The sequence below is a fragment of the Dama dama genome, chromosome 7 (assembly GCF_033118175.1).
Source record: "Dama dama isolate Ldn47 chromosome 7, ASM3311817v1, whole genome shotgun sequence".
NCBI classification, from domain to species: Eukaryota; Metazoa; Chordata; class Mammalia; order Artiodactyla; family Cervidae; genus Dama; species Dama dama.
Window position 1 is genome coordinate 22,776,858 of NC_083687.1, and position 128,850 is coordinate 22,905,707.

At 37.2% G+C, this 128,850-nt stretch overlaps 1 protein-coding gene across 2 annotated transcripts; it reads left to right on the top strand.

The window, feature by feature from the left end:
• Nucleotides 1-32,471: 32,471 nt before the first annotated feature.
• Nucleotides 32,472-116,335, top strand: CD2AP (CD2 associated protein). Of its 2 annotated transcripts, XM_061146885.1 has the most exons (18): nucleotides 32,472-32,635; nucleotides 61,746-61,906; nucleotides 75,308-75,461; nucleotides 81,309-81,409; nucleotides 82,615-82,735; nucleotides 85,723-85,913; nucleotides 88,405-88,483; nucleotides 88,871-88,965; nucleotides 89,371-89,475; nucleotides 90,856-90,892; nucleotides 91,986-92,048; nucleotides 97,380-97,551; nucleotides 97,923-98,065; nucleotides 104,904-105,016; nucleotides 105,705-105,806; nucleotides 106,901-107,070; nucleotides 108,779-108,842; nucleotides 113,353-116,335. In XM_061146885.1, the coding sequence occupies exons 1-18, from the start codon at nucleotides 32,632-32,634 to the stop codon at nucleotides 113,392-113,394; spliced, it is 1,917 nt and encodes a 638-aa protein (XP_061002868.1). In that variant the 5' UTR covers nucleotides 32,472-32,631; the 3' UTR covers nucleotides 113,395-116,335. The 2 variants fall into 2 exon arrangements, with proteins under 2 accessions (XP_061002868.1, XP_061002869.1); XM_061146886.1 differs by lacking the exons at nucleotides 32,472-32,635; nucleotides 61,746-61,906 and adding an exon at nucleotides 69,085-69,379.
• The last annotated feature ends 12,515 nt before the right edge of the window (nucleotides 116,336-128,850 follow it).

Here is a 128,850-nt window from a genome sequence, read left to right on the forward strand (position 1 = left end):
CAATGAGGCAATACTCAGAGATGATCATAGCCAGGGGAAATGAGGAAACAGGAGCTGGAGTTAATTAAGCCAACCTCAAAGCCTGCTCAGTCTCTGGACTTCCAGTTATTGAGCCAATACACTTCTGTTTAAGCCAGCTCAGACCAACTCTTCTGTTACTTACAGTTTTTAGTGTATTTGGTGTGTTACCTATCCATTCATTTCACAGAGAGAGGCTGAAAGTGAAAATCATGTTCAACTCTTTAAGACCCTGTGGACTATACAGTCCATGGAATTCTCCAGGCCAGAGTACTGGAGTAGGTAAGATGTTCCTTTCTCCAGGGGATCTTTCCAACCCAGGGATCAAACCCAGGTCTCCCGCATTGCAGGCGGATTCCTTACCAGCTGAGCCACTGGGGAAGCCCAAGAATACTTGAGTGGGTAGCCTGTCCCTTCTCCAGCGGATCTTCCCAACCCAAGAATCAGGGTCTCCTGCATTGCAGGTGGATTCTTTACCATCTAAGCTACCAGGGAGGCCTCTTCAAATTTAAGTAACTTGTCTGATGTACAACAGCATAGATTAAATAACTCAAAACAATGCTCCTTCCTTATCACATCTAGTGTTGCAGGGAGGTCAATTCTGACTCCATGTTGGGAATGTTTCTTTGACTTGCTTTTGTTAAAGCAATCATACATAATGGCCTGCCTCAGAGACCCTGCCCCTCTGCCTGACTGTTAAGCGTGTTTGTTCAGAACTCTGTCAACCTGTAGATGGTGGGAAAGAAGAAATTAACATACTCCCTGCCTGAGCTTTGCCCTTCTAGAAGATATTTGCAAGATTAATGGCTTTCTTATTTTGTTCCCTCACCTTCCCCCCCACCCCATGTCTCTGATCTATAAAAGAACCTGGCATCCAGACCTTAGTGAGATGGTTATTTTAAGACCCTATCTGCCATCTCCTCGGTCATCGGGCTCTTCGAATAAAGTTGTATTCCTTGCCTCAACACCTCATCTCTTTGATTGAGCCAGTTTGGATTAGTAACACTAGGTACTAATAGATAGAGGGTACGCAGAAGCCACAGGGGTATAATATACAGCACAAGAAGTACAGTCAATAATATTATCATAACTCTCTATGGGGACAGATGGTTACTAGACCATGGGATCATTTCATAATGTATGTAAATGTCAAATCACTATGCAGTACAGCTGAAACTAGCATAATAGTATATGTCAACCATATTTCAATTAAAAAAAAATAGCAAAAATTTAAGAGCGAAAAAGAGATTGAGGGAATTCCCAGGTGGTGCAATGGTTGGGACTCCACACTTCCAATGCAGGAGGCACAGGTTTGATCCCTGGGCAGGGAACTAAGATCATGCATGCCATGCAGCACAGCCAAAAAAATGGGGAAAAAAAAAAAGATTGAGAAGACATACACAGTTGGTAGGAACATTAAGAAAATACAAGTAAAGGGTTTTATAAACATGAAGAAGAAAATATTCTCTTTTCTCTGACAAATCCAGGAAGGCTGAAGAGAGACTTGGACGCATTAGAACAGGAAAGGACCTGAAAATTAGCTTTTTTGTGTCAGTAGGTCAGTTTTTTGTCCTTCCCTGTAGCTTCATCTTTAGTCTCTTTAGAAGGGACTCCCCCCTACCCAACTTTCTTCCCGTTTCTTTCTTTCACTGCCTTCCTATTTATGAGTTTCAAAGTGGCTCAGTGGTAAAGAATCCATCTGCTAATGCAGGAGACACAGATTTGATCCCTGGCCCGGGAAGATCCCACATGCTGCCAAGCAACTAAAGCCGTGTGCCACGACTCCTGAGCCGGTTCTCTGGAGTCTGGGAGCTGCAGCTACCGAAGCTCACAACTAGAGAAGAATATGAGCTATTGATACAAAAACAGCAGAAGGATTTTGACTATGTGCAATTTATTTTTTAAAAACCCCAACTTTTTATATTCTTCTCATGGGCTTCCCTGGTGACTCATATGGTGAAGAATCCACCTGTAATGTGGGAGACCTGAGTTTGATCCCTGGGTTGGGAAGATCCCCTGGAGGAGGGCATGACAACTCACTCCAGTGTTCTTGCCTGGAGAATCCCATGGACAGAGGAGCCTGGCGGGCTATAGTCCATGGGGTTGCAAAGAGTCGGACACAACTGAACGACTATGCACACACATTCTTCTCATGGTTAGCTCTTTTTTTGCCACTGTCTTTGTTCTCATGATTTCAAATGATTGTTTGGGGATTTAAACTGCCTATTACCTTCAAGTACAATTGATATTACATCCAAATGTATGACATTCCCCTCATTATAGTCAGGGGAAAATTATCATGTTTTTAGTGTGAATCTACTTGACAACTATATTGACCACTCATAGTTTTTCTAGAAACCAAAGTCTAGAAATTGGATATGAATACTCTAGAAATTGCAGTCCAGAATTTCTGCCTCCTCGATTTAAAATCCCCAATGTTCAAAAAAAAAAAAAAAAAAATCTTCAGTATTAAGAACACCAATCTTTGAAGTTAGACAAGACTATTCCCTGACGCTCCAGTTGATTTTGCACGTTAATATACTCTATGGCTTCTTTCTTTATATCAGAAAAAAAAAAATTCTTTTAAAAAAATGTTACCTACTTGCTCAAAGACTGAAAAGGAAAATGCATTTAAGTTTCATTTAACAATATTCATGCTCCACGGACTCCAGTTCCGCTTTCTTTCCCTCATTTTGTGATTCTAGGGCTATTTTTTCATGGAGTTTTGAAGACAAGACTGAGTAAAAAGAATGTGTCCTGCTTTTTAAGTGTTGCCAGTAAGGACTAGAAAGTGTGCCACTTGGCAGCCGATGCAGCCATAACTTTTCCCCTTTACTCTCAGTTTCACATAACAACAAGGTGAACTTAATCCTCTCAACCGAGTTTTACTAACTGTGACTGGCAGAAGAAAACTCTCAGATCTTCGCTGTTTTAAGAACTATTGTCAGTGAATAATTGCTATGTTAAATTACGTGGTAAAGAGGTGATCTTCAGTTTTAGGCTATCAAAGAGACTTTGACAAAGTGCTTTGTATTTCCATTTGTTTTCTTGGGGCATCACGGTCTGCTCAAAACCCCACTGTCATTTCCAATCACTGACCGCTAAGACGATAACCAAGACAACAACAGTTTCAGTGTCATTTTGGCATCCAACAAGAAGCCATTAGAAATCCCTGAAAATGCACAAACTTGCCCACAGTTTCTAGGAAATAGCACATCAAATAAAGTTTCTATCCAGGATCATTAAAAAAATAAAATAAAAAATTAACAAAACAAAGGAAAACAAATTAAAAAAAAAACATAGTGCTTCATTTGCAGCCTCCCTATCAGCTGCAGATTTGAGATTCAGGGAACGTGCCAGAAGCAGCCAGCCAGGTCTTGTGACTCACAGACACATGATGCTTCTGCTAGGAACACAGACAGGTGGATACGCTCCTGATCTATTCACCAACTCTGTCCTGGGATTTCAGATATATCACCCACGAGCTGGTGCAAAATGATGCCACTTGCTTCTTTTTTTTTTTTATGAATCCTTGTAGATTCAAGATCACTTTGAAAAAGGAAAGGAAAGGAACCTTAAAATCAAATGGGTTGTGTGGCAGCAGCTTCAGTGTGTAGGATTTACTTTTAGAGGATCTCAGGTGTAGTTGTCAAGCTCTTTGTGCTTCCAACTCACTGGGAGGGTCCTTACAACATCCTGAGGCTGGGGGGTCCATCGTTAAAGATTCTGAATCATTGACCCAACAATTCCATTTCTAGAAGGGAAACCAAAGAGATTTTACTTTTCACTTCACAAAATGTGTATCCTGTTTGAATGTTCTATGTTTATATTATCTTCAGGGACTTCCCTGATGGTCCAGTGGTTAAGATCCCAAGCTTCCACCACAGGGGGCAAGGGTTCAATCCCTGGTTGGGGAACTATGATCTCATATGCCACACAGTGCCACTAAAAAGAAAAATTTAACTTGAAAAGCACTTGCCTTTAATATGGCCTTTCCTATATGCTCCTCACTTGCTTGTGGTTATAGTTCTTCTAGGTTCTCAAAATACCAAACCCACATCGAAACAGAAATCTATTGTTTTTAGTGTATTGGACTGATACTGTGAAGTTTTATGATAGAAACATGGATTGTAGAGTCTGGTTCTGTCAGTATATAAATTTAGTTGAGTTGTATAACCTCTCCAAGTCTCAGATTCTTCAACCATGAAATGGGCAACTTAACCCTGTACTTGTTCCTTGAGGTTGAGTGGAAACTAAATGATATCCATGTAAAGCAGTTTTTACAATACTGCTTCTGTTTTATGTTTTGGATTTTTGGCCACAAAGCATGTGGTATCTTAACTCCCCAACCAAGGATTGAACCCACACCCCCTGCATTGGAAGGCAAAGATTAACCACTGGACATCCAGGGAAGTCCCTAAAGCAGTTTTCATAAAGCAGGTATTCAATAATGGTGTGTATCCATTACCTATTCTAACCCCCATTCCTGCCCTGACATAAGGGATAGTTTATAGTATATTTAATTCATTTATTCATATCATCTTTTCATGCAAATATGTGATCTCTCATTTATAAATGTAGAAAACATATGATCACTTTCTGAGCTGAGTATCCCAGTCTGAACTCAAAGGTAAATAGTATTAATAGTTATTATATAGATGTTTATTTTGGTTAGCAAATGTTCTCTGGTTCTTTTCTGCCAGCTTTTCCTTACCACCTGCCATGTGTGTACCCATCTTTCCTCTTTGGTGTTTGTTTACATATAACCACACCTTTCACGACTTCCCAAAGCTCAAAAGATGTTTCAGTGGGGAATGTGTTTTTAGATAGGAGACAGATGGACCAGGGATAAACACAAGTCTTTGTTGTTGTTGATGATGGTATTTCATGTTTGCCAGGTGAATACACAGTCCAGGAACTGAAATGAGATAAGAAGCCAAAGAGATTCTACTAATATAGTATGTGGCCTGTGTTTGGGGCTTAATAGTTTTCCCATATACTTTACCTCATTGAACAAAGTTTAGTAACATTGTTATTTAGCATTCTCCTGCCAGCTCTGGGGAGGGTACTGGGGTCCCTTGTGCCTGGACCAACAGCATCAGTATCACCTGGAAACTTATTAGAAGTCTAGAATCTCAGCTGCCCCCTCCCCAACTATGGAATCTGCATTTTCAATAACACCCCCACATGATGTGGGTATACGGTATAGTTAGAGAAGCTCTGACCTAGGGGACATTTAAGTCTCATCAGTTGCCTGGGATACCTGACTGTCCCATGATGTCTTTTAGTTTCATTGAGACTGTATTCCAAGCTTCCCAGGTGGAGTTAGTGGTAAAGAACCTGCCTGCCAATGCAGGAGATGCAAGGGATGAGGGTTCAATCCCTGGGTTAGTATTTTTGCCTGGAGGATCCCATGAACAGAGAAGCCTGGCAGGCTGTGGTTCATACGGTTGCAAAGAGTCCGACATGACTGAAGCAACTTTAGCACACACAAAGTCAAGACCTCGACATTCATAACAGGCTTACTACATCTTTTTTCTGGTGTAAACTATGTCAGTGCCTTTTAGTAGCTGATTCTCAGTTGAAAAGGTAAGGTTCTTTAGTATCATTACTCTAAATTCTTTTTCAGATAGGTTGCCTATTTCCTCTTCATTTATTTGGTCTTGTAGGTTTTTACCTTCTTCCTTCTTCTGTAATATATCTTTTTGTCATTTCACTGTATGCTTATGGCTGATTCATGTTATTATATGGCAGGAACCAACACATTCTAAAGCAATTATTCCCTCAGTTTAAAAAGATTGCCCCTCCCCCCGGAAAAAATGTAGGGTTGAATCATAGACTGAATTCTATTTGGCAAGGATACCCTCAGGACCAGACAAGTAGTTGGACTCAATGCCTTTTATGGCCTCATTTCACAGTATGACTCTGTACTTCCACATTTCTCCTACGGAATCACAGGGAGATTTAAAACGAGAGTAGTAGCCAACATAATCATGATGATCAGAATTAGTGAGTCTACACAACATCTCTAAATCTTAGACCAATTTCTCAATCACTGGCATAGTACCCCAGTCAGGAAACTAAGATCCCACAAGCCACGTGGTGTGGCCAAAAAAAATCGGAAGAGTAAAAAGAAAATTAAAAAAAAAAAATAGGAAGAGTGCTCTCTGTGCTTCAGACAGTGTTCTAAGGCTTGAAAAATGTCAACTCGTTTGATCTGAAAACAACACTGGAAGATATGTGCTACTATCATGGCTAAGTTATAAATGAAGAAACCAGGACACAGAAGGGTCAAGTGACTTGCCCAGGGTCATAGAGTCAGTAAATGGCATAAGTGACTCATGAGGTGGCAGTAGGTTGCTCCTCACAGTCACCACATCCCACCTTTTGTCTCTTCTAACCAAATCTAGTGCCGAGTCCCTCCTGAGGGAGTCCATCATGTCTACGCCACCTCACATTAGCCAAACGCGTGAAAACTCATTTTCCCTCTATTTTATTAAAATTAGCATTCTCTAGTGTATTTGTTTTAGCCAGTTACTAGGAGAAAACAGAAATCTGATTTAAACTAATTCATACCAAGGATTATTAAATCAGATTATGGCTTAACCTAGTCATCACTGCATGGGTTTTGACAGCTCCAAAGAGAACACTCACTATGTTAAAGGAATTCATCTCAGTTGTAATAATTTTCAAAATTTAGGAGGGTCAAATCCTGGGGGGCGAAGGCGGCAGGGGTGGGGGGGCAGGGGTGGCGTCCAGCAGGAAGGACCTAAATCCCAACCATCTAGCCTCAAATCCCAAAAGTCTCCTTTTCTAGGTCAGGGTTGTACATAAAACTTCATTTGGGAAAATAAAGGAGAGTCTGTTGCTTAAAATAATAATAAATGGACCCATTGCTCTAGTCACTTTCTGGCTTTACTTTCCTCCCCTGCCCACCATGGGATACATCCTGTCCACCTCTTTCTGGATAAGAAAGCACTTAGGGACTCACAGAATGGGCAGAACACCTCTGTGATCAAAGAACTTCTGGAGGAGATCCAGGTAGTAATTTTGAGCATATACTTTGAGCCTCTCAGCAAGGTGAAATCACACTGCAGAGGTGAACATCTGAATTCTTCTTCTTCCTTTTTTTAAATTGTCATACCTCACAGCATGCAGGATCTTAGCTCCCAAACCAGGGCCTGGACTCAGTTCCAGGAGTGAGAGCACAAAGTCCTGACCACTGGACCACCAGGGCATTCCCAGGATTATTCTATTTGGTGTGTGTGAGCGGGCTCAGTCGTGTCCGACTCTTTGTGACCCCGTGGACTGTAGCCCGCCAGGCTCCTCTGTCCATGGAATTCTCCAAGCAAGAATACTGGAGCGGGTTGCCATTTCCTCCTCCAAGGGATCTTCCCAATCCGGGGAGCCAACCTGCATCTCCTGTGTTTCCTGCATTGGCAGGCAGATTTTTTACCACTGCGCGAGATACCTGGTGCCAACAGCCACATTTCCCGGTATCTTGACCTCAAACATTTTTGACAAAGCAAAGCTTTTCTGCTGCGCATGACCAGAATAGGAAAGTGACCAGCCATGCAGCCTTCCTACAGTTCCCCTCAGCAAAGGCCTGAAACCTCTGGGGGTCTGGACACCTCCCTTAGCCCCAGGCAGTTGGCCCTTTGGCCTCCCGCAGTTCTTCCTGCTAAATGGCTGAGACTGCATCTGACCAAGTGACCAACATCTGGTCAGTGTTGACCTTCGATGAAGTCAGATTTCTGGTCAAGGGTCAGATCACTGCTTGAAGCAGTTTCTTCCTCCACACCCGGTGAATTCCCCAGGGAATCATGCGGGTTTATGCAGATTTCTGCAAGCCCTTGTTAGTATTGAGAGCAGCCGGGAATGCACTTCTTGGTTCTAGTTAGTGATTAACTTTTGAAGGCAATTCTTCTACAGCCAGTTTGTGTGAGTGACATGGAGCACCTGTTTTAAGTGATTCCACACCAAGTTACGTGCTGCTTTTCCTGATCAAGCCATGGCCCAATTCCAAAGGGTTGTGAACTTTTGATGAGTCCGTTGTAATTAATATGAGATTTGTTGTATAAATTGTGTGCCTATGTGTGTGTGTGTTCAGTCGTGTCCAACTCTTTGCGACCCCATGGACTGTGGTCCATCAGGCTGCCCCGTCCATAGGATTCTTCAGGCAAGAATACTGGAGTGGGTTTCCACTTCCCTATCCAGTGGATCTTCCCAACCCAAGGACTGACCCTTGCATGGCAGATGGGTTATATACTTAAACTGGTTGATAGTGACCTAAATGAGAAGGAAATCCAAGGAAGAGGGGAGATGTGTAAACACAGAGCTGATTCACTTTGCTCTTCAACAGAAACAAACACAACATTGAAAAGCAACTAAACTTCAATAAAAATTAATTTAAAATTTAAATTTAAAAAATTGTTGAGAAGGTAAATCTCATGTGACGACAGGAGAAAAAGGGTTGGAAGGTATGTAAGGAAGCTTTGGGAGGTGATTTGTATGTTTATTACCTGAACTACAGAGATGGTAACAAGGTTTTATACATATGCCCCCAATCACCAAATATTATACATAGGTTTTGATCCAGTTTTTTGTACACTAATTATATCTCCCTAAATCTGAGTGTATGTGTGGGGGTGGGGAATAAAGTCCTTCTCTCTCAGAAATTTCTCAGTTGCTACAGAAGGAAAATCAATGTGCTTTCTCCCAGATCACTACTGTGGTCCCCTATGGTTGACTAGGGGCTTCCCTTATGGCTCAGCTGGTAAAAGAATCCGCCTGCAAAGTGGGAGACCTGGGTTCGATCCCTGGGTTGGGAAGATCCCCTGGGGAAGGGAATGGCTACCCACTCGAGTATTCTTGCCTGGAGAATCCCATGGGCAGAGGAGACTGGCGGGCTACAGTCTATGGGGTCACAGAAGAGTCAGACACGATTTAGTGACTAACCAACAAACCAACCAAAGCAGGTTATGTCAAGACCTGTGTCTATAATCAAGGTTTTATATGTTTGATGATATTTAAATGCATATATTCAGCAGACTTGGCTCCTCATAAATTTTGGTTCCTCATTTCAACTGATTGCTCAGTTTCTGTTGTTTGAAAGGACTTGTCCGACTAATGACCCACATGCTTTGTAAACCAACTTGTCTTCCCCAGTCAAAATACCACTTCCTCTGGATTCCCCATTTATGTCCCCATTTCTTTAAACAATTCCTTTTTCTGGTCTCTCAAGCTCAGCATTATATTCAATTTACTCATCAAAATATTTTCATAGCTTAATAGGTTTGATTTTTGCAAGCCTACCCTACAGAAATAATGGAAACAGCGACAGACTTTATTTGGGGAGGCTCCAAAATCACTGCAGATGGTGACTGCAGCCATGAAATTAAAACACGCTTGCTCCTTGGAAGAAAATTTATGACCAACCTAAACAGAATATTAAAAAGCAGAGACATTACTTTGCCAACAAGGGTCCATGCAGTCAAAGCCATGGTTTTTCCTGTAGTCAAGTATGGATGTGACAGTTGGACTATAAAGAAAGCTGAGCACCACAGAATTGATGCTTTTGAACTGTGGTGTTGGAGAAGACTCTTGAGAATCCCTTGGACAGCAAGGAGATCCAATCAGTCCATCCTAAAGGAAATAAGTCCTGAATATTCATTGGATGGACTGATGTTGAAGCTGAAACTCCAATACTTTGGCCACCTGATGCGAAGAACTCACTCACTGGAAAAGACCCTGATGCTGGGAAAGATTGAAGGTGGGAATGACAGAGGATGAGATGGTTGAATGGCATCACCAACTCAATGGACATGGGTATGGGTAAACTCCAGGAGTTGGTGATGGACAGGGAGGCCTGGAGTGCTGCAGTCCATGGGATCGCAAAAAGTTGGACACAACTGAGTGACTGAACTGAACTGAACCCTACAGAACTGTTTTCTTTTTGGAATCATGCTTGCAATTTGCAGGTGCCAACAGGGGAATTGTGGTTCCAGCTATGGAATTGAGGCTAACTGATCAGCCTCTTGAGAAACCTGTATGCAGTTCAGGAAGCAACAGTTAGAACTAGACATGGAACAACAGACTGGTTCCAAATAGGAAAAGGAGTACATCAAGGCTGTATATTGTTACCTTGCTTATTTAACTTATATGCAGATACATCATGAGAAACACTGGGCTGGAGGAAGCACAAGCTGGAATTAAGATTGCCGGGAAAAATATCAATAACCTCAGATATGCAGATGACACCACCCTTATGGCAGAAAGTGAAGAGGAACTGAAGAGCTTCTTGATGAAAGTGAAAGAGGAGAGTGAAAAATTTCTCTTAAAGCTCAACTATCGGGAAACTAAGACCAGGGCATCTGGTCCCATCACTTCATGGCAAATAGATAGGGAAACAGTGGAAACAGTGGCTGACTTTATTTTTTTGGCTCCCAAATCACCGCAGATGGTGATTGCAGCCATGAAATTAAAAGACGCTTACTTCTTGGAAGGAAAGTTATGACCAACCTAGACAGCATATTAAAAAGCAGAGACATTACTTTGCCAACAAAGGTCCGTCTGCTGAAGGCTATGGTTTTTCCAGTGGTCATGTATGGATGTGAGAGTTGGACTGTGAAAAAAGCTGAGCACCGAAGAATTGATGCTTTTGAACTGTGGTGTTGGAGAAGACTCTTGAGAGTCCTTTGGACTGCAAGAAGATCCAACCAGTCCATCCTAAAGGAGATCAGTCCTGGGTGTTCAATGGAAGGACTGATGTTGAATCTGAAACTCTGATATTTGGCTACCTGATGTGTGAAGAGTTGACTCATTTGAAAAGATCCTGATGTTGGGAAGGATTGAAGGCAGGAGGAAAAGGGGACAACAGAGGATGAGATGGTTGGATGGCATCACCAACTGAATGGACATGGGTTTGTGTAAACTCCGGGAGTTGGTGATGGACAGGGAGGCCTGGCATGCTGCAGTTTATAGGATTGCAAAGAGTTGGACACGACTGAGTGACTGAACTGAACTGAACTGATCAGCCTGACTCAAGTGATAAATAACTGAAAGTCAGTCTTCTGTATATACATTAGTTATAACTAGTCACATTGGGAAATGGGAAAGTAGCAAGTGAGTGCAAAATGCAAGATTAAGACAACATCTAAGTAACAGGAAATATATAAGTGATATGAAAAATAATAAAAGTAGTATAAAACTAAATTCCAACAGTTATCAACTACTGTTTCACCAAGTTCTTCCTCATCGAGACCAAATAGAAAACACATTTATTTCAATGAGTATTAATTGAGTATCTTGGTCTGTGGATCAGCTCTATCAGAATCATTAGAGATCTTTTTATATTGATTTTAGTTTACTTGGTTTTGTTTTGCCTTATTCTATTTAAAACATTATTTAGTTTTACATGTGCAAAGTATCAGTTTAAATAGTTACAAACTGGGCCTTTGCAGGTGGTCCATTTGCTAAGACTCCATGCTTTCAAGATAGAGTTGGAGAACTAAGATCCCACATGCTGCTCAAGGTAGCCAAAACAACAACAAAGAAAACATACACACAATAGTTACAAAGGATTATGTAATGACAATAAACTGTCCTTCCCTTCCCATCCTCCAGCTGTTCAGTTCAGCTCCCCAGTTGCAACCACTGCACTAATTTCTTTTATTTCCTTCCAGAAACATATGGACCTGAGTTTGAATAAGTTCTGGGAATTGGCAATGGGTAGGGAGGCCTGGCGTACTGCAGTCCATGGGGTCACAAAGACAGCACGACTGAGCGACTGAACTGAACTGAAGTAACATAACATGTTCACAGTTTCCAGGGGTTAGGGCCTAAGCATTTTTTTCAAATAATTTTTTTAGAAAAAAATTATTTATTTGGCTGCACTGGATCTTGGTCAAGTTGCGGTACGTGAGATCTAGTTCCCTGTACCGTCTACGCTTAGTCACTCAGTCGTGTCTGACTCTTAGTGACCCCATGGACTCTAGCCCCACCAGGCTCCTCTGTCCATGGGGATTCTCCAGGCCAGAATACTGGAGTGGGGATACTCCTCTTCAGGGGACCTCCCCCACCCAGGGGTCGAACCCAGGTCTCCCACATTGCAGACAGATTCTTTACCATCTGAGCCACCAGCGAAACCCCTAGCTCCCTGACCAGGGATCAAATCCAGGCCCCAGGCATTGAGTGTGCAGAATCTTAGCCATTGGACCAGAGAAGTCTTGGGAACTGAGGCATCTTTGAAGGGTATTATTCTTCCTTCCACACCTTCCAACCTTCTATCCTCAGATGGAAAACAGCTGACTAGGGAAGTGGTATGCAGAGATCAACACCCTCCCCCTCCCCCACACACCCATAGGGGAGAAAGATAACTAGATCTCAGGGCAAATGGATACCTGGATACTGAGAAAAGTGACAAAGATCTCTAGAATAAAGAGTTCTTAGAAAGCCATGAGAAAATAATAAATAAAAATAGGAAGATGAGTGAAAGATATGGGCTGGAGTTGGGCAATTTTAAACAAAGAAATAAAAGTAGTCAATCTACAAAGATTCTCAGCCTCCTTAATGTAAATTCAAACAATGAGCTTTAACATTTCTCCTACCACATGGACTAAACTCAAAAGATCGTTAAATACTCAGCTTTGGTGACCATATACATTGTTCAAAAAGAGTCACTGGCACAATATTTTTGGATGACTTTGATCTAGCAACTGCACTTCTATGAAAAATTTCACACTAGTGTGCAAAAATTTACATACAAAGATGTTCACTGAGGCAGATTTATGGCATCCCAAAATACAAAATTCTGGAAGCACTTCAAATATTCATTAATGTAAGATTGGTCATGATTCAATAAAACAATAGAATGTACCATTTGAAGCAATGACTTGGTTTGGAAATAAATACAGTAAGATTAGGTGGAAAAATTATAGCTGCTAGCAATGTATGTAGTGTGTTATACCTCACTACACTATAGTATAGTATAGTATATACACAGTATATAGTGTATACTATAGTATATACACAGTATATATAGTATATAGTACAGTATAGTACACTATGCATTATACTATCCTACACTGTAGTAAATTATAAGCAATTTACGTGTAAGAATTATAAGCAATTTGCACTTAAGAACATGATTACAAATGTGGTCAATATAAACTGTTAAGAGTGGTTGTTCTGAAACATGGGATTTTTGGGGACTTTCACCTTTTACTTTACATATTTCTTTTTATTTTTGAATTCTGTACAACAAGCATGTTTTACATAACAGAAGAGAAGCATAAAAATGTGGAAGTAATTAATATATGGATTTAAGAATAGGCCAAGTTTTTATTTACACTGGATAAATTTGACTTCACTTTATCACATTAAATTTATCACATTAAGAAATCATGAATCATAATTAAAGCATTCTCTTCTAGAAATGAACAGATGAAAGAAAGAATGAGTAATTAAGAGAGATTTTCTCTGCAGGCCTTTTGTTGCCCGATATTTCTGTCTCTGTCTGTCTGTCTTAATAAATTTGTTTAGAAAGTTCCTCTTTCTCAGGGTCCTTTTCCTACGAATGAAAATGTCCTCTTGGCCTTTCAATTCCTGTCTCTACAAGGTGTCTGTCATGAATTTCCTTTCCTTTTCATTTTAGTTTAAGCAATATTCAAATAGATCCTCTAACACTTTCATCTGGGGAGAGAGATCCTTAAGTGAACTTAACCAGAAATGGGAATTCCTCTAAAGCTCTTTCTCATGACATAAAATATCATTTTCCTGGGTCCTTGAGAACTGCTGGACTTTTAACAAAACTCTACTGTGTGGTGATCGCAACATCTTTCTGTTTTGTAAAATGTTTATTGAATAGTTTAATCAGATTCAGAAACACTGAGCACATCTCCCACTCCTGGGTTCTTGTTTCCTCTGGATCTGAGATGACATGGCAAAGGGGAGGTGACTAATTTCTTAATCAGCAGGGCATGACTGTTTAACTTTTCGAGCACAATCTTGTAGTGACGTAATAGCTTGGATTTCTTCATTCTTTGTATGCTTTTTAGAGGTTAGAGGTAAGCTTTGAAGAGGAAAGTGATGGTCCCCTGCTGAAAAGTGAATACCGCATGCATGTAAACACAAATATACTTCTTTGAAAAGGTGAGACTAATGAGACTTCACCTGCAGGAGTGGCTGCTCTGATGCATGCCACAGGATAGTTAAGATTTTTCTAGCATGTATCTCACACAGCCAGAATTTATTTCACTCCTTCCTCCCTCCCCATAACTCTTAGGGAAAAAGAACTATGACTTTGTAATAAGTAGAATGCATTATAGTCTGAATATATTTCTTCAGGTTTTTTTTAAAGTATTATTTCTACCAAAATTCTAGTATGTAAAAATTAACTGAAATTTATGACAATTGTTTAAAAGGAACTGTCTTTACTGCAAAAGATAAGGGATCACTTAGTCACCACGCATGTGCCTAAGTAATGACATCTTGGCTAATCATGTCCAGGAAAAGTCTGCCACAGAGTGGCAGATAAATCAATGATAAGATAGCATTTGTAAGAAGAATATGACTGAATCAGTGAAGTCATAATGCCTTGATTTGAAACATTCAGGAGGCAGAGACATAATTTTACAGTGTCTTTCTGTTGTTGAATTTAGTACACAATTATTGAGGGCCTCCTTGCGTCAATGGCAGGCAAGGGGGACTTTGCTGGCCATCCAGTGGTTAAGACTCCACACTTCCAAAGAAGGGGAACGGGTTCAAGCCCTGGTTGGGGAGAACTAAGATCCCACATGCTCACATGCCACACAGCAAAGCCTTTTTTTTTTTTTTTTTTTTAAATGGCTGGCAAGAATGCAAAGATAGGAAGAAAAAAGACCCGGTCTCAAGACCATTACCCTCATAACAGGAAATGCAAGTTGTAGGATAATATCTGTATACAAAAGGACATACACCAAGTGTCCCAGGAGAGGCATAAGCAGACTGTTTCTGAGGAAAGAGAGAATACATTTAAGAAAGAAGGGATGGTATGGGAGGTGGCACGTGAAAAATAGTATAGATGATTTATACTGTGTACTTGGGAACCGCAACTTCTTCCCCTAGACTGCAAGCTCCATGAGAGTTGGGTCCACATCTCCGTTATCACTTCTCTACATCCATCTACTCAAGCACCCTGTACACCTCCTGGCACTGAGTAGGTCCTCAAAGAATGTGTAAAAGTGGGAAGAGAAATTAGCATTAAGTGCCTACTCTGTCCCAGGCCCTTTCTTGGTTGATCTGTATAAGACTCCTGAAGGAGGAATCCTTTAAATCTATTTCCAGGGCAAGAACAGAGAGACAGACGTAGAGAACGGACTTGCGGACACAGAAAGGGAAGGAGAGGATGGGATGAGCTGAGGGAGAAGCGTTATCATACATCCACCACCATGCATAAATTAGACAGCTAGTGGGAGGCTGCTATACAGCACAGGGAGCTCAGCTTTGGGTTCTGTGATAACTTAGGGGAGTGGGCTGGGGGGTGGGTGGGAGAGAGGCTCAAGAGGGAGGCAATATATGTATGAAAGTGAGCTGAAAGTGAAAGTTGTTCAGTCGTGTCCGGCTCTTTGTGACCCTCACGGACTATACAGTCCATGGAATTCTCCAGGCCAGAATACTGGAGTGGGTAGCCTTTCCCTTCTCCAGGGGATCTTCCCGACCCAGGGATCGAACCCAGATCACCCACATTGCAGGCGGATTTTTTACCAACTGAGCTATGAGGGAAGCCCTAATATCTGTGTACATACAGCTGATTCATGCTTTTGTGCAGCAGAAACGAATGCAACATTGTAAAGCAATTATACGCCAGTTAAAAAGAAGAAAGTATGGAAGGAGGATTCCTTTAAGATCCTCCTCCTATTCCTTTCTCTCTCTCTCTTCCTCCTCTTATTTTATTTATTTATTTTTTTCTCCTTCTCTTTAAACAAACAAACAAAAAAATCACAACTCAGAGGTCAAATAGAGATCAACTGAAACATTAGCTGTGAAATTAGCTCTGTGTGCAAGCACAGGCACTGCTATTAATAGTTATGTGATCTTAGGCAAGGGAATTACTGGTCTCAGTTTCCAGCTCTTTAAAATGGGGATGATTACACAATGATTCATAGCATTGTAATAAGAACTGTATCAGATGAGGGGTATAAGGTGTATAGGTCAGTGCCCGAGACTTAAAAATGGTTAGACACTCTTTGTCAACAAAGGTCCATCTAGTCAAGGCTATGGTTTTCCCAGTGGTCATGTATGGATGTGAGAGTTGGACTATAAAGAAAGCTGAGCGCCAAAGAATTGATGCTTTTGAACTGTGGTGTTGGAGAAGACTCTTGAGAGTCCCTTGGACTGCAAGGAGATCCAATCAGTCCATCCTAAAGGAAATCAGTCCTGAATATTCATTGGATGGACTGATGCTGAAACTGAAACTCCAATACTTTGGCCACCTGATGCGAAGAGCTGACTCATTTGAAAAGACCCTGATGCTGGGAAAGATTGAGGGCAGGAGGAGAAGGGGATGACAGAGGATGAGATGGTTGGATGGCATCACCGACTCAATGGACATGGTTTTGGGTGGACTCCGGGAGTTGGTGAGGACAGGGAGGTCTGGCGTGCTGCAGTTCATGGGGTCGCAAAGAGTTGGACACGACTGAGCGACTGAACTGAACTGAGACGTTCTCAGTTGTTATTAATGTTGCCTTCGTTACTAACATTGCAAAACAAGAAATTATTTCACTGATTTATTTTAAGGAATACATTGAGATTACATGCTATTAATGCATAAAAACTTTGTTACCTTAAAACTGCAACAATAAGTCTCAATAAGGTCTAAGATTGCTCTGTGAAAAGATATTTGGTGGCCAGGGAGGGTTAGGAGATCAGGGAGGCTTCGAATGTAAAGCTGACTAAACCGGACAGACTGGATTGGCAATCAGAGGTAAAAGAATTAGAAGAGATATGTTGTAAGATAGAAAGAGGGGGGAAGGAACAATGGGAAAAAGGAGGGCTATTCAGTTTAGGAAATTAAGGGTGAAGAAAAAGTAGCTCAAATATAAAATTATGACAGTCCCCAGCAGTGATATGACTGTTGAGAGGAAATAGGGGGGCAGAGTCCTGTTAAAGCACCAGTTCTAGAGTGAAGAAGGTAGGCGGGATGTGCAGATCATTTAGAATGACTCAGGTTCCCTGGTTATACACTGGAGGGATTGACGTGATGTGAGAAAAGGCAAGTGCTGGGCGAGGTGATGTGGGCTGACCACAGGAGATGGAGGACATCAGCTTAGGAGTCACATATAGAATCTGCCGCAGTTGTGGGAGTGGCTCAGAAACCGGCAGAACAGCATGTGGATTCTCAGCAATAGGCAGAGGAATGTCTTGGTTCATGAGCTTCTTTCGGCAGGCATTTAACCCCAGACATCAAAATGATGTCAGAGCAAGCAGTTTAAACACTCCAGTCTCAGATGGGACATAACCTTGTTGTCACCTATGCCATTAAGGAGGTTAAGTAGAGATTTGAAATAAGTTTTCTACTTCTTGTTTTAGAAACCTTTCATGGTTAGGTGAGCAGAAGCATAGAAATATAACACTTTGATAATTTGATGAGTGCCTTTTAGTGTCACATTAGGCAGACACAGAAATGGTATTGACCAGGGGATGATGATTATAGACGGAATCCTCTGCTGAGAATTCTCTTGGAGTATTAAGAAAAAAAAATTCCTTCTTTGTCATTTATAAAAGCTCACAAGTGAAGAAAACACAGATAACTCGTATTTCTGTTTTCAAAAAATCTACTCTTTTTTGAAACTTGTGATACAGTAACTTGTGATATGTATAGATATTTTCTGAGTTGGGGGTCAACAGGTCATTTGTATTTATTGCTTAGAATTTGCAAAGAGATCTGAATAAGAATACTAATTCATTACTAAATTCATGACTAAAAACGAGAAGGTACCTAGTCTATTGGTTTGTGCTGTGATCATTCTAAATGTAGATTCTCTGAAAAAAGGTAAAGTTCACAGCAGGTAAGCATATCTTATAATTGTCTGAGCTGGAAATTACATTACTTTTTTTGTTTGTTTTTTAATTTTTATTAGAGTATAGTTGTTTTACAATGTTCCATTTTTTTAAAGTTTTTATTGGGTTATAGTTAATTTACAATGTTGTGTTAGTTTCAGGTGTACGGCATAGTGAATCTGTTGTACATATTCATACATCCATTCTTTCTCATATTCTTTTCCCATATCGGCCATTACAGAGCATTGAGTAGCATTCCCTTTGCTATACAGTGGGTCCTTATCTGTTACTTATTTTATATACAGCAGTGTATATATGTCAACCTCAGTCTTCCAATTTATCCCTCCCTCCCTCTCCTTACCCCTGGGTAACCATAAGTTCATTTTCTACATTTGTAACTTGTAGATAAGTTCATTTGTATCCTTTTTGTAGATTCCACATATAAATGATATCATACAATATTTGTCTTTCTCTGACTTACTTTACTTTGTATGACCATTTCTAGGTCCATCCATGGAAATCACATTCCTTAAAGGCAGAGTTGGGGTTTGCTACACTGCATCTTTCACGGTGCCCAGCATACACACTGCCTTATATATTATGTTAGTTTAATTAATTTATTTTTTAAGTATAAGTGAAAAACGTATTTATTAATTGATCAAGGGTAGTGGGGCGCTTAATCAATGCTTATAAAACCAAATATTTTATTCTTGATTTTTTAAAACGCATGAATTTTTTTTCTGTGGCTTAAAGAGCAAAGCAATCACCTACCTCAAGCTCATCATTAACGACCTGTAACTTCTAAGATGAGGCCTCAGGGTCATCTCCATGACACATGAACTGGGTATTTGACTATGGTTCCCCCAGCCTCAGCTCAGTCCAGTCACTCAGTCATGTCCGACTCTTTGCGACCCCATGAACTGCAGCACACCAAGCCTCCCTGTCCATCACCAACTCCCGGAGTCCACCCAAAACCATGTCCACTGAGTCGGTGATGCCATCCAACCATCTCATCCTCTGTTGTTCCCTTCTCCTCCCACCTTCAATCTTTCCCAGCATCAGGGTCTTTTCCAATGAGTCAGCTCTTTGCATCAGGTGGCCAAAGTATTGGAGTTTCAGCTTCAACATCAGTCCTTCCATTGAACATCCAGGACTGATCTCCTTTAGGATGGACTGGATGGATCTCCTTGCAGTCCAAGGGACTCTCAAGAGTCTTCTCCAACACCACAGCTCAAAAGCATCAATTCTTCGGTGCTCAGCTTTCTTTATAGTCCAACTCTTATATCCATTCATGACCACTGGAAAACCCATAGCCTTGACTAGACGGACCTTTGTTGGCAAAGTAATGTCTCTGCTTTTTAATATGCTGTCTAGGTTGGTCATAACTTTCCTTCCAAGGAGTAAGCGTCTTTTAATATCATGGCTACAATCACCACCTGCAGTGATTTTGGAGCCCAGGAAAATAAAATCAGTCACTGTTTCCACGGTTTCCCCATCTATTTGCCATGAAGTGATGGGACCCGATGCCATCCATGATCTTCGTTTTCTGAATGTTGAGCTTTAAGCCAATTTTTTTTGTTGGTCCTTTAATGGACCAGAACCTGGTGGTCCGGAGTCAACAATGAGAGAGTTAAAGAAGGAAAGAGGTTAATAATCCCTGGGTTACGCAGCCGGCTTCTGCGCTCCAGGGAATCAGCCAGAAATAGATAGATAGAGAGAGAGAGAAAGAGAGAGAGAAAGAAAGAAAGAAACACCAAAGGACCAAAGCTCTGATGGAGCAAAGGTGTTTTAATCAACATGGCTTGGGCATATATACTGTAGTTATTCTCAGCAAAGATAAAGATTAAAATTCCAGGCTTACAAAACACAAGGCGATCCCTATTAAAGAGAGAAGAAGGTACTTATCACCATAATGAGAAACTAACAAAGGAGATGCCTGGATTCCTCAGCCCCGGGAAAGGCATACCTCTCCTCTTAATTCCTGAATATTCAGGAATTAATAAGGGCCAAAGGTTTCCTGACAGATCCCTAGCAGCACACGGGAAGCCTCCTGTTAAATGCTTCCTGACAATTCCCCCTATTTTATTATATTTGTAAAAAAAAGGTCCTGACCAAATGAGTTTGGTTAGTATTAACCAACCTTATAGAAAGGCGACGATAAACAACAAATACAATTATCAAGACAATCACCAAAGTTACAGTTCTAGACCCGATGCTGTGGGTAATACTTTGAAACCATCCTTGTGGTTCTAGCCCGGATAATTTGTTCAGCTACAGTTTCCAAATTAGTGGAAGAGGGCAGACGTTTAGAAAAAGTTTCAAAGATTTTCTTTAGCAGTAATTGTACATTCAGAGAGGAAATGAAATTTGATTTGTTCCCAGTTGTAGGTAACACAAAATTGGCAATTAATACAAGTTACAGATTAAATTGTAAGTGGGACACAGGCCTGTATAAAACATGACTGATTATAGCAAAAGAAACAGTTACTATGACCACGACTGGTCCCTGTGAAATGTCCAGTCTGAGTCCCAAGTTCTCTGGTGTTGGCAGCAAGTTTTTATGTTTTATATATGTCTCATAGTTCAGGCCCAATTTGTTTATCGAGGACGATTCCAGGAGGAGGAGGAGTGTGTCATTCTACTGTCAAGCCAGCCAAGAAGTCCTTTGTCATGGTAATGTTTCAACATAGTGTTAGTAACCTTTTAAGCCACTTAAGCAGCATAATATATAATGTTTTTTGTTCTTTCCCTAACTCTTTCCCTAAAGTTTCAGTAGTATAAACATGGTTCACAGACAGAGAAAGGGCAGCAATGTCCGAATGTCTTTTGGAGATAGGACGAAAGCCCAAGTTTGTTGGCCAACGTTTATGCATAATTTTCCTGGGCCCAGGCAATGGAAGGACTTCATAGCCTAAAGAAATGTTAATTAGTTTTCCTTCCTCCCCAGGGTGTGAGGGTTCCAGGGAGGGGGCATATGGGCAGAGTCATTGGTTGATATGATTGGTCTTTTCTCCGTCTATTTTATGACCTGTAATAAAGGGGGGTAGGGTAAGTAAGCCCAGTTAAGTTTGGGAGACACAGGCTAGCAGGAAAATGTATTCAGGACTCCAAGGTATTCCTTGAGAGATGAAATTTTCAGCTTCATTAGGTAAGGGTTTTTATCTGTCCCCAAGAGCGGAGGTCATAGGGTTGATGCCGCCAAGGGCAGTGCTTTCTGGAGATCTTTAGGGCCGCCATGGCCCGTATTGGAATTTTCTTCTTCCTGGGGTTCTTGTTGTTTCGCCTCCATTTTGAATGTTGGGGGACCCATTTGGGTCGAATTTTCCATGGAAAAAGTTTTTTGGATCCATCTGGGAAAATACAAGCATATCCCTTTCCCCGTAAGATTAATTTCCCAGATTTCTATTGATTATTGAACCCGTCTTGGTACCAAATGGGCAGAGGAAGAGAAGTGTCCTTAAATTCCTCGAAATGTCTTTCTGCTCTTGTTAACATATTTCCCTGTGGTAGGTTTAAAAAATTTTAAACAAATAAAGCTGTATTAACAATAGTTATAGGTTTAGAAAATATCTTATGTTGGAATCTAGTAAAGTCTGCTTTAGATAAGGAAGACAGTAGTGTACCTGTGTATTCCCCCTTTTTAAATTTTTTTTTATTTGTAACTTTAGTGTGTGATGTGTTTGTTTGACTGTGTCTTGTGCCTATGGATTATAAGGAATACCTGTAATATGTTTAATTGAAAAACATGGTAAAAATTGAAGTGTCTAGAAATATAGTCAGGGCCATTGTCTGTTTTAATAGAACTAGGAGTTTATGGTGGAGGTTTCTATACTTCTTAATACAAAAACTGAATATTTAGAATCAGAGACTATATTAATGGGGTAAGGATGTAGGCAAATAACTTGAATAAGAGCATATAATTTATTTGGTTGAGCAGAATGGAATTTAGTATGAAAGACTCTATATTTTTTAAGAGACTGGAATGAAGCTTTGGCGTTTTTAGTCCCATCTATATAAAAGAACTGCGAGAAATAATAAATTCAGTGTTTTTGAAGAATTCCACAGCTTACCAGAAGGATAATGAAATGAAATTTCTCTAAAATATCTTAGAAAAGCTAATTGGAAATTAGTAGAAGTTTGTAATGTGTTCTCAAATTAAATAAAGTTTTATTAAAGTATAAGGGAGATAGAGAAAGCTTCTGACATAGGCATCAGAAGGGGGCAGAAAGAGTGCCCCCTTGCTAGTCTTTAGCCAGGTGTCATATAACTACCAGCAGTCTGCTTAATTAGAGAAAGGAAATGTCTCAAAACTGAAGAGAATAGCACCAGGCCCCTCACCCACAACATGCATTTTGAGATAACCTTGGCACCAGGTGAGTTGTCCCGGGCCACAAAATGATTGACATGAATCTTGAAGAAAGGCAGATTTCCAAGCAAATAGTTTCTTTAACATAGCTTAAGAAAACATTTGCATGAGTAAAACATACTGGTTTGTCAAGTTGGTTCTTAGTCTTAGGCAGAACTGACTTGAAGAAAGAATCTAGGGTAAATACATAGTTCATTAACATAGCTTAAGACAAACATTTCCATAAGAAAAACGCATTGATTAGCTCAAGGTTTGAGAAAAGTTAAGTTCAGGTGGAACCAGGTGTCGTTATGGCAACACAGAATTTTAAGAGAAACCTCTTTTTAAATTTGTATAGAGAAGAAAAAAAAAGAAACATCACTAGTTTGTTTCCTCCTGCCACTTAAGAGAGATAAAAATGTCTGACACTTGCAGCCTATTTTCTCCATTTGGTGACCCCTGGCCTTTCTGCCTTCTAAGTCAAACTAGATCGGCTACTTAAAAGACCGAAGGTTTGTGGGGGCAGGGGCCCAAAAAGTCCAGTATGTATTCTAGAGGGGACTGCTTGAGGGTAAAGGAGAAAGTCATTTAGGGCTGGTATATCGATGGCAACACTGCCGAATGTTGAGGATTGAGGGGAAAGGTGGAATTTGCCCCTGGTTTTTGTTGAAGGGGACCTGGGGGGTCTCCTACTTGGAGTTTTCTGGAATAGGTTTCCCTTCAATATCAAATTTAGATTTACACTCTTTGGCCCAATGCATTCCTCTACGGCAGTGACAACAGATTTTTTTTTTTTTCTTTAATTCACTTTCTTAGGGCAGTCTTTTTTTTTTTAATGATACTTATCTCCACATGTAAAGCATCCTTCATTTTCCTTTTCTTAAGGCAGCGACCATTGTTTTAGCTAGCATTTGCATCTTTTGAATTTCTGATCCTATTTTGCGACAAGCCTTCAAATAATAAAAAATAGTCCCTGTATCACGAATTGGGGCTATAGCCCTTTGACATTCCTGATTTGCATTTTCATAAGCAAGTAATTTCTCTAATTGCCTTTTAGCTTCTTCTCCAATTACTGTACAGGAAATAGCAGTTTCTAATCTAGCTAAGAAACCAGCATATGTTTCATTAGGTCCCTGCAATATTTTAATGTAGCTACCTGTAGGCTCCCCTTGAGGAGGAATTCAATCCCAAGCTTCAAGGGCCACTGTTTTTAATTGATAATACAATAAAAGAGGGCATCATATTTGAGCTTCTATAGCATCAAATTGTCTGGTGCCAGTTAACATTTCAAAAGTAATTTGGTTTTGGGGAGTGCCAGCTCGAGCATTTCTGTTAGCATGATCTCTGGCTGTATCTTGAAACCACGTTGTCCATTGAAGATACTCTCCTGGTTTAAGGAGAGCTTTTATTAAAATTCGCCAATCATAGGGAATAAAAGTGCCAATAGAAGACACCATAGCATTTAGAATCAGTCTAGTAAAAAGCGAATGTGGGCCATACATAGTTATAGCCTTTTTCATTTGTTGCATGTGAAAAAATTAATACCTTCATATTGAGGTATTATCTGCCCTTGAGCATTTTTAGAAAGGCAGAAAAACCATCAGCTTCAGAGACTTGTGATTTCAAAGCCAGCAATTCAGAGAGCCACTGTTGCGAAGGGGGTAGATTATTGTTATTCAGAAAGGTGTTGTCAATTTGAATGTTAAAAGGTGTCTTAAGGGAGTCTTTGTCAGGATCATTAGGTTTTATGGAGGGAGAGACTTTGGGATATGTGCCCTCTGGCAGGGGAGGAGCGTTTGGAGCAAACAGGGGCAGGGTTGGTAGGGAAATCTTAAAGTATCTTTTGTTGTGCTAATTGGGCCTTTTGTAAGGTATCATCGTCTAATTCACACCCATGTAATAAGTGTTCTGCCTGTTGCTGAATATCATGAAGGCTAGAATTACCTTGAAATGGCAGAATCACAGCTTCAATGAGAGCCCATAGGGGCCAGAAATCTATCGGAACTACCTTCATTAGGGAACCAAGGGTTACATTCAACCACTGTCTGAAGGCAAGCCTCTATTCTCTAGCGTGAAACCGAAAATCCCTGAACTTTAAATAAGTACTGATGTAAAGTAGAAAAGTGAGGGGGCTTTCCAGCCGATTGACCCGTGTCTTAGTACTTACCGGCCTCAATAGGCCCTGGGGGTCCCTCCGTCCGAATCTTGCCACGCGTACCAGAGCCCCTGTTTCTTGGCGCCACTTGTTGGTCCTTTAATGGACCAGAACCTGGTGGTCCGGAGTCAACGATGAGAGAGTTAAAGAAGTAAAGAGGCTGATATTTCCTGGGTTACACAGCCGGCTTCCGCGCTCCAGGGAATCAGCCAGAAATAGATAGATAGAGAGAGAGAGAGAAAGAAAGACACCAAAGGACCAAAGCTCTGATGGAGCAAAGGTGTTTTAATCAACATGGCATGGGCATATATACGGTTATTTATTCTCAGCAAAGATAAAGATTAAAATTCCAGACTTACAAAACACAAGGTGATCCCTATTAAAGAGAGAAGAAGGTACTTATCACCATAATGAGAAACTAACAAAGGAAATGCCTGGAGTCCTCAGCCTGGGAAAGGCGTGCCTCTCAATTCCTGAATATTCAGGAATTAATAAGGGTCAAAGGTTTCCTGACAGATCCTTAACACACGGGAAGCCTCTGGTTAAATGCTTCCTGACATAACTTTCCTTCCAAGGAGTAAGCGTCTTTTAATATCACGGCTGCAATCACCATCTGCAGTGATTTTGGAGCCCAGAAAAATAAAATCAGCCACTGTTTCCCCATCTATTTGCCATGAAGTGATGGGACCGGATGCCATGACCTTAGTTTTCTGAATGTGGAGCTTTAAGCCAATTTTTTCACTCTCCTCTTTCACTTTCAACAAGAGGCTCTTTAGTTCTTCTTCACTTTCTGCCATAAGGGTGGTGTCATCTGCATATCTGAGGTTATTGATATTTCTCCCAGCAATCTTGATTACAGCTTGTGCTTCATCCAGCCTGGCATTTCACATAATGTACTCTGCATATAAGTTAAACAAGCAGGGTGACAATATACAGCCTTGACATACTCCTTTTCCTATTTGGAAGCAGTCTGTTGTTCCATGTCCAGTTCTAACTGTTGCTTCCTGACCTGCATACAGATTTCTCAAGAGGCAGGTCAGGTGGTCTGGTATTCCTATCTCTTTCACAATTTTCCACAGTTTATTGTGATCCACAGTCAAAAGCTTTGGCATAGTCAATAAAGCAGAAATAGATGTTTTTCTGGAACTCTCTTGCATTTTTATGATCCAGCGGATGTTGGCAATTTGATCTCTGGTTCCTCTGCCTTTTCTAAAACCAGCTTGAACATCTGGAAGTTCATGGTTCACATATTGCTGAAGCCTGGCTTGGAGAATTTTGATCATTACTTTACTAGCGTGTGAGATGAGTGCAATTGTGCGGTAGTTTGAGCATTCTTTGGCATTGCCTTTCTTTGGGATTGGAATGAAAACTGACCTTTTCCAGTCCTGTGGCCACTGCTGAGTTTTCCAAATTTGCTGACATATTGAGTGGAGCACTTTCACAGCATCATCTTTCAGGATTTGAAATAGCGCAACTGGAATTCCATCACCTCCACTAGCTTTGTTTGTAGTAATGCGTCCTAAGGCCCACTTGACTTCACATTCTAGGATGTCTGGCTCTAGGTGAGTGATCACACCATCTTGGCTATCTGGGTCGTGAAGATCTGTTTTGTACAGTTCTGTGTATTCTTGCCACCTCTTCTTAATATCTTCCCCCAGCCTGGCTCCCCCTAAAAGCTATCCCGGACTTTCAATAGTATGCCTACTCCTTGTCCTGTCCTTATTGGGCAACTCCGATGCACCCCCCCCCCCACCAAAGCTCCCCAATATTTGCACTTTTAAGAGCAGAGACTATATTTTCTACCCCTATATTTAAGACAGAGCAGGTGCTGATCTATAATGGGTGGTCCCTAAATGTCTGTTGAGTTGAATGAATTTGTACTCATAGCCAGAAATTCTTCATGGGATATTGTGTGTATAATTGAATTGCCTGATATTTGAAAAATGTAAATGCATAATATTTGTTGTTTGGAGTTGTTTAAAATATCTGATCCTTCAAAAGAGACTAGCTTTAACATTTTGAAAAAGTAATGCTTCTTGGAAGAGACTATTATTGGGGATCGATGACAAGGCTCTCCTCATTAGTATACTCATGAGTATCCTCAACTGTCACATAGGAGACTGGGGTTCAAATCCCCAAAAGGGAGACAAAAGGACCTATTTTGAGTTTCTTTCCTTGTGGCTCAGGTGGTTGAAAAATCTGCCTACAATGGGGGAGACCCAATGCAAGAGACTCAACTTTGATCCCTGGGTCAAGAAGATCCTCTGGAGAAGGGAATGGCAACCCACTCCAGTATTCTTGCCCGGGAAATCCAATGGACAGAGGAGCCTAGTGGACTACAGTCCATGGGGTTGCAAAGAGTTGGACAGGGCTGAGGGATGAACACTCTCACACTTTCACTTTCACCATCCAAGTAAAGTTCAAATAACATTACTAAAAAGGTCCTTTCAGCTTGCAAAGTGATAATTCATTTGGATGGGTTCATCATATTTTTAATTAAACTTTTTCTTAATGTGCAATAATGAAAAGTGCTTAGAGCCATCATATGTTTGAGTATATCCCCCAAAGTGCCGAAAGAGTAGCAGGATTTGTCAGAAGCTGGTGGGTCACCAGTTTGAGCAGGGACATTATTCAGCTTCACTGACCTCACAGTATAGACATTGTGTTTGAGATTATTATTTCCTACAATTATTTTCTAAAGAATGATTTTTAAAAATTGAGGATATACATTGATGCAATTTGTGCTTAAGTATACAACAAACTAGCTAAGGCAAAACAAGATAACAATAAGAAAGCTGGCCAGGAAATCTAGTACTTTGGAACTAAGAATAAAGAAACAAAAAGAATTTGTTGCCTTTAAGATGTGAGCTAAATGAGTGTTTTAAACATAGCACAATCGAATTAAAATGTAATTTTCTTCAGAATAATCTTCCTGGTTAGAATAAGTTTTCACCAGAAAGAAAGGAGGTAGACGGGTTTTTCAATACAGATATCTTCTGATAAATTCCTAAGAAAACACTGGGAAGAAATGATGGCAGTTTGGCATGAATTAGACTGGTTGAAATTGTCATTCTTACAGAAATTGTAATATTCTCTTTCATACCAGGTCAATATTCAGCAGAAAAAAAAAGGAATAACTAGAATGGTATTAGTTCATTTGTCTGGAAATATAAAGAAGGGTGAGGTCAGATAAAACTTAACTCACTATGCAGCTGCTGCTGCTAAGTCACTTCAGTCATGTCTGACTCTGTGCGACCCCATAGATGGCAGCCCACCAGGCTCCCCCATCCCTGGGATCCTCCAGGCAAGAACACGAGTGGGTTGCCATTTCCTTCTCCAACGTATGAAAGTGAAAAGTGAAAGTGAAGTCGCTCAGTCGTGTCTGACTCTTCGTGCCTCCATGGACTGCAGCCTACCAGGCTCCTCCATCCATGTGATTTTCCAGGCAAGTGTACTGGAGTGGGTTGCCATTTCCTTCTTCATAACTCATTATAAGATAAAGGAAATAAGGGCAAAAAGAAAAGGTAATGTGTTCTTAGCTTAAAAAAGGTATTTGAGGTTAAATCTAAATATATGATGAGATTATCATCTCATCACATTTTCTATCATCCAACTAATAGTTACTGTTGAGGAAAGCATTGTTTTGAGCTGAGCAATGTGCTAGCTATATAAAAATGTATAAAATAAAGTACCACACTTTGAAGGTCTCCTGGGGGGTTGTTGATAAGACTTATAAGATGAAAAGAGCTCCTGTAGTAATTAATAGCTAACATTTGCTTATTAGCACTCACAACTTGAGAACGTAGTTTCACATACCATCTTGTAAGTTTAAAAAATATATTTCTAGATTTTGCTCTTCTATTGGGATTTCCATTGGCTTCTCCTCTTGAAGACAGCATTGGGACTTCGCTGGTGGCCCAGTGGCTAAGACCCTGAGCTCCCAATGCAGGGGTTTCAGGTTCAATCCGTGGTCAGGAAACTAGATCCCACATGCTGCAACTAAGAGGCTGAATGCTGCAGCTAAAGATCTTGTATGCCACAGCAAAGACCCAGAGCTGCCAAACCAAGAAAAACAAGATATTATTAAAAAAGTAAAAGAGACAGCATTAATTCTGGGATGGTTCTTAGCTGTACTTCAATTTTCTCATCCTTTCTTATGGTCCTACTCCCTGATCCTTCGAATTTCTTTTATGATCCAGTATGTCAACATCACCTCAAACAGATTTTGCCTTCTGAATTTACAAAGTGATTTTGCTTATTTCAATTTTCAAACTTCTAAAATTTATGGTTTCTGATGGAAATACTACAAATCTTGAGATTTCTAGGGTAGAACTGATTTCTAAAATATGTGGTTTCTGATGGAAATCATACAGATCTTGAGATTTCTAGGGTAGAACTGATTGTGGATTTTTTACCTTATCAGATTATGCGACCTGACTTATGGTTAAGAAAATATGTTCATCTTATGGCCTCACTTCTTTATCACTTATATTTAGTCTGAAACCTTTAACTGACTTCTAACTTTTCTGTTCTATATGTGCTGAATATATGCAGCTATATATATTATGTATTCTGTTATGTATATTCCTAAGTTACAGTTTCAAAGGTAATCTTATTGTCAAATCCAGTGTTCTTTTTTCCCCTCCTTCTGTTTTGTTTTCCTGACCCTCTCTTCATTTCTATTCATTGATCTTTCTTCTTAAAATATCTAGTATCCTGGAGACTAAGGTATTCAGTTCTCTTCCTATAATATCTTATATTTTTCTTTGTTTTCTTCTATGAATCCTCTTTTGACTCTCATCAGTCTCAGTCATTCAAAGTTTAAATGGTTTGCTTTCTTATGGGTTGCATAAAACTCAACATTCAGAAAACTAAGATCATGGCATTGGGTCCCATCACTTTACAGCAAATAGATGGGGAAACAGTGGAAACAGTGACAGGCTATATTTTTGGGGGCTCCAAAATCACTGCAGATGGTGACTGCAGCCATGAAATTAAAAGATGCTTACTCCTTGGAAGAAAAGTTATGGCCAACCTAGACAGCATATTAAAAAGCAGAGACATTACTTTGCCAAAAAAGGTCCATCTAGTCAGGGCTACGGTTTTTCCAGTAGTCATGTATGGATGTGAGAGTTGGACTATAAAGAAAGCTGAGCACCACAGAATTGATGCTTTTGAACTGTGGTATTGGAGAAGACTCTTGAGAGTCCCTTGGACTGCAAGGAGATCCAATCAGTCCATCCTAAAGGAAATCAGTCCTGAATATTCATTGGATGGACTGATGTTGAAGCTGAAACTCCAATACTTTGGCCACCTGATGTGAAGAACTGACTCACTGGAAAAGCCCCTCATGCTGGGAAAGATTGAGGGCAGGAGGAGAAGGGGATGACAGAGGATGAGATGGTTGGATGGCATCACTGACTCAATGGACATGAGTCTGAGTAAACTCCGGGAGTTGGTGATGGACAGGGAGGCCTGGCATGCTACAGTCTGTGTGGTCGCAAAGAGTTGGATATGACTGAGCGACTGAACTGAACTGGACTTCTTATGCCTTGCAGGAGTCAGACAGATTTCAGGATATTTCCCTTGTGTTTCCACTTTCACCCCTTACTTCAAGGACTCCTTCAGGTTGTAATTACTGCCATCCTCCAAGCCTTAGCTCCACTTATACCCTCCTCCTGAAGCTTGCCTTTACTGTTGTTGTCTAGTCACTAAGTCCTGTTAGATCCTCTTGAGACCCCATGATCTGTAACCTGCTAGGCTCCTCTGTCAATGGGATTTCCCAGGCAAGAATACTGGATTGGGTTACCATTTCCTTCTCCAGGGGATCTTCCCCACCCAGGGACTGAACCCATCTCTCCTGCATTGTAGGCAGATTCTTTACCCCTGAGCCACCTGGGAAGCTTGCCTTGCCCTTAGCTACACACACACCTCATATTGTCAACTATCTGTTCAGGTCTCTCTTCCTGGTTACACTGCAAAATCTGTGAGGATAAGGGCTGGACTTCAGGTTTTTTGGTTTGTTTATTTGTTTGCTTGCAAGGGGAGGGTGAACACAATACTCAATAAATATTTGTTGATTGAAGAGTCACACTCTGTTTCATGGTTTCAATACAACACAACCAATATGTACATTTTTTAGATGTGCATATTAACTTTTTTTCCTTTTTCCTTATTGGTCTCTGACCGTAACTGACACTTTTTGTTCTAAAGGTATGCTATGCAGTCTATTTAGAAGTAAAAGATTAAGGGATGTCAAATGCAGGCCTATAGGAGATAAGTGGAAATGGATATTTATGAGGTTGCCACTATCAGCCAGAGACTGTGCTTCGCACTGTAAAGATTTCTTTCAACAGACTCAAGAAACTGAAATCCAGCAAGGTTAATTTATCCAAAGTCCCATAAAAAATGAATGGTTGTGCTGAGTTTCAGAAATCCAGGTTTGCCTGGATGATTGTGAAACTTAAAATAACACAACTGCTTTCAAAGTCACTAGACAAGAGTTGGCATTCAACAAATGTTGCTGTCTGAGGATTGGGTTTGCTTCAACAGTAGGAGAAAAAAGTTGCTGAATGTATACACACACACACACACACACACACACACACACATTCTGGTTATCATGCAATTCACTTCTCCGCCTGATGTTCTAGTATCTATAACATGGCTCACAGGATATAGCTCAGAATATTATCTATAGCCCTTGAGGAAGAATTAAAGGTCCTTGACTATGCCTAATGACTACATTATTATTTAGTCTACTTTGGCTGTTTTCTTCTGTTTCCGCGTTTCTCACTTCTCTGATTAAACTTATTCTTTGACTAAAGTTTTCCCCAGACAAAAGGTAGACAGAGGACATGTTTTCCGGGGTGGGGGTGGAGGGCAAGGACCATACGGTTCTGCTCCGTTTTAACGTCTGATTACAATAATCCTATGCTCTTCTTCATATTGAGGCTAGAAAAAATAAATACCAGCCAATATTTCAAATTATGACTATCCCGCCCTGCTCCCCATCAGGTAGCAATTTGTATTTTCAAAAGAGAAAAGGGGATTAGAAAGTTGCCTTCAGCAGACAGAAACTAAAGGAATCCACTAGTTGAATCCTATAAAAGAATTTATTCTGTGCCTATGATTTTTTTTTTTTTCGATGAAGAAATGCTTCTAATTCATACAGAACTTTGCAAGGTAAACCGCAGGTCCTGTTTGCAGCTGGGTCTCTAAAGGTCGAAAGAAAGTGGGTTCTCTCTTTCTCTACTCTTGCACGTCTCTCTCGCGGTCTCGTTCAGGTCCCCCAAAGCCTGCCGTACTGCAAAAAACAACAGTGCAAAGTGGGGCAGCCCAGGCTCACTTTGCCTATCAGCAAAAACTCTGTGAATCCATCGGAGGCGACAAACCACACAAAACGCCGGTCCCAGCTGCTTCGAACCTCAAGGCAGAGAAGTGACCGCAGTTACGCCGCTCGTCTCCCTCATCCGCTCCGCGCACCTGGACGCGGGCGGCGTGAGAGCCCCAGCCGCGACGTCACCGCACCTGGCAGCAGCCCCAGCGCGGCGGTGAGCCGGAACGCAACGGGGGCGGGGCAGGGAGGCCTGGGGATTCTCGCGAGATTTTCCTCCTCACGGCCCAGCTCCCGGCACCTTCCCGGCCTCTGTCCCGGTCTCCACCTCACTCTTTGGCGTCGCGTTCGAGGACGGCGGGCGCCTACGGAGCTGCCAGGGGCGGGCTCCGGGGCTGGGCTGGCGCTCTGCGTCGGAGCCGGCGGCCAGAACGAACCGGCAGGTCCCGCCCCGAGGCAGGAGCGACCGGGGGTGGGAAAACCGCCGGCTGGGCGGGCGGGGGAGGGCCCTCCGTCCGCCGCGAGTGAGGAGCCGCAGCCGCCGCCTCTTCCTTGCGGGCCGTGGGGACCGGACTGGCCGGGGAGCGCCGCGGGCGGATGGAGGCTCCGGGTCCCGCCTGAGCTCAGCCGGGCTAGAGCCGAGCGGAGGGCCCGCCTCCTGCCGCCGGAGCGGCCGCGCGAGCAGCGGGAGGAGGAGGAGCAGCGAGCGCCGGGCTGCTCCCCGCCGGAGCCCCCAGCATGGGTAAGGGACCCGAGTGCGCTCCTCGCCACCCGCTCCGACCTTCCGGATTCGGGGAGGCGGTTCCTTTTCTCGATCTCGGCGGGGAGGGGGCGGGGGTCGGTCCCTGCGCTGCCGCACGGCCCGCTCCCTGTGTCCCCTCCTCGCTCTGCCTTCCACCTGGCTCATCTCGCGGAGAAACTGGTTGCGGGGCCCCAGGGTGCTTTTCCCGTCTGGCGCTTTTCTTTCCACCTCTTTTCCTGGTTTCGGGAAAGGTGAGGGGACGGGGGTGGGGTCGGTCCGATCACTTCGAGCCAGCCCAGCTCGACTTAGCACCGAACTTCCCTCTTTACCCAGTCCCTTTCGTCCCAGATCCTGCTGGGATGGGGGAAGGATGATCGAAAAACTTGACCGAGTAGCACTTTCAACTTCTGTATCTTCTGCGAACCTTTTTAGAGGTTGGCCTTTTAAAGCATTGTTTGTTTGTTAGAAAAGGCATTTTCCACCCCCCCAGGCTGAAACTTTCAAGGGGTATCTCAAGGGCAGGAAAGCTTGAGTATTTGCTCCGTTTCTACCCAGGCAAGTGTGTTGGCACTTATTAAATCTGTTCCTGAGCACTGGATTGGAGTTTAGTAGGATTTCTGCGTTGAACCCTTTGAGAAGCAGTTTCCTGTTTGGAGTTAGACTTCCTCGCTAGAAGGGGAGAAAAGTACAAGGCCTTATATGTTATTTACAGTGTGCTTTAAAGTTTTGTTTGGAGCTAGAGAAGGAATGTGTTGCAGACTGGTGAAAGGGAGTTTTGTTGAGTAATGTAACAATTCTTTTGATAACAAAAGTTCGATGTGGGCTAGGCGCTATCTCCCTCAATCCTTTGCAAATGAAAAGCCCTTTAAAAGAGAACTTTTTAAAAAATCAAACTGTGTCACTGTAAGGCATATGCATGCTCTGTAAGAGTAATCCCAGTGTTGGTTCTGTAATCAGAAGGATGCTGTCACTTTTTGCAGTTCAGGAAAGAGTTGGTACTGCTTCATCTCAACAAACTATTAACTGAAATTAATAATTCATGAGACTAACAAATGATTTAGAAGCAGGACAAACACACAGTACTGCTGATGTGGCACCTACTGCCCACACATTGTTTTGTGGGAAATGCTTTAAGGATGCTGTTTATAGACAAGTCGCAATAGCTCTTCTGTGTTTTCCTAGACTTTATACTTTTATGATCTGTCTCCCTTTTGCTTTCAGGTAACTTTTGTGCACAAAGTGCTCTTAAACTTAGAAACAGTAAAACTTTTGTTACTTGGGACTTTCCAATGAATTTCTTTCTAATTGATTAGTTGAGCTTACTGGGTAATTGAGGGTTTATCCTTTAAGCTTCAAATTATAAAACCACTTTGAATGCAGATCATACTAAAATTAAATGTGTAATTCTTTTCTGTTTTAAATAGGATGCAGAGTATAATTAAATCCTTTGATGACCTAGGGTCATCTGTTGGATTGTATATAGGACTCCTGATCAGATTTCTTTGCATTTTGAAGTTAGTATTTTTCATGCTTTGCTGTTGGATGTGCTTGTTACTGTGATCAGTGTCCCCCTTCACCCTCTCATCGCCAGTTTTCTACACTGTTTTTTTTCTACGGAAATCAAATTTGTAATTCTGCGAAGGGAAAAAATGAGTTGACCTTTATTTAGTGTGTGAGATCTTCTTTTGAGAACAGTGAATGTCCATCCTTGCACATTGGAGTGTCTATTTTGGTTGTCCAGAGGCCTTCACTCAGTGACTTTGCTATGTTCTACTTAGGTGAGTTCTGCCATATTATCTTAGTACAGAGTGATGTTTGTGTGCTCTACTGGACTGCCCAGAATGTATTTTAAAGTATGGTTACTTGGGGGCATGTGCAGTTAATTTTTGAAAGGTATTTGTCAGATATTGTCATGTGAATGTATACTTTAAATTTATTGGTTATATATTCATAATAAAACTATCAAAATCATTTAAGGAGTTTTTTCTTTAATATAAATCTAAGGTGCTTGATTTTGCTGTCATAAGTCTTTACTTCCTACGGCTTAAGATGACAGCTTAAGGGATTCCCTGGTTGTCCAGTGGTTAGGGATCTGAGCCTTATTGCCAAGGGCCCTGGTTTCAATCCCTGGTCAGGGAATGAAAATCCCACAAGCCCTGCAGCATGGCCAGAAAAAAAAAAAAAAAAAAAAGATGATAGCTTAAAATATTTACATGGTATTTTATCTAATTTATCACAAAATGAAAAATGTTTAATTTCTTCACTTTGAAATAACTTGGGTACCTATTAAGTGATGGTTCTTGACATTTAGGTGGTAGAGCTAGAGTTAAAAGCATGGACTCTGAACTGGGACAGTTTAAAGTCAAATCCTGGCTCTTCTGTCTACAAGCTGTTGTGATTGAGCTTCAGTTTCTTAATCTATAAATGGGATAAAACTATCAACCTGAGGTTATTAGGAGGATTGAATGAGTTAATACTTGTAAAGTGCTTAGAACAGTGCCAGTGTTGCTTGCTGTTATTTTCATTTTCAAATAATGAGATAAAATAAATGAAATGAGTAAAATAAATAAATGAAAAAATAAAAATTTTCAAATAAATTTCCCCAATTCTTGCACCAACTTGAAAAAATAATGCAAAATATTTGACCTTTTTTGAAGCGTATTATTATCTTTAAAGACCAGTGGGATGAAATGATTTTGTACCAATGCAGAAGTAGGTAACTTTCAACATTCGGTATACTGTGAGAAAGTCCAGTGTTGGTAGTAAGGTTAGTAGATTAGGAAAAACTAAGTGGGATGAGTGCTCATAGAGACTTACTTGAATTTTATCTTAAATGTAAGCACTGTTTTTAGTTTGTGCATTTGGTTAAATGTGGAAGAATGCTTATAAATTTGAGGTATTCTGTGGGAAAGAATTTAGGGAGAGTGTTAGCGAGATGGAAAGACAGTACTTATATTTCTTACTCCAAAAGTACAGATCTGCATTTTGGAATGTAATAAGACAGAAAGTAATTGGCACAAAGTGTTACTATATGTAACTTCTTATTTTTGAAAAAATAAGTCGATTTTAAGGACTCTATTTTTCTTAATTTTAAATAAAGTTATGAACTTCTCACATATGACATATAACAAGTCAACATGTTTAAATTATGAGGCAGTTAATGGACAGAAATACACAGTTGGTTTAGAGATAATATGTGCATTTCTATAATACAGTGATTTATTTCTTTGGCTCAGTGTTTGGTGAAAATCTTGATTAACCCAGATAAGTAAGTGCAACTAGAAATTGCCTGCTAGTGGCTCACCTTTTAATTTCAGGATTTACTTCAGTTAAACTAATCCAGAACACGAAAGTGGAATATTAGGGAATTTTGTTTCAAAGTTGAATCCTAGTAAATAATCAGTTGTATTCTTTAATTAGTAAGTACTTGTAATCAGATTTGTCTTAAGTGCTTCAAATTTGGATAGATATAATTCCATAAAATCACATTTAGGGTGAAAATATATTCATAATATATTTTTCCATAAAAACCAGCTTGAAGTTTGCCATGTATCTCTCTAAATGAGGGGTTAGCCAAGTAAGATGATGTCTTATTAACTTAATAAGATGATTTAAATTTTGGGACATTTAAGGTAAGAAAGATAAAATGTGAAGTGCTTTTGGTTCATTCCATATTGTGAATCAAAAATATCTTCAAATTTTTATTTGTAAGTAATCCAATCTGATTTTTTTTTCCTCCTCTTCTGTGTCATGGAATATCCTCTATGAAATATTTTTTAAGTATGATACCATTTTCTAATGTGTTTTAAAAGTGGTGTCATGTTAAGAGGTTGAAGATAGGCAAAGAAAGAGGTGTGAAGATTCTTGATTTGGGTGAGACCAGGACAGCTGCAGATGTGTAAACTGGTGCAAGTTGTGAAAGATCTGAAAGCTTTTGGAATTTGTGTTCAGAAAAGAAAGGGGAATAAAACCTAATATGATGTGATTGAAATTTAGCTAAATTGGTAATCATTATGATGGATCTGTGACTTCGTTAATTGTAAAATTTGATATCCAACTATTAGGCAGGTTTACCTCAAGCAGAATTAGTTCTTTCTCAATGGAGAGGCCAGAACACTGGCCTGGGAAATCTGGATGAAGGTCCATGTACACCTATAATTAGCCTCTCAGCATGAGGGATACAGTATAGCAAAAGCTCGTGCACAGACAGGCGGAGTTGGCCAGCTTGGCATGGTGGTGAGCAGCAGGCACCCTGGAGAGGTTCAGACTGGTATCTTGGAAAAGGGAGGAAATGGGTTTTAGCAGTAGGTTTTAGTGACCTAGTAAGGGAGAAACAAAACCAGACAAGGTCCAGATTTCTTATGAGAGATACAAGGTAAGGTATTTGTTCCTGGGAACAAAAGTGAGCTTGGTTATTGGATTGTTTAGGATGACAGGCAGTAATATTGACAAAGTAACTGAACTCTTAAACTGTTGATCTTACTTATTTTCTGCTTGGCACTACATGAGTAGCTGAGTCTGTGTGTGTGTTCTAGGTTGTCTTGGGTAACTGGGGTGAAAGGAGATTTTCTGTCTCAGTGCTTGAGGATGTTTCTTGCTCACAGTTTAGCACTTCCTCTGTTTATTTGGTCTCAGGGATTTGATATCTGCTCTTTTTTTTGGGCTGCTTTTTCACCTGTTCCTCTCCTTTCTCACCCAAGACAAAGCAGATTACAGAATTTCAGCATACCCTTCTGTTTGAGAAACAAGTGCACAATCCTTAACAGTGTTAAATAGTTTTAGCTGCCAATGATAGAGTAAACCATAAGAAACTTGAAAGTACTAATTGTTTATTCCTGAACAATTTCACTGAAGTGGTATTAGGCTAGTTATTAGAATGACCTTTCTTGATTTTGCTTTGTTTTTTAGTAGAGTATATCTGCCCTTTTCAGCCCTGCCTTATACTCCCCCACTCCATATTATCCACAGCTTTCTTTTAGGTTTGCTTATGTTGGATAGATGTTTAGACTAGTTCACAGTCTTTTATCACTACTAGTAAGAGCATAGAATTCCATTCATAATACTACTAAGGCTTCTTTGACCCAAGACTTTCATTTTTCAGTTATAGTCACTTGGTTTTAGTCCCAGGTGAGTTAGGTATTTTCTTTCTAGGGTCTAAATGTTTCTTCTTTTGGACTAAATGACATTACGTCTTTTCTGTTTCTTGGGTTTTGTCTGATAGTTTCTAAGACCTAAGTTGCCTGAATATTCTATTCTTTGATTCTTTTATTTCAACTGAAAGCATGTTTATTGGTTGTTTGTATTTAAAGGAGCTTTTACTCTTACAAGTAACTCTACTGTTTAAGTATTCATTATTCTAAAATGATATCTAGCTTAAAATGTTGATCTAGTGTCAGATATGGCAGTTTTATGGACTCTTTCCTGGAATCTCGTTATACTGCATCATTCCTTTCCATTGCCTCCAGTAGACTTGTGTTTTTAATCTTTAAAATTTTGTTTACTTACTCCACTTATCTTCATGATCACATTTTATTTCTCATCTAAGTTTCAAAGCTGAGATGACTAACATAGGATCCTGAATGCCACATAGCTCTGGTTCTTTTTGATGATCCAGTGTCCAGGTAATTCTTAGGGAGTGACTGTGACATCTAATCACTAGGAGTTCCCAGTGGAAAAATACTTTAAAGTATGGTAACAGTAACAGTTACCACCAACATTAAGAGAAAGGTTCTGTCCCAAGGTCATGTTTTGCCAAAGAAAAGAGCTTTCAATGAGAGATAAATCCATAAGTATTTGTCTTAATGAGAGGAATGTGATTAATGGCATGTTCAGTGCTGGGAATATTAGGACACATACATATCTAGTGGTTTACAGCAGTGTTAGAAGTTGGGCATATTATTAAAGTCATTTGAATTTTAAAAATTTCACACAGGAGATTCTGATGTAAATGCTCCCATGTCTCCTTCCCTCCAGTTGTTGGTGAGTGTCATCAGTGGGTTGGGATAGTTGAGTGTTGTGATAGGATGAGTGTCATCAGTGGGTTGGGATGACTGAGTGTTGTGAAAGGAATAAGACTTATAGTAATAGGAATAAAACTTAGCTCATGGATCATCAGAAATCCATTTAGAAAGGGAATTTAGTACATTAAGAAAGTATCAGAAATGTCAAAATACAATAGAAGTATAAGGAATATCAGGATATAGATTCCTGCAACCCCATGGACTGTAGCCTACCAGGCTCCTCTGTCCATGGGATTTTCCAGGCAAGAGTACTGGAGTGGGTTGCCATTTCCTTCTCCAGGGGATCTTCCCGACACAGGGATCGAACCTGAGTCTTCAGCATTGCAGACAGACGCTTTACCATCTGAGCCACCAGGAAGCCCATAGATTCCTGCATTGAAAGGCAAATAGGATTTGTTCATTTCTGTTCATTTGACCAATGACCTTGTGAGTCCTTGACAGTAGCCAAGGTATTTTTTTCTCTCCTCCTGGTACCGAACCTTTAGAGTGAAACACACCTTCATTTGAACTGATTACTTCAAGATCCTTTTACCTGAAGTACTAAAACTGTACTAACCTTCTTAGTGTCTATCAGTGCCCCTGGTACTAAGGAGGTCAGAATTTACTTAACATCTAGGCTGACTTTGTTAATTATCAGAGTTCTATTCTTAGAGTATATGTATTTATCATGATTATTATAATAATCAAGTGCCAAGTTGTTTGCTTTCGTTTTTAAGTATAGAATTTAATATATATTTGTAAAACTGAGATCATCTGTCTCAGAGGTTAAAGCATCTGCCTCCAATGCGGGAGACCCGGGTTCGATCCCTGGGTCAGGAAGATCCCCTGGAGAAGGAATTGGTAGCTCAGTCCAGTATTCTTGCCTGGAGAATCCCATGAACGGAGGAGCCTGGTGGGCTACAGTCCACGGGGTCGAGAAGAGTCAGACACAACTGAGCGACTTTACTTTCACTTCACTTCAGTCTTGGCCGAAGCAGCGTGTAATGATTTAGGAAACATATTTAAAGTTGGTCTTTCAAATGTATGGGCTTCCCTTGTGGCTCAGATGGTAAAGTATCTGCCTGCAATGCAGGAGACCCAGATTTAATCCCTGGGTCAGGAAGATCCCTTTGAGGAGGGCGTGGCAGCCCACTCCAGTATTCTTGGCTGGAGAATTCCATGGGCAGAGGAGCCTGGCAGACCATAGTCCATGGGTTCACAAAGAGTCGGTCATGACTGAGCAACTAACACACTTTCAAATGTATACTCTTCTACATTTTCTTTCTAATTGTTGTTAGAATTAATAGTTAGAATGTGTTTTACTATCAAAGTTTGTTTTTTTTAATTAGACTTTAATTAAAACTCCTGCTCTGCTGCAGCAGATTGTACCGATAAGTATTTTGCCTTGCTACTTTGGAGTGTGCATGTGTGTGCAGATGTGCATGTCTTCACGGTATTTAAGATGAAGACTCCATTTTTTTCTTACCTCTTAATTAGACCATTTTTATCAAGCACACTGTTTTGAAGTAGTTAAAAAAGTTACCTTACATGATGAAAACAAATCTCTTGATGAATTTTCAGAATGAAATGTCATGAAAATGTAAAGGCTATATTTTAAATTTCTAGGTAACTTCTTTCCCACAAAAATTGCCTAAATTTCTTATAATCTATGCAACCCAACTGAACTTATGATTAGAACCTCACAGTTTAAAGCCTAAATAAAAATTCCTGTATTATTACTGTCTTTTATATGTAATAATCTTACTTGCCTGGAGCTTATGTATGCCAGAGACCTCATAACTTATTTTATACTGTTGAAAAAATTTAACACTCTTAGTAACTTGCAGAAAATTGGGAGCTCGCTGTGTGTTCACCAAGTTTGTGATTTAGTAGTGTTTTAATTTGGAGTAATTGGAGTGGATGAGGTCTCACTTTCTTTTTAAAAAACAGTTGACCGTTGGTTTGAACTTCCCAGGTCCACTTATATGTAGATTTTTTCAGTAGTAAATATCACAGTACTACAGGAACTGCGGTTGTTGAATTTGTGAATGCAGAACTGCTGGTCCAAAGAGCTGACTGTATTATATTTGAATTTTCACCTGTGAGGAAGATAGGCACCCCTAACCCCTATGTTGTTCAGAGGTCAGCTGTGAACTCTTTAATCTTTCCTGTATGACTCACTGAGACTCTTAAGTCCCTTTAGTAGAGAATCAGTAATCTAGCATATTAAACATCTTGTCAGGCGGGTCTGTAGCTTGCTTACTCCATGAATGTTAGAATAAGGTTACCTATTTCTACTAAATAAAGGGAAAATTGCTTATTTTGCAGTTGAAAGACATGTCTTTATGATTCTCCAATTTATCCTGTTAAATATATTTAGGTATAAAGGCTTAATTTGCTTCAAAAAGTTTGTTTAAAATAATTGAACAATGTTGTTGAACTATAAAATTATATCCTCTTAAATGGATATTATGAAGCAGATATATATACGTTCTTTGAGGCATACTAAATTGATAAATTACATATATAATTGAAATTTTTCTAGTAGCTATATTAAAAAATACAGGAAAGGTAAAATTAAATGTTTTGGATATGTTGTTTTTCAACATGTTCAATATAAAGTCATTAATTTGTGTACTTTTTTTTCTGTCTTTGGAATCTAGTATGTATTACATATTTATCTCAGCTTGGACTAGCCATGATTCAAGTGCTTCATATTACCTGTGGCTAGTGGTTACCAGCTAGATGATGCAGTTTTAGAACGTAGATCTTAAAGGCTTTTGTGAATCTAGTGAGAGTATATATGAAAATATTTTATAAGTATTATGCAATTATAAATAGTTATGTAAGGAATTGAACTATTAGAAAGTGAAAGTGGAGTCACTCAGTTGTGTCCGACTCTTTGAGACCCCATAGACTAGCCTACCAGGCTCCTTGTTTTATGGAATTTTCCAGGCAAGAGTACTGGTGTGGGTTGCCATTTCCTTCTCCATTTGTTAACGTAAATAAACCATTTTTGGCCTTTACCAATTAGTTTTTTATTAGATATTTAATAACTGATAATTTATTGTGATTAAATAACAAGTATATATTCTCATGGAAACCCCCAATGTGATTTTAAAATGAACAAATTTAAATATTTATTACCTAAAAATTGTGAATTAATATTACAGATTGTTCATGTACTTGGGTTACTATTTTCTCTTAAAAGACTTACATTTTAACCGTGTTACACTTGGTCTTTTATTCATTTATCTGTCAATAATAGGGGAATCATAGGATTTTTTTTTTTTTTTTTTGAGGGGGTGAGTTCTATAAAATTTCTTGATAAAAATTTATTGGTATTTTTAAAAATCTGGCTTCAAATGTGCTTAAAATTAATTTCTAGTGTTTTTTCAGAGTTAATAGTGGATTAAAAATCTGAGGAATATTTAACTGAATTTTCCAGCTTACTTGCTTTTTAGATAGATTTTGTAGATTTGTTTTCAGGATTTTATTATTTTGGGAGGAGACATCACATGCACATGATAATTTGTTTTGGGCTAATTCTTAATTTTTGTGAGATTGAAATCCTTTTTTGTTTTTAAACTTTGCTTCAGGTTGATTTTTGGGTGTCTGTCACCTCTTGATCTGTCACCTATTAGTAATGCTGAAGCTGAAACTCCAGTACTTTGGCCACCTCATGAGAAGAGTTGACTCTTGGAAAGACCCTGATGCTGGGAGGGATTGGAGGCAGGAGGAGAAGGGGACGACAGAGGATGAGATGGCTGAGCTGGATGGTATCACCGACTTGATGGGCATGGCGTTGGGTAGACTCCGGGAGTTGGTGATGGACGGGGAGGCCTGGCGTGTTGTGATTCATGGGGTCACAAAGAGTCAGACACGACTGAGCAACTGAACTGAACTGAACTAAACTGAAAGGAACGTAATGCTATGTAAAAGCTTCTTTATACCACATTTTCTTTTCTTCTCTTTTACTGTGTGGTAAAAGTATATGGTACTTTGCATAGTTTTCACACTCTATGTGAAATACAGAAAGGAGAGGTGAGTTTTGTGTATGTTATCTTAAGAATGGCTGCATTTACTTATCTCTGCTCTAAGAAATGCTGATTATCAGTTCTGTATTTAACAAGCTTGAGGAAGTAAATTATAGAAATTCTAATATTATGCATATAGTTAAAAGGTTGCAAAATGCCAGACTAGATGAATCACAAGGTAGAATGAAGGTTGCCTGGAGAAATATCAACAACTTCAGATATGCAGATGATACCACTCTGATGGTGGAAAGTGAAGAGGAACTAAAAGCCTCTTGATGAGGGTGAAAGAGGAGAGTGAAAAAGCTGGCTTAAAACTTAGCATTCAGAAAGCTAAGAACATGGCATCCAATCCCATCACTTCGTGGCAAATAGATGGGGAAACAATGGAAACAGTGACAGACTTTTTTGGGCTCCAGAATCACTGTGGACAGTGATTGCAGCCATGAAGTTAAAAGACATTTGCTCCTTGGAAGAAAAGCTAAGACAAACCTAGACAGCATATTAAAAAGCAGAGACATCACTTTGCTGACAAATATCCATATAGTCAAATCTATGGTTTTTCCAGTAGTCATGTACAGATGTGAGAATTGGACCATAAAGAAGGCTGAGCGCTGAGGAGTTGATGCTTTTGAATTGTGATACTGAGAAGACTCTTGAGAGTCCGTTGGATAGCAAGGAGATCAAACCAGTCAATCCTAAAGGAAATAAACACTGAATATTCATTGGAAGGACTAATGCTGAAGCTGAAGCTCCAATACTTTGGCCACCTGATGCGAAGAGCTGACTCATTGGATAAGACTCTGATGCTGGGAAAGATTGAGGGCAACAGGGGAAGGGGATGACAGGATGAGACGTTGGATGGCATCACTGATTCAAAGGACATGAGTTTGAACAAACTCCGGGAGATAGTGAAGGACAGGGAAGCCTGTCATGCTGCAGTTCATGACGTCACATAGAGTAGAACAGTAGTTTTTTCATTTCTCCATTTATGGTGAAGATAGTCCTGGAAATAAATTTCTGGTAAAGATGTTTGGTTTATGGTAAAAAAAAAAAAAAATTTAACCCTGAAAATAACTAAAAATACTAAAAATAAGTAGGAAATAAGAGGTGGAACCGTTCAAGTGTTTTTTTTTTTTTATCATACAGCTACTTCTTTGGCAATAAAGCTTATAGGGAAGTATGTTTCTGTTCATTTTTGTGTAACTTTCTATATTTTGACTTTTCTATAATAAAGGTTTTAATAGTTTCTATAATATAAATAAAGTTAGGTCCTATAATTATGTAGGTGTTATAATGTAAATAAGGTTAATTTGAAATACCCAATTAAATGATGCCATTGTGTTCTTTATCTGTATTGTATTTATCCAAACCAAAGTAAACATTCCCTAGTGAATGCTCGTACTACTCAAACCTATTTGGAATTTGTGTGAATTGTTAACGTTATTTCTTCATTAGATGGTATTTCATTATCAAAAAAATATGGAATTATTAGTGCAAAACAGTCAAAACTTCTATCGTTACTATCTTTAATATTTTTGTGCATGATCTTTTAAAAAAATTAGGGATTTTTTTAAAGAGTTTTAAGCTTGGTTTTGAGATATTTTTGTTTTAAAAAGATTAATATTTTTAAATTAAGTGTTTAAAACATATTCCACCAGAACTACTCCCCCCATTTCTTCTTGCAACCAAGTTGTTATATAAAAAATTTTTTTGAGGATTAAATTCTTAAGAGTGGTTTAGTGTAATTTTTAAATACTTCACTTTCTTTTACTTCATTTTCATTCTAGGTTTTCATAGTTGTCACTTTGGTTCTTACAAATACTTTCAATTATTAGTCTTCCCAGTTTTCAGTTTGTTTGCTTTAGTTTAGAAATTTCTTCTTTATAATTTTGATATTTGCTTCCATTTTCTTCTCTCCTGCCTGTCCACTTCCTTTTGTTTGAGTGTGTGTGTTCTTTGAGCGTGTGTGAGGAGTTCTTTTACTCAATTAGGACTGTGGGGTATGGTATGAGATGAAAATCTGTATGTAGTGTGTTACCCTTATACAGAGTTTTATGGCAGTTTTTTGTTGACATTTTGGGCCAGAAGCTACTTGCTGAGAGGCTGTCCTGTGTTTTGATGGGTGCTTAGCAGCATCCCTAGCCTCTACCCAGTAGACGCCAGTCGAATTCCCTGAGTTTTAACCACCAAAAATGTCTCCAGACATTCCAAAGTGACCGCTATGGGGCAGAATTATCTTGGTTGAGAACCATTACCCTAATATAAATTAGTTCTGAATTTATATATTCTAAATCTAGTTGTCCTGAGAGACACTGAATTGGCAGTTTTAGCCCCAAACCTATGTTTTCTGGGGCAAAGCTTGAGGTTAAGACTTCACACTGTGGACTTTTTACTGGGGCCAGGGGATCAGGTTCAGAAAGACTGATACACAAAGGCTAGTTTTTATTGAATGCTTATTTTAGAATCTGTGGATCATGTGGTTTTTCATATTACATCTGTTTATATGACAAATTAGATTTGCTAAGATTAAACCTATCCCATGGTAGACCTTGCTTAGTTGTAATAGCCAGTTATCTAATTATGCATTTGAATTCCCTTTGTTGATATTTTATTTAGAACCATATCTATTTGAGAGAGTACATTACTGGGTGCAATCTTTGGTCTGAATAACATTCAAATTATTTCAAATACTGATTATTTTTAAATAGTGAAGGTTTGTAGACTTGTTTTGTGTTCTATAGAAGTTTTGAAAAAAACCTTTAAAACAAACTTTTTTTTAAGTAACTTTTTCTGAGGTCATTTTTTAAGACCACTTTCTGATTTTATTCCTGGATTCTTGATCTGTTGATTTATAAACATTTCTTGAGTAATTAGTTTTTCTTTAGAAACTTATCCATTTCATTGAAATTTTTAGACTTGGAACTTTATAGCATATCCAAGACCAAGCCTAGTTTCGTAAGTTCTCACATCCCACTGGACTGCTGAGTCTGACCCAACTCTGCAGCATCTCTTTTTAGAGTGTTGAATTGGCAGATCTCTTTGTGTGTTCTGTAATCTCTTGTGGCTCCGGTTTATTTTTCATTGCTCATCCTGATAGGCTTCTTTGAGGTATTCAATCTTTTGAGATGCTTTGGAAATGGATTGCTGGATGGGTTAACCATAAATGTGCTAGTGCCATTTGAGATCACTTGGTGGAATCCATCAGTTAAATATACATATTTTCAATATTAGCTGTTAGAAGAGCTGTTCATATATTGGCAAAAAAATATATCCAGATATCCAGAATGAATTTATTTTGGAGTTTACTGACTTCAGAAAGATCTGGTTCACTTAGCTCTAATAAATGAGATACTAGTGTTTTTTTAAAATATAGTTTGATTATCTGAGAAAAACTAAAAATAGAATGCTACTTTAACATGTATATAAAAGTAGCTCTGACAAGCTGATTTTTAATGAATTAAGTTAATTTTACTGGAAAAATATGGATTGTTGAAAGTTGTACTTTCAAATAAAGGTTTTAAGTGGCTAAAATATATGAAAGGCAACTCAGTGTTATTCTGCAAGATGACAAAAATGAAGAGTAATTTAATGAGGAATTCATTGTACTGAGAGGCAGGCCTGCTTGGTATAACATTATGGAAATAAAATTTTTGTCTGACTTTTTTTGCTTTTTCATTTTTCTAAAACCATTTCTGTAGTTACCAATCCTTCTTTCACAGCTTGGTTTCGTTTCAGTGCCTGTATCATAGAAGGATCCACCTCATAAAAGAAGTCAAAAGCTGTCTTGAATAATCAGCACCCTTTTGCGAGATTATCTCATGTCAATTTGTTTTCTGGCACTGCTGTTTCTATGTTGTCTTTCTCATTGTCTGCTTTGGAAGCATTCCTATTAATTCCTGTTGCATATTGTCTGTTAGCTCTTGAATTTCTCCAAGATTCCTGTCTTGAAACCCTTCACCCTCCACTTTTTTTGTGTGTGCCGTATCTGTTCTCTTTCATGGTTTCCTTGACTGGCTCTGTGGTAAATGCTGTTACGTCAAGTACAACATCTGGACATAGTTTTCTCCACTGGGAATTTTTTGTTTCAGGATTGATGGCTTTCATGGCTTTTTAAAAAATTACAACAGTGGCATCTTCAGTGGTGTAATCCTTCCAGACCTTCATGATCTCTCTGTCAGGGTCCTCTTCTATAAGTATTGCCAGCCTACTCTGTAGCCTAAATGTATGATGAGCCTTAAAGGTCCTTTGACCCCCTGATCTAGAGGCTGAATTAGAGACATTGTGTATGAGGGCAAATAGGTAACTAATGCCTTCATTATTGGACTTGTGGGGTCGTTGTTCAATAACAATGGCCAGGGGACATTGTCCAATAACAGATGAACTTTAAAAAGTAGTTCTTCACTGGCCAAATACTTCCTGATTTAGGGAATGTGTCAGTGGAACCAGTCCTTTTTCTGGATTGGATTCTCATCCAGTCCTTCTTGTTTTATAACCAAAAGATTGGCAGCTGATGTTGATCTTCCCTCAAGGCTCAGGAATTAGGAGCTTTATAGAGGAGGGACCATAAACGCAGCTGCATTTGCACAGAACAGTAGCGTCAGCCAGTCTCTTCCTCTCTTAAATCCTGCTGTTCGCTTCTTTCTCTTCCTCCCTCTCTCTGTTTTTTTTAAACTAATAAATATCCTTTGTGACTTTTTTTCTTCCTAGAATAGGGCACCTTTGTCTGCAGTAAAAACCTTTTCAGACAGTTATCCTTTCTCCTTAGTGATTTTCTTAATGGCATCTGAGAGCTCTGCTGATGTCTCTTGGTCAACAGAAGCTGTTTCTCCAATTATCTTGACATTTTTAAAGCCAAACCTCTTTCTGAAATTATCAAACTATCCTTTGCTGGCATTAAATTCTCCCAGCTTCACATTCTTCACCTTCCTCTTTAAGTGTTCATGTAATGACTTTGCTGTTTTTCTTGAATCGTACTAGAGTCTGTCGGTATGCCTTTCTTATAGCAATCCTGAATTAAAAGTTGCATTTTCAATATAAGTAAAAAGTGCAGAGTTTTCACTAAGCTGGGACAGTTGCAGTGAGTGACAGCTTCACACATTTCCTGTCTTTTTTTTTTTTAATTTAATAATAGCCCTTACCCTGGATTCGTTTATCTTGAAATGGTGGTCAGTCGTAGCTATAGATCTCAGTCTGGTGCATATCAAATAATTCAACTTTTTTTGGCGTCACAACTTTACTGTGTTTCTTGGGAGCATTTCCAGCATCAGCAGAGGCACTTTGTATGAGTGGTATTTCACTGGATGACTGTATCCATTTTTTTAGTCCATTTGTCCATTGAAGGGCATTTGGGATTTTTCTAGTGTGTGGCAGTTAAGAACAGAGCTGTTATAACCATTTGTGTATAGGTTTTTATGTCAACATAAGTTTTGCTTCTTCAGAGTAGGTATAGTTTGGAGTCATATGGTAAGTGTCTATTTATGTGAAACTTCCAAATTCTTCCCAAATGTGTATACCTTGTGGTTTTTTTTGTATTGGCACCAACAGTATATTAGAGTGTCAATTGCGTCATGTCTTTGTGGTATTTTTTTTTATGTTAGCCATTCTAATAGGTGTGTAGCAGTATCTCATGGTGTAGAATTGGGAGAATTCTTCTTTAAATATTTGCCAGGGAAGCCATCTGGCTCTTGGGATTTCTTTTTTTGGAAGGCTTTTAACTACAGATTCAGTTTAAAAATAGTTATTCAGACTCTCTCAAACTACTAAATCTTTGTGGTATTCTTTATGTGTGTCTTGTTTATAGTTTTCTTTTATTATTTTAAAAATTAATGTGAAGTCTCTGGTGATACTTCTTTTAATTCTTAATATTGGTAATCTAGGTCTTCTCTTTTTTTCCTTTAATCATTCTTCTTAGAGATTTATCAATTTTATTGATCTTTTCAAATAACCAATTTTGATTTCATTGTTTTTTCCCTATTTTTCTGTTTCTCTGGTTTCAGTTGAACATTTTATATTATTCAAATTTATGTCCTTTTATACTTAAAAATTTTTTTTAGTGTAGTTGCCCTAGAGTTTACAGTATATGTTTACTACTAATCTAAGTTCACCTTTAAATAACACTGTCCCACTTCATGTCAAATGCAGGTACCAGAGTATTCCCCACTCCTGTGTCCTTTATGATATTGCTGTCATTCATTTATCTATATGCTAAAAATCACCCAATACCCTGTTACTGTTACCAATTTAAACTAATCTTTTAGATAAATTAAGAATAAGAAAAGTAAAAGATTTTGTTTTACTTATTCCTTTGCCTTTACTCTTTTTTGTAGATTCAAGTTTTTGACCTGTATAATTTCCTTCTATTTGAAGAACTTCTGTTAACATTTTCATGGCAGGTCTGTTATTTTTGTTTGTGTGAGAAAGTCTTTATCCTTTTCTTTTGAAGGATAATTTCACTGAATATAGAATTCTAAGTTGGTAGTTTTTTTCTTTCAACACTTTAAATAGTTTACTCCATTCCTTTCTTGCTTGAGTGTTGCTGAGAGAAGCCTGCTGTGATGCTTTTTCTTGTTCTTCTATTGTTAAGGTGTTTTTTTCTTACGGCTTTGTTTCAAGGTTTTCGCTGTCTTTGATTTGAATATGGTATACTTAAGTGTAGGCTTTTCCTTTTTCTTTTGTCCTTTGAGCTTCCTGGATGTATGGTTTGGTATTGGTATAGATTACTAATTTTGGAAACTTCTCCACCATTATTACTTCATTTATTTCTTTTGTTTCTTCATTCTTCCTTTTCTTATATTCCAGTTATGCATATGTTATATCTTTTGAAATTGTTGAATGAAACAGAACTTGGATGTTCTGTTTTGTAAAAAGAATATTATATTTTAGTTCAAGAAGTTTCTGTTGATCTGTCTTCAAGCATCTTGACACACTGTTCTTGTTGGTGTCTAGTTGGTAGATGAACCCACCAGTGGCATCCTTTATTTCTATTACAGTGTTTTTTGATTTCTGGCGTTTCCTTTTGTTTGCTTATCTTAGGGTCTTTATCTGCTTACCTTACTCATCCTTGCTTACCTTCTTTTTTTTTTTTTTCCATTATCTCCCTTAACATATTTAAAATTCTCTGATTTCAAAAAACTTGTTATACTTGAGTCTGGCTTTGACTCTGTCTTTGTCTTTGTGTTTTTTTTTTTTTTTTTTTGCCTTCTTAATGAATGATGTGTAATTTTTTGTTGAAAGTTGGACATGCTGTATTAGATAAAAGGAGCTGAGACTAATAGGTCTTTTGTGTGAGGTCTTATAGTAATCTGTCAAGGAGTGTGCTCTTTAACATTCCTTCTACCTGTAGGTGCCAGAGGCATCAGACTCCTTTAGTGTCCTTGTTTGTGTCTCCCTCTTGGGTTTCCCTAACGCTCCTTCTCAGGTAGAATCTGCATCATGTAAACTCTTTCAGTGGTGATTAACTCTTGTTATAATGGAGCCCCATCAGTGTAGTTGTAAGGTGCTGGGAGAGGAAGCATCCTATAACCTTAAAATCAAACCTTAAACTTTTAGTGGGTCTTTGTTCCGGGTCTGTGATGTCTGTCTTTTCTCCCCGCTTCTGCATGTGAGACCGAAAGGTAAGAGGGGACTGGAATCAGAGAAATGCCCTTACAACCCTTTCCAGTGGTGGAATCAGGACCTGGTAAAGTCTTTTTCCTGGAGAGCAGGTCTTTGTTTGCGTTGGTGGTTATTTCACAGTGACTACTCTTCCTTTCCTCCTTGCCAGAACCACAAGATCTTCATAGACTCTTCACTGATGGGGTTCCTGGAAGTAAAACCCACAAAAGATGGGGGCCTGTTGATACTGTGGTCCCCAGGAATTTTCTGCTCTTAGGCTGATCCACACTCGGCCTCCAGAAATTCATTTAAGTTTGTGTTTTAAATTTTTGTAGTAGATTGACTTTTTGGCCCCGAAATGTTATGTCTGTTTGGAAGTATAGTTTTTGTAAATGTCACTGTGGATCTTAAGATGATGTCCTAGATTTAGGGTTGGCCATAAATCTAGTGACTGGTATCCTTGTTAAGAGTAAGGAGAAGGAGATTTGAGACAGAGACAGAGAAGTGGAAGGCCATGGAAACAGAGATTGGAATTATGCCAGCCAAGAAATGCCAGAGATTGCTGGCAGCCCCTAGAAACCAGGAGAGAAGCTTGGAGCAGTTCTTCATCATTCTTCAGAAAGATCCAACCCTGATGATACCTTGATTTTGTATTCTGGCCATCAAAGCTGTAACCATGAATGAAATTTAAAAGTTTTCTTGTTTGAAGTCATCTAGTTTGTGATCGTTTTTATGATAGCCCTGGGAACCTGATACAGTATTCATACCAATTGATGACTCGAGTGGTTTCTACTTGGGATGATCTTGTAATCTTAACTGTGACTCTGGATATGCCCATGTCTCTGTATCTTGAGATGGTGGTTTGCCCCGTGTCCTCACTTCTCTGATGGGTCCAAGGAAAGTCACTGATTGTTCAGCTTGTTTAAATTTTTTCTTGTTGTAAGGGTGAGTGTGACAGTTTCGAGCTGCTTTCGTGTTGGAACTGAAATCGCGAGTCGAGGTTTTGTTTGTTTTTTTTTTTGGAGGCGGGGTGGAGATCTGGTATTTTTATACTATATTATTTTAGTGATTATCACATGCATGTTTATCTTTTAAATATCTAATGTTAATTATTTCCTTTACTCTCCTTTTGTATCATGCAAGAGTCTTAGGCTACTTTAACTCCTGATTTATACAGCTGTTATTATTTTAATCTTCTTATATTTTAAATTTCCTCATCAGTCTCATTCCTCCTTTTTCTGCTTCTTATTTAGGCTTTTTGTTGGGGGTATAACTGTCATATAACAGTGTACAACATAATGATTTGATATTTATATGTTTTGAAAAATGATCACCACAGTAAGTCTAGCTAAGATCTGTCACCATACATAGTTACAAAATTTTTTCTCTTGTGATGAGAACTTGTAAAAGGTTTACTCTCTTAGCAACTTTGAAATATGCAATATAAAGTCACTATGCTGTGCATTACATCCCCAGAAAGTTTTTATTTTCATTCCTCTGATGAATAGTGATGTTAAGTACCTTTTCTGGTATCTGTTGACTATATATATGGCTTCTTTGGAAGAATGTTTGTTCCGATTCTGTGTTCATTTTTAAATCAGATTTTTTTTTTTGTTTGATTTTTGTTTTTGTGTTTTTGCTTTTAAGCTGTATGAGTTCTTATTAATCCCTTTTAATACACATAACTTGCAAATATTTTCTCCCATTCTGTAGGTTGTCTTTTCACTTTATTGATGAGTTCCTTTCTGTGCAGAAGCTTTTAGTTTGATGTAGTTCCACTTGTTTAGTTCTCCTTTTGTTGCCTTTGCTTTTTGATGTCATATCCAGAAAATCATCCCCAGGACTGATGACAAGGAGCTTACAGCCTATGTTTTCTGTGAGGAGTTTGATGGTTTCAGGTTTTAAGTCTTCAGTCCATTTTGAGTCAGTTTTTTATTTTACTCGGTGTTTATCTGCCTATGTATTTACCAATCTTTTCCTTTATTTAGTGAATCTCTGGATGTTGGCTGTGTTCCTCTTTTCCTGATGTGCTCAGAGAACACCTTCAGGGTTTCTTTCAGGGTGGCAAACTCTGTCTTTGCTTGTCTGTTCTTGTGTTTTGAAGGATTTTTTTTTCCCTCTGGTTCACACTTTATGATTGCAGTTATTTTCTTTCTGCATTTTGGAAACATGAAATTTCTGCTTTCTGGCTTCCATTGTTGCTCTTGAGAAGCCCATTTTAAGTGTTGCTTCCTTGGTAACTTTTTAACAATATGTCTCTTCTGAGATTTTTTTTCTTTTTCCTCTGTGCTATTTGGCAAATTTACTGTGTTGAGTTGTGGGTTTCTTTTTGTTTATTCCATTTGGAATTGCTTAGACTTCTTGACTATGGTTTGATCTCTTTTATCAGTTTGGTGAGTTCATAGCTATTAGCTTTCAGATAGTTTTTATTTTCTTCCTCTGGGATGCCAGTTAAATATGTTAGATTGACTATATGTTAGATGACTAAATATGTTAGAAGACTATATCTTCTGTTTCTGTTACATTCTCATCTCTATTTTCTGTATTTTGTCCTTGTTGGCTTAATTTTGGTTAGTTTCTATTTACCTGTGTGCCTTTTAGCTAGTTTTCTGCAGCCTTGTCTAATATACTTTAAAACTTATCCATTGAGTTCCTACTTTTGGTTATTGTCTTTCTCAGTTTTAGAGTATTTTGTGGTTCAAGTTTATTTTCTCACCATCTGTGCTATTCAGCTTTGTGTCAGGTTTTCAAGCTGTAATTTATATCTCTGAACATGGTAAATGCCATCGTTTTAAAGTCTGTATGTGATGACTTCGGTGTTTCGAATTCATTGAAATGTTTCTATTATTTCTTGTTTTCCTAGGTACTTATTTTAGGCTTTTTTTCTTTTTTTCACTTCACATGCCAGCTTATATTTCCTTGTCTCTGGATGTTGTAAATTAAAAAAGTATTTCTTGACATAGTAGGGCATCTCCCAGAGACGATTTTGGTTTCTTCTCTTTTGTCTTAAACCATTTGAATGGTGTGAGGTTTCCTGAGTCATCCACATAACGTTGAACTGGGCTGCAGTGCTTGGGTGCGTTTATTTAGGGTCCTGTCTCAAACTGTGTAGATTTCTAGTGCTCACTTCAATTTCATCTGATAAAATTGCTACATTTTTAGTAGTTTAATCTTCCTAAGAAGGTGATTTTTATATTTCATCCAGGGTTTTTATATTCCATCCTGTGAGATTTAGTGCAGATTATCTAGTGTTCTTTTATTTTGAGTCTTTTGTTGCTGTGTTTTAAAATCTTTATTACCCTACTGATCAGATAAATCCTAAAATGTCAAATCTGCTTAAATTGGATAGCTTTCTTCACACTTAAAAAAGAAACTGTTACAAAGCCGAAGTAATTTAAGTTTTGCATTCTCTTTCAGTGGCAGTCACAATTGAAAGGAACAGTGAATAATCCACAACCAGAAAATGTCATCTTAAATTATTGGTTTTGTAGGAGAGTAGGTCAAGGGGAAGAGCCATCCGTGATAGACAGGGTCTGTATACCTTTTATAATCCTAGAGTGTTTTTCAGGATGTGCGTGTTCTCTTCCTTTTATTTTTTTCCTTCCAAATGTTTTTAGTCAACATGTATTTCTTCACTTTAAGCAACCATTTAAAGTGAAGAAATAAATTTAGTCAGTCAAATAGAATTGTTTTAAGTGGTGAAAGAGTTTTGTTTAATTTGAAATTGAAAATAATGAATTTTTTGAGTTTCCACAATATGGAGGATGCTGATTCTTGGTATAGCAGACTTGTGAATTAAATGAGATTTTGTTTAAACTGTTTCAGCTTTTCTGCAAGTATCTTTGTTACATACTGTCTAGTGAGCATCAGTGTTTCTAGTAACTTGTTTTTACCCAACTAGTGTATGTTTATTGTAGAAAATTCCTGAACTATGGGTTACTGTTTCTAAGAATGCTCTCTTATGACAGCTGCAGACTTTGGGGATTCCCACAACTGCCCTCACCTTTGACAGTTGGTTGGAAGGGCTTGCAGAACTCACTGAAAGCTGTTATACTCTTGGGGATGGTATTGTATCCCCAGTGGTATGGGGATGGTATTGGGGATGGTACCCTTGGGGATTGTACAAAGACACGGATTAAGGTTGGCCTCACATTTGACAGTTGGTTGGAAGGGCTTGCAGAATTCACTGAAAGTTGTTATACTCTTGGGGATGGTATTCTATCCCCAATGGTATGGGGATGGTATTGGGGATGGTACTCTTGGGGACTGTACAAGGACACAGATTAAGGTTGGCCAAGGGGACAGAAGCCTGGGGCAGGTTTCAGGAAGGTACCAGATATGATGTCAGTGTCTCTAATGTCATGGAAGCCATTAAGTCCTGGTGAGGATGTATGACAACATGGAGAATATTGCCAACTGGGGAAACTCACTTGAGTCTTAGTGTCCTGAGTTTTATTTTTTTTTTTTTTTCAGTGTCCAGAGTTTTATTGAAAAGATATAGTTGACTGCCCAGGTAACTGGCCTTTTTAATGTCTAGCCCTTCCAGAGGTAGAACAGCTGCAACAGAGTTTGAAGCCCCAACATAATGACATTGTTTGGTAAAGTCTTCAGGTAACAAAGGTGCCTGAGGAACTTCAGAATGCCCCAGTTAATAAAAATCTCTTCCTAGAGGTCAGGATGAGGCCAAGTCCTATCCTCTCTTTTGGGTGAGATTAATTTTTTTTTTATTGGAATATAGTTGATTAACAATGTTGTTTTAGTTTCAGATGAACAGCAAAATGATTCAGTTATACATCTACATGATTCTATTCTTTTTCAGGTTCTTTTCCCATTTAGTTGTTACAGAATACCAAGCAGAGTTTCCTGCTGTTACACAGTAGGTGCTCATTGATTATCTGTTTTAAGTAAAGCTGTGAGTATGTCTCAAGCCCCAAATCCCAATCTATTGCCCCACTCTTTTAATTCTTTACTAAAGGTGAAATATTATATTAAAAAGAGATAACAAACAGCATCTTAGATCCTTTCAGGCATCTGTTAACATTTTGGAATGTAACTTTTTGTATTTTTCTGTGCATGTTTGTTTCTTCCCTTTTTACAAAAATAAGTTGTTACAGTACCTTTGTTTTATAACCTTTATTATCTAGAATATTACAAGCCTAATTAAAAATGTTTAAAAGGGCAAGAGGGACTTCCTGGCAGTCCAGTGGTTAAGACTCTGTGCTCCCAATGAACCCATGGGTTCAGCCCCTAGTTGGGGAACTGAGATCCCACATGCTGCTGCATGGTGTGGCCAGACATTAAAATAAAAGGGCAAGAATTTAACCTTATTTACCATATGGTGTTTTCTTTAGGAGAAATAAATTGTCTTTGACTCAGTAAACTTCTAAATTATGAAACATAGAGTCATGAGTTATAAACATCTTTACAATAATATTGAACAAGCCACTTCTAATACTTAGTGCTCATAAAAAAAAAATTTTATACAAGTAATATCTGCACATGCTATAAAAACAGAGGAGCCTGGCATGCTACAGTTTACGGGGTTACCAAGAGTTGGATATGGCTTAGCAACTGAACACTAATGAAAAAAACAGTATTTCCTTGCCTCACTGTTCTCCTCCTCTGTTCTCTTTCTCCAGAGGGAAACAACTTAGAACTATCTAATCTTTCAGTTTTGAGTTTTTGGCTTTTGTATTTCTAAGTAACAAGTTTATGTAGCTGTTTCTGATTGGATACTTGCGTTTTTTAAGGTTCTGATATGATAGGTAAAGATTTAGCTTACTTGTAATCTCACTTCTCTTCTCTGTTTATCCCGATACAGTTTTATTTCTCTCTTGGATACCTTTCTGAATTCTGAGTTTTACAGTTACACCTTTATTTCTTTTTCAGCAACTAACGCATTATTTCTGGACTTAGAAGTCTGTGTCATCAATATTTACTTTTTCCTATAATGTGAAGGCTTGTAAATATTTGTTATATTTGTAACCGTAATATAGTCTTTTGTTATAGGTTGGTTTTCAATGTTAAAATTAATAACTAGTCTGTTATTATGACCATATAAATACTTATTATTTTTCAGCCAAGTAACATATATGATGACTATATTTTCAACACTGTGTAGCTCTTTGCCTTTTCAGAAGTTTCTAGTCTCTTTAGTTTTTCTTCTCCTTATAATTTTATTGTCTCTTTGAATTCCAGATTCTTAAGGATAGTATACAGTTTCACAGTCTGACTCTCACTTCTTTTTTGCCCCCAAATGTTTCCTAGAACTTTCTGTCTCCTGCTTAATCTAGACTGTTCCTTAGATCTGTTGCACAATTACTGTCTTTGAACTTTTCTTACTCTAAGACTGGCTTCACTATTTCTTGAATTTTGTATCCTCTCTTTTGGTTTTTATTTTGTTGGATAATGTCATGTAATTGCCTATGTATTGTTGTTGTTCAGTTGCTGAGTCGTGTCTGACTCTTTTCGACCCTGTGGTCTAGAGCCTGCCAGTCTCCTCTGTCCTCCACTGTCTCCTGGAGTTTGCTCAAGTTCATGTCCATTGAGTCAGTGATGTTATCTAACCATCTCATCCTCCGCTGCCCTGTTCTCCTCTTGCCTTCAGTCTTTTCCCAACATTGGTCTTTTCCATTGAGTTGGCGGCTGTTTGCATGAGGTGGCCAAATTGCATATGTAGGAATTAATTTTCTTTGTCCTTGTCTGTCTGAAAATGTTATATATTGAGTATGGGATACATTTTTCTTCAGTGCTTAAGTGGTTTTGCCTTTTTATTTTCTTCTTTTGGAATCTGGTGTTGCCAGTGAGAAGTCTCCTAATAAATATGATTTTCATTCTTTTGTATATGAACTTTTTATTTCTTCTCAGAGAAATTTCTAGGATATGTTTTTTGCATAAATTTTTAATTGTAGTGTAGTTATTCACAATGTTGTGTTGGTTTCTACCATACAGTAAAGTGAATCAGCTGTGTGTATGCATACATAGCCTCTCTTTTTTGGATTTCCTTCTTACTTATGTTACCATAGAGCATTGGGTCGATCCCTGGGTCGGGAAGATCCCCTGAAGGAGGGCATGGCAACCCACTCCAGTATTCTTGCTTGGAGAATTCCATGGACAGAGGAACCTGGCGGGCTACAGCCCATGGGTTTGCAAAGAGTCAGACAGGATTGAACAACTAAACGCAACACAGCAGAGCGTTGGGTAGGGTCTCCTGAGCTGTACAGCAGGTTTTCATTAGCTGTCTGTTTGTATATAGTGTCAGTAGTGTATGTATGTCAGTTCCAGTCTCTGAGTTCACCCCCGCCACCCCCAAGTAGTCACTTTTTAATTTTTTTATTGTACTGGATTCTCATAGACCTCTTTCTACTTGAAGATTTGTTTCCTATAGCTTTGGAATATTTTCTTCTATTATTTCATTGTCTTTTCTCTTTTTTCCCCTAGAACCGGTATTTGGATGTTGAATTGATCATCTGTGTCTTGTCTCTTCTTTTATATTTTCTTTACGTCTCTCTACCTGTTTTGATAAAATTTTCTTGGGTTTGTTTGTCTCTACCTTTGCAAAAAAAAATTAATAGAACTTGTTGGAAGATACATTTCCAAATGCTTTTTATATTCATGTTTCTTTTTTCATAACATTCTGTTCTGATTTTAGGAACTTTATTACATCTCTTGAGGGTAAAAATTAGTACATGTTTAAATCTTTTAAAATTTTTAGACATTTAGTTGTAGAAATGTTTAAAGTACAATACAAAGAATTTTTTCCTGACTGATGCTTTTCTCCTGAAAATTTTAGTGTTTTCTACAGATCAGGATCCTCTACTTAATCACAGTTCAATTATAAAATGTAAGAAATTAACATTTATTTATATATGTGTGGACTCATGGTTTTTTTTTGCTTTATTCAGTGGGGTATATTGTTACACTATCATTTATTTTAGTTTAGTTTTTTCATCATTGATTTTGATGCTCAGATTGTCTTGACTTGGCCAGTAGGATCTGTTCCGATATTACTTCTCTGTGTCCTTGGACATCAGCTTATCTTTCTTTGAGAACTTCCTTGCTTTCTAGCACAACACCAGTTCCAGGTTTATCTTGTACTTTTCCTGCCTAAGCCCTGGAATTGCATATCTTCCCAAGGATTCCTGGTTCCTTTCAGTAGAAAGTGGTTTTTGTAAGATCTCAGCATTAGGTTTGCTCATTGAGAGGTGGTGGTTTCAGGCCCTTTCAGTAGATAGAGCTTGTATGCGTGTGTGGTACATTTGTGTTTTATGTATATGTGAATGTCTGTGTATTGAAAACCATGAGTTCATGGTGATACTTTCATTCCCATTTAATATCATAGGATTAAGTGAAGTCTTTTCCCATTATGTCTGTAACGCCCTTCCTTTCATAGAGAAACTTGGCTTCCATTGTCCTTAACTTATTTTCTTATTTGATCAATTCTCCTAGATGTAACCATTCATTCCCCACCCTTATATGGATACCTTCTTCTCCTGCATGGGCTGTTAGACCTCGTTCTAGGTGACCTCCACCCTCCCTCTAGGTTACCTTTCCTTTGCATGGTGATCTGGCCCTACCCCCAAAACAGTGTGGCTTCTGATATTCCTCACCAAGCTGCCCATCAGCTTGGAAGCCCTCACCACTGTGATTGGGTACTGGCATACCATATCATGTTGCCTCTGCATGGATGCCTTCCTCACCCTACCTTGGAGTTATGATAGGCTGCACTCGGGGAAGCGCCGTAGATGGACACCCTTCTCACCCTGCTTTGGCTCTGATAGCATCACTGCCACCCCTACCCTAGCTTTGGATACCTTCTCTCTAATCGTTTTGGTCCCTGTGTCACACCTTCTCGGACTCCTTCCCCTCCTTGGTCTCCCTTCCCCTACTATGCTTTTCTGTACCTAATGACTTTAATCCTGAATTATTCTGGAAGGGGGGAGGTGTGCTTCATCCAGGAGTAGTTTTTCAGTCTATCATCATCTTTCATAGTTAACTGTTGTCCACTATTCATATTTATGAATAAATGATAAGCAAAAAGCCAATTGGGAACTCTTTATATGGGTATGATTTTTTTTTAGTTTATTTTAGAGTTAGTAGGTTGGAAACCGCCCATTGCTCTGGAGACCTCTAAATTCTGGGTATGAGAAGTTGTTTTTCTAGGAAACCGTCACTCATCCATAGTAGCTTTACTAGCTCCCCCAGACTATTGTGTGTGTGTGTGTGTGTCTGTGTGTCTGAGATTAACCCTTAAGTATTTTACCTTTGAAGAAAAATACCTGCCAATGTATCATTGTTGTGTCAGAACTGTTGTGGTTAATAATGGGTCTCAGCTCTTCCATGAGATGTTAATTTCCCCATTTTCATTTCTGTATTTCCCATGAGTGCTCCTTCTCTTAATTTCTGGCCTTTCTGGGGTTCTGCAGAGCAGTTTGAAACTAAGTTATAGTTTCCTTAAGTTTTCTGAGCTCTGGGTTTATCAGTTATGGATCCATTTTCAGGAATTTTAAGTTTCTTGCTAATTCCCTTCTCAGATATGTTTTCAGCTGCAAATACAAATCTCGTCTAGAATTTACTTAAAAGTTAAGAAAAAAACAGCTTCCATAACAAGAAATCTAAAAGTTACAGGGCTGGTTCGCTTAGCAGTTGGATCAATCTAGTAAAGATCCAGGCCACTTTCATCTTTATTTTCTTGTATTCTAAGCATATCTGCTGTTTTTCTTGTCTCATCTAGTTGTAGCAGTTTTGGCCATTACGTTCTCAATGAAGAATATCCAGAGTCTGGAGGAGGATGCTCTTCCCTTGTGTTTTGTTTATAAGGTCAAATAAAGCCTTTCAAGAACCTCTACTTACATTGTATTGGTCTGAGTCGATCCATCACACCTGTATTTGAAAACCAGTCTGTGTGTGTGTGTGTGTTTGTGAGAGAGAGAGAGAGAATATGAATGAGATTACCGTAGATCTGTGTGTGATCTGTGTGCATGCTCAGTCATGTCCAACACTTTGCAACCCCATGGACTTTAGCCCACCAGGCTCCTCTGTCATGGGGATTTCCCAAGGAAGAATACTGGAGTGGGTTGCTGTTTCCTTCTCTAGGGAATCTTCTGACCCAGGGATTGAACCTGCGTCCCCTGTGTCCCCTGCATCTCCTGCACTGGCAGGTGGATCCCTTACCACTGAACCACCTGGGAAGCCCCCGCTATAAATTAGTTCTCTTTAGACCTTTGTCTCCTTGACCAGAAGTGTTAGGTGTCCTGGGACCTACTCAGTCTGCGCTTAAGCAAGATTCCCAAGGTCAACAGGATGACCTGATTGTATGTTAGTATTTGAAAAGTATTGGTCTAGAATAGTTTAACCCTCTGAGTCTGAGAGAAGCTTCACTTGTAAAAGGTCCCAAAATACCTGAACAGAATCAGGATTCACTGAGAAAGGAAGGAGGAGTCGGAGTCGGTGTGGAGCTGGCTGTTTGTTTGGTAGCCAGCAGGGTCTGCCCATACTCCCTTTCCTTTTTCTTTTTCCTTTTTTGGTGTAGTTGTGTATATGTGTTCTTTTTCCTTAATCATTCTTATAGGAGGAAGAAAAGATGAGTGGAGGTATGACTAGTTAAAATGTTAATAGTGTGCTTATATGCTGGCCTATAACCTTAAAATCCTTAACAGCCTTCATTTCAGGGTGTATTCCTTTTCTATGATTCTGTGAAAAATATTGCCACTAACTTAGCAGATAAAAATAATCACATTTATTCTCTCAGGGTTTTGTGGTCTCTTCGGTCCAGGCATGGCTGCGTCCTCTGCAGGGCAGCAATCAGTGTGTTGATGACGGCTGGCTTCTCAGCTGGGGAAGGATCTGCTTCCAGGCTCCCGAGGCTGTCGGCATCACTCAGTTCCCTGTGGGCCGCTGGACTGAGGGCCTCAGTTGTTTGTGGGCTCTCATCCAGAGATGAGACTTCCTCAGTTCCTTGCGTGTGGCGCGCTCCATGGCCCAGCTCAACAAAACAACTTGCATCTTCAAAGCCAGGAAGTGACAGAGTTTCCCAGCAAGGGGATATTACAGCCTTATGTCATCACATACAATCCGTCATCTTTGTCATATTCTGTTGATTAGAAGTCAGTCATAGGTCACCTTCACACTGAAGGACAGAGAATTACACAAGGACATGAATGTCAGGAGATGGGTATCGTGGGGACCACCTTAGAGTTTGTCACAAAGGTTGTATAGCTGACTGGCAGAATAACCGATGAGGTCAACTGTATGTTGTGTTGAGGTTTCTCCTTAACACTGGTAACTGTGCATTATACTTAGGCAAAAAAGAAGTTTGCTGAAATTTGCTGATGTAGCCAAATATTAAAAACTGAGGTAAGCTTTGATGGTATCTTTGTTATATTATCATTGCTAAATAGGCTACTTAGTTTTAAGTTTATTAATATGATTAGTATTTCATGAGTTAAGTTTTTTAGATGTTTGTTTCTTTTTTTTCCTTAGTTGACTATATTGTGGAGTATGACTATGATGCTATACATGATGATGAGTTAACTATTCGAGTTGGGGAAATCATCAGGAACGTGAGAAAACTACAGGAGGAAGGATGGCTGGAAGGAGAACTAAATGGGAGGAGAGGAATGTTCCCTGACAATTTTGTAAAGGTAAGCACTCTCAGTTACATTCCTAGCTGTTGCTTCATAGGATTTAATCTTGAAGAAATGCATACACATATTTTTAACACTAAAATATTTTAGATAAATTTTTAGTCTGAGGTATTTAAAAAACTGGAGACTCAGGTATCACTGTAATGAATGTTATTGTTGCCTGGTGTCCCGGGGTATTATGAAACTCCTGTGTGTGTGTGTGTGTGTGTGTGAGACTCAGGTATCACTGTAAGGGGTATTATAAAACTCCTGTGTGTGTGTGTGTGTGTGTGTGTGTGTGTGTGTGACTCAGGTATCACTGTAATGAATGTTATTGTTGCCTGGTGTCCCGGGGTATTATAAAACTCCTGTGTGTGTGTGTGTGTGTGTGTGTGTACTTGTACCTGTCTACCTGTAATTTAGGTAGCGCTTTGTAATTTGCAAAGAGTTTTGCTATCTACATTTCCATTTAAGCCTAAAAGTCTTGTGGAGGAAGTAGGGCAGACGATAGCCCCATTGTAAATCAATGACATGTAGGTTGAGAGGTTAAATGGTGTTTACCCAAGGTTGGATAGCTAATAAAACAGAATCTGAACTGAAATCTGAGATAGTTGCCTCTTTACTCAAGTATGAGTAAAAACACTTACTGGTTTTGTTGCTTTGAGAATCTTGTATTTTTATTTTTAAGTTTCAGCACTGCAGCAGTTATCTTTCATAGTAACAGATACTCTTCAACAACCACCAAACATTCCTTTTTAAATAATGTTCTAGTCACTTCAGCCAGAAAACAGTCAAGATTTTTAAATACATTACAAACTAAAAAAGTTCTCAGAAGTTTAGAGGAGGGAAAAAAAAAGTAAAGGATATCTGTATATTTACATGCCATTTATAATAGTCTTAACCCAGAGCTTCCCTGGTATCTCAGACAGTAAAGAATCTGCCTGCAATGCAGGAGACCCCGGTTCAATTCCTGGGTTGGGAAGATCCCCTGGAGAAGGGAATGGCAACCCACGCCAGAATTCTTGCCTGGAGAATTCCGTGGATAGATCGTGGGGTTGCAAAGAGTCAGACACGACTGAGCAACTAACACTACTATAGTTGTCTTTATTTCCTAGATTAGTTTTCTTACATTCAGCCACATCCCTCTTCTTATGAATTTGTGGCTGTGAGCTCTTCTGGGAAGGCTCAAGTCTATCTCTCATTTGGTTTGTCCAACTTACAGAGTAGTTGTTAGAATGTCTGTGCAGTGTGAATTCTTAGTAAATATTTGCTCAGCTGTGGTTTTACTAAGTATGAACACATACTTTGTTAATTGGTTTTAGAGAAGGTGAACTAACTACATTTTACCCCTTGAAAGACCTGAGAAAAGCTGTAGTAGAAATTGAGCTCTTTTGTTTATTTTTTACTTTACAAATTGACTTTCTTTTAATCTAAAGTAAAGTGTAAAGCAGATGCTGTCAAAATTGAAGTAGAATAACTGCATTTAAACACAGTCAAATTAAGCCTGCCTTTTTTGGTAGAATGATATAAGGAAAATCACATAATGTCTTTGTTTTCTTCCTTTTAAAATGGCCTGTTTAAAAAAAAAAAAAAAATGGCCTGTCTGTAGTCTGTATGTACTAAGCTGCAACATTCTCTCTCTCTTTTTTGGGAGGTAAGGGTGGAAAGTGGCTTTTCAGGAAAAATATATTGAAGTAATAGAACAGTGGTTAAAAAAAAAAAAAGAACTTGGTAAGAAGTATTAATATGGTTTTCTTTTTAATTGTGTGCTGACAGGCAGTCCCAGTGCTGACATGTGGTCCTGGTAGTGGAGATGACCTGTCATGGGACTCCCCTCTTAAAATATATTTTCCTGTCCTCTTACAGCACAGCTCATTGTAGAACTTGAGTTTAATGCGCTGCCTGCTAGTAGAGGGTGCTGTTTGTGTTTGCTCGGAGATGGAGGGAAGCTTAATCTGGGATTAAAATGAACCACAGGGTGGACTAGAGTTGGGAGACATCAACATGAACTCATGTTTAATTTAAAATATATACAGATACATACAGAAATAATTTTATATGTGTGTATCTATACTCCGGTCAGTACACATGCATATCTATGTTCCTTACTTCTTCCACTGCGGGCCTGGAAGCAGTGACACACCAGTACCAGTGAGTACACCCAGTGCTCACTTCTTGGTTTCAGAATATCATTTTCCAGTGAAAGGAGGCTCCTCGGAGGAATGGCTGATCCTGTGGCTGCAACACGGTCTTCACAGGATGAGCCTGGAGCAGCCGGTAGTGCCAGGAGTGAGAACTTGGAAAAAACAAAATGATGGCCCATGTCAAGGCAACATAGATGCCAAGTGGAAAATGGGTTGAGCAGCAAAATAACCTAGCATTTGAAGAGCAGATAGATATTCATGAGTCTAAATAAATAAATGCTGATATAAATAGATTGTTATGTAAATAATGGAATAGAAAGGATAAATCTTACAGAATTATTCCAAGTAATATTTGTAGATACTGTCCCTACCCCCAAATATCCTTCAAGTGTGGGTTGGACTAAAGAATAGATGGAAGAGAAAAATAGCAACTTGACAGTGGAGAAACTCAGCAAATGCTGCCTTTACCAAGGCTAACATTGTCAGTAATAAATTATGTTGATATCATGTGTCTGCTGAGCCTCTGGTATTTATTCTTCCCCTAGACCTATCATTGCAGTCCATTTGTGAGAAAAAAACATCAGACTGGCCCAAATTAAGGAACATTTTACAAATATCTGATCAGTACTTGTCAAAAATTTCAATGTCATTAAAAAACAAGGAAGGCCTAAGAAACTGATGTTGAGCAGAGACTAAGGAGACATAGTGATGAATGCTTTGTGATGTCCTGGATTGGATTCTGGAATAGAAAAAGGATGTTAGTGGAAAAACTATGAAACAGATATAAAGTCAGTGGTTCGGTTAATAGTAATGTACTAGTGTTAATTTCTTAGTTTTGACAAGTGTAACATGGTTATACCAGGTATCAGTATTAGAGGGGACTGAGTGGAAGATAACGTGGGAACTCTGGGCAGTACCTTGGCAACTTGACTATAAACATAAAATCATTACAAAGCAGAATTTTTTCTTAATTTCTTTTAGCCTTTTATTTATTTATTTTTATTAAAGGATAATTGCTTTACAGACTTTTGTTGTTTTCTGTCAAACCTCAACATGAATCAGCCATAGGTATACATATGTCCCCTCCCCTTTGACCCTCCCTCCCATCCCCCTCCGCATCTCACCCCTCTGGGCTCATACAGAGCCCCTGTTTCCTGGGCCACACAGCAAATTCCTGTTGGCTATCTATTTTACATATGGTGATGTCAGTTTCCATGTTACTCTTTCCATACATCTCACCCTCTCCTCCCCTCTCCTCATGTCCAAAAGTCTTTTCTCTATGTCTGTTTCTCCACTGCTGCCCTGTAAATAAATTCTTCAGAAGCATTTCTCTAGATTCTGTATATATGCGTTAGAATACAATATTTATCTTTCTCTTTCTGAGTCACTTCACTCTGTATAATAGGTTCTAGGTTCATCCACGTCATTAGAACTGACTCAAATGTGTTCCTTTTTGCGGCTGAGTAATATTCCCTTGTGTATATGTACCAAACTTCTTTATCCATTCATCTGTCGATGGACATCTAAGTTGCTTCCTTGTTCAAGCTATTGTAGATAGTGCTGCAGTGAACAATGGGATACATGTGTCTTTTTCAGTTTTGGTTTCTTCAGGGCATATGCCTAGGAGTGGAATTGCTGGTTCTTATGGTGGCTTTACTCCTGGTTTTTTGAAGAATCTCTATACCGTCCTCCATAGTGACTGTATCAATTTATATTTCCACTAACAGTGCAAGAGCGTTCCCTTTTCTCCATACCCTCTCCGGCATTTATTGTTTGTAGACTTTTTGATGATGGCCATTCTGACTGGTGTGAAGTGATATCTCATTGTAGTTTTGATTTGTGTTTCTCTAATAATGAGCAAAGAAGCGTCTTTTCAAGTGTTTGTTAGCCATCTGTATGTCTTCTTTGGAGAAATGTCTGTTTAGTTCTTTTTCCCACGTTTTGGTTGGGTGGTTTGTTTCTCTGGTATTGAGTTGTATGAGTTGCTTGTATATTTTGGAAATTAGTCCTTTGTCAGTTCTTTCATTTGCTATTATTCTCTTCCATTCTGAGGGCTGTCTTTTCACCTTGCTTATAGTTTCTTTGCCGTGCAGAAGGTTTTAAGTTTAATCAGGTCCCACGTGTTTACTTTTGTTTTTATTTCTGTTACTCTAGGAGGTGGGTCATAGAGGATCTTGCTTTGATTTATGTCATCGACTGTTCTGCCTATGTCTTCCTCTAAGAGTTTTATAGTTTCTGGTCTTACATTTAGGTCTTTAATCCATTTTGTTTATCTTTGTGTATGGTGTTAGGAAGTGTTCTAATTTCATTCGTTACATGTAGTTGTCCAGTTTTCCCAGCACCATTTATTAAAGAGGCTAAAAGCAGAATTTTTATCAAAAAGTTTACCACAGGTGATGAACAACAGTGGATAGTCCACAGTTTAGTAAGGTAGTTGACTTTATCATTTCAGATGCATATTAGAAGATTCAAGGAAAAATTGTAATTTTTTTGTCTACTGGAAAATAAGCTTTCTAGTGGGACACTGGCATGGTCCTTTGTAAACACAGAACTGTGGTGTCGACAGTAGAATGAAGCTTCCTGCAGAAAACTCACGTTCCTGTTATTGTTTTGAATGACTGGACTGAAGAGCAGCATTGGGCTGGAAGATGGATGGAAAGGTCACATCGTTTTTGCAGCCTATTATGAAACATTATAGATACTATGAGTTTTTTTGTGTGTGGCTAACATATCTGTTTTCAGTGTCTCTTTGCAATGTTAGTTCATCTTTACATATGATTTAGAAAATACTTTACAAAAACCGTAGGACAGGGATCTGTGAACTTAATGTAAGAATGTTGTCACTTGGTTATGTTTTGCTTCAGAGCGTTAACTTTATAGTAAAGAGAATATGACAGATAACATTGAGTTTTTTGTTATTACCCTCTTCTCATTTCTCTTTTTCCCAGTTGCCTGTGTTCTGAAGCTGTGTGTATCCTTCTAACACATAGTTTTATATGTATTTACCTGTGCATAAATAAAGACTATTTTGTGTGATTTATACGTTTACATAATTACCGTGTCAGATTGCAGCTTTTAAAATACTTAAAGTGAGATTTTGATGTGGATGCATAATATAGTCACATCTGCTAAAATGTGTTTTATAATGCTAATTCACTTATCAGTGATTGATAAATAGAGGAATGAAGTCAGGACAAAGTTGTATTTGTTTATTTTCTAGACAAGGTGAGCTGTGATAGAGTGTAGAATTTTAATTTCAGCAAAAAATTAAAACTCACCTACCTGCTTGCGTAGACAGGAGTTCTTTTGGCTCTTAAAACCTTTTTTTTCCTTTTTTTTTATTTGATCCTCTATAACTGGATATTTTCCTCAAAGCTACACAGTCCTAACTTGATTAGGGCTTTTAATTTCTGGTGCTTACCTCTGCTTCTGTCTGCATTATCTTAGTATCCACTAGCCACCATTTCTACTTTATTGTTCTATGCATTTTTAATAACTCCTGAAGAATCTATTCGTCATAACTCCTTGGCTAATCTTAGGTTATTGCTCATCTTTTGAGGTTCCGATTATGTTATTTATTTTCAATTTTTAGTGGTCAGTTTCCAAAGCTTGCATAGGTTTAGAGTTGTCTGTCCCAAATTCTACCTTTAGCCTAATCATTGGTATTTTTAGTATTTGATTCAGAAGTTTTCACAGAATCATTGTTTTTCAGTGTGTGATTCCTCCCCCGCCCGTATGTCAGGTATTTAGGAGTAAGCATATAGTGCACATAAGTAGAAGTTCCTTTGTTCTTCAGTCCCTAAGTTGTGTCCAACCCTTTGCCACTTCATGGATTACAGCACACTGTTACTGTCTCCTAGAGTTTGCTCAGGTTCATGTCCGTTGAGTTGGTGATGCTGTCTAACCATCTCATTCTCTGTCGCCTCCTTTTGCCTTCAGTCTTTCCCAGGATCAGGGTCTTTGGCTCTTCACATCATGTGGTCAAAGTATTGAAACTTCAGCTTTAGCATCAGTCCTTCCAGTGATTATTCAGGGCTTATTTCCTTTAGGATTCAATTTGTAATAGCCATATAGTGTTCCATGTTATGTCTTTAGCATATTTTATGAATATTTAGCTATTTTCTAGTTTTTAGCTATTAAAAACAGTGCTGCAGTGACTGTCCCTTTGTAGATTACATGCATAGCTAAGAATGTGCCGCATCAGCGGTCAGGTTTCTCACTAAATAAATATGCTAATTTAAACTCCGACCAGTGGTGTAAAGAGTGTTCTTCTTTAATGTTCTTATTAACATTTGATGCTATTAAATTTTCTTTTTTATTCTGTATTCTATGTCTATGTAATGTTCAGAGTTTAAACTGCTTAGTGGGAGAAGTAGGAAAAAGTATATGTATTCCATCTTTCCACAAGATAATCTAGATGGTGATGCATTTTAATAGATTATAATGCATGTTTTTAACAGTCTAAAAACTCACAATATAGAAGTTTCTCCTTTTAGAAGTGATGTAGGAATAGCTGTTTTGCCCTTAAGCTGTGGTTGTAAAGCTAGTTTTCAGAAAAATGTAATATTAATTACCTTTAACATAAGAATAGATTAGTGTTCAGTAAAAAGGTAATAAGCATATTTGATACCCTTTAAGTTATGCCTTGCTTCTGAAGGTTAGGACTTCCCTGGTGGCTGAGCTGGTAAAGAATCCACTTGCAATGCAAGAGACCTGGGTTCTATCCCTGGGTTGGGAAGATCCCCTGGAGAAGGAAACAGTGGCTACCCTCTCCAGGATTCTGGCCTGGAGAATTCCATGGACTGTATAGTTCATGGGGTCGTAGAGTTGGACACGACTGGGCGACTTTCACTTTTTCTGAAGGTTAAGATAACCCTGACAGGAGCTAGTAGTGCAGCTGACTGGTTGTATGCACTTACTAAGCGTTAGTGGACTCTGTTCCCTGAGGAGTGTCGGGCACGGCAGAGGCCATGGTCTGATTCATTGAGAGTGAGTCAGAGGAGGCTGGGCAGGAGAGTGGGAGGGGCATTACTATTCAAGGTACACTTGACAGTGTGACCAGTGTTGATACACAGGGCAGCACGGAGAAAGCAGAGAAATACCAAATGGAATAAGACATAAAAGAGGTGAAAAGAAATTATTTTTATTAGTTGGACCTGAAGAGTATTAGCAGGACAGTATTTGTGGTAGGAGATGCTAATGTTCGAGCTCTGAAGCAGCTTTCCTGTGACCACTATACTTAGCGTGGAGGCACTACGGGTTATTCTAAGATCTGTTAGTAATACTGGTTTTACTTTAGTGCTTTAAAAAATAAATGAGTATGTCCACAGAAGATGTTTCAGAGCTGGTAAGTGAATTGCTGTTCTTTATATTTTTTAATTTAAAGTGAGATTTTGGTCCCTTTTGAAGAGTTCTCAGAGCTTGATAATAATATGTTTTAGTCTTTCTGGTATAATAAGAAACAAGGAAACAGAAGTTATTCACACTTTAGCTGGTAAGTAAGTAAAAATCATTCAGCTGTTTACTCTTTGGACCTAAATTTCTGAACACATTTTTTTTTCTGGTTTAGAAAAAAAAATTCAAATCATTGCACCTGCTTTTTTCTTAAATATTATGTAGTGTGACAACTTATCTTGCCTTCAGAAATGTTTGTTTTCATTTTATTTCTAGATTTCATAAGTTAAATGGCTAAGTAGACATTAAATCTTTATTCACATCTTTTTAAAAGTGCTTTTAAAGAAGAGTTAAGTAGCAATATGGGAAATAAGATGATGATGAGATGGATACTTTGAAAGAGTTTCAGTGATTTTTTTTGTTTGTTTTTAAAGTATCTCATTCTGATTTAGTTTTAAAATCTTATTCCACTATTTCCATAGGAAAAATTATTATTTGAATGAAATAAGTGACAGTTTGATTTTATGTGACCCTTAACAGTGGATGTGTATCAAGTAAACATGTAATCTTGCTTATTTTTCTTTTCTTTAGTAATATCACTTTGATATCTTCTGATTTATACTTCTATAAAGTTGAAGTTACTAGTTTTGTATAACACTTGGAAATCCTGAATGTTAAAAGTAATTAAGTGTAGTTCCCTCCTTATCCTTGGTTTTGCTTTTTGAAGCCTCAGTTATCCACAGTCAAGTGTGGTCTGAAAATGCTTAAATAGAAAATTCCAGAAATAATTCATGTTTTAAATTGTGCCTGGGATGTGGATCATCCCTTTGTCCAGTGTCTCCTACCCATTAGTCACTTAGAAGTAGCCCTCTTGATTATCAGATCAGTTGTCTCAGTATCCCAGTGTTTGTGGGTGAGTAACCCTTGTTTTATTTAATAATGGCCCCAAAGTGCAAGAGTAGTGATGCTGACCATTCAGATATGCCAGTAGAAATCATAAAGTGCTTCCTATGAGTGAAAAGGTATGAAAGCTTAATAAACAAGAAAAACTCATATGCTGAGGTTGCTAAGATCTACGGTAAGAAGGAATCTTCTGTCTGTGAAATTGTGAAGGAGAAAAAACGAATTCATACTAGTTTTGCTGTCTTACCTCAGACTGGAAAAGTTACTGCCACAGTATGTGATAAGTGCTTAGTTAAGATGCAAAAGGCATTATATCTGTAAGTTATTTTGAAAGATAGAAACCACATTCACGTAACTTTTTATTAGAGTATATTGTTAAAATCATTTTATTATCAGTTGTTAATCTCTTATTGTGTTGAATTTATAAACTAAACTTTATCTTAGGTATGTATACATAGGAAAAAACATAGTATATTTAAGACTCAGTGTTCTCTGCATTTTCAAGCATCCACTGGGGGTCTTGGGACCCTGTGGATGAGGAGGGACTACTGTATTCCTCAGATTTTAATTAGCATAAGCAGAGCTGTAACTCTGTTTAGAAATTTGTTGGTTAAGTTATCTGTCTCCTTCATCTGAGACGTAAAAGAAAGCTCTTGCCATCTAATCTGGTTTTTATTATTCTTTGTGACCTTTGCTTCTGTGTTCTAGAGGTAATTGCTTTCTATTTTCAGATAATGGTCGTTCACTGGCCGTGATTAGATCAAACTGTAAAATAGGTATATTTCAACATGGTGGAGTGTGAAGTTCATGAATTTTATTGATGAACCTTTTATCTTTTTTTGATCAATGTGATTGAAATTAAGTATTCTTCTTTACTTCAGATCAAGAGTAACTGTATCCTTTCCACCTTTTTAAAGCTGCTTCTTACTTATGTTTTTCATCTTTTCCTTTAATTTACTACTTCCTACTCCTTACCCTACTTTCTTATCCTTATGAAAACAAGCAAATCAGTGTGTAGTACATTCTTATCTATACGGCAATCATCCACACTGTATTTTTTTCTTGACTGGTTTTGTATTGACATTACCTGTTGTGTAGGAGACTTCCCTTATTTGTACAGTGAGGTTTAGTTTTCTGACTTTGTCAGTACATGATACTATTTTAAATGAGGGCTCATTCTTTCACTGCATCTCCTGGAGTCATTTTCAAAGTCAGTAAAGGAAGTGAAATTTGTAGGAAAGAGATGTTACAGTGTTAACATGTCAATATTTTATTTGCTGGCTGATTCTTAGTCTCAGTTCAGTTGCTCAGTCATGTCCGACTCTTTGCGACCCCATGAACTGCAGCACACCAGGCCTCCCTGTCCATCACCAACTCCCAGGGTTTACTCAAACTCATGTCCATTGAGTCGGTGATCCAACCATCTCATCCTCTGTTGTCCCCTTATCCTCCCACCTTCAATTTTTCCCAGCATCAGGGTCTTTTGAAATGAGCCAGTTCTTTGCATCAGGTGGCCAAAGTATTTTGGAGTTTCAGCTTCAGCATCAGTCCTTCTAGTGAATATTCAGGACTGATTTCCTTTAGGATTGACTGGTTTGATCTCCTTGCAGCCCAAGGGACTCTCAAGAGTCTTTCTCCAACACCACAAAAGCATCAATTTTTTGACCCTCAGCTTTCTACGTAGTCCAACTCTTCACGTCCATGCATGACCACTGGAAAAACCATAACTTTGACTTGACGGACCTTTGTTGGCAAAGTAATGTCTGTTTTTAATATGCTCTCTAGGTTTGTCATAGCTTTTCTTTCAAGGAGCAAGTAAGTGTCTTTTAATTTCTTTCATGCCTGCAGTCATCATCTGCAGTGATTTTGGAGCCCCAAAAAATAGTCTGTCACTGTTTCCACTGTTTCCCTATCTATTTGCCATGAAGTGATGGGCCCAGATGCCATGATCTTAGTTTTCTGAATGTTGAGTTTTAGGTTAGCTTTTTCACTCTCCTCTTTCATGCTCATCAGGAGGCTCTTTAGCTGCTCTTCACTTTCTGCCATAAGGATGGTGCCATCTGCATTTCTGAGGTTATTGATATTTCTCCTGGCAATCTTGATTCCATAATGTGCTTCATCCAGTCCAGCATTTCTCTGATGTACTCTGCATATAAGTTAAATAAGCAGGATGACAATATACAGCCTTGACATACTCCTTTCCTGATTTGGAACCAGTCTGTTGTTCCATGTCCAGTTCTAACTGTTGCTTCTTGACCTGCATACAGATTTCTCAGAAGGCAGGTAAGGTGGTCTGGTATTCCCATCTCTTGAAGCATTTCCCACAGTTTGTTGTGATCCACACAGTCAAAGGTCTTGGCATAGTCAATGAAGCAGAAGTAGATGTTTTTCTGGAGCTGTCTTGCTGTTTTGATGATCCAGCGGGTGTTGGCAATTTGATCTCTGATTCCTCTGCTTTTTCTAAATCTAGCTTGAATATCTGGAAGCTCACGGTTCATGTACTGCTGAAGCCTGGCGTGGAGAATTTTGAGTGTTACTTTACTAGCGTGTGAGATGAGTGCAGTTGTACAGTAGTTTGAGCATTCTTTGGCATTGCCTTTCTTTGGGATTGGAATGAAAACTGATCTTTTCCAGTCTTGTGGCCACTGCTGAGTTTTCCAAATTTGCTGACATGTTGAGTGCAGCACTTTCACATCATCAAAATAAAGGGCAGAAGGAAGAAACAGTAGAAGCCGTACTAACCCTTCATAGGTGCTCAATAAAATTGCTATTTAAGATGATAGCCAAAGAATAGTTTGGAGGCACTATGTGTCCAGGAATGAGGGACTAGAGTAGAGAGAGAGAGGGAGAGAGGAGGGGGAGAGAAAGGGGAGAGAGATTGGAGAGAGAGAGAGTGTGTGTGTGTATCTGGTGGTAGTAAATTGTAACAGGAAGAGGTTCCAGAGATGGAGCAGGTTGGGTCCTAAAGTGGACCTTAACTTATTTGTAATTTTGCTTAGACCCTAAAGTCACTTCATACTTTTGATAATGGCTTAGTTGGCACTGTGTATATGGAGGGCTAAAAACCTGAGTTTTCTGTAGGCACTGTAGATTGTATATTTTTTTTGTTTGCTTTCCTCCTCTTTTTGTGTCTTTTATTCTCAGAAGATGTATTATATCTAATATTCATAGGTTTGATTTCTCAGTGAATATTGAAGGTCCTCAAAATGTTTCTAGATCTTGAGCAACATGTTGTAAATGTATATTTTTAGAAGTGGTAGACATTGTCATTGTCTTGTATATCGTACCTGTTTGTTTATATGATTAATTTTTATTAAAAGATAACACAAATATCTATTTAGCCTATGAACAGGATAGAATGAAGATTTACACCCAGCGTATCTATCTCCTGAATCTGTCTCCTGTCTCACATTGGGTCAAACTGGAATTATTTTCCTAGAGGAATAAGATTTTAATATTAAGCCAAGTTCTTGTTCTCATGTACCAGAGAGGCAACAATAGCTTTCAGAGATATGATGTTTATCTTTTTAAAATGTAGGTGACTCATGAGACCTTCAGGAGAATCCAAAATTAATACTCTTTGGCATGTTGAGGTTGTAGCTACTAGTTATTAAATAGATTTCATATTTTTATTAGTTTGAAAAACTTAGTGTGATCTGAAAACTGAAGTTTTCATATGGTGTGTCATTTATTATTAGTAGCAAATTGAAGTAGTCTTCCTTACATACATTACCAGTAAAAATGAAGCAGTCACTACAGGGTGAAATATTTTGTGTGTCTTCTATGATTTATACTTTATAATAGTTTTCACAGTTTTCTCACCAACTTAACAGTTATTCCAAAATGAAAAAATTTTCTGTTTGCAAAATGATATGCCTTGTTAAAAAAAACACAAAAAAGCAAGCATCAAACATAATAATCTGAAATCCTACCAGCTAGAGTAACAACTAGTTAACATTACAGTAGACATAAACACCTGGAGATATAGATTCTTTGTTAGCTTTATATGTGAAAAATACCTTCTGGTTAGTGATTTACTTTTTTCTTGTGGTTGGTTACTTTTAATGAACAGAAACTGTTAATTTTAATATTAAATGTATGAGGCAGGAATCCAGTTTCATTCCCTGCTGCCTAAATGTGAAACACTGCATGCACCATATATTTTAAGATCAATATTTTCCCCTCCCTTTTTTCCTGTTGTAAATCATTTTTCTGTTTATGGATTTTGTTTCATTTATCACTATATCTGTTTTTGTGCCAATACACACTAATTCATAGTATCATATGGTTTTTTTTTATTTCTTAATTAAAAAAAAAAAATCCCCTCACTTTCTTTTCATTGAAGTATTTTGGCTGATCTTGGTCATTTGTCCTTTTCTACAAATTTAGAACTAGTTTATTTAATTGCTCTCCCAAATCTGTGACATATTTATTCAATTGCATTGCATCAATTTTAGGGGAAAAATGCTATCTTTATGATAATGAGCTTTCATCATCTGAACATGGCATAACTTCTCTTTCCTATATCTTCTTTTATGTCTTCCAGTAAAACTTCATACTTCTTTTCATGAAGATTTACCTATCTTCTCTTAGACCTGTAACTTAGAATAGGGTTTATCAGACAACAGCCCATGGGCCAAATCTGAATATCTCCTGTTTTTATAGTGTCTCTGAACTGAGAATGCCAGCTAAGAGTTATATAAATAGTTGGAAAAAATGAAATGAGGAGCAGTATTTAATGACATGTGAAAATTATATGAAATTGCAATTTTAGTTTCCATAAATAAAATTTTGTTGGAGCTGTAACCAAAGTGTGTAATATTCTTTAGATATGTGTGGGCAGAGAAAAAGGTTGCAAACTGTTGATACTTTGTTTTATATAATGATCAATGTACCTGGTTTTGGTATTTTGCATTTGAGGATTTAATTTAATAAAATACAGCTTAATTTGCCTATTTGCTGATTTCCCCTTTTGTAGGAAATTAAGAGAGAGACAGAATCCAAGGATGACAGTTTGCCCATCAGACGGGAAAGGCACGGGGCTGTAGCAAATCTCATACAACGAATAAGCACCTATGGACTTCTACCTGGAGGAATTCAGCCACTTCCACAAACCAAAAACATTAAGAAGAGTATGTAAATAATTTTTTTCTAATTTATTTAAATCAAAATAGAAGTTTGTTTTATAGTTAACTGTTCATAAGTTGTATTAAGGAAAATCAACCTTTTGTAGCAGACTACAGAAACTTCCTACTTATTCTTCAGTTACTAGTTATGGGCCCATGTCAGTCTTCATATGGGAATCCAGCATGGGCTGTCTATAGGAGTTGTAAATTAAGATGGAAGGCTTTGTTTTCTTGTTAGACTTACAGGCTCTGTTGGATAGTTAATCCTTTGTCTTAAATTTATTTGAATATTATTTATTAAACATTAAATGGGATGCTAAAATGTCTGCCATCCTTAAGCAGTATAGATGTAAACATTTGATAATACATTTTCTTTAGTGGTTAGCCATCTGAACATGGATATTCAGTTTTCCAAGGTGGTTGGCCTAGCAGAGTGCCTTTGAAGTATTTGGTGTAAATATGTTAAGAGAAGGGTTTAATATAGAGGGAGAGTGCCACGTTTAAAATCAGACATTAGTTTGAATCTGTCTTATGACCTTAGATCATTTAGACTCTTGAATTTTGTTTTACTGCTGGTGAAAAAGTGGTTTAAAAAAATAGAAAGACTAGTAATATTGTTGTTGTCAAAAATTTAGTCTTTGGAAAGACTGTTACTCAAAGAAGTACTTCAAGCCTGGGAGCAGATAGTGTTTTAACAGAGTAAACCTGAGGCCCGTTTAGAGATTGAATGCTGTGTTCAGTTTGATTTAATAAGTTATAAATGAGTATTTATCCACAGTTATCTTTGATCGTTCTTTTGTTTAAAACCCACGTCCCCTCCCTCCCTTGCCACTCCCCGCATCAGTCTCTCTGATGTTGGGGCCCCTTGTGTTTGATGTTGGTCACTACCTTGTGTACCAGGTAGCCTATAACATAAAGGGATTTTGTTTATATACGTTTCATAAGTATAAGATTATTTTTTATTTTTATAGTCTCATATCTTAAACCTGTTACTTTCTGCGCTACTGTCTGTGAAGTCAGGGGAGATCCCTACTTTCTAGATTATATCACTCTTGATTATTTTCATAAAATAAAACAGGTTTTCATGAAATGAGCAGGTTTCATGACACAGAGGCAGACCAGTTAAAAGGTACTCCCTGTTCTTCTTTTCTCCCTGTAAGTGCAGTGTACAGACAATACTTAGATATGACCAGTACTGCCTTCAGTCTTCTGCCCGAGGGTGGACTGTTCAGTAGTTCTCGTTGTCCTGGACTCTGAAACTGTTTGGAGATTGGGGAATGGATAACAGAGTTATTTCCGCATCCTATACTTGAATCTCTACGTAGAATTTTAGACCCATGAAATAGTTACTTATCATCTCTGTCTGTTGTAAGATATATGTACTACTTTCTTTAGCTCTACTGCCCTGCAAAGGAACACACTTCTTCTTAAGTAGAGGCTAGACAAAGGATGTCAAGTTTATTTTGTCTTCTAATAGGAAAGGACACTGAACTTTACCTTCTTTGAGAACACTGTTCATAATTTTTCTTGTAAGGAGGAGAAACCATTCTCCAGTTGGTGCCCAGAGGCTTAGGCTTTTTCCTCAGGTTCCGCCATAACTTGTTTTTAAGTGCATGTGCTGCAAAGCTAAATTAGTCACTTGGTGTGCTAAGTAACATTTAAAACAGGATGCAGGTTGTTTTTGCTTTCAGATTACTTTTCCAGGAAAAGCAGCTAATTTTTTTAATCAGATTTTTTTGTTACTGTTAGTTTGCATCATTTCCTTGGTTTATGAAATAGATCAGTTATTCAAAAGTGGTTCATTGTAATGTTAAATAGTAGTATATACCCTTTTAATCAATACTGTTAATATAAAAAAAACCCAAACCATTGTGAAGGTTGATAATGATAAACACTGTATTGTGAAGGTTCAGTTCAAATCTCTGCCAAGACCAGCGAATCTGCATGTGTGGTGAATTTTGTCTAAGCAACCACAAGGAAAAGTTCACATAGTTAATGTGATAGATATCTGGAGACTGGAATTGTTAGCTGTTTTTCTCTCCAAAGCCAAAAAGCGTTGGCTTTTTTTTTTTTTTTTGCAAAGTCTGGTCATGATACCATTGAAACTTTTGCTATTGCATGTAAATTAAGCTAAGCATCTTCTTTAGTAAGACAGTTATTTTTTAGATTGAGCACAGAAAATTTTCCAGGACAAAGTTGATTGTGAAAAGTTGCTAAAATTATAGAAAAGAACCAATTTACACTTTCATAGCAAAAACATGTACAAATGGCATCACTGCTGAGACTCTTGTAAAATTGGGCACAGAGATAATGGTGTAGAATATTTTTACTTGGAATAAAGAATTGATGTCTTGCAGCATCACAATTGTATATAATGTGCAGTGTGATTTATTAGTGGATATTCCACTTTCTATTTGGAAAACCTTGATACCAGGTATGAATCTACTCATGGCGTGTTGTATTCCTTATTAGTGGGAATTCATGCTACAGAAGTGATTTTCCATCTAGTTATTTTGAATGCAAAAGATGCATTGAGATTTATATTGATAAATCATTGGTAGTTGTACAGAAAGAAATGATGATACTTTAAAAGTTGGTTGACCAGAATATAATCCACATAGTGTTTCATTCTCAGATAACGTTTGGTAACATGCCTCCCAATTTTGAGTCAGTACTGAAGAAGGTAAATTTCTGAATCTCATCAAAGTTTTGGTCACTGATTATACATCTTTGCAGCATACATGTGAAAAGGAAGGGGCATATTAGTAGTTCAGGTTCTGCTATTTAACATTGAAATATTCTGACTTAGAAGGGGAATAAAACCTCATTCAAATGACTGCTCCCTGGCTGCAACCTCTCGAATGAATGGGGTAAGGTGTTGTGATTTTTTATTTTATTTTAAAAAATTTAGTCTTACAGAGACGTTGAAATAATAATTCTCTGCTAAACGTGGTATATTCTTCGCCTAAGCTTGCTTTGTTATATTGGCTTTATATATCTGTTGAAAATATGTTGTTAGACATGATACTTCATCCCTAAGTACATGAGTTTTTTTCTTCGTGATATGATGATAATGTTTTTTAAGATTTTGATCATCTTAAGTGTATATCTCAGCAGTATAGCTAGAATCTTGAATAAGCTTAAATTTTTCACTTACTGGCTTAATATGATTTTTTTATTGCTGAGGATAAGAAAAAAATTTTAAAGATTCAGCCATGTAGCAAATGGCTCAGTCTTGATGTTTCTTTACTTTTGATGATTACCTTTGCTTACTGGAGAAAGAAATTGATAGTAAAATTTTTTTTACATTAGAAAATGCTGTAATAAAGTTTGACGATTTACTTTCCAGAACTAAATGAAACTAAAAGTGGATCAGGAATCTTTTTGTTGCCATCTCTGAAATTTTGGCATTCAGCCTCCCAACTTCTGAATATGATATGCTCTTCATTTTAGCATTTGATGGGAAAAATTAAAACAGTGTTCTTAAATGAGAAATAATATAAGAAGTACTTAAGAACTCTGTTTGACCTGGATATTTAGATCTTTTTTTAAGAACCATGAAATACTTCCCATTTGTGATTACTTACATTTGAAAATACAAAATATTTCTAAAAGGTTTTTCTGAAATTATTTGACATTTATGTGATGAATACTGTAATATCTGTGGGTCTGAAGACCATAAGAGCAATGTTAATGTGGACAGTCACATCTGCCAAATAAAAACTGGATATGGATAATGATTCAAAACTCACAATTTAACAGAGGAGAATACCAAGTTACTCTAACACAGGGATGATAGTAATAATTACCTTATAGGGTTTTCACAGTATTAACATGTTAAGTAAATATTATAAGAAATGCTCTGTAAATGGCTGTACTTGTTATTGCAGTATTTTACACTATTAAGAACCATACTTCTTTTTGTTGTTCAGTCACCAGGTCATGTCTGACTCTTTGCCACCCCATGAACTGCAGCACGCCAGGCTTCCCTGTCTTTCACTGCTTCCCAGAGTTTGCTTAGATTCAAGTCCATTGAGTTGGTGATGCTATCTAACCATCTCATCCTCTGCTGCTCTCTTCTCCTTTTGCTTTCAATCTTTCCCAGCATCAGGATCTTTTCCAATGAGTTGGCTCTTTGCTTGATGTCTAGAAACATACATAATGTGCAGTTCAGATTCAAAGGGCAGTTCTATACCAGAGTCATCAAGTAAAGTGTCATTAAGCTCTTCTTTAGATAGGACATATCATTCACATAAAAATTGGAGAGTATGGTGTTGCAGTTAGAATTGCAGCCTTTGAAAGACCCATGAAGATAAACAAGTCCATGGTATTTTCAGAGAATAAGGATCCAACATGACTAGAGGACATGAGTTATGGTAAAGCACTCTAATCTGTAAAGAAAGCAGCCTGATACAGTGGGAAGGAGTTCCTGTTTCTCCTTGATAAAATATGTCTTAGCAAGTTTTTATGCTCTTTTGTGTGGGAAGTATTTATGAAGGACTTGGAGTAATACTGGTACATAAAAATTTGTCACTACCTTTGTTGTTACACTTCTTTATTTGCTTTCTTATTAATAGCTTTACTTACAAAATACTGATTTAAAGAAATACTTGATCATTAATTTCTTTGTAGTTCTGAAAAGCTGTATGGAGGTTACTTAGGTTAAGAAAATACTACAGTTAAAAAATTAAATGCTACACGTCCTTTTATTGACAGTTTTACTCTTAAATTTCATTTTCTTTTGTGCTTAGCAAAGGTTCTGATACATTTTAGAAATTCAGTACATATTTATTGACCAATATGTATGGGTAGACATTGTATGTGCCACTTGAAATGTGAAGAATCTCCAAATTCCTGAAGTTGTGCTGCCAACTAATAGAAAAGTTCAGTATAGGCAGTCATTCTAACTTAAGAGTAAGCTGTATAAAAATACGGAATCATACGAAAATATTTTCTTTTTTAAATAAATGACTCACATTTTGTGGCAGTGATAGGGGCTATTTAGATATTTTTATCCAATGTGGATTTTCCTTTTAAAAATGAGAAGTTCCTTTGCAAATAATTTTGCATACTGTCTTGGAAAAAAAATTGGAGAATTATGCTAGTGTGAAAGACAAGACAAAAACAAAGCTTTTGATTAAAATATCACTAGGTTGCTTGAAGTTAATTGACATATATGCTTAGGGGCAGGGGTGCTAATTAATACTCTTTATTAACTAAATTATTTAAAAAGATACTGATATTCATTAAAAAGAATCAAGTTACATCTTTTGAAGTCCTACATTATATGATCATTACTTTTCTGAATAAACTAAAGCTTGTTTAAAAAGCTAAAGTGAAATTATTTTTGTCTTCATTTGTGTTTTTATCTGTCAGAAAATAGAATTATTAGATAAAATGCATTTTAGATTAGTGCATTTTATCTTTTTTTTTTTTTTTAAGCACAGATACTCTTGACTTAGTGTCTTTAAAGTATTCGTAGATTTTGATCAAGCAGTCTGAAAATCACTGGTTTGAAGGACTTGTCTGTGATAAATTTTTTATGCCAATAGTGTCTTAAGCCTGTGTTTCTAGTTTTCAAATTGGCAGTGGAAAATTTACTTTTGTATAATCAGTTGGATCTGATTTCATTTCTGAGAGCCTACCTTATTTGTAGTTGGCTTGAATTTATTTTAGGATGAAGGAAGAGATTCTAGTGTGGGGGGCAAGGTGGAAAGCCAGACAGCACAGATTACGGTTAGCTGTTCAGAATGCTTCCATGTTCTGTTTTTATTCATACATATAAATCCTATGACAATAAACACAGTATGTAAATAAAGGTGCTACTAATTTTTTTTATGTGACTTCTTTTAGAGACCAAGAAGCGTCAGTGTAAAGTTCTCTTTGAATACATTCCACAAAATGAGGATGAACTGGAGCTTAAAGTGGGAGATATTATTGATATTAGTGAAGAGGTAAGGAAAACACATATTAGAGATAAAGCAGCAATTAGAATTGATGCTCTGGGTATTAGAAAAATGCTTTGTAAGAATATTAATTTTTTAAATTTATTTTGCCAGGTTTTTTTTTTTTTTTCTAATTTTAAGATACAGATTTTAAAGTGGATCTTTAATGACCTAAAGGAAGGTTGTTTAATTGTATAAATAAAGCTTTATTCATCCTTGCTATGCCTAATATTTGTGTACTGAATTTGTATCTTTGACTTTAAAAATAAAATAAGTTCTTTTTTAAGCTAAAATTGATGTAATCTAAGTAGCTAAGCATATAAACCTTTCTTTGATTCTTAATTCAACTTTAGGCACAAGCCATAAAAATAGAAGGATTATTACCTGTTGCACAACAGAGATGTATGCAAGCAGAATGTAAAAGCTTTGTTTTGTTTGAATTATCACATTCAAATATTAACCCCAAAACACTTTGCCTCATTTTAATATCTTAGAATAAGATTTTTAAATATTTCAAAAATAGCTTTTCATATATCTACTTTTATCATTAAAGGAATGTCAAAGTTTTATTTAGCAGCTAAAGATGCCATTTTCAGAGTATATATTTTGATATCAAGTATTGCCACTGCAACTGATTTTGTCTGATAACATATAATTTATCACTAGTTTTTGTTAAATTCCAATGTGTTTATATAAAAGGCAGTTCTGGTTTATTTCTACAGTGTTCATCAAGCTCACATTATTCCTGATGCACCATTCTAAGTGTTTCAAACTTGTTATTTCCTTTAAGTTTATGAACAACCTAGGGAGATAGGAATTTTTATCCCCATTTTACAAACAAGAGATGGAATCACAGCAGATAAGGGATTGGCTTATCTCCTGTTGCAGCATTCCAAATTTTGTGGCAGAGAACACTGTTCTGTTAGGTTTGTCAGTTACAAGGGTCCAGAATTCAAATTGGATGGCTTGTTTCTATTCTGTGGTTTATTATAAGATCTCATTGTGGAAGGGTTGCAAAGTGCTATTGATTAATTCAATCCACATAGATTTAATCTACTTAAAATTTTTTCCCCTTTGTTTTTTCTTATAGATTTAAAGGGATTATTTTGCACCACTAGCTTTGTGCCTGTTCATTTCTATAGCTCAGTTTTTCTGTGGGGGAAGTGAAAACTTAAGAGAAACTATTATTATTTTTGAGTTGTGAACTCTTTCAGGTAGAAGAAGGCTGGTGGAGTGGAACCCTGAACAACAAGTTGGGACTGTTTCCCTCCAATTTTGTGAAAGAATTAGAGGTAACAGATGATGTTGAAACTCATGAAGCCCAGGAAGATTCAGGTAGACTATTTTAAAAATTTGAATGGATTTAAACAAATTTTGTATATGACTAGTGTTCATTTTGTATATTTTTAGTCTCTCATCTTTTTTAACTATGAGCTTTAGTTTATTTTTTAAAAAAGCAATTTATGACAAGGACTTAAAGTGAAAGTGTTAGTCGCTCAGTCATGTCTGACTCTTTGCAACCCCATGGACTGTACCCACCAGGCTCCTCTGTCCATGGTGTTCTCCAGGCAAGAATACTGGAGTGGGTAGCCATTCCCTTCTAGGTAAATAATTTACTATTTTTCCCTCTGATGTCTGCTTCAACCCAAAGTAAACTTTATAGTACCCTTATTATGAAATGATACTGCTTAAGTTACCTGATTTCTTCTCACTTAAGGTCTACTTATATACAGTTGTGATCAGAGTTTGCAAATGGCCTGACTACTTAAGAAATATTAGAAGTTTAAAAGAATCTTCCTCTGATTTTCTGTATTTACATAGTAGATTTTGTTTTCCATGTGCAGCCAGAATGTCATTTAATAATTTTGTGATCTCTGTCATTTAGAGACACTCCTATAAATTACTCTTAAATTTGCTCATCATTCAAAAGTATAATTGAAAAAGCTTTATCCCAAAACTTGGAATTATATCTGTGAGCTGCTGAGGGATTTAGGAGAGATTTTTCTTTTTTAAGAGACATTAAATTCATAAGTGTTGGCATGGGGATAAGTAGATATTTTTCTTTATGGAAAAGTATATAGTGAAAATGTTCAGGGATTCACACTTGCACAGTTGTGTTATTTGGCAGTTTTATAATGGTTCCATAGATTCATAGATAATGAGGTATAGACATACAACCTTAAGTGTGTTGGTATTGCTTTTTTATTTCAAAGACAGTGTAGTGTCAAGATGCGAAGGCTGTTATTTTAGTCCATTAGAGCTGATGTAACAAAATACCGCAGTCTAGGTAGCATAAAAACAAGAGATTTATTTCTCACAGTTCTGGAAACTGGGAAGTCCAAGAGCAAGGCTCCTTTCTGGTGCATAGTTGCTGACTTCTCACTTTGTCCTCACAAGTTGGAAGAGACAGGGGAGCTGTCTGGAGCCTCTGTAAGGCACTAATCCCATTCCTGAGGGCTCTGCCCTCATGACCTAATCCCCTCTCTGAAGCCCCACCTCTTCACTTGGGGAGCTAGGATTTCAACATAGGAATGTTGCAGGGACAATTACTACTTTGCAAACTGTCCCCTGAATTACTTCGGGCACATATTGGCATGAAGTGTCATAGATATTATATCTATTGATATTTATTTTTAACATTAAAATTTAGTGTGAATTAAAGTGTATAGTGAAATAGTCTTTATGATGCCATATAAACTGAGCCCTTAAAATATTGTATGAAATTCAAAGTCCATAAGGGATCAGTAGCAAAAGAAATTGAATTTAAATTTGGAAGTAGTTCAGTACTTCATAATTATGAGTACTTTGGGCATTTCCTTGCACTATTCAGCCTTATTTGAATTTTCGTAACCTTGCAGAATCGTATCTGTTAAAAATGTACTTCCTTGCTTGCTTAACCCCTTTACAATAACAGTGCATTCTAAATGTGGAGCTTTGTGATTATGGGGTGGGAAGTCAGTGGTTGAAGTACACTGTAATTTCCCTTTTTTTAAAAACTCGAATTTTCAGGCAGAGAGATTTTGCGTATTGATGTAAGTGCCAAGAAGTGAGCACTTCATAAGGTCTTTAGAACTTTAGTGAAGACATGGTGTCCTTTGAGTTTTAATTTAAGCATTTGATATCTTACCCATTGGGTCTTAGAGAATTGATTGGTCCGCTACTCCTGTGTCCTAATGAAATATAACATCTTTTGTGTTAACTGATGTTTTGACAGTCTTCTTTAGTCAGTAAAATAGCATCTATTTCAGATAGATGAATTATAGGAATTACCAACTGTACATTATAAAATGTGTTCTTTTTTTGTTTTGTTTATAGTATTGGAATGCCATGTCCACTGCATTTATTTTACATAGTTTCTTCTTACACTCCTTCTTCTTTTAATAGATAGAATGAAGTATATGGGATGTGTTCATGGTTTGACCAGTTAAACTCTGGCTATGATTGCTAAGAAGATAATTCTGACTCTAGACAGTAGGTAGACAGTATTACCTGAGCCTTTATGAGTAATTTATTTTCATGCCCTCTGTTTTCATTGAAGAACTGTGGAATAAAAGCTATAAGAAAGCCCCTTTTTATATTTTTCAATAGGAATATGGTAAATTTATAATCTATTACTTAGTGGTTTCTATATAAAAATCTCAAGATTAATATCTTTTTAGTAGTCAATTTCAGGAAAATCTTTGCTTCTATAGAGATGTGTTATATTTCAGTTTTTATAATAAACTGACTGCCCTTTCATTTTGTCAAATATTCTTAGTCTTTGTTGTTTAGAGTGTCCTTGTATTTTGCCTGTAAAACTGTCTTTTCATGTCCTTTCACCCCTGTGAGAAATACGAGCAGTGATATGTGGGTTTGATGGCATTTCCCATGGATCCAGTGCATTCCCAAATCTGAAATTTAAAAGTTGAAGTGCATAAAGGGAAGTTCTAAGTATGAATATTATTATTAATTAAGTCAGCATGTATATATCTGTTCATTCAGTACGTTGAATGTCACTGAGCATGTTGTGTACATTTACTGTCTAGTGTCATCTTTGTAAAGGAGCGGTAAATTTTTGATATACTCTTCTTAAGAAGCTGGTATACTACGATTTTCTGCATTTCTGATTGGCCTTTTACTAATTAGAAATATCTAAAATTGTTTTTAAATATCGAAAAAAAAATCAGTATAAAGTGCTTTAGGATATTTTACTACTCAGCAATTTTATTTTTATTCTACCTTTTTTTTAATTAGGAGGTATAGAGTATAAATACTATGGAAGTGGAATGTCAAGGTTTTTGTGATTTTAGGTGTCATTCTTTAAAAACCAATTATCCTTTCAGAAACTGTTTTGACTGGGCCTACCTCACCTTTACCCCACTCTCTGGGGAATGGGACTGAAACTGCACCTGGATCAGTTACCCAGCCAAAGAAAATTCGAGGAATTGGATTTGGAGATATTTTTAAAGAAGGCTCTGTGAAACTGAGAACAAGAACATCCAGTAGTGAAACAGAGGAGAAAAAACCAGAGAAGGTAGTAGTGATGAGCTTTCCTTAGATTGGCCCCCTTCATTCTCTCTCTAAGCATTTTTAAAAAATGTAACAGTTAGTTTGCAACTCGGCTGCCTTTTCTTTTTTGAGATTGCTAGTGATAGGTTATGAATGAGAAAGTATGAGAAACTTTTTCTAAGCTTAAGTGACTTCCTTTAATGTTTACATTTGATTCTTATAAAATTGGATTGGGGGGGAATTTAACACAAACTTTTCTTAGTGGAAATTTTAAAGTTTTTAGTTATTATAGTATAAAAATATAAAAGGCAAAATACATTTTTGTTTTCCTTTTAAAGCTAAAATTATATGTTTTGCCTTCCAGTTTGAAGTAGCCCTAAAATGGGCCATTTTAAAATGAATCCACAGTGAGATATTAAGTTAAATTAGGCCTTGCTTAATTTTTCTCTGGATTGTTAGTAGTGATGAAATCTACTAATCACTAGCCCTAGATGTATGGAGAACTTTATTTCTTACTAGCATTTCACTGGCATTGTGAAATAAATCAAAGAGGATGTACCATCTAATAAGAGATTTTAAAATAAATCATTAAGTTTTTACTTTGTGGGGGAAATAGCTACAGTCTTTAGGATGTTTATTTCAGGTCTGTTGTTTCTGGTGTTAACACCTTGGAGATTAGTTTGAGTACTTACTTCAGGAGGCTTGTCCCTTGACTTTTAAAATATTGTTTCCCTTCTGGTTCTCCTTTGTTATGTCTTATTTAACTCATAATATTTGAAAGTGTTTTAGTATTTACTTGTGTTTTTTAGTTACATTTCACTATTAAGACTGTTTTGGTTGGTGAAATATATTCTGAAATTATCTCCTAAAATGGTTAGTTTCAGCTTTTTTTTCTTCCTTTCCCAGCCTGTTACATATTTTCTTATATAATAATAAGTTAGGTTTGGGAAAGAGAGCTTGCACTTTCTCTTCTGCCCTTTCCTGGCTGTGTGACTGTCTGACATTAGGATTATGGACCTACTTCATTCTTGGTTTTAAAGGTACAGATTAGAATTCTTGTTGGGATGGTGCTATATAGTCCTGTAACAGCTAGGAGTGTCTAGAAGCAGTGTCTGCATTATGAGGCTAGATGATCTGAGGTCCCTTTCTAACTCTAAAGCATATGGTTATGTTGAATAACTTTATCTGATTATTGATTACACTGGTAAGCATTCCTTTGCCTTTTTTTTTAATAATTTTTTTTAAAATTTCTGGCTGTGCTGGGTCTTCTCTGCTGTGTGGGCTTTTCTCTACTTGGAGTGAGCGGAGGCTGCTCTCTAGCTGTGGTGCACAGGCTTCTCATTGCCGTGGCTTCTCTTGTTGTGGAGCACAGGCTCGAGGAGTGCAGGCTTCAGAAGTTGTAACACATGGGCTCAGTAGTTCTGGCACACAGGCTTAGTTGCTCCATGGCATGTGGGATCTTCCCGGACCAGGGATTGAACCCGTATCCCCACCATTGGCAGGTGGATCCTTCAACACCGAGCCACCAAGGAAGCCCCTCTTTTGCCATTGTTAATGTTCACTAAAGAGTTGTTGTAAGTGAGAGCACTCTCAGGATTACCATATAGGATGGCCTTCCAAGACTTGCTTTGATCACTGACCTAGGAATTGATAAAGTAGAGAGCACATTTGCTGTGTTTGTAGGCAACCCCAGATTGGAAGATATAATGGAGAAAAGTTAGGAGAAATTAAAGTGAGTGTTTTAAAAGATAAATAGAATACACAATGATATTACCAGTTAGCAGTATGCTCAGGTTTTTAACTAATGAAATTTAAGGCCAAATGTAGTGTTACTTCTGAGGAGAGAACTTAAGGAAACACTAAGACATGATGAAAGGCTTACTGTAGTTGATTACAGTGGAAAATTGTCCACTAGACTATATAGTTACAAGGTAACTAGTTACAAGTTAAAGTTACAATTGTAACATTACCTAAATGTTTTCATTCTGATAGCAGCATTGAAGTAAGTATAAAGACTTTCTTTTCTTTGTCTCATTGTAAGGAAGCTCAGTTCTGTCCTTTAAGAGCCCACCTTCTGGGGTCAAACTTTAAAGATTCAAATCTGGGCTGCACTGCTAAATTATTTTTATTGTGGTCAGGTTATTTAACTGCTTTCTGACTTATAAAAAGAGTGACTGATAGTGCCTACTTTATTCTGAGCTCAGAGATTGGTACATGGTACATTTTCAAATGCTATTTTTATTTGTTTTGGAGGTTCTAAAATAAATCACAGCATTTTGGGTGTCAGAGTATGTTTGTTATCCTTAAGACAGAGAGTTTTAAAACTGGAAGTTCTGGGCTGTCATTTAAATAGCTTTTCAGATATTTATCTGTTTCATGGCAAAGTTTTCAGTCGTATTACTAACCTGACTATAAGTACTGTTAGGGAAAGCTAGATAACTGTTTATGGAGCTGATGTTTAAGATTATTAGCTTTGTTATAACTTAAAATAGGTGATACTATCCTTTCTATTCTAGCCTTTAATCACACAGTCACTAGGATCCAAAACTCAGAGTGTGGAGATAACAAAAACAGACACTGAAGGTAAAATTAAAGGTAAGTTTTTGAATGAAATGTTTATGTTGAGTGAAGCATGCTCAAATATATTATTAGACTTGTTGAAGACACTTGTTACATTGTACTACTTCGTCAGAGTATTAAATCCTCCTAGATGTGAACACCATGAGGTCAAAGAGTTTTGGATGTTTTGTTCATTGATGTATCCAGTACAGTTAGAACTGTGCCTGGAACAGGTAGGCACATAGTAACTATTTGAATGAATGATTAATGAAACTTGTTATTTAATTCAACATGATTAGCTAAAATTATTGAAATCATCTAAAAGCTTCTAGTGTTCATTTCTTTAGACAAAATGGAGGCTTAATAAGTATTTGTTGAAAGAAGTAATTTATATATAAACTTTATTTATGTTTTTCATTTTAGCTAAGGAATACTGTAGAACGCTATTTGCCTATGAAGGTACTAATGAAGATGAACTGACTTTTAAAGAGGGGGAGATAATACAGTTGATAAGTAAGGTAAGATACTTCTCAAGTTTTTCAGTGAATAACTTAATTTATTCATAGAAATATTTTTTCAGTAGTCTTGCATTCACACTAGAAGGTAAGCTATGAAAGACCTGGGACTTTATCATGTTTATTTCTGTGACCTGAGAACCTGGCATATAGTAAGTGATCAGAAAGGTTTTTTTTTTAAGCAAATGTTTATTGTCTATTATTGTTATAATTGATGTATTGGAAATTATTTTTAACCCTCATGTTGTGGGGAAATATATTTTTTTAGTAGGATCTCAAAGTCTGCTTAAGGTCTTTATTTTTTCCTTATAAAATTAATGGAATTCAGTGTTTTCTTATGTTGTTGCTAACTTTTTTTCTTATCTAGACATAACCACTATTATCTTTATTCTTCATTTTGCGGTTTAGGAAACTGGAGAAACTGGCTGGTGGAAGGGTGAACTGAATGGTAAAGAAGGAGTATTTCCAGACAATTTTGCTGTTCAGATAAATGAACTGGATAAGGACTTTCCTGTAAGCTTTTCTTTTTCATTGATGATGATAAGTTAAAAAACCTTTTGCCAATATTTCTTAAACAAGTGTTTTACATAGTTACTGAGTAATTTTCCAGGAATTTCAGATTTATATAATCAGGTAAAAGTTACTTGAATTATGGTGAAACAAAACAATGTATCACTTCTGTGTTTTGTTCCTGTTTTTCTTTTCCTTTGACTAAAAATTAACTTAGACTTTATTACTTTATTATGATTAAAAGAAAAAAGACTGGCTGTACTATTTAGACAAGTTAGCACTTGACTTAAGTCATGTTTAATTTTGTTGAAAATTTTTATTTTAAGGTACTGTTGGTTACTGTTACTCTATCACTGCATTTTTGGGACAGTGAGAAGGCTTTATTTAGCCTCCTTACAGGATTTAATGTATCGATCTCACTTCTCACAGTGAATAAAGTGAGATTGAGTCAATGATCTTTTGCTTTTCTACAATTTGATCCCTTTTTTTCACCTATGGAGGGATTAATGAATTTTTAAACAAGAGGAAAAGATTTACACAGAGAGCTGGCAAACCCTAGCAAGGCAGTCTGCCATATTTAATTTAAGCCAGTGCAGAAATCTCTAAACCTTTGCAGTCTTTTATTTATAGTAAATTACAAAAGGATAATGTGTGAAGGCTTACACTGTCTGAGATTCTTCCTTTGCTAAATTTCATTCATTATTAATTCAACAGGCTTCAGGTGTGCTTTATTTTTACACACTTCATATTTATACTCTTGTTAATGAACCCACTTTCTTTTTTTGGCTCTTATTAGATGTTCATGAAGTATTGATTATCAGTTATTTTTAATTTGGAAAAACCAAATTCACAAACTTAGAAATGCGTTTCAGGTTTTTTAAGGCAAAAATGAGTGAATGCTTGTAAACCCAAGAGAATTTTAATAAATTGAAAAATAGACCTTTGCCTTTATGTTCTTTTCGAGAGTCCTGAATAATCAAAAGTAAAAGCTCTATATATTTATTAGGTATTCCTCTTATTTTAAAATAAAGTCTCTTTCTTTCCCTGCCAGGTAAAGAGAGGTAAAATGGTGTATAGGAATCTTAAAATAGGAGAAATAGGAAGGAATGTTTTTGCTCATCATTAAGATTTTTTAAGTTTATCTAAGTCCATGATAATTTTTGAAATATTTGAATTTTGATCAAGGAGGCATTTGTTCTAATAGGATAAATTTTTTGTCTGTGATCTTTTGTGGAGTTGTTTGGATCTTACCATTTTATAATTTCTAGCAGGTTTGGGGTAAGGAGAGGTATTTATGTAACTTAGATTATTTATGATCAGAGTTTAACTGTAAATATTTAATATGTAAGTGTTTTACTATTTTCACAATTATTATTTTAATAGAAACCAAAGAAACCACCACCACCTGCTAAGAGTCCAAGTAAGTAAGAAACAGATTATTCAGTTTTCTGGTTTTTATATTTTTAAGTTCTAAAATGATGAAATTGGGTCTTCTGTATATCATTTATTTTTCATTAGCAAAAATTAAATGCTATGACACTATATATAATTTTTAAAAATATATGAAAATTGACTGTTCATGTGTATTAATAGCTATCAGTATTTTTTAAAAGTATAAACCATATAAAATTGGGATTTTGAAAATAATTTGGATATTTTATGACATTTTGAGTTAAGAAAATTGACTAAGCTTAAATCTTAAATATTTACCTAGCTGATAAGTTTTCAGATGCAATCCATTTTTCAGTGTCACAACCAAGTACTGATTTATTTATATACTCTTCAAAGAGTGTGATAATGCTTAAGCAAACTGGAAGAGTTTTGTTTTTCCTTTTTAAACACTTGAATAAATGATGGGTACCTAGAAGTGTTTTCCAGAGTTAATGTTTTATAATCTGACTTTATTTCTTTAAGTTCTAACCATAACTTCTGATTTTTAAATGTGCAGTCCAATTTGTTTTCCTTGAAAGATTTGCTTTTTTTTTTTGAGTAACACAAGTCCTTCCCTCCTCCATAGTTTCAGCTTTGTGTTTGCTAACCTTATCTCCGAGCAAGGATACTTTAAAGGTAATTTTTGTAGAAGCTGGCATTGGAGAGTTTTTAGCCCCTAGTCATACTGGGCTTTTAAAATTAATTAAAATTAAATAAAATTTAAAAGTTAATTCCATAGTTGCAGTAGCAGCATTTCAGGTCTCAGTGGTCAGTATCGGACCACACAAAAACAGAGTATTTCCATCATTACAGAAAGTTCTGCTGAGCAGTGGTGTTGTAGCACGTGTGAACTCCTTCACTTGATAGAGTAGGAACTGAGACCACAGTCCTGTCACTTACTCATGGTGATAGTGGCAGGTTCAGGATTGGATACAGAGTGATTGCAGTATAGTGTTCATTCTGTTAAACCATGTTTTCATCGTACGTTATTTTTTCAACTTTTTGCTTTTTAGTAGTATAATTACCTTTGTGCTCTAAAACTATCTTTTTTTTTAAAGTATTAACTTTATTCCCCCCTTTAGTTTCAAAGCCTGACCTGGTAGGTACCGAGAAGAAGTATTTTCCCACAAAGCCTGAGGAAAAAGGTGAGGTGATTTCCAGTTTCAGAAAAACTAATTATTCTTTTCATTATCAGTGTAGAGAAAAATGTATCTCCACATTGAGTCACTGACACTGATTTTTAACAGGTGTTCATTATGTATTATGAAATTCTTGGGGTTTTCTGGGAGGGAGTTTGGCCATCAATAGGTAATTAAGATTTTACTCAAACTGATACCAATTTATATTCATGAAAAAGTTATACCATCACTTCAGTAAGGATGTAGCATTTAATCAGTTATTTCTAATAATGTGTAAGAAAACTAAACATTAAACAGTTATGCTCTTATTTTTATAGTGTCCCAGTTGAAATCTATTAAAAATTTTTTTCTTAGGTTTAAGAGTGAGGTCTTACCTAAAACGTGGAAGTGATTTATTATGTACTGTTTGATTTTCACTGTGTATATTTATCATGTAAACTTGGAAAGGTATTCCAAGATACCATATGTATTTTGTTGGAAAAAAAATGTTTTGTTATTGTTAATACCTGCTTCTCCTTGTACACAAGATCTGCAGTGGTTGTATCTAGTAGAGAAGGTTATATACTTTTAAAAAACTTGTCACTGTTGCAGAATACTTTTGTATATACTGCCAGTGTTGATTCTACTTCCTGCCCTTGTCTCTTGCTTAAAGTGTTAATGTATTCTCTTAACTTAATGATTTCTCTTATTTCAGTCCTTAGTCTGGCTTCTATTTCACATTGTTACCAGATTAATTTTTTAGTGTTTTTTTTAAATTTGCTTAGAAGTTTCAGAAGCACAGCAGAGTTGAGCAGAAAGCACAGAGTTCCCGTATCCTCCCTGCCCTGGGCATGCACGGCCTTCCTCTCTATCGGTGTACCCAGCAGTGGTTCACTTGTTACGATCAGTGCGCCTCTGCTGACCCAGCATCGTCCAAAGTCCATAGTTTACACTGGGGATCACCTCTGGCATTGTACATTTTATGAGTTTGGGCAAATGTATAATTGTGCTATCATACAGAGTAGCCGCGCCTCTTTAAAATTCCTCTGTGTTCTGTGCTTTTCATCCCTCCCTTCCCCCAACCGCTGACAGCTGCCCATCTTTTAATTTTCAGTTTTGTGGTTTTCAGAGTGTCATATAATTGGAATCATACACTACGTAGCTTTTACACATTGTCTTCACTTTGTAATATTCATTTAGGGTTTATCAATGTCCTTTCATGGTTTAATAGCTCATTTCTTTTCAGTGTTGATTAATATTCCAGTGTCTGGATGTACCACAGTTTATCCATTCACCTACTGAAGTTGGTTTCAGGTTTTGGCAGTTAAGAATAATGCTGCTGTCACACTTGAGCAGCCTTTGTGTGTGTCCATAAGTTTTCAGTTCACTTGGGTGAATACTACAAGGTGTAATCACTTATTCGTATGGTTCATGTTTAGTTTTGTAAGAAATCGTTAAAGTGTCTTCCAAAGTGTCTGCACCATTTTGCATTCCCACCAACAGTGAGTGAGAGTTCCTGTTGCTCCACATCCTGGTCTGAATGATCCCAAATTACATTTTTGGTATTATCTTTTACTTTATTCACTAAGTGTAGCAACCACACTCTTGACTGAATGTCGTACACCTTCACAGCTTTATCTCTTTCTCACGATCTGGGCTCACCATGGAAAGTTTTTATATCTTCAACTCCCTCGTTTTCTTTTTTTGCATTTGAGATTTTTAAATTTAGATGCAAAGATATTCCTTGATTGGTCTTGTGATATAGCTAGCTATTGTTAGGTCCACATCTTGGATCAGTTTATTTTGGTACTTGGTTATAATATCTGTCCTACATGAAAAGCTCATCATACAAAGATATATAGAACCATCACACACACACACACACACAAATGTAAGAAGTTTGTTACTAAATATTTCCATTATGTTATTTGTTTTGTAGTCCCCTTTATCAAATAGGTAAGGGTTTTGTTAAAATAAGGTAGTAGCTTCCTATATTTCCTGAAATCAATCAGTTGATCTTATAAACAAAATGGAAGGTAACACATTTTTATTATATTTATTTTTTCAAAATCTTTGTCATGAGGAAGTGACTGGGACTGAATTTGCCCTCCTGAGTTAGACAACTAGGAAGCTGGGTAAAATACATTTAACAGTGGTTTCAGACACTGGACAACAGATAACATAGGGCTGTTATCACTGAGAGAAGTTATCATTGAAACCAATGAGGCACACCCTAACCCAGCTTATTGTCTAGAAGCAGTTTTCAGGCAGCAGAAAGAAAATGGTTTTACTTATGTGTGAATGGAGTCCCTGAGGAAATGAGAGAGAGAAGGGACAGAAAAAATATGTGAAGAAATAATGGTTGAAAATCTTTAGATTTGGAAGAAACTTGAAGCACACAAATCCAAGTTGCTCAGTGAACTCAAAGCAGAAAAAACAGAAAGGAAATCACCTTAAGGCACATCATAATAAGTTCTGTGAAAAGCAGTGATAAAGAGAAAAACATAAAGTCTGAAAGAAAATAACTGTCAACTTTGAATTCTCTACCTAGCAAAAGTACTTTTCAGGCAGTGGAGGCAAAACTAAAACTTGGAGATAAAATCTGAGAGAATGCTTTGCCAGTAGACTGTATCTACTACACAGGAACAGTTTAAAGAGGTTCTTTTTGGCAGAAGGAAAATGATCCTGTGTTGGCATTTGGATGTACACAGAGTAATGAAGAATGCCAGAAGTGGTAATTATGTGAATGAATAAAAAAGACCTCCCCCCCTTATCTCTAAATGTTATCAAAACCACCAAAACTCTTCATTGAAAAAATTTTAAAGCTTACTATGAAGTGTTGATTTCAAAGTTTAGGTGTACAAATCTAAGAAATTTTTAAATAAGTGAAAATACAAATACAACAAAGAAAGCAATTCTTAATATTTTGAAAATGTTCTCCTTAACCTGGCATGACTTTAATCTGGTGCAAGAAATAATAAGGTCAGTTCTTTAAAGCCTATTAACTAGCATTCAGGGAGAGCCAGTATCAATTCAGAGGGTCTGGCTATTATAGACATAGATTACATTATTTCTTTAAAAAAATAAACATAAGTTTATCTCTCTTTCTTGTTCCAGAGTCAACAGAGAGAGCTTTTTCAAACCATAGCTAGGGCCACTTGGAGGAGCCTTAGCCTTCTGACAGGAGATATAGTATATTCCTCTAGTGTGTGTTCCTTACTTTTATCTCTCTCTTGATTTCCATTTCACAGAGCATGTCCTTTGAAAAACCCTGCCTTATTGATAAAGATAAAAATGGAGCTACTGGAAAACATGAAACAGATCACCATCTGACCTTTGACTCTTAGGTGACTCCCCATTATTTCATGGGGTACCTTTGCAGATCATGAGAATGGAGTTTACATCCTCCCTGCCCAAGCCTCCGCCTGGGTTATCTCAAACCTGCTTTGCAGCGTCATTCTCACTGTTTTCTCAGAGGTGCTATGCTCATCACACATGTTGTCCTTCAGGGTAGTAATGATCCCAACACTTTGGGGGAAGACTTCCCTGGACATACCTTTCAGTAGCCTGCTTCATTCTTACCAGAGTAGGAAAAAGTTACTCAAACTCATTACTCAGGAAGGAAATGTAATTTTATTTAAACCAAAGTAAGATTCTCACCAACATGAGTGAAACTTTTTAAAAAAGACTGGCAATGCTAAACATTGGTGAGGATCCACATTATCAGAACACTCATACATTGTAGGTGGGAATGTAAATCGTTATGTCTACCCTTGAGAACTACAGTTGACTCTGTTGCCCAGCACTTTTATTTCTAATTATATACTCACAGGAAATGTGTGTTCCGTATGTACACCAAAAGACTCAAAGTTTATCATAGCATCGTTTGCATTGACCCTCAATTGGAAAGAGCACAAAATGTCTATCAGTAGTTGAATGGATAAATAAATTGAAGTACATTCATGTGCCAGGATACAGTATAGCATGTGTGTGTTAGTCGTTCAGTCATGTCTGACTCTGTGACCCCATGGACTGTAGCCCGCCAGGCTCCTCTGTCCATGGGATTCTCCAGGCAAGAATAGATGGCATAGCAACAAATGAATACAATAGAGTTTCACACAGCAGCATATTATGATTTCATTGGTGTGAACTTAAAATATTCGGAAGTGATCTATCGTGTTAGAAGACACCTTTGGATTGGAGCGTTGAGGTGGTGATTGGAAAGAGGAATGAAGAAAAGGAACTTAATGTGGCTAAGGCTTAGTTCTTGGCGGGAGCAGTGGTTACTCAGATGTATTCCTGTGATGATAGCTCCTTGAACTTTGTACTTAGACTTCTGAAAATAAATCACATTCCAGTTCAGGTCACTTCAGTGAGATAAATATGGGTATATATTTTTTTGTCCTAAACTTTTCTAAAATGTTAGGAAAGTAGAATCAATTAAGGATATACTTCCTGCTTTTTGCAGAGTACTGTGTTTTTCTCTAAAGCATTTCCAAGTGACCACTGATAAAATATGGAACAAGAACTTATGTCATTATGTATATAACTATGCCTTTTTGGTGACAAAATTTTTATTAACATGACATGATATTGTTCTTAATTTTATTCCCCCAGCATATTTTCTTAACTGTCTCATAAAATTATTAAGTAAAATGGTACTAATAAAATTCCTAATATAATGATAAGAATTATAAATATAAGCCTGTCATTTTCTTATCTGCAGCTAATCAATCTAGCCTCAGTTTTTCAAAAAATTTTTTTCGTCATCATGGTTATTTTTAAATAAATATAAATTAAATGGCACTAGAGTTCCTACTCATTTTTAGTTCTCTATACTTCAGTTTTAGAAAGTGGACTGGATTTAAGTCTAGGTAATGTTGTTTTCTGCTTAGAGTAAATTATACATGATTATATTGGAGTAGAATACCAACCCTAAAAGCAAAGGATGGTGGGAAGACAGAAGCAGGCATTCTTTGTTAATCAGAAGATTATCAGTGGTCCCCCTTCCTACCAGGGTAGAGTTTTTTAAAATGACAGTTAAGTTTAAAGTGGCTCAGACAGTAAAGAATCTGCCTGCAATGCAGGCTACCCAGGTTCAATCCTTGAATTGGGAAGATCCCCTGGAGAAGGGAATGGAATAGAAGGGCTACAGTCCATGGGGTCACAAAGAGTCCTACATGACTGAGCAACTAACACTTCATAAATAGTTTAGTTATGTTATAACTTTAAAACAGATAAAACAGTGTACACATGCACGAATAGTGTCTTCTTTTTGTTTCACACCTTTCTAGTCTGACATTAGCTTTAAAAATAGTTCTGATTGTTAGTAACTTTCTAAATATTTTTAAATAATAGAAAAATCAGATGAAAAATCAATGTTGGAACAGAAACCTTCTAAACCAGCTGCTCCACAAGTCCCACCCAAGAAGCCTGTTCCACCTACCAAAGCCAATAATTTATTGAGATCTGGAGCGTTGTACCCAAAAAGACCTGAAAAACCGGTTCCTCCACCACCTCCTGTAACCAAGTAGGTTTTATCTGACTTTAAATTAGTTTATTGATTTACTTGCTTTTGACATAATTTTGGTTCTACTGTCGTTTTAAATCCCAAAGTTATTTTTAAAGTCCTTGTTTTTTATCTTTTTCTTATAGACTGTAATCTGTGTAAATGTTATTAATCTTAATGTTCACTCTAAGCAGATACACTTATGTTAAACTGTTTTATTTATATTTCTAATTTTATTATGATTGGTCTTAGGGTAGAGGTTTATGTTTATGGAAATAATTTTATAGATGAAAAAGAAAAATCAGTATTGCACTATTAAATCACAATGTTAAAAGATGGTCATGCTTCAGATACAAATGATTTTTGCATGTGTTTGATTCTTCTCATTTCAGGATTAATGGAGATGTTTCTACCAGTTCATCAAAATCTGAAGCTGAGCCAGTATCAAAACCAAAGCTAGATTCTGAACAGTTACCACTTAGACCAAAATCAGTAGACCTAGATTCATTTACAGTTAGAAGCTCTAAAGAAACAGGTAAGTTAACATGTGGAAAGATGGTGCATAAAAAATAAAAAAGTGCAAGTACAGTTTTCAGAAACTACTGAAAATAAGATTTGTGTATGGACATAGTAGAAATTAATTAAAATTTGTTTAAAATCTTCCAAGCCAAAATAGAAAATGAAACTCAAAGAATATAAATGGACAAAATATTTATGGTTCACATAAGCTTTCTCACTGGTCAGAGAACTGAGATGGATATTAAAAGATCAGCCGTTTATCTTTCTATTGCTTCATAGTGGAATGACCATACCACCTAACTTGGGCAGATATGAATGAACTAGACTTTCAGTGCCATGCTAGATTATATTTAAGAAGAATATTTTTCTTTTCCCGCTGAAATCTGCAAATACTGTTGTTTCCAGTTCTGAAAAATAGACTTTTCGTGACTCTATCTCTCTATATAGCAAGGTTTACTTCTTTAACTAAATATTATTCCTTCAGTTTTAGGACTCATTTTTAAGCCTATTAATCCTCTTTGTCTCCTGGTCTTTTATACGTCTCAGTTATAAAATGAAATACTGAGAGGGCATTTTCCTTTTTCTTTTTGCATCAGAGAAGTCTAGATAAAATCTAGATAAAGGTCTCACTGTTAAAAGCATCACACAGTCATTACTTTGTGGTAATGGTTGTTTTGTAGCAGTTTGCATTTGTTCTTTAGTTTTTTTAACATTTTAGACACATTTTCTCATATATATTCTTATGTTAACACTGACTTTAAGAGGCAGATGCCATTTCTCCCTATTTTGCATCTAAACAAAGTAAGTTACAGTTACAGCAAATGTTCAAGATCACATAAACCAGAAGAGAATTCTTTAAATCCCCTTAAAGTTCTCTGGTATTTCCTTTAATTTTTTTTTTTTTTTTATGTCTTAATGTATTTTTTAGCTTCAGGTTAACATTTCTTTACATTTGAACTTGAAGGCCAGTTACACTAAAATTTTTTTATCACTGTATTATAAAATGTGCTTCCTTTCTTATTTTTAAGGTGATTGTATTTTTCTTCCTTCTCTTTAGTTTGGAAGTACAAAAGCTCTGACTTCAGCATAGCCTCCTATAGTTTTTTAATTGGAATGTTTTATAGATCTTTCATCATATATTTAGATCCTGCCTGATCTGGATGAAGTCATATTTATAAATAATTTCTGGAAATTGAGATGTTGATTGTATTTTAGAGACATTCACTCAAATATATTCAGTATGTTTTTGGTAAAAAATTGTTCTTATTTATTGGTAGTTAAATAAAAACAAAAATCATCTTTGTGTTTTTTAAGAAATCCTTTAATTTTTAAAAAATTGAAGTTAGTAGTAAAAAATCTAATTCTATTAGTTCTTACTATTTTCTGTTTGATTTTAAATGTAGCTAGAAATATGGTTTCAGTAGTAAAGAAAAAATTAAACACGAACTCTGGATATCAAAAATCCATTGTTACTATCTTTTGAATTTCCACCATTTTCTGCAGTCTTTTTATCACAGAAGTTCTGGATTTTAATAAAAAGTCTCTTTGGTAGCTGAAATGGCAACCCACTCCAGTATTCTTGCCTGGAGAATCCCGTGGACGGAGAAGCCTGGTTCAGGTTACAGGCCATGGGGTCACAAAGAGTTGGACACGACTGAGTGATTTCACTTTGACTTGGTAGCTGAAAGTGTAATATTTAGAGCTTTTTTTCCCCCTGCCTGTATTTTTTGTTACTTTGCATCATTCTTTAACATTTGCTGTATTTCATTTCCTCAGTCTTAGAAATTACCAAAAAAATTTTATGTAAATTAAAACAAATTTTTCACTTTTCCCCCTATACCTTATCTGTATATGATTACTACCAAGCTTTATTTCCTTGACATGTGTGACTACTGGTGGTTGAAAAGTTCTATTTTTTTCCTTTGTTTTTTGGTCCCATTTCTTGTCATATCCATAACCATTATTTATTCTTCATTAAAAATTAGAGGCTTTGTGGAACAGGGTTTCAAATTTTCTGATTTCTAGTTAGCTTTTTTGTTGAAATGAATAAGTAATTTAGAGGTGCTAAGACTTATAAATGGTCAAAAAACAAACAGTTAACTTCCAAGCTGCAGTCTTTCTATCTTCCACTATCACATTGCCTTTGGTGTATTGCACTGTGAAGTTCAGAAAATATAAACTTTGGAAATTGAGTTCATTTTAAGTAGCAAATATTTACTGAGCAGGTGTATATTTGCAGTAGTGTTTTGGGCACAAGTAGTATGCTAAGGTAAAAGGCATTGCTGCTGACAGCAAGTGGCTTATGCCAAGCCTCAGATCAGAGGCTTCTTATTTCCTTTTTTAAATTTAAATTAAAATATCATGTTCTTAGTACTTGTAGTATAAAATGTACCTGGTACTTGTTTTACCTCTTCTTCGAGATGTTGGCACCTTAAAAAAAAACAGAACTGTGCTCTTTACCAGATACAGCCTCACATTTGGCCTTGCATTGAGATGTGATTTAATTACATACATGGCTCAGTGTGAGGTTTTAAGTTTTTAAGTGACACGAAACTAGCCCTTTAACATAAGTTCCAGAAAGTCTGAAAGATACATGAAACTCTCCTTAGAATTTAATTATTTTGTAAAATAATAATTTGAGGTGAAATGATATAGTAGAATTTGCTGTTAAAAAATGTGGGTTTTAAATTACTAGTTGGTAGGTAATTGGCATGTTTCTCAGTTTTCTCACTTATCTAACAATCAAATGATCCCTTATATCTCTGATGTATCTACTCTTGTCTGTTAAGGATGTAAATTCCTTTCCCTACTCTCCAAGTTGATTTCCTTATATATAAAGCCATATATAAACATATAAATTCATGTGTATAAATATTGAGTCTGACTTTTGTTCATATAAGAAAAACATTCCTAGAATACTTCATTTGTTTCAGTTTGTTAAAAAATTCTTCATAAATATTCTCATCTGATAAAAGGTAGCACTGTACATTGCAGAGCTGTCAAAGCATGTTTTAATTTTTTTTTTTCCTTTTTCCAACACTTCATCAAAAATTGGTTTAGGATAACCTTATTGCTACTACAGGTTAATTATAAAGTTCACATAGTCTAAATATTTCTAAAATAATAAGTTTTCCAGAAAGTATAATTGGTTTATAAATATTTTAAACTTCCAAATAGAAAATTTAGTGGAAACAGCTATTTCATTGAGAAAGGACAATTGCTGAAGTATTCTTAGAGTGTAGTATTTTATTCTGTTTGATTATCTTTCTGTGATAAATTCTTCTTGCATTAAAAGAAATATTAGAAATACATACATTATTTGATCTGAAAGTCATCATTGTTAAGTAGAATGGTGTTCTTTCGTTTCAATTCTATTTAATAATTGATCTATTTTGTTTAAATTAATTTCTCAACATTTATTCAACTTATGGTGAGATTTTTCTAATATGATGTCTGCCTGTTGAGCGGTAGACACTTTAAAAAGTGAACTTGCATCTAAGCTAGGATTCAAACCAAAAAGAAAACATTGTATCCCAAAATGCAGAATTTACCTGGGAAATAAGGGCAGTAATTACAAATTTTTATTTTCTAATAATAATTTCCTTGATAATATCATTATAGAGAGTATCATGTAAGGCACAGTTGAATTTTCATTAGTTTATGTGGGAGATTTTAAGTGTTATGTTGAGTTGTATTTTTATGGTGAGATTTAAAAATAATATTCGGCTTTTTTTTCCCCTATTATACCAGAATTAAAACTACCTGTCTTATTGTAACTACTATCATGTGCTGAGGACTAAAACTTGACTACAAGGTGGTTTAATTTCAGTTGCAACTATATCAATGAGTTAGTTGTTAATATGTTGATTTATTTACTCTGACCTCTAGTTTTAGTACTAAAACATCCTTTTAGAAATTGTTGTGGTGTTAAGTGAGTAATTTTTAAAAAGGCTTCTTTCTAGTTTAATGTATGTTGAAATTAATACTAATCATAGTTTTTCCTTATGAAACACAAAAGAATAAATCTAAAACCTAATACACATCTTAATGTAAGTTTAGATAAACTGCAATATCTGCTAAACATGAAATGGTTCTATTCATTTACGACTGTTCCTTTTTCCTGCTTTGTAAAATAATTTTTTTGGTTTAGTCTTTTTTCTAGACATTCCTATCCTTGACTTTTCTTTCCAGATTTTGTTTCCTAGCCTGTTTGCCATGTTTCCCTTCTTACGTGTCAGGAAATTATCCTACCTTTCTCCATTTTGGTAAGATGACAATTTATAAAAGAAATCAAAATAATATGTTCAGTATAAATAGGTGGTGCACATTGAGTTTTCTTTGTGATTTTACTAAAGTGTACATGTTTGTCTGTCTATTCTAACCCTTTTGGTTTTCCATTTTAAAATAAAATAAAATTCATATTGGAAATTTTTTCTTGATTAGTTAGTTTAAAATATTCTTTTGATAAAAGTTTTTTTTTTAATTGACAACCATGAAAGTCAGTTTATTTTCTTCCCAAATTTTATATTTCATTTTGATTTTAAAAAATTCAGTGTCTGGCAATGTGTAAAAGTGTATGTGGCAGGCAGAGGGGCCGTGTGATGGCAGGAGTTCAGTGACTGTCATGCCTTTTATGCTGTGTGTAAAATATAGATTCACTGATACCACTCTTAGATAAAATTAAAAGCATTCAAACATATCATGAGTCAGAAATGTGCACTATTTCATTTTACTAACCCAGTGACTTAAATGGAGGACCTGAGAGAGTATTAGAATAGTAAAATTACTTGTCTTGGTGTTGTGGCCCAAAATTGGACCATATAGAAGGCATTTTACATGAGCATGATATATAATTTTGTAAATCTTACTTTCATTTACCTTTTTAATTTCATTTATCTTCATCTTGTGTTTTTATTTCTTTTTCTTTTTGCATGTTGCTTAAATATGCATTTGAAAATAATCTCCATAGGCAAAAATTACTGGATTGTGCTTTTCAAGATTTTTTTGTAGGTTGTCAATATGTATTTATCAGTTTAAAAAGCAATTTCTAACCTTTCAAACTATAGCATATTTTTAACACCTTTTAAAATACTGTTTCCTTCGTTTATGCAGTAATTAACAAATGAGATATTTAGCTATATATTTAAACTCAAGATCTCTCACATTATATAATGCATTTTCCATTAAAGCCACTCTGTTTCTTGTTTTGCTTTGGTGTATATTATAATTATTTATGGACACTTACTGAACAATTAAAGACAGAAATCAAACCAAGCATATTAGATTGCCTGTTGTGATATATTAGCCTAGTGACTAGATCCAAGATAGAACACATAAAGCAACCCCAGAACATGAAGATGGAAAAGAATTAACAGAGGTCAACAAATACTTACAGTTGTTATAGAATGCATATTGCCAAGTAGTAGTAACCTCTTCCTGTTTTACCTCTGTGTCTTCCATCCCTTTAAAAAAAATTCTCTAAATTATTTAGAATATGAAAATTGATTAAGTTTTAAGGGCAATAATAATAACTATCTTTGGACCTCTTTTAAGAAATAACAGTTCTCTGACTTTGTATTTAATTTGCATCTAAATATTTGACAGGAAGCATTTTAAACTTCCAGGCAATGGCAGCATGAAGAATGATTCCATACTTGGAAGACAAGGCAAAAGATGCCTGCTGCCGAAATGAGTGATGGCATATTGGCTGCGATTAATATTCTTTGTTTGGAATCTGGGCCAGAGGGAGATTTTAATAATAGTGGAAATGTCTAGAATTAACCTTAGGGTTCTTATACCACTTATGGATATCTGGGATTCAAAATTAAAGATCAGCTCCTTCAGCAAGGTTTTCTGGACCATCTAGCAAAAGGGAAGGTATTATATACCATTGTTTCAGAATTGCAAATTAACCTAAATTTGTCAAACTCAAGATACTGAATGAAAGGTCAACCAGTCTTTGGTGATGGGAAAGTACATGGATGATGTATGTAGCATTTTTCCCTTGCTCTCTGAATCTGCCTTAGATTTATGACTGTTGTCTGATTCCTACACATGGATACTGTCTGAACAGAAGTGCAGTGAAGTATAAACAGGTCGAGGCCCAGCTACAATATACTGTACACATACGTGTAAAAATATATTAAATTACGCTTTATCTTAAGAAATGTAGTTGGAAAGCAGCAGGGTTTCAGATAAAATTGAGTTTTTTAAATTTTGGTGTTAGGATATTACTTGAACTTTAATACACATTCCATGAGTTAATTTTTTGATACGTTGTAATTAATTCTGAGTTGAAGTAGATTTTTTTTTTTCTAAGTAAGAATTTAGGAAGACTGGCTTTTTCATACTACTGGCTTCCCTGGTCGCTCAGACCGTAAAGAATCTGCTGGCAATGCAGGAGACCTGGATTCAATCCTTGGGTCAGGAAGATCCCCTGGAGTAGGAAATGGCAATCCACTCCAGTATTCTTGCCTGGAAAATTCCGTGGACTGAGGAGCCTGCCAGGCTACAGTCCACAGGGTCACAAAGAGTCGGACATGACTGAGCAACTAACACACACACAGCTTATGGTACAGATTTATATCTTTCAGTAAGAACTTTGTTGAGGTCTAAGTCTCTATTGAAGACATGAACTTTATATTGTTGTATATAAAATGTATCAGGTAAAGAGGATGTTAGTGTTTGAGGGTGAGTGTTGTTTTCCAAATGCATATGAAAAGCACAGGTCAACTTGTGAGTCTTAGTGGTACTTTTTCTGATTTTATAGTTTGTTGAAAATACAGAGACATTCTTTTCTACCTTTTAAAATATGCCGTTATCTCTTAATAGATATGTTTACTTTTATTCTCCAGATCTTGTAAATTTTGATGACATAGCTTCCTCAGAAAACTTACTACATCTCACTGCAAATAGACCGAAGATGCCTGGAAGAAGACTGCCTGGCCGCTTCAATGGTGGACATTCTGTGAGTTACCTTTACTGTTGTGAAGCACAGACCATTTAGCAAATCCAGAGTCCTTCTGAAGATAAGAAAGAGGGGGGATTTACAGTTCCACTGAAGTTTAAAAAATCAGAAAGACAGCTATGTGTAAGTGGCCAAGGGTTGTATTTTAAGAAATACGGGGAAAGAGACCTCTTCATTTCCACAGAATGTGGAATGGAAGATTACAGAATCAGAAATGGAGTTGTCCTAAGACCATAACCATAGAGCAGTGTCGAAAGGAGACAGGGGACCTGTGTAATCTACTTGTCCAACAGCAGTCATTAGAATTGCGTGGTACATGTTCACTTCTGGAAAAAATGAAAGCATTCCCCGCCCCCTATAACTTCTTTTTATTCTTTCTGTACATCGCCTGGGATACTGGTAGTACTTTAAGTGTTAATGTATTACCTCTTAAGCATTCTTTAAGTTAACGTAAGTAGAGAAAATTTTTGTTGTTAATAGACAAGCTGTTTTTCCATGCTTACGTTATGCAACTATGTTATTCAGCATGAAATTATGTAACATCCTGTTAACAACAACAGGATACCTGGAACAGTAGCTGCTGAAAACAGTGATAAAAGTTGCTTACTTTATTATCCAGATGCCTACTACCTTTTCTTTCTTTGATGTTTTCTGTTTCTTGATTTAAAAAAAAAAAAAAATCATTTAGCCAACTCACAGCCCAGAAAAAACCTTGAAGTTACCAAAAGAAGATGACAGTGCCAACCTAAAGCCATCTGAACACAAGAAGGATTCTTGCTACTCTCCAAAGGTGAGGTGCATTGTGGCATACGATTTGTATAATTTGTAGCGTTCTTTGTGAACATCAGAATTATGGGGTTTAGAAGTGTCTGTCAGGAAGGATTATTTCTTAAGCCAAGAAATAATGCCTACTAAAACTAAATAAAATGATTACTGTTAAATTGAAGTTGCATTATTCTCTGTAGATCTCTTTTTAGGAGGGTTACATTATTTTAAATGAGTAGTACAAATGCTACATGTTTCATAATTTTTAAGGCATAGATCTATACATTTGTTTCATTTCCCACTAAAACATGCCCTGTTGGGCAGAAGCCAACAGTTCTTTACTCCTTACATCATAGTGAGCTTGACACCATAATAAGCACTGAATGCACACGGGGATGATGGTAGAATAACTTGGATTCTTCCATCTGTTACATGGTGTTGAGGGCCCTTTCTAGACCATTGCCACTTAATTTAAGATAGTATTACAACAACTGGCACACATCTTATGTTTGAGAAGATTATTCCTGTTCCTCACATTCATTGCAGGGCATCTGACTGTCATTCAGATTATCAGATACACTTAATCTGATTCTCTCAGCTGACAGCAGTCTGTTGAAATTTTATCAATACCTGGTGTTACCTAAGTGAAATAGGAAAAGGGTATCAGGCCATGGATTCATTTTAATGCCTCTTTGGGCCTACTGCATTTTTTTTTTGCATTCTTTGTAGTTGCTTTTCATTTGTGCTCTTTGGATATTCTAAACAGTAACTGTTTAATAGGAAGGATCAAAGTAGCACCTTAATAATGCCTTTATATTCTTGCTTCTAGATGCTCCACTCGGCAACCATAAGATAAATCTGATGGATTTTTTTCTTAAATGAAACCTTTGACATTTCTCAGAAAAACCCTTAGTAATTACAGGTTTATTCTTTGGTCATTTAGTGGTTTTTTAGCAGTTGTGAACATCAGGCTGCTTTTTTGGATTTTCAAGTTTATCATTTATCTTGGAAGTATTACTTCAGTTATTTATCTCCTTGTAGTAAAAAAAAAAAAAAATCTTTTGAACTTATTAAATAGAAATACAGATAAAATAAAAATTTTGTTTATTATGTTTTCAGCCACCTGTGCACCTTCCAACACCTTCAAGTACTTCTAAACCAAATACAGCTACTTTTCTAACTCCATTAGAAATCAAAGCTAAGGTAGAAGCAGAAAATTCCTTGGATGAACTTAAAGCTCAGATTGTTGAATTGCTGTGTGTTGTGGAAGCACTGAAAAAGGACCATGGGTAAGTAGCCCTTGTGTTCTTTGAGTACTACTTAACACATGTGTAAAGAGTCCTTCCAAATTATATCAGGTAAAGAAGTTTCTAGTATGAGCAAGTTTGTTTTCAAAGAAATTTAATAGTGTCTCTCTCCTCTTGGCAAAAAGCTTGAATTAGAAAACAGAATAATTAGAAACTCAGTTACTAATTCTAATTATTCCAATTAGGAATTGTAAAGCTTGAATAAGAAAACCTAGCCTGATTATGAAAAAGGCAAACCAGTGGAAACAGGAAGTAGTAGCTCGATTAGACTGGGTTCCAGCAGTTTGATTACAGAAGAGTGGCCACTAGGCACACGACAAGATGTTCAGCACCACTGGCCATCGGCACACGCACGTCACAGCCACAGTGAGATACCATTTCATGCCCACTCAGATGGCCTAATAAAAACCATGAGCGATAACAGGCGTTTGCAAGGATGTGGGAAATTGGAATCCTCATGCATTGCGAGTGGGCATGTAAAATGGTACAGCCACTCTGGAAAACAGCCTGACAGTTACTCAGAAAGTTAATTGTCATGTTCCCATATGATCCAGCAATTCCTCTCCAAGGTATAATGCTGTCCAAGAGAATTGAAGACAAGTGTTCAAACAAAAACTTGTACAAAAATCGTATGTAGTGTTATTCATAATAGCCAAAAAGTGCAAACAACCTAAATGTCCATCAGTTGACGAATGAGGAAACAGCGTGTGGTCCAGCCATACAGTGGGATACCTGACTACAGCCATAAAAAGAAGTGAAGTAGTAATACATGTTATAGTATAGATAAACCTGAAAAATATAATTTGAGGCTAGAAATGTCAAACACTGGGGTTAATTAGTTTTAAAAGTATTAGCAAATAAGATTCATCTTATTTTGGATCTGGGATGTGTCTGCATGTATATTTGGTTTTCTTCTCAGAGGACTTTGATCACTTTTTGCTAGGGTTGAGTTGGGTATTTATAAAATAAATGGGTTGGGCCATCTTACATTTTTTATGCCAAGTGTGCTGTTAAGAACTAAGAAATACATGTACAGATTGCCTGTGGATGCTCTTAAATAAGCTGTAGAATGAATAAAAATACTAATGACCTATAGTTTAAAGTGTATATATCAAATCTTTTAGAAGTCTTTCCAAAGACTATTTTAAACGTCTTGAATTCCTCTTGGAAAATGAAATCGAAGGAAAAATGACTACATAAAAAGACAGAAGCCTAGAAAAATGAAAACATGAGTTATAGGAGAGGAATTGCTGGCTGAAGCTTTTTGTTATTGGTTTGAATTTTGGATTTTAATGTAATATTTTAAAAAAGAGAAAGATATATGTAAAGTTCAGGTTTATTATATTAAAAACTAAAATTTGTTTTGCCCCGTGACATATTTTGACATTCATTTTACCACCTTATTTGAGCTGTGTGTCCTGTCTTGGAAATGGATGATAACTGAATATGGAAAATTACCTGTATTCACTTAAAAATTTGTTCTCTCAGGTTTTCCCTCCTTTTGCTGTGTTTTTAACTGTCACTTTGAATTGTTTCATCCAGAGAATTTGAGGTTTTTCTAATCAACGTGGTTGTTTCCTTTGCAAAATTTTTCCTATGTTCTGGGATATCAGCCAACAGATTTGTTTGCCTTACTCAAATACATTTATTAATCGAAAGACTTAACAGCAATAAATAACTTTGTTTTTAGGAAAGAACTGGATAAACTACGAAAAGATTTGGAAGAAGAGAAGGAAATGAGAAGTAATCTAGAGGTAATTCATCTCTTCCAGCATTGAGATTGTAGTCAGCATAAACTAAACATGTTTTTTCCAACCCAACTGGGCGATTGGTTCCACCACAAATTATGCTATCCTGCTTTGGTTGGACACTCCCTACCATGGGTCACCATTTAATTAATCTCTTGCTGACTCCCTGCCGCATTCCATTCATTCATTCAGCAAATGTTTTTGAGTGTTCACTCTTGTCAGCGTGAGGCACAGGGGATACACTCCTAAATAAAGCAGACATCCTTCTTGTCTCTTAGAAGTGTCTAGTTCTAGATCTTTTGCACTCTGTTTCTCTCTTGACCTGTAGTTTTCTTCACAGTTAAACTTGTTTTTCCTTTTTTTGCTTGGGGGCAGGGGTAGTGGTAATGGCAATGAAATGGCTTTAGATTTGCTGACTTTGATTTCTCACTGAATTAATTTTACTTTACAGCTAACGTGTCATCATCTTCACTCTGCTGATGACTGACAGTTTCACTTATTTATCTTCCTTTTTTCCCATCCTCACTGACTTCTGTCTTCATTTGTGTTTTTTTTGTATTTGAGTTTTTTTTTCTGCATAACAGGTGTTTCCTCCTTAAGAGGCTCTTCCCAGTTTGTATTTAAGTCTTGCATACTCCTCCCTATTTTACCTTACCTTCTTATTTACCCTGTTTCCTTTTGTTCTCACTGTGGAACAGCAAACATGGAACTTGTTAAAAAAAACTTGAGCTCCTCTTCTGACGTAGCCTTGTGACTTTCAGTTCAGAACTGTGCATATGTCAGACTTAGCACTTCCTGAACATTGTCTCATTGGACACATAATAACTTGTAAGCATCATTGTTCCTATTTTAAGAGTGAGGAAACTAGGGTTTAGAATGATTAAGTCAGCAGTGGAGCTAACATTTTTTAACAGAAGCAGCCAGACTCCAGAACCTTTGCTCTTAGGTATTAACTTTCACAGCTTGAATGAGGAAGTCACTTACCTGGTTTAGCTTTACTTGTTGAGATATATACATGAAGGTATTTGGCAGATTATCAAAACTCCATTTTTATTCTTTTTATCTGACAGGTACCCTTTATTGGTACTCTGCTTTCTTTGCCTGAAAATACTCAATTTTCCTCTTTATTCAAAAATAAAAAGCCCCCCTTTAGGTCTTGCTACCCTCTTGATCTGTAGTTTTCTCTTTTCATTCGTGATTCATTTGTTCCAGGACCAGCAAAAGCACAAGAAAAGCATACATTTGCAGTCACTGATTCTTCACTTTTAATTCAGTCCTCAACCCTTTGCATTTTGGCTTTCTAATGACAACTCCTCTTCTCTTCAGTTTCTCCGGCACTTCACGTTTCTCCTTTTCAAAGTGTGTTCTGGTTTCTGTGACCCTGCATTCTCTGTCCGACTTCTCATCCCTCCTCACCTAAGTGAGGTGCTCCTGCAGTGCTCTCCTCAGCCCTCCTCTCCGTGTATCCACGGTGCTCCCCTGTGCCCAGGAGACGGCGATTAGCTGTGGTGCATCTTCCACTGAAGTCAAGTTCTTCTTTTCCCGGCTTCTCTCTTGTGTTTCCAGCTAGTCGTCTTCCTGAATGTTCACTTAGCATGTTACCTGTAATACCTTCTATTCAGATTCTGATTTTCTGTTTGTGTTGAAAGTTTGTTTCCCTTCTAGTCATGCAGACGTGGGACTCCTGTCTTTTCTAATTCCACTCACTTTTCAGGTCTCCTGGCTTTACTCCCGAACCTTTTTCTCTATCCCCGCTATTTCTGTCCATTTCTCATGCTCTCATTTTCCGTTCAGTTTGTTTCTCTCATTCTTACCTTGGCTGTCCTCACTCGGTGTTTTTGAGAACTTCCTGTTACTTGCTGAATGAAGTTCAAGCTTATTTACTTGGTGTATGAAGTCTTTTATGTCCCAATCCTGGTTTGTCTTTCTTTTCTCACTTCCCTCTTATCCCCAATTGTCCCTTACAGTTGATTTGCCTGGATTATTATTGTTATTATTTTTGGCCATGCTGTGCGGTGTGTGGGATCTTAGTTCCCTGACCAGGGAGTGAACCCTCACTTCTGTGCAGTGGAAATGCAGAGTCTTACCCACTGGACTACCAGGAAGGTCCCTGGTCTGAATTTTTGCTCCTACTGTATGGGTTTCCCTTTTGTCTCATCTTCTCATGCCCAAGTTCTGTAGATTCTCAAGGCCCTGCTCAAACAATGACATTCATTGAGTTGGCCACCAGTCTTCTGATTAAAAGCAGTTTTCCTTATTTCAAATTTGTTTAGTTTTATAGGAGATGAAGAAGTAATAATTTTCTATCTTATTGCTGTTTATGTTATATACTTACTTTGCCCATTTCTGTACTGTTGGAGGTGGGATCTTTTTTTGTTTCATCTTTGCCCATAGCTTTTTAGTACAGTGCTGTATACATATTAGATTGCTGACAAATTTTTTTCACACTAATAAATGATAGGAGATACATATTATCTTCTAAATGTATGTTAAATTCCCAGTGTAAAGCATGGTAGACATTGGAAAAAATATTTTGAATGTTTCTTGACTTTTGTTCCTTATATTTTTATACATAGCAATATTAATATATGGAAATAAGGTATTAATGTTAGAAAGAGGAACTAATAATGCTACATTTGTATATATTATTTAATTTTTCATAAAAATTATGAGAAGTCAAATGAATTATTTGTTTCTTATTTTGAAGAATTTCATCTAATTTTTGTTTCCCAGGAAAATTGGCTGTTATTTAGCTTCTTACTGACCCGTGTTATAAATTTTTTTTAAATGGGAAAAATTTGACCCTTGTATTTGCAAAAGTATACTTAATAAAGGCAATAGAGTTTTAGGATCATAGTTTTAAAGGAGAAACTATATTTTCCTCCAAATTAAAAATAATACTTTGAGTTACTATAGCATTAACATTTGTTGTTGTTGTTCAGTTGCTAAGTTATGTCCGATTCTTTTGTGACCCCATGGACTGTAGCCCGGCAGGCTCCTCTGTTGGTGGGATTTCCCAGGCAAGAATACTGGAGTGGGTTGCCATTTCCTTCTCCAGCGGATCTTTCGGACCCAAGGGTTGAACCCACATCTCCTGCATAGATAGGCAGGCAGATTCTTTACCACTGAGTACCAGGGAAGCCCTAACATTAACATCAGATAGTATTAAATTATACTGTGGAGTCATACAAAAAACTAGTGATGAACGATGAACATAAACATGCTAAAAGAGAAACTCTAGCTGAAGATTGAGGGTATTTTGTCTCAATCCAATGTTGCTAACATGTTTAGCTAATAGTCGTCTTAGTCAAAGAATAATACCAGGAAATATCCTGGAATAAGCAAACTGTTCTTGAATGGTTAGGATCCCTTAGGAGATGGTGAGCTTATCGAAATTATGCTTTCTGACAGTTGCAAAATGCTCATCATTTAGTAATGAACTATTTGTCAGAAGTTAGCCATAACATGCATTATTTGTATGCCTTATCGAGGAAAGGGATGATGGTAGAGAGGAATGATGTTATAAGGAGAAGGTAAGCCCTAAATGTTTCTACATGCAGTGAATGGTCAAAGATGATCAAAATATCTCCACTGTGACCTATCTGTCCTGGGTGGCCCTGCGTGGCATGGCTCATAGCTTCATTGAGTTATACAAGTCCCTTCTCCACGACAAGGCTGTGATCCATGAACGGGATATAATTGGGAAGAGAGTACAAAAACTGTGGCTTTTAAAGCCTTAGACTTTACCTGTACAAGTTCTGCACAGAATCACAAGTGTGGTATTTAATCTCTTTTCAGCTCAACTTCATTATTTCTATTATGTCAAAATTAAAAACAACCCTAGAGTTATTGTGAAAATTTTGTGAATTTTTCTAACTTTTTTCCTCAGTTGTCTTAAATCATGAATTTCTGTTAAGTGAAGAATGTCTTCTACCTAATGGTGGAAATATTTATAACCCATTGACTGAATTTTATATATATTCCTGGGCTTCAAAGGCAACTTAATCTAGAACACACTTGTTTACAGTTGAGGAAGTTGAGACCAAGTGAGGTTAAGTGATTTACTAATATGATCTAAGCAGTAAGTGAAAAACATAGAACTAAACTGGTACTGCTTTGTGGGTGGGGGGGGAGCAAAATTCTGTACTGCCTACTTTGTGTAATTACAGGTACGAGTATATTTCTTAATTTGGTTTCAAGGATGCTCTTGTTCTTTGCAGGGCTAAAGATTTTCTTAGAGATCTTCAAATACTCACATTATTTAACATTGTTCTCTACAAAAGCGGCTGTAGATACTTTTTTTGTTGTTGTCACCTACCACTAAGGAACTTGCATTGTGACATTTTCTTCTGTTGAACCTTTTAAGTATTTATCACACCATTGGAAATTGGATTTTAGATTGGAAACCAAAATCTGGAGGCTTGAAATTATGATCAGATCTTCTCAACTTAGGATAAAATAAACTCACTTTACTAAAGATTTTTGTCTGTTGCTCAATTTATGTCTTGTATTTTAGGTGGAAATAGAGAAGCTGAAAAAAGCATTCCTGTCTTCCTGAGGTGACATGCACCCCAGTGTTCTCGATGTTCCAGGGATTCAGAAGCAACACTATGAACTTCAACTGAAATGACAAATGCTGATGTTGTGATAAAGAATATGAGTATATGAACTCATATACTATATGAATATAGTATATTATATCTATAGAAAAGTTGTAGGTGGGAGGGTGAATTTTTTTATATATTTTGTTTTGCCAATACGAAAAAAGAAAAAAGAGGCCTTATTTCTTATGTGCTGGGATTGCAAACTTTGTTGTTTAGTTTGCTTGAAAATACTACTGAATCTGTATAAAAAGGAAAGAAAGTTCACAATAGTTTTTTTTTTTTTATCAAAATTGTAGTATTATTTTTAAAGAGATCTATGCTATAAATATGGTGGTATCTTTTCAAATAATCTGTAAAATATGTCATTTGAGAGGGACAGTTTAGCTTTATAGTAACTGTAGCCACTACTTTTCCCATAAAACATAAGGGATATAAACTTTGTATATATATATTTTTTATGTTTAGCTTCTTAACCCAGGATTACACTGTTGTGCCTGTTTGCAGTGCTGTTTGTACTCTGGGTGATGAAATAGGAGTTTCCTAGCTACAAACCAGATTACTCACCCATGCATATAGTAATAACTAATGAAATAATCAACATAACTTCTTCAACTTTGGGAATATTTTATATTGCTTGCACTATAGGATTCATAAAAGGAATTTAGTTAAAATGTATCAGATTGTTAAATATTTGGGGAAAATATGAGCTATATTCTAAGCTCATCCGAGGTCTAAGGAACTAAAAATGTCAGTTTAACCCTTAACTTGTGCCTATAAGCAACAGCACATATAATATGCAAACACCAGCCTTATTGCTGTACTTCTCTGCTTATTTTACGGGCTCAAATATTAACTCATTTCATAATCTTGTGATTTAATTCTTCATGCCCCTGCCTCTGATTTTTAATAACCGAAATGTAGAAAACAAAACTCCGGAACTTTCAGAACTTCAGTGTGCAGTTTCATACTTTGACATGCATCATTCTGTATATACTCAGGTTTTGCATTGTGAAATTTACCTGCTAGACTAAGCTAACTGGTGGAGATGTTTTGGGCTATCATTTAGGTACCAACTTTAAAAAGAGTGTCTAGTAGATCATAGAGCTTATTTAAAACCAAATATAGTTGGCCATTTTCAAAATGCATTTTCACAAAATGGATGAAGACCAGATTCTTCGGAGCCACTTATGAACATTTTAAAATGTTATCTACAGATAAAATGTCTCAACATATGTGAGTTTATATTAAAAGTAAAAATTTGATTTTTTTTTCGCAAAATGATTAGACTTTAAGCTTTGTTATAGCAAATGACTTTCAGATTTTAAGTACTATCTATCATGCTTCTATTTTGTATTGTTCAAACCCCCAAACCAATATTTTTCCTTTAAGTTTTAGTCTTAAAATACTGAAATCTTGTGTTAATGAAATTTTGTCATGTTGTCTCCAATAAAAGAAAAATGAAATAGAAAATGATAGAAACTCCAACACATAATTACTTGATGTTAGATCCACAACTTTAGTGCTTTGGGGGAAATCTGATTGTGTATTGACAGAATACATTTTAACTTTTTAAAGTCCTTAGGCTCTTCTGATGAGGTCACTACTGAACAAAATTGTTTATTTCTTGTCTAATGTTTTTAAATGATTTGTCAAATGAATGATTTCCTTCTTCTTAAATAAATTGTATCTAATTTTCTTTTAATATGAAGGTCCTTAGGTAGAAATAAAAACAGAGTATTCTGGAAATCATCCTTCAGTTTGATGACTGTAAAGTCTTATGAAGGGACTCCTCCCCACCCTAATAATAAGGCAGGGGAAGTTTCCAGAGGATTTGAGGCTGTTCTTAAAGTTTTTGTTGGTTATTTTCTCACCAGTGCGTAAGATCAAGATGGTCATGAGTGCAGAAAGACATTCAAATTTAAAGTGTTTGTTTGCCTCAGTTAGAATTGAAAAATAATTGAGTACCATATCTGTTTTCCTGCCCTTGACCAAATAGTAAAGAAAACCCAACAAATTCAAAGGGAAAAATGATTATTTTAATCTAGCAATTCACCAGTATTTGCTCTTGATATAGGAATTTTATTAATTCCTGTAAAGTTCACATCACAAGATGCTGTGTAATAATAATAGCTTTTACTTGGGGACAAATCTTTCTCTTTTTTTTAATAATGAGTGAGTATAAATGACAGAGCAGAGGTGAACTGCTTGGCGTCTGTCATTGCCAGACTGTTAGTGAATGTGTTGTTCAGGTTTGCTATTCTTTGAAACACATCATATTACTAATTTTCAAAATTATATTTTAATATTAGATGTACTGTGTGTATGTATGCGACCACTAGGCTTCGGTCATACTATAAAGCTGTTACCTCTCTACAAAATCTAAGTCTGAAGATAGGAAGAGAGAATGGGCCTGGTGTAACAGAAGATTCTCTTTTTATGCTTCTTACTGTGATCACAGAAAAAACAACAACAACCCAAGTGCTCTCTGGATGTATTGGTAAACATTTTATGCTTGCATTTAAACTTGAAATGTATGAACAGAATGAGACAATCAGTTCAAATCAGCAATGAGAAGTGTTAAAATGTAATAGCCTTGTATTGCTGTAGCAATAAAATGACCAAGTGCAATGACTTGATTTAATAAAATCATCTTTTTAAAAGTTGCTGCTATGAATATTTTTAGCCATAAAATTTTACTCTTGTTATAGCCTAACTTGCCTTCAGTAACTATTGTGTAATGCAGTTGGTGTTGTGGTATTCTAACATTCAAAAAAAAAATAATAATATATATTTATGGGGAAACTCAGAACAGTATACTTCACTGACTTGTTTACAGGTGCTGTAAAAAGCATGCTTCTCCTTCAGAAAGAAAATAAAGAATAGTATTGCCAGTTGTGTCGGTCTTTATTGATTATTTTTTCATTAACTTCAGTTTATGCTTATTGCAGAGTATGACGAAGATTATTTTATATTACTTTGAGTTTTCCAAATAAAACAGTTTTACTCACTCAGTTGTGTCCAGCTCTTTGCAATCCACATACAACAGTGTAAACAGGAAGATATAAAGGCATTAAAAGTTCTAGACTTGTATGATGTTTCTTGAACCTTTGTGAGTCTTTTATTTCAGTTGGAACTGTGAGATAATTCCTACCTCATAGTACTGGGAGAGTTTGAAATGATTTATATGAAGTACCTTATGGAGTCTTTGCCATGGGGTAGAATTTTTTAAATGGGAGTGGTTAATTTACTCTTCTCAAAAACATCTTGCAGTGATGGAGATGATGTGAATTAGGCAGATGAAAAAGGCACAGTACATCCTCTCCCATTGTTTTTGAATGCAGCGTCCCTTTCTTTGGAGGAAATGTTCCTTTCATTTGTCTTCTATTCAAAATGGATCTGATAGTGCTTTGCCCAATTTAAAGTCTCTTATTGACTCAGAGATTGAGATTTTTAAATATTTGAAACAAAGAGCTAGTCTGAGCATGGAAGCTCTCCACAGTTACATTTTTCTGTCATCTGGAAAAAGCTGATTTGAAAGAGCAAAGTAGAGTATAAAGATATGAGAATAGAATACAGGAGGATTTTAAAACTGAGTACAGTTTTCCCAAGCTTCAACTACCCATCCATTGCTTGGTTGCTTAAGTATAAACTTGAACATGAACTTTTTGGGTTTCTGAACTCACAACTGGATGTTCTGGTAAATGAGAAAATACAGTCATGTGTCCTTATCCACAGCAGGTATACTCTAGACCCCCAGAGGAAGCCTAGAGCCACAAACAATATTGAACCTTATATTATGTCATGTTTTCTCCTATACACACGCACCTGTGATAAAATTTAGTTTATAAATGAGGCACAGTTAAGAGATTAACAACTAATAATGGAACAGTTACAACAATATACTCTAATGAAAGTTACATGAGTATGGTTTCTCTCTCAAGATATTTTACAAATGTAATGACTTTTTCATTTTAACTAAGAACTTAAACCACACATCGTGGCTGGGGCTAACTTTTTCAGCTTGGAGTGGAACAGCAAAACTAGCAGGAATTTGTTTTCTTCACAGTTTTGCAGATAGAAGATTCTTTTTTTTTGCCATAGATCTTAGCAGCATCAGCAGATGATTTTTTTTTTTTCTTCTTGTTCTCAAGAGCTGTCATCGTTTCGCTTAAAGGAAGCACTGTTTGTCATTTCTAAATTGCCAGCATCACTACTCTTATGCTCTGGGGGCATTATTAAATAAAGCAAAGAGTTAGTTAATGTAAACACTGCATCCCTGTGTCTCGTAAGTGACTAATGTCCAGACCAGGATGGTGCAGGGTTTGTCATGCTATTCTGAACAACATGCACTTTAAAGGTTATGAATTATTTCTGGAAATTTTCATGGTTTTTGGACTGCAATTGACTGCAGGTCACTGAAAGTGCTCACAGCAAAGCTACAGGTAGGCAGCACTACTGTCCAGAAGACGTGATGCCCACTTACTCTTGCTGAGCACATATACGACTCCAGACTTCGTGGAAATCCGAAAGGTGTGAGTCAGAAAAGGATGAAGACACTACCATGAAGCAATGTGGAAAATAAGTGTAGCAGGTCATTTTAAAATTTTTAGTTTGATAATTTTTGCTTTTTGTTGGGCTTTATAAACATGGGGTAAATTAAGCCTTGCAGGTGCAAATGATGGTAAGATTTTGGATGATAGAGTTTCAATATTTGAAAGGACATTTACGTTGTCTAACACCTGTGCAGATAGTTGTCTAAGGGAAAAGTTTTCAAATTTAGCCCCATTTTAGGAAGCAAAAGCTGACAGCAGCTTAACTCATGGGTCTGTTCGACTTTATTTGCCACTCAAGGTTTAAGAGACTAGGTGGTGGTGGAGTGTGAAAAGTTTTTTCTGAACCCTAACAATTATTGTTTTTATTTTTACCACTTACAACTTTATTGTGAATATGCTTACATAAAAGGAAAATTAATTTAGAAATAAATATCAGTATTTTTTGTATAGAGCTAATAATTTTTTTTATCACAGGGGTTGTGGTTTTTCATTTTGCAGCTATTGGGTGGTGTTCTTTCCTATCAGTTTATAAGTGGTTTTTAATAGCTATATGTCAATTCCCAGAAAATTGTGTGAATACTGCTAGGAAAAGTAAAACTGTATTTTAAGTGCACTGAGTAACTTAGTTCTTTAATAAGGGAAATAACTTGTTAATATTTAATGTGTATTTTTAGAAATATTGCTAAATGTTAACAGGATGCAAATATAGTCTGACATGATAGAATAATAATATTTCACTCTTACACTCTCCCTTGAAACCGACCAAAAACAATAAAAGAATGAAAAATCGACTTGATAGATTGAAAGAGACTTAAGGTAAAAACATCCTTCCCAAATAAAGAAACAACCACAACAATTTTATAGTAAAAATATCTCCCAAGTGCTTTGAGATTTGGAACAAAATAAAGACATGTCCATCAGATTGTCTTAGATGTGAATCCTCTATGGCCAAATGGCAGTGGCTGTGAAACTGAAAAGAAGCCAACCGCTGTAAGCCCTACTCATTGAAGGCAGGGGACCTAGGGGCTCCCAGAAAAGAACACGTGTGATGATGGAGTGTTTTAGAAACTACCACTATTTAGAAACTAGATAACTGATAAAAGTACAGTTATCTCCTGCTGCTCTTCTCTGTGCTAATCAGGCCGATTCAAAGGTGAGCAATCAGCCTATAAACCTCCAAGCAAGTGTTATTCTCTGTTCTGCAATTTTTAATGGAAAAGTATAAAGGTCAGATCCTTGAGAGTAGGCTATCCTGTATATTCAGGCTATAGGCAATATTCCGTTACAAAAGGTGCAAAGCCAACATGATTAAGCACAGGCAACAGAATTCAAAGGTTAGAACTAGAGGGGTTTTTTACTCTCCAACCCCATGGACTGCAACACACCAGGTATCCCCTGGAGTTTGCTCATACTCATGTCCATTGAGTCCAGTGATTCCATCCAACCATCTCATTCTCTGTCGTCGCCTTCTGCCTTCACTCTTTCCCAGCATCAGGGTCTTTTTCAATGAGTCAGCTCTCTGCATCAGGTGGTGGCCAAAGTATTGGAGCTTCAGCTTCAGCATCAGTCCTTCCAATGAATATTCGGGGTTGATTTCCTTAAGGATTGACTGCTTTGATCTTGCAGTCCAAGGGACTCTCAGGAGTCTTCTCCAACACCACAGTTCAGAAGCATCGATTCGGTGCTCAGCCTTCTTCATAGTCCAACTCTCACATCCATACATAGCTGGATGTGATATGGAAAAATCATAGCTTCGACTATATGAATCTTTGTGAGCAAAATAATGTCTCTGCTTTTTAATATGCTGTCTAGGTTTGTCAAAGCTTTTGTTCCAAGGAGACAGCGTCTTTTAATTCCATGGCTTCAGTCACTATCTGCAGTGATTTTGGAGTCCAAGAAAATAAAGTCTGTCACTACTTCCACTTTTCCCCCTTTATTTGCTATGAAGTGATGGGATCAGATGCCATGATCTCAGTTTTTTGAATGTTGGGTTTTAAGCCAGCTTTTTCACTCTCCTCTTTCACCTTCATCAAGAGGCTCTTTAGTTCCCCTTTGCTTTCTGCCATTAGGGTGGTGTCATCTGCATATCTGAGGTTATTGATACTTCTGGCAATCTTGATTCCAGCTTATGCTTCTTCATCCAGCCCGGCATTTCGCATGATGTACTCTGCATATAAGTTAAATAAGCAGGGTGACAATATACAGCCTTGAAATACTCCTTTCCCAATTTGAAACCAATTTCTTGTTCCATATCTGGTTCTAACTGTTGCTTCTTGACCTGCATACAGGTTTCTCACGAGGCAGGTAAGATGGCCTGGTATTCTCATTTCTTTAAGAATTTACCACAGTTTGTTGTGATCCACATAGTCAAAGCCTTTAGCATAGTTAATGAAGCAGATGTTTTTCTGGAATTCTCTTGCTTTTTCTATGATCCAGCGGATGTTGGCAGTTTAATCTCTAGTTGTTCTGCTTTTTCTAAATCCAGCTTGTACATCTGGAAGTTCTCGGTTCACATACTATTGAAACCTAGCTTGAGGGGTTTTGAGCATTACTTAGCTAGCTTGTGAAATGAGTGCAACCGTGCAGTAGTTTGAACATTCTTTGGCATTGTCCTTCTTTGGGATTGGATTGAAAAGTGACCTTTTCCAGTTGTGTGGCCACTGCTGAGTTTTCCAAATTTGCTGGCATATTGAGTGTGACACTTTAACAGCATCATTTTTTAGGATTTTAAATAGCTCAGCTGGAATTCCATCATCTCCACTAGCCTTGTTCGTAGTGATGCTTCCTAAGGCCTAGTTGACTTTGTACTCCAGGATGTCTGGCTCTAGGTGAGTGATCACACCATCATGGTTATCCAGGTTATTAAGATCTTTTTTGTATAGCTCTTCTGTGCATTCTTGCGACCTCTTTTGTTACACTTTCACATATGAGGTTGTTTTCTCTTACACTTTTACATCTGAGGAAACAGGCTCAGAGAGGTTAAGCAACTTGGCCAAGGCATAGAAGGATAGAGCTAAAACTAGGCCAGCTAATTTTGAAGCCTGTGCTCTTAATTATATGCTCGCTCTACATAACATGTGAAGAATATTCTTTGTAACCTTTTATATTTGCCTTGAGTATCCAATTTTCCTATCAGTAAGAGAGTTAGATAAAATAACTTACAAAGTTAATTTTTAGTGATCTCATATTCCTAGTTTACATTTCTCCGTGTAACATGGTCTCACGTAAGTTAAGATTTGGGGAAATATTCTTTGTTTCTAGATTTACATTTTTGTAAACTTAAATGATTTTCATGGCTTTTCAGCAAAGACATGGAAAACAAAAACTACAGTGCTTAGCTTCCCTACAGAGATTAAATGACCACTAGATGGCAATCAAATAAAGCTCAGCTTCTCAAGGGCGCCTTGCTTAAAATCACAAATACAGCTAGAAGCTATAAATATTACAGACTTCTCCAACTAACTGAATTCCCCTGGAACGGGGACACAGCCACTACAGTCTCCTAGCCTGCCCTCCTCCTTGCTGAGTTCCACATGACAGACGACTGCAAAGAGTTGAGGCTTTGGAATCCTATTGATCTGGCTTTGGAAACTGGCTCTAAAAAGTAGTAGCCATGTGAACTTGGCAGGTCGCTCAAACCTTGTCACTTCCCTGATTCAAAAGGGATCTAGAGAAAAAAACAATCATTGCTACAGTTTAAAGCCTTTCTCTTGGGACTTCCCTGGTGGTCCAGTGGTTAAGAATTTGCTTTGCAAAGCAGGGGATGTGGATTCAATTAAGATCCCACATGCCACAGAGCAACTGAGTCTGGGTGCTGCAACAAAAAAAATCCCACATGCCATGACTAAGGCCCGATGCAGTAAGTAGATAAGTAAATAAATATTTAAAAACATAAAGAAGGAGGGGATGTACGTATGCATATGGCTGGTTCATGTTGACACGTGGCAGAAACCAACACAATATTGTAAAGCAATTATCCTTCAATTAAAATAAATAAATTTTAAAAATAAGTTTAAATTAAAAAAAAATTTAAGAGCTGTGAGGATATATGGTACAGCATAGGGCATATAGCCTATACTTTATAACTTTAGGTGGAGTATAATCTATAAAAATATTGAATCACTATGTTGTACACCCGAAACTAATCAAAAATTCTCGATAAAAAAGAAATACTTTCCCTGTGATCCTTTACTCAGAGAAGAGCGAGGAAAAGGGCCCTGAGTGCTTCATACTTACATATACTGCTCTCAGAATAATCACATCCCAACAGCAGCAACAAAACCATCTGGTCTGTTGGTCGTTCCTTTGACCCCAGGTGGCTGCAGTGTCCTCAGCCCTTCCTCAAAGCTGATTTGCCATTTCCTGCCCACAGTTCTCTGGCAACTGCTCCATTTCTCCATTTTTTCCCCTGCAGTGTGTACCTGTATCAACCAGATCAAATCCTTCCATGTCACTTACGTCAATAACAAGCTCACACAATAGTGAGCTTATGCAGTGGGCTTCATAAATCTCTCTCATTTTGCCACCTGTCTTCTCCGCAAGGGTCTTGTACAATTCACATAGAGTTGGGGTCTGACACTAGAGCAGGTGGTCAGTGGGCAGTCCTTGGTGCCGTAACCATGCCTGAAAAGACAAATCCAGACTGCTAGAATTCTAAACAGAAAATGACTTTTCTCTCCACAAGGGGGTTAAAGTGTCCATCTTGTGACTGACGACATGGCTACAGGGTCACAAAAGCAGAGAACCATGCTACTCCAGAAAGAATATGACCATCTGAGGGACTTGAAGCGGTGGGACATGCATTGTAGGAGGAGGGAATTGGAGATCACACAGCTCTTCCCACCAACCAGTCACACAACGGCGGGCTCCCTGCAGTGCACTTTTTGTGTGTACACTTTGTGTGTGTGTGTGTGTGTGTGTGTGAGCTCAGTAGTGTCCAACTCTTTGTGATCCTACAGACTGTAGCCCGCCAGGCTCTTCTATCTATGGGATTTTCCAGGCAAGAATACTGGAGTGGGTTTCCATTTCTTCCTCTCGGGGATCTTACCCACCCAGGGATCGAACCTGCGTCTCCTGAATTGGCAAGTAGATTCCTTACCACTGAGCCTCCAGCGAAGCCCCACAGTGCACTTTGGGGAGAAGCAAAGCCTTCCACATGGGCTGGTGTCAGTTGCGAAAGGCTCAGGGCTTATTTTGAGCAAGTAGGAACTAGAGATTATGATTCTTAATGGAAACAAAGGTCCCAGAGAATGAGAAAAACAGCCCTCTGAGGGCTTCGATAGCACAAAATTTAGTAAGAACTGTCTTCTTTTTCTTGTAAAATAAAGTTTTGCCAGCAAGTATATACAGGCAAGGCAAAGGGCAAAGGAGAGGTTGCATTTGAGTGTTTTTATTCACTACTGAGTAGTTCCTCCCCAGCTCTTCCCTGTCACCCTGCTCTTGAACGAAGAGATAGGAGTTGAAATTTGGATTCTAATCCGGGTTTGCATTCTCCATCTCAAGGAACTTGAGTAGATGTCATCACATCTTTGGATCTATTTTTTTTAACAAAAAATTTAAGAACTTGAATTTTAAGAGCTGTTCTAATGTGTATTTACTGTTATCCCTTCCTGTCCTTGGTGCTACGTACATGAACAGATGGTGGCTTCTCCTCTTTAGAGGGTTACTGTTGTCTAAGCTTGGAGAAGACTTCCACAGTCAATGGTGTCCACCTGCAAGGTCACCAACTCCTGTAAAGCAGGGAAGTAGGTGTGTTTAGAGGTTTTCACCTGAGACCAAAACCCACAGGACCCCAGCAGAACAACAGCATCCCACTGAATAAGGGTGCTGGGGTCTGCATCTGGAAGTGAAATGGAATTGGAGTGACCAGTAAATATTAAGCCACAAGTGACGAAAGAAATATTCACATATTGAGGTATGGGGAAGTCATTCTGGCTCAGCCATGATTTGACTTGTATTTTAAGTAGAACAGCCTGTCACACGGCCTGTCAGACACGCATCGTACATCAACTTTAACCAGTCAAGAAGAGAATACATTGAAAAATCAAAATGGACTAACTGGTTCAGGCAAAATGGAGCTGCATGGCCATTGTGCATATGATTTCAGACATATTCCTGCATCACCGAGAACTTAAATTTTCTGAACTGTATCAGACTCAAGGACACCACAAGCTATTCTCAAAACAATGTCTGCTAGCAGCTGTCAGCTGCAAACTTGTGGTCTCAAGGTGAAGTGAAAGTGAAAGTCGCTCAGTCGTGTCTGACTCTTTACCACCTCATGGACTATACAGTCCATGGAATTCTCCAGGTCAGAATACTGGAGTGGGTAGCCTTTTCCTTCCCCAGTGGATCTTCCCAACCCAGGAATCAAACTGGGTCTCCTGCATTGAAGGCAGATTCTCTACCAAGAGTTCCCAGGGGATCCTCATGGTCTCAAGGTCTTCTCTTAAAACTATGCAACCATTCTGGACACCAACAATCCTTACTTAACAAGCACCTAGCTGGCTCCAATCCTAATTCTTGACAAACTATTTATATTTGAGGGGTTTTTGTCTATGTATACCTCCTCTCCCCCTCCCCACCTTTTTTGGAACACAATTCAAGTGGGACACAATTCAAGTGCTTCTTGAATCTGTCTCCTGGACTATAGTCTTCAGTTTGGTTCGAATAAAATTCTTTTCTATTCCTGTTATAGCTTGTTTATTAGTTATTTTCATCAAAGACCGGAACACAGCTGAAAAGAGCAGTCCTTCAAAAAAGAAAGCAGGGAAGTGGCTTGAGGTAAATAGATGAATACAATGAAAAGGAAGCACTTTGCCCCTGGGAGACATTCAACATCACAGTCTGTTACAGCACTGAGACTCTTAGACTTAGCCAGCTGGCTAACTCTGGGATAGAGAATAACACTGGAAGAGCAAGATAACAAGGTCGCCTGCCAATCAAATTTGAGGCTAAAAGCCCACTTAGTGATTAAGATCGGAAATGAGAATATTGACTACTTAAATAATGGAGTTGAGGAAAGATGAGGGGTGGGCAAAGAAGAGGGCTTGTAAGTGAAAACTGGGAGGGTGGGTTTTAGAAATTTATAAGTAAGATTTCATGATGGCTGAGAATTCAGTGTATTTTCCGGTGTTAAACAATACTGGAACTGAGAATTCTTTCCTGTCCCAGTGTGAAATAACTCAGAAAACATGCAAAAATAGATTGAGACCTTGCTCTCCAGGAAATGTTAATTCCTGGAAGATAAGCTCTGGATTATGTAAAAGAGCTTATTATCAGTAGTAACCTCCTGCTCTTTGAGACTTGCCAAAGACCTTGGTCTTAAACACCTAGCCAAGCCATCGGACACAAACTCTGCCCAGTCCCTACCAGTTTCCCAGTGATTTTAAAGACCTAACAACCCTTTCCATAGTCTCCTCTGACTTCTTCCTTTTGAAACTTATGAAGGCCATCACGGTGGTGTACTCTTTACTATGTATAAAAGGTGTAATGGACTTAGAGTTGCTTGATCAATGGATTTTTCTAGTGGTGTTTTGAGCAATTGTCAAAAGTGAAATGTTGTTCTAAGCTATGGAACAAAAGTTTTATTGTAATGTGTCAGAAATGAGGCCACTTTTCCATACCAATTTACATTTCATGTATTGGATTAGTTGTCAAGATTTCTATCTTTCCAAGAACCTTGGATCTAGTAATGCTTGAGTTCTTTTCATTTTGAAAAATTCAAAAATCTCGGAAGCTTTGCTTCAAGTATCAGTCCTGTGACAACTCTTATCCCCCTTCCTTCTTCCCTCTCCTTCCACCCCCAGAAGGGAGAAGAAGGTGACCAGGGATTGATATGAATGTGAAGCCCTGTACTTTCAAGGATGGTTGAAGTAACTGTGGCTATCAAATGTATTCACAACCAAACACTTAATGTGTGTGCCCAGCTCTTGTTTTCCTGGAGGAGGAGGGAAAGACAGACAACTTCCAAATAAATAAATATGTAGATAATTATGTGACTTCCTAGGTGACGCAGGTAAAGAATCCGCCTGCCAATCCAGGAGATGCAAGAGATGTGAGTTCAATCCCTGAGTTGGGAAGATGCCCTGGAGTAGAAAATGGCTACCCAGACCAGGCTATTCATGCCTGGAAAATTCCACGGACAGAGGAGCCTGGCAAGCTATATACAGTCTATGGGGTCACGAAGAACTTTTTACAGCTGAGCACACAGCAAGCATGCATGCAGATAATTATACACTGGAATAAATGAACCAAGAGAAAGAAGAAAGGTGCAACAATTAAAGATTAAGGATTGGTAGGTGGAAGGATGAAGGGACTTATTTGGAGAGAATGGTCAAAGAATTGAATAACTGAATCACTTTGCTGTGCTCCAGAAGCTAACACAATATTATGTCAACTATACTCAAATAAAATAAAATAAAAAATCAGCTAGAAAACAAAAATAATGGTGTTTCATTGCACTTAAAAATACGTGGCTTATTTTCAAATATCTTTTGATACTGATTTCTAACCAATTCTACAGTGATAAGAGAACAGACCCTGTATGATTTCAATACCTTTAGATCATGAAATTTTTGCACCTTGTTTTATGTCCCTGGATATTTTCCAGTGTCTCCTAGTTTACCGTCTATGGGAACCTGAATAGAATTTGTATCCTACTGTTGTGTGAAAGTTGTGTAAATCTTAATTATGTTGAATTGGTTCATGATACTGTTCAGGTCAACCATATTCTTCTACTTTTTTGATATTCATCATATTGGTTTTTGAGAGTTTGATATTGAAACTCCAACTAAAAATCTTCAGTTATTTAGTTAAAAAAGCATAAAATATAGTAGAACTATATGTAAATTTGTTCTGTGTTTTCCAAGTCTCTTGTAAATGCGTTAACATACTTTCAAAATTTTAAAACTAAAAAAGAAAGAATAAAAAAAGAATGGTGTTTCTATCAAGGGAGAAGTGGTCCCCTGAGTTGAGAGCTACCAAGACAGCAAGCAGGAGAAGGCAATGGCAACCCACTCCAGTGTTCTTGCCTGGAAAATCCCATGGACGGAGGAGTCTGCAGTTCATGGGGTCGTGGAGAGTCGGACACGACTGAGCGACTTCACTTCCACTTTTCACTTTCATGCATTGGAGAAGGCAATGGCAACCCACTCCAGTGTTCTTGCCTGGAGAATCCCAGGGACGGGGGAGCCTGGTGGGCTGCCGTCTATGGGGTCGCACAGAGTCGGACACGACGGAAACAACCTAGCAGCAGCAGTGGCCAGAGAGAAAGCAAGAAGAGAGCAGAGAGTTAACACGTAGGTTCACGAAGGTGGAGGGCAAGCACTGGTGGCCTGTGTATAGCTGGCTGCAGTGGCCTGAAGGAGGCCTGAGTGTGAGGAAGGAGACACAGTCAGTGTGGAAAGTTCTCAGGAGAAACTTGGCTAAGAAGGAAGTGGTGGGGCAGACTGAGTAGGAGAACGGGAAACTAGTTTTTGTTTTTTTTAGGAAAGAAGAGACTTGTTATATGTGAAGGTTAATGGGATGATCCATCACAGAGGGAGAGCTTGATGAGGCAGGAAATAGGAAATCTAACAGAATGTCACCCTGGAGAAGAGCTGAAGAGACAGGAAAGAGCTCCTGGGAAGAGACAAGTGTTGACAGGGAGACGGGCTTCCTCTACCATGACAGGAGGGAAGGAAGAGCAGCTGGGGGTGTGTGAAGGTGGGCTTGTGGGTTTGCAGGTGAGAGGCGGATGGAGTCTCATCTCCTGGTTTTATTTTCTCTGTAAAAATGTGAGATGAGGTTGGGATGCGAGGACTGGGGGGAAGTTACCTCCATGGTTTGAAGAGAACAAATATATATCAGTAAGTTTCAGGAGGAATCATAGAAAAATTGATCAACCTATGGAGGAGCTATGGAATTCTGCCTACATTACTTTAAAGTGATAAATACATTTTGTATTTTACCAATTCTAAGATGCACTTCTGAAATTGAAATACCCTCTGGTATTGTTCCATGCTTTCCTGGCACTGATTCAGAGTTTAGTTACCTGTGTTGTTTCTGAGCTATCCATAAAATAACCGCATCTTTCAATCAATAGCATCTTAGAGTCAGTGAAATATGGTAATTTCACTCCTGCCAGGTTCAGCTGCTTGCATGCAGCTGTTCAGGGGTTTCAAAAACAAGACAATAGTTGTCAGACACAAAGAGACCTATTTGAGTCCACTCGGGGAATAATATAATTGCAATGTGACTGTAAGCACTGTCTTCTGAGGGGATCAGCTCTTGAGTACTGGAAGTACTTCATCAGAAGTTCGGTCTAGGAGGCCAGTCTCAAGGATCTTTTGCCAGGTTAAGACTCTCATAAAATTCTCTTGTAAGCTAAACTGTCCTGAGATGACAGTTCGGAATTCCTTCACCAAGGTGTCCAATATGAGATTCTCAAGAGCTGTGTCCTAAATGGAGGCATGGTTATTGAAGGAAGGGTCCAGAGAGCATATGTCTCCATCCTTCAAATATTTATTAATTACCTACTACTGTATGCCAAGCAGTCTGTTAGTTTGGGGGTGGGGGATAAAAATAATTAAAATCTAAGTCTCTGATCTAATGGAGCTCACAGTCTGCCATAAGAGATAGTTAAGTATCGAAGAGTTGTCACCAGAGGTGTTTATTCATCCAATCACTTGTGTAACACACTTTTATCAAGCTCCTACAAGACACCAGCCACTGTTCTATGTGCTGAAGATACAGCAGTGATAAAATTGGACAGGTTCCTGCCTCCATGGTGTTTAATTTTTAGTGGGGGAAGAAAACCAACCAATAATATTTCAATAAGCGTGATAATTTGCACTGGTGATATGTATGAAGAAAATACAT

What these genes read in the sequence shown, in the direction of transcription:
- CD2AP (XM_061146885.1), top strand. An exon ending in ACCACCTGCTAAGAGTCCAA is followed by an intron (nt 90,893 to 91,985) that starts GTAAGTAAGAAA and finishes TCCCCCCTTTAG; the next exon opens with TTTCAAAGCCTGACCTGGTA. An exon ending in GCTTCAATGGTGGACATTCT is followed by an intron (nt 105,017 to 105,704) that starts GTGAGTTACCTT and finishes AAAATCATTTAG; the next exon opens with CCAACTCACAGCCCAGAAAA.